General features: G+C 42.4%; 10 protein-coding genes across 13 annotated transcripts; 9 read left to right on the top strand and 1 right to left on the bottom strand.

Annotated features, from left to right (window-relative positions):
* Positions 1 to 22,025: 22,025 nt before the first annotated feature.
* On the top strand, positions 22,026 to 26,594 carry LOC306926275 (uncharacterized protein; the record flags this gene model as incomplete). The annotated part of the gene is made up of 6 exons (XM_079505544.1): positions 22,026 to 22,049; positions 22,981 to 23,353; positions 24,298 to 24,369; positions 24,727 to 24,976; positions 25,483 to 25,526; positions 25,927 to 26,594. 6 exons carry the CDS (start codon positions 22,026 to 22,028, stop codon positions 26,079 to 26,081), a joined length of 918 nt encoding a protein of 305 aa, XP_079361670.1. The 3' UTR covers positions 26,082 to 26,594.
* LOC306926274 (apoptosis-associated speck-like protein containing a CARD) lies at positions 26,121 to 34,271 on the top strand (the record flags this gene model as incomplete). Its single annotated transcript, XM_079505543.1, has 6 exons — positions 26,121 to 26,162; positions 31,155 to 31,449; positions 31,966 to 32,043; positions 32,462 to 32,711; positions 33,262 to 33,305; positions 34,198 to 34,271. The coding sequence occupies 6 exons, from the start codon at positions 26,121 to 26,123 to the stop codon at positions 34,269 to 34,271; spliced, it is 783 nt and encodes a 260-aa protein (XP_079361669.1).
* A 3,693-nt stretch (positions 34,272 to 37,964) lies between these two features.
* Positions 37,965 to 42,144, top strand: plaat1 (phospholipase A and acyltransferase 1; the record flags this gene model as incomplete). Its single annotated transcript, XM_079506173.1, has 5 exons — positions 37,965 to 37,982; positions 39,445 to 39,494; positions 40,357 to 40,495; positions 41,039 to 41,307; positions 42,043 to 42,144. Exons 2-5 carry the CDS (start codon positions 39,468 to 39,470, stop codon positions 42,142 to 42,144), a joined length of 537 nt encoding a protein of 178 aa, XP_079362299.1. The 5' UTR covers positions 37,965 to 37,982; positions 39,445 to 39,467.
* A 1,340-nt stretch (positions 42,145 to 43,484) lies between these two features.
* On the top strand, positions 43,485 to 62,587 carry ftsj3 (FtsJ RNA 2'-O-methyltransferase 3). The gene is made up of 21 exons (XM_079506088.1): positions 43,485 to 43,662; positions 43,964 to 44,069; positions 44,192 to 44,238; positions 44,555 to 44,634; positions 45,620 to 45,719; positions 53,433 to 53,627; positions 54,112 to 54,227; positions 54,547 to 54,651; positions 54,819 to 54,919; positions 55,150 to 55,236; positions 55,888 to 56,076; positions 56,992 to 57,127; positions 57,262 to 57,458; positions 57,793 to 57,916; positions 58,417 to 58,501; positions 58,818 to 58,953; positions 59,257 to 59,345; positions 60,010 to 60,112; positions 60,473 to 60,656; positions 61,282 to 61,376; positions 61,780 to 62,587. Exons 1-21 carry the CDS (start codon positions 43,596 to 43,598, stop codon positions 62,036 to 62,038), a joined length of 2,601 nt encoding a protein of 866 aa, XP_079362214.1. The 5' UTR covers positions 43,485 to 43,595; the 3' UTR covers positions 62,039 to 62,587.
* A 2,876-nt stretch (positions 62,588 to 65,463) lies between these two features.
* On the top strand, positions 65,464 to 81,315 carry LOC306926968 (uncharacterized protein). 2 transcript variants are annotated; one of them, XM_079506523.1, is made up of 13 exons: positions 65,464 to 66,032; positions 69,370 to 69,666; positions 69,761 to 70,456; positions 71,397 to 71,504; positions 72,017 to 72,127; positions 72,509 to 72,730; positions 73,030 to 73,170; positions 73,808 to 73,907; positions 74,646 to 74,743; positions 75,537 to 75,683; positions 76,245 to 76,883; positions 77,981 to 78,028; positions 79,334 to 81,315. In XM_079506523.1, the coding sequence occupies exons 1-13, from the start codon at positions 65,868 to 65,870 to the stop codon at positions 79,451 to 79,453; spliced, it is 2,892 nt and encodes a 963-aa protein (XP_079362649.1). In that variant the 5' UTR covers positions 65,464 to 65,867; the 3' UTR covers positions 79,454 to 81,315. The 2 variants fall into 2 exon arrangements, with proteins under 2 accessions (XP_079362649.1, XP_079362650.1); XM_079506524.1 differs by lacking the exon at positions 69,370 to 69,666 and having other exon boundaries at positions 69,761 to 70,480.
* LOC306927294 (valine--tRNA ligase-like) lies at positions 66,547 to 67,603 on the top strand (the record flags this gene model as incomplete). Its single annotated transcript, XM_079507003.1, has 1 exon — positions 66,547 to 67,603. A coding segment is annotated over exon 1 (1,041 nt), but the record flags the coding sequence as incomplete, so codon positions are not given.
* LOC306927292 (valine--tRNA ligase-like) lies at positions 67,609 to 69,335 on the top strand (the record flags this gene model as incomplete). The annotated part of the gene is made up of 2 exons (XM_079507001.1): positions 67,609 to 69,226; positions 69,322 to 69,335. 2 exons carry the CDS (start codon positions 67,609 to 67,611, stop codon positions 69,333 to 69,335), a joined length of 1,632 nt encoding a protein of 543 aa, XP_079363127.1.
* Positions 81,316 to 81,555: 240 nt separating the features above from the next.
* On the bottom strand, positions 81,556 to 89,053 carry LOC306926273 (solute carrier family 2, facilitated glucose transporter member 9-like; the record flags this gene model as incomplete). The annotated part of the gene is made up of 9 exons (XM_079505542.1): positions 81,556 to 81,750; positions 82,593 to 82,720; positions 83,024 to 83,099; positions 84,713 to 84,900; positions 85,226 to 85,358; positions 85,988 to 86,133; positions 86,247 to 86,394; positions 87,528 to 87,629; positions 88,970 to 89,053. 9 exons carry the CDS (start codon positions 89,051 to 89,053, stop codon positions 81,556 to 81,558), a joined length of 1,200 nt encoding a protein of 399 aa, XP_079361668.1.
* Positions 89,054 to 92,256: 3,203 nt separating this feature from the next.
* Positions 92,257 to 117,439, top strand: mcoln2 (mucolipin TRP cation channel 2). 3 transcript variants are annotated; one of them, XM_079506097.1, is made up of 14 exons: positions 92,257 to 92,328; positions 95,066 to 95,225; positions 97,130 to 97,303; positions 98,564 to 98,720; positions 100,605 to 100,683; positions 100,791 to 100,887; positions 101,465 to 101,564; positions 102,030 to 102,142; positions 103,075 to 103,224; positions 104,209 to 104,310; positions 105,197 to 105,319; positions 108,111 to 108,317; positions 111,597 to 111,730; positions 116,263 to 117,435. In XM_079506097.1, exons 1-14 carry the CDS (start codon positions 92,294 to 92,296, stop codon positions 116,297 to 116,299), a joined length of 1,668 nt encoding a protein of 555 aa, XP_079362223.1. In that variant the 5' UTR covers positions 92,257 to 92,293; the 3' UTR covers positions 116,300 to 117,435. The 3 variants fall into 3 exon arrangements, with proteins under 3 accessions (XP_079362223.1, XP_079362224.1, XP_079362222.1); XM_079506096.1 differs by lacking the exon at positions 92,257 to 92,328 and adding an exon at positions 94,063 to 94,271 and having other exon boundaries at positions 116,263 to 117,433; XM_079506098.1 differs by lacking the exons at positions 92,257 to 92,328; positions 108,111 to 108,317 and adding an exon at positions 94,062 to 94,271 and having other exon boundaries at positions 116,263 to 117,439.
* A 2,048-nt stretch (positions 117,440 to 119,487) lies between these two features.
* Positions 119,488 to 127,953, top strand: lpar3 (lysophosphatidic acid receptor 3). The gene is made up of 3 exons (XM_079505678.1): positions 119,488 to 119,607; positions 120,979 to 121,736; positions 127,237 to 127,953. The coding sequence occupies exons 2-3, from the start codon at positions 120,992 to 120,994 to the stop codon at positions 127,563 to 127,565; spliced, it is 1,074 nt and encodes a 357-aa protein (XP_079361804.1). The 5' UTR covers positions 119,488 to 119,607; positions 120,979 to 120,991; the 3' UTR covers positions 127,566 to 127,953.
* The last annotated feature ends 16,226 nt before the right edge of the window (positions 127,954 to 144,179 follow it).

Raw genomic sequence — 144,179 nt, 5'->3', positions numbered from 1 at the left:
ATGGAATCTGAAATATCGGACAGATCCGACTTGAGCACATGACCATAGAGATACTGTGTAACGATTTGTGAGATTTTTGGACAGAATCTGGAGGAGTAATATCCAAAAATGTGTTTTACAAAAGTCGGCCTCCTGGTGGCGCTATAAAAGGCAGATGCAGAAAATGCAGGTCAAAGGTTTGTCCTTGGCCTCTAGGGAGTGTGCATGCAAGGTTTCACGCAGATCGGTGCAGTTTTAGGTAAAAATGTGAAAAGCTGCCTCATGGTGGCGCTATAACAGGCCGTTCTGGAAAATGCGGGGCAGAGGTTCATCGTTGGCATCCTGGGAGTGTGTGTGCAAAGTTTGGCATCGACCGGGTTAACGGTGCCGGAGATTAGCTGTTCACAGACGGACGGAAGGACGGAAGGACGGACGGACACACACACGGACGGAGTGCAAAACATACTCTCTCCCCATGCCTTCGGCCTGGTGGAGACAAAAATGAGTTTTAAGTAGAGATTTAAAATGTGGAACCGACTCAGCGAGCCTGATTTCCAGGGGCAGAGCATTCCATTGGGTGGGGAAGGCCATGCGACCAGTCGAGTTCAGGGGCCCCTTTGGTAGAGCTAGGAGTGCTTTATTAGAGGATCTCAGACTGCGGGCTGTATTCACTGTATTGCATTACTGCTATTATTTTTAATGTTCTATGCCTCGCTTTTCTTTTCTTTCTTTCTCCATTGCTCTGTAAAGCACGTTGAGCTGCATTTCATGTCATGAGGTGGGCCCTATTGTAAACAAGTGTAATGAAGTCATGTCATGCTGCACAGATTGGAAAACCGACGTTTTGCCGCCATCTAGTGTTCGCCAGCACACTGCATGTGTCTGAAGATTATTCTGGGTGCTGCAAATCAGTGTTTCCCAAACCTTTTCATGTCAAGGAGTTCAAGCCAGGACCCCCGAAATAATGTCAGGGACCCCCATCTGAACGTTATGTTATACCAGGGACCCCCATCTGAACACCATGTTGTACCAGGGACCCCCATCTGAACACTATGTTGTACCAGGGACCCCCATCTGAACACTATGTTGAACCAGTGACCCCCATCTGAACGTTATGTTGTACCAGGGACCCCATCTGAACATTATGTTGTACCAGGGACCCCCATCTGAACATCATGTTGTACCAGGGACCCCATCTGAACATTATGTTGTACCAGGGACCCCCATCTGAACGTTATGTTGTACCAGGGACCCCATCTGAACATTATGTTGTACCAGGGACCCCCATCTGAACATCATGTTGTACCAGGCAGGGACCCCATCTGAACACTATATAGTCCTATTCCTATATTACTATTCCTTTTCGATCGTGTTTAAAAAAGTTTTTTTTTTTGGAAATTGTCTAACTGAATAGATCGAAATAAAACATCCATTAATTCATCCATTCATTCATTCATTCATGCATTCATATATGTTGTACCAGGGACCCCCATCTGAACATGTGTTGTACCAGGGACCCCCATCTGAACATGTGTTGTACCAGGGACCCCCATCTGAACATGTGTTGTACCAGGGACCCCCATCAGAACACTATGTTGTACCAGGGACCCCCATCTGAACACTATGTTGTACCAGGGACCCCCATCAGAACATGTGTTGTACCAGGGACCCCCATCTGAACACTATGTTGTACTAGGGACCCCATCTGAACACTATGTTGTACCAGGGACCCCCATCTGAACACTATGTTGTACCAGGGACCCCATCTGAACATTATGTTGTACCAGGGACCCCCATCTGAACACTATGTTGTACCAGGGACCCCCATCTGAACATGTGTTGTACCAGGGACCCCCATCTGAACATGTGTTGTACCAGGGACCCCCATCTGAACATGTGTTGTACCAGGGACCCCCATCTGAACACTATGTTGTACCAGGGACCCCATCTGAACACTATGTTGTACCAGGGACCCCCATCTGAACATGTGTTGTACCAGGGACCCCCATCTGAACACTATGTTGTACCAGGGACCCCATCTGAACACTATGTTGTACCAGGGACCCCATCTGAACACTATGTTGTACCAGGGACCCCCATCAGAACATGTGTTGTACCAGGGACCCCCATCTGAACACTATGTTGTACTAGGGACCCCATCTGAACACTATGTTGTACCAGGGACCCCCATCTGAACACTATGTTGTACCAGGGACCCCATCTGAACATTATGTTGTACCAGGGACCCCCATCTGAACACTATGTTGTACCAGGGACCCCCATCTGAACATGTGTTGTACCAGGGACCCCCATCTGAACATGTGTTGTACCAGGGACCCCCATCTGAACACTATGTTGTACCAGGGACCCCATCTGAACACTATGTTGTACCAGGGACCCCCATCTGAACATGTGTTGTACCAGGGACCCCCATCTGAACACTATGTTGTACCAGGGACCCCATCTGAACACTATGTTGTACCAGGGACCCCATCTGAACACTATGTTGTACCAGGGACCCCATCTGAACATTATGTTGTACCAGGGACCCCCATCTGAACGTTATGTTGTACCAGGGACCCCCATCTGAACACTATGTTGTACCAGGGACCCCCATCTGAACATTATGTTGTACCGGGGACCCCCATCTGAACATTATGTTGTACCAGGGACCCCCATCTGAACATTATGTTGTACCAGGGACCCCCATCCGAACATTATGTTGTACTAATTGTAAAACGTGGCCGTTCGATTGATAGAATTGTAAAACGTGGCCGTTCGATTGATAGAATTGTAAAAACTAGGCCGTTCCACTGATAGAATTGTAAAACACGGCCGTTCTACTGATAGAATTGTAAAACGCGGCCGTTCGACTGATAGAATTGTAAAACGCGGCCGTTCGATTGATAGAATTGTAAAACGCGGCCGTTCGACTGATAGAATTGTAAAACGCGGCCGTTCGGTTGATAGAATTGTAAAACGCGGCCGTTCTACTGATAGAATTGTAAAACGCGGTCGTTCCACTGATAGAATTGTAAAACGCAGCTGTTCGATTGATAGAATTGTAAAACTAGCCGTTGTACATACACACACACACACACACACACACACACACACACACACACACACACACACACACACCTGCATAGAGTTGTTTCATGTCTTTGTGCTTATAGTTGTTGTAAATGTTGGCTTGAAAGGACAGCAGGCTTGCTTGTAGTGTTGTTGCGCTCTGCTCTGTGAGCTTGTAGGTCGGCTATTTTGGTATAGATCTTTGGTGTTGACAGAATAAAGCAGTCCAAGAAATGTATAGGTCTGTTAAAAGCAGACTGAGAATAAAGGGTTTAACTAGGCTACATGTGAATTACATCAATATTATGAATGACAGATTCGTAGAAGCGTTTTTTTTTTATTATATGTGAAACTGGAGAGTTAATATAAAACTTTTATTCTGCTTTTGCACACCTAAGCTATTCAGATGTGGTAAACTAAACAGTGCAAAGTATTCAAGCCATTAACCACAAATTCACCATTCACCACAAATTGATTGACATGTGTATTGAAATACCAGTGCATTATGTTACGTGTTTGTTCTCGTCTGCCTTGCATTTGGACTGGATCTCTGTCATGGCAGCTTGACTGTTTGTTCTGACACTTCTATTTCTTTGTTTATGATTTGGAGCCATGCATTCCACATTCGTGAAGGTGTGTCCTAGCTGGCAATTACCTGGCTGATCTCCATCTAGCAATCACCTAGCTGGCCACAAATACCTGGCTGTGACTACAGCCCAGTGCACACATGTGTGCCCTCCATACTTGGTCACTAATGCTCTGTGAAGACTTAAGAACCTGTCTCCTTATTCTGGACTGCTTCTAATTCTTCATTGCCATGGCCATTGGCCAGCAACTCTACATCTCACATCAAACCTCAAACCCTTAGATCTCCATATATGGATAGAACATGTTCTGACATTATAAGCAATAAGCAATATATTATTGCAATAAGCAATATAAGCGGTCGCTTGGGGCCACAACCACAAAGGTGGCCACATCACAGGGAGAGTTTTTATTTTTGAGTGGTGCAACCACTCCCTTACGGAGCATTGGCCCTCATTTATCAATTGAGTGTAAAATCTGCCCCAAATTCGAGTGTAGGTTTCGTAGTACACCCACGTCGCCACGGCATTAATAAAGTGATCGCAAACAGCTGATCCTTCCTTAATTTCGTTTCCGACGTTAATAAATGTGCTGGCTGAAATCTATCTGGCACGCCCTATGAAATCAAGCCTCGACCTCGTTTTTGCGACATGAACAACTGCAGTACGACCTTGGAAACCATAGTTACATGACGAAAAAAGTCAATAAAAACGTTTCCCCCGCTTAATTGCCTTGCCTTGTCTTGCCTTGCTGCCCGCTTCACCCCCCCCCTCTCATACACACAGACGCACGCACGCACACGCAACTTGCAAGCAACTGTCACTGTGTTGTTAGTTGTATATACAATTATTAAAGTGTTTATTCATTTAATATACAACACGATTTGTTGAGATGTATTAAAAATGATCATTAATTGCCTGTGTATATAAATATATCATTGTCATTGTATATATTTATATATGCTTTTATACTGAAACCGGATGCCGGATGTGTCAATTGTGTTGACGTGTATATAATGAGTAAAATAAACGCACTCGCTTCTCTCAGCCATGGTCTAGGAAGCACCGTTCCTCACCGTTCCTCACCCAGGAATCATCCCAGCTCCTAATCCAGACAACAGTCCTGTCAAAACTTGACTATTGTAACTCTCTCCTTACTGGCCTACCGGCATGTGCACTGAAGCCTCTCCAACTGATCCAAAATGCCGCAGCTCGCTTGGTCTTCAACCAGCCAAAATTCTCACATGTCTCCCCCCTGCTCTGCTCCCTGCACTGGCTCCCGGTCGCTGCCCGCGCAGAATACAAAACTCTGATGTTGGCATTTAAAGCAACCAAAGGTATGGCTCCCCCATATCTTGCCAGCATGATTGAACCCTACAAACCCTCCCGCGCACTCAGATCAGCCAACGCAGGGAAGCTGGAAGTACCCTCACTAAAAACGCCGGGACAACGCTCCACACGTCCCAAACTCTTCTCCCTTCTGGCCCCAAAACTGTGGAATGCACTTCCCGTTGCAATCAGAACTGCAGCATCACTCCCGATCTTCCGCCGTAGTCTGAAAACCCACCTTTTCAGACTCCATCATGGCCCATAGCACTTACCCTACCCCCCTTAGACAGCACTTCTTAGACTTATATAGCATTTGAAACAGACTTATAGCATGTCATGTAGACAGCACAATAAGTGCATTGTATGTAGTCATAGCACTTCATAGTATATAGTGTATAGTAGTCATAGCACTTCATAGTATATATGTACAGCATAGTATAGCATATATGTGTAGTTTATATGTATAGTGTCATTATATAGATATGTTCTAGTTATAGTTTATATGTATAGTGTCATTATATAGATATGTTCTAGTCACGTTCTTAGCTTACGCATGGTTCGCGATAAATGCTTTTTTACATATGTGATGTATTCCCATGCTTTTTGTTCTTGCTTATTGTAAGTCGCTCTGGATTAAGAGCGTCTGCTAAATGCCTAAATTGTAAATTGTAATTGTAAATTGAAGCAAACCCACATCTGCTCTCTGAGTCTCTTTATTACCCCTCCGTCATGCTTCCGGCTAGCTTTGGTTGTTGTTGATCTGACGCGATACGCTAGCTTTGTTCAACAGGTCATGGAGCCCAGTGGTAGAGGCAACAACCAATGGAGCCGTATTCGCTTTGACGGAGATGAAAGGAACTTTGAATTATGGTTGGTAAAATTTCTCGGTTACCTCCGGCTGAAGGGGCTGAAAAACACCTTACTATACGAGTACGACGACGAGGAAATACTCGGTGCGGAGGAGGCCGCAGCAAGAGACGCTGAGGACGCCGAGAAAAATGAAAATGCTTACGCTGAATTGGTTCAAGTGCTCGATGATACAAGTTTGTCGTTGGTTATGCGTGAGGCAGCGGATGACGGAAGAAAGGCGCTACAGATTCTGAAAGATCACTATGCGGGCAAGGGGAAACCGAGGGTGATCAGTTTGTACACAGAGCTGACGTCGCTCCGGAAAACTGCAGATGAAACAATGACAGCATATATTATACGAGCAGAAACAGCTATCACGGCACTGAGAAATGCGGAAGAGACTTTGAGTGATGGCTTGCTAACAGCTATGGTTCTGAAGGGGCTGCCAGAATCTTATAAGCCATTTTCCATCCACATCGCACAAAGTGATGACAGGATCACCTTTGCCGACTTTAAGTCCAAACTGAGGAGTTACGAGATCACTGAAAGGTTCAGTAGCAGTTCCGGGGATGACAGCGTGATGAGACTAAGAAGCAAGGACAGCGACGTGAGACTGTCCTGTTATAACTGCGGCCAGAGAGGGCACAAATCGTTTGAGTGCAGAGATGCTGCTGGTCAGAAAGAACAGAGACAGTGGTGCAGTCTTTGCAGAAGTCCAACACATAACGACACCAACTGCAGACGAAGAAGACGGAAAGACAACGTCAATGTGACGCAGGATGAAGAGGAGCACGCGTTCACCTTCAAGGTGGGCCAGGTGAACCGCGACTCGGACGGCGCCGGGAGACCGAAGCAGAGACTTTGTCGGAGTAATACTCTGAGCAGAGGGCTGATGGTCGACACCGGGGCTACGTCACATATTGTGACCGACGTGAATAAGTTCCGAAACTTCGATGAGAATTTCGAGCCACGGAGGAATGTTCTGGAGATGGCTGATGGAGTGAGGGCCTCTGGCGTAGCGCTGAAGAGAGGTACTGCAGTGTTTTACCTGAGAGATACCAAGGGTCGAGAGGTGGAAACGATGCTGAAGTGGGCGCTGTATGTTCCATCCTTTCCCCAAGACATTTTCTCAGTCAACGCAGCAACATCAAATGGAGCCACATTCATCTTCAAAGAGGGACAGAACAAGTTCATCCAGAGAGACGGCACGACATTCGACATTAAGGTACATGACAGGTTGTTTTATGTAAACACCGTTGATGAGAGTATTGATGTTGATGAATGTCATGGATGCTATGACATCAAGACATGGCATGAGATTCTGGGACATTGCAACTACGAAGATGTGTTAAAACTGCAGAATGTAACTGATGGTATGGAAATTAAAGGCAAGGTTGATATTTCCAAGTTGTCATGCGATGTGTGTATAGAAGGTAAATTTGCTCAGAGCCGAAATAGAGAACCAGACCAAAGAGCTAAAGCAGCACTAGAACTTGTACACACTGATTTATCTGGACCAATTGATCCAACGGCTAAAGACGGATTCAAATATGCTTTAGCATTTACTGACGACTATTCAGGAGCTACTTTTGTTTATTTCTTGAAATCTAAGAGTGACACAGTCCAAGCTACAGAGAAGTACATTGCCGATGTTTCACCTTATGGGAAAATTAAGTGTATTCGTTCGGATAATGGTACTGAGTATACTTCTGGTCACTTTCAGGCATTGTTAAGCGGAAAGTCCATTAGACATGAGACCTCAGCTCCATACTCACCCCATCAGAATGGGACAGCTGAAAGAAATTGGCGAACGCTGTTTGAGATGGCCAGATGTATGCTGATTGAGTGCAAATTACCAAGGGAATTGTGGACATATGCGGTAATGACGGCTGCTGTTATTCTAAATAGATGTTTCAATAAGCGTGTAGGACAGACCCCATATTACATGCTGACAGGAAAGAGGCAAAACCTTTCAAGAATGAGAACTTTTGGGTCCCCATGCTATGCATATAAACAAAATAAGAAAAAGTTGGATTCACGATGTGAAAAGGGGATATTTGTAGGATATGATAAAAATAGCCCAGCCTATTTAGTGTTTATCCCGACACTGGGAAGGTAACTAAGCACAGATTGGTAAAGTTCATTCAAAGGAATGTCATTGAGATTCAGACCCAAACAGAGTGGGATGATGATTGCAGTGGGGGGAAACTAACGAGACACAAGAACAAGAGGTGGTTGTTGAAATGAGTGATTTGGCAAATGTTCAGGCAGGTGAAGATGGCCAAACCAGTGAGATACAGGAACAAGAAGCAGGGGAGATGGATGATTTGGTCAGTGCTCAGGCAGGTGACAGTGGCCAGAGTGCAACATATCCCAGAAGAAAAGTGAAACCACCTCAGTATTTAAAGGATTATGAGTGTCAAGTAAAATCTGATGACCTAGATGACATAACCTTTGATTATTGTTATAGAGTCATTTGTGATGTGCCACACACAGTAAAGCAGGCAATGGCATCACCTGACTCTAAGTTATGGGCAAGAGCTATGGATGAGGAAATTTAATCACTAAAGGAAAATGACACGTTTACCCTGACTAAACTGCCAGAAGGCAAAGAAATAGTGGGGGGTAGATGGGTGTATGCTTTAAAAACAAATGCAGATGAATCTAAACAATTCAAGGCACGTTATGTAGCCAAAGGTTTCAATCAAAAACCAGGTGTGGATTATGAAGAGACTTTTTCACCAACGGCAAACCAGACTAGTGTGAGGGTATTGATGCAAAAGGCAGCACAAGAGAATATGATCTTACACCAAATTTACGTCAAAACGGCCTATTTGCATGCACCAATAGATTTTGAGATTTACATGAGACAACCAGAGGGATATGAAGTTACATCTGAGAATGGGGACATGCTGGTGTGTAAACTATGGTTTAAAACAATCAGGGAGAAATTGGAACAAGATGTTGCATGATTTATTAACTAAAAATCTATTTATTCAGAACCCAGTTGATTATTGTGTTTACACAAGGGAAATGAAGGATCAAAAGGTATTCATTTTATTTTGGGTCGATGATATAATAATTGCAGCAAGTGATGACAATGTGATGATTGATGTCAAAGAAATGCTTACAGCAAAATTCAGAATGAAAGACTTAGGCAAATTGAAACATTTAATTGGTATTGATTTTGAACAAGGTGAACATTATGTGACTATATCACAAAGGAAATATGTTGACAAAATATTGACTAGATTTGACATGCAGGACTGCAAGCCAAGAACAACACCCTGTGAGGCAAAATTTAACTGACAGCAGTGAGTCATTGGGGGATGTGAGAAAGTACAGGGAAGTTGTGGGTAGTCTAATATACTTGACTATTTGTACCAGGCCAGATCTGAGTTTTGTAGTGGGAAAACTTTCACAATATTTTTCTAAACCAACAGAAGAGCAGTGGATCACAGTGAAACATGTGCTGAGATATCTGAAGGGAACCAGGGAAAAATCCTTATGCTATAGGAAATGTGAGGAACTAGGCTTGATAGCATATAGTGATGCAAACTGGGCAGAGGATGCAAGTGACAGACGTAGCACTAGTGGTTATTGTGTCAGCCTAAACCCAGAGGGCCCTTTGATTTCATGGAGGTCTAAAAAGCAATACACCGTAGCACTTTCAACTTGTGAAGCTGAGTACATGGCTTTAGCGGCAACTCTACAAGAGTGTTTGTATTTGATTCAATTGTTACAATGTATTGATGAATTTCATTACATGCAGCCAAAGATTTAGGAGGACAATCAAGGTACAATAGCGTTAGCTAAAAATCCTGTACAGAGACAGAGGTCAAAACATATTGACATAAGATACCACTTTGTAAGATCAACTGTCAATGATGGTAAAGTGATTCTCGAGTATTGTCCAACTGAACAAATGGTTGCCGATGTTATGACAAAACCAGCCAGGCTGTGTCAATTGTAGCCTGGTTAATAAACCAGACCGAATCAGCCGTTGGCAAAAAAAAGTTGCCTACCAGTGGATTACGGTCTGGCGAGGCTCAGTAGCACGCCTCTTTCCTACAGCAGAGAACAGGTCGGACCAATCGGGACACGGTATGCAATATAGGCGGGCTTTGGTACAGTGACGTTCAATGCTTGAGACTTTTGACTGACAGTAGCTCTGACCAATTGCGTCAAAGATAAAATGTTCCCCGGGAAATGAAATCCAAGTGGAGCCAGCCCAGACTGATATACCGCGACAGTGTTGTGTGATATTAGTCTGGCTTATTAGCCAGGCTAATTATTGAGACATTTTGAGGGTTTCATGTTTGGAGAATAACACACAGTCCAAAGTTTGTTTTCCTTCAAGGGTTCTTTGTTTTTTGTTTTTTGGTTATTTATTTTTATGTTTACCAATTCACGATCAAGTGGGGGTGTTGAGATGTATTAAAAATGATCATTAATTGCCTGTGTATATAAATATATCATTGTCATTGTATGTATATTTAATTATTTATATATGCTTTTATGCTGAAACCGGATGCCGGATGTGTCAATTGTGTTGACGTGTATATAATGAGTAAAATAAACACACTCGCTTCTCTCAGCCATGGTCTAGGAAGCAAACCCACATCTGCTCTCTGAGTCTCTTTATTACCCCTCCGTCATGCTTCCGGCTAGCTTTGGTTGTTGTTGATCTGACGCGATACGCTAGCTTTGTTCAACACGATTAGTGAACGAAAACCTGAACCTGTGATTCTGTGAAGCATTAATTAAATAACATTGCTCACGTCATTGGAATGAGTTTGGACACGCACAGCCCGTGACAAATGCTGTTTTGCAAATAGCTGCATCTCCTCCTCCGCTCCTGTTCTGTCTGTCTTTATCGCTGTGGTCCGTTCATGACACCGCGACCATGCACGTTTATGACAATCTATTTAGATTACCTCGCTAGTCGCTGCAGTGGCTGGGCTGTCAACTGTCAATATGAATGTGCAGCCTAAACCAGCCTCATGTGGCACTGGCACTCACCGTGGTGGGCTGGCAGCCTGGCTGGGTTAGCCTACCTATCTCTGATGTGGTCCCCTCGACTCCCCTGCACTTGCGTTGGCACGCCGGCACGGCATGTAACTCGAGAAAGACATGGCTGTAGATTGCACTATAGCCTACCCGTTGGTTGGTAGACTTGACTATAGCTGCAGCACTGCAAATGCCTCTCGATCCATGTCATGGAAGTTAACTATTCCAGGAGGGGGGGGGGGGGGGGGGGGGGCACCGTCATGCGCTCATGCAAAACACTGTTTAAATGGCTTAAGCATCTAACTTGCAACATAGTTTTTAATTGCGCGATTTTAATTGCTTGCACACTTGGAAATATCCTACAAATTTCATGACATGCCTTTACAAAATATATTTTTTCATATGTATTATTAGTTTTATACATTTTAGGAGTGAAAACATATGTTTAGATGCCTGTGACAGCATGTCAGCAGTTCAGACAATGCTGCTCCGCTTGTATACGACAGAAAAACAGCTGAGGACAAAGCCTACGACAGCTCCCGACCTAACGTATTTTTTGTCCTGGCTCACGTTCAAGTTCAAGGTTTTGCGGAAATGATAAATGCCGGAAATTGCGGGAATTCCGGCGTGCACCCATATTTTGGCGTACGCACGGTTGATAAATGAGGGCCATATATGTGTGTGTGTGGGTGGGTGCGTCTGAGCATGAAAACAGAATGGTTGTTTTTCACCACCTGTGCGCAACCTAACACACACACACACACACGCACATATTAACTGTATATATGATGATTTCGGGTGTCCCAGTACAGTACAGTGACAGTACAGTAGCCTACAGTAGAGGGACTACCACACGGTAACTCTGTCATTTCTCAACCGTTTCGGACACGGGCGGCTCGCCGGAACCGGGCCGGCACCCTGGGTGCGTTTCTGTGGGTCTGGAACTCCCCCCCCCCCGGGGACCCCTACACGGAGTTGCACCACTCACTTCACATGGGGGTGATTTTTTATCTTCTTTCTCTCTTTATGTTTCCCCTACATGGGCTAGTGGCGGGAGGCCCCCACCTTCACTTAATGCATCCCGCAGGTTAATATCGGAATACTGATATATTATTGATTTCAGCTGTTACAATTCCAAACATGCGAACATGATCAATAGATCAGCTATGTTTTATTATATGCATTGTGGCCCTCTCAAAGTTGCCCACACCTGCCTTATCCAAAAACCTTTTGGATAAGTTGCAAATTGCATTATGCAATACATGTGGCCCACTGCCCACAGGTGAAGTGGTTTGCCATTGATTGCAGTTGGTTGATTGAATTGTTGGCAATAGGCTAGCATGCACCGTAAAGATGATAATAATCTAATATGTGTGTAGTTCTTTATAGATACAGGGACGGGGTTAAATAACAGCTTTGTAGTTTAAATAACAGTGCAAATAGTGTGTTCTAAATACATATCAAATGAAACATATCATTGTGTTTGTTGTATTTTGATTATTGCTTGTCAAACCTTTTAACTCGCCTAACTAGCCTTTTAACTAGCCTTAATCTGATTGGTAAGTGGCTCTGCATGGTTGCCGCTTCTGCATCATGATTAGTTAGACCTCGGAGACCACATGCATTTTCCTTTCGAAAGAACTATTACAACAACTTCATTAGGCCTACCTGCTTCTTATTGGGCCGTTCTAGCTCCACCAATCACGACCTCAGCTGCAACATTATTATTATAATCAGTCTCCTGACCAGGGGTCATCAACATGTCCGTACACAGCCACATATGTGTCTCAGTCTCCTGACCAGGGGTCATCAACATGTCTGTACACAGCCACATGTGTCTCAGTCTCCTGACCAGGAGTCATCAACATGTCTGTACACAGCCACATGTGTCTCAGATCCTGACCAGGGGTCATCAACATGTCTGTACACAGCCACATGTGTCTCAGTCTCCTGACCAGGGGTCATCAACATGTCTGTACACAGCCACATGTGTCTCAGTCTCCTGACCAGGGGTCATCAACATGTCCGTACACAGCCACATGTGTCTCAGTCTCCTGACCAGGGGTCATCAACATGTCTGTACACAGCCACATGTGTCTCAGTCTCCTGACCAGGGGTCATCAACATGTCTGTACACAGCCACATGTGTCTCAGTCTCCTGACCAGGGGTCATCAACATGTCCGTACACAGCCACATGTGTCTCAGTCTCCTGACCAGGGGTCCTCAACATGTCCGTACACAGCCAAATGTGTCTGTGGCAAGACTTGTTTATGTATGTGGCCTATTATATGTACAGTATTATTTACAGTACATATAATAGACCCTTCTAAACAGTTTAGAAGGATCTATTTGCTACAAAAGCAAAGGAGGGCAGTACTGAGCAAATAAACTTGCTAAAAAAATGATTTCACCATTGAGAGAAAGTCTTTCTTTTGTTTTTCTTAAGCTTAGGCAGATACAGGCTTTGAGAAAAACAACAAAGACCCAGAACCTCCATCTGCTCACTGTGCTTGATCTTGGTGGTGTAACAATATATAAATGTTACATAGCTTGCAGAGTTAGTTCAGTCAGATATACTCGAGGGGGTTCATGCCATGCTCAAAGGCGCATACTATACTCAAGGGGTTAACATGCTGCATTACTATGTGGGTGTGTAAGTGTGTGCAAGTCCCACACGTCGCTGATGGGCAATCAGTTGACCAATTGGGTGAGCTACTTAAGCTCACTAGACTGTATGCTCTTCCTGCCTTCCTCTGCATATGGTTCCTGGTTATGTGATGTTTGCTCCCACCACCACCCCAGCACCACCGGTGGGCTCTGTTATTTATGTTCCCCATGGGGGTTTTATTGTATATCTGTATTCTCATTCTATAATAAATATTGGTTAAATCTATTCGTGAGTTGTCTGACTGAACTATAATAACTCTCCACAAATCCACAATCCTAATCCGTGGAGACCCTTGATCCACAGCCTGGGCGTCCACAATCTCCACTTAGAAGCTTGTTCACCTCTGATCAAAGTTAGTAGCCCTTGCATGGAACTAGTTGTGACAGTGCATTCCTTTAAATCCTGGCATGCTCTTTTTATCGTTATCTAATCACTCATCATGCACGTACATGATGGTTTTGACTCTTATCTTTCTGTTTCCATTGTTCCATTGTCATGCATGACATCACAACTATGCAAGGTCTAAGACTCTAGGATGTCTCATCAAGGTGTCACCAACTATCGAAGCTACCGTAACAAACCAAATAGTTTCGGTTTGATATGGTAGAACTGGTAGAACCTAGAATTTACTTTTGGGCGCTCAGTCGGCCCCACCCTGCCCGGCCCTTCTGGCAAATGCCAGAATTGCCAGACCGTCCAATCCGTGCCTGCATAGGGCCACCTGACTCCTAGAACCGGCACTGAGTGCCATCAAAGTGCCGGTTTTCCAGACGTGTCCATGTTCATTCCCACTGGGTGCAACCAGACATTCACGTCAATCGGCTTCAAGAAAACGCTAGCCCATGTGCCCTGTGGCGTTTTCATATGCTTGTAATCTTACTTTTGAGTAGCCCTGAAACATGACTGCCATGATAATCATCATGACAGTCATGACGCAACTGCAGCCTGTTTTACGCGATCGCTACATTTACAGTCCAAACGTGTATATAAACATTCCGTTTTCAAATATAAAGTACTCACAATTTGTCCCACGGGTGTTAGAGATTTGTTGGTACAGCGATTAGCATTGCTGCATCCCGCGTTGTTTAATAAAAAGCATTTTTATCCGAGCTGTTTTTTTGCCATTGGCTTTCAACTACGCGACCCTATCGGTCGGGAGGAGTGTGGCAGTCTGAAACACTGGGTGTGTTCGATATAGGCACGCTGACAGCACTGCCAATACAGACTAATAGGCGAGTGCGCTCCCGGTGTGCAACTTTGTATTTCCCAAACGAACCCCGTTTGAGAAAAGTAGCCGGGGAGCTCGGATAAAAATGTTTTTTATTAAACAACGCAGGATGCAGCAATGCTAATCGCTGTACCAGCAAACACCCGTGGGACAAATTGTGAGTACTTTATATTTGAAAACGGAATGTGTATATACACGTTTGGACTGTAAATGTAGCGATCGCGTAAAACAGGCTGCAGTTGCGTCATGACTGTCATGATGATTATCATGGCAGTCATGTTTCAGGGCTAACTTTTGAGTAGAACACAGGACGCTCTGACAATCGCGGGGGTTACATGGGGTTACATGGGTTACATGTGCCATTCACAACCCAGACATATACCGGCACGTGCATGCGCACAACAGACCTGGCATATATGTAGTTCTATTGGCTTGACTGTCAGCAGCATAGATATATATAAACACTAGATGGCTCAAGGCGGAGTTTCTGACGTCGTTCACCCGGCAGCCATCTTACTTCGGGGATACAGTACAGTATGTTCAATGGCAGCTCAAACAGAAACAGTCATAACTCGCTCAAATCTTGACGGATTTACAAACGGGTTGGTTTATTACAAACGTTGTCAACGTGGCTATGATTCAGGACGCTTATCTGCTTAATTTATGTTTTTTATATGAACGTCGTATAAAAGCATATAAGTATGCGGACGTCTCTGACGTTTATAACAAACCAAACCGTTTGAAAATCGGTTGAAAATTGAGCAAGTTATGGTCATTTAAGAGTACATGCCCCATAGACACAATGTTATGTGTCCCGAGGTAAGATGGCCGCCACGTAACGACGTCGCTCTCCATTGGCCAACAGCGCGGGTGAGCTATCTAGTGTTTATATATATCTATGGTCAAGTTGACATGTAGTTCACTTTCAGCTGGTTGCTGCATTTTCACTAGTGAGCGGCTTCAAACTTCGTTTCTGGGTATAGCCCTTATAATGGGAGTGGATGAGCCTTGAAGCCGCTTGACGCTAATGTCTGGTTGTACCCATTTGAGACTTTTGACTAATTTGAGTGGCTGTTTGTCTTTCCTGCTGCAGATGAACTGGTTGTAGACAACAGTTAGGTACTTTGCTAAAACACAACATAGGCCTTCTCTCTCTCTCTCTCTCTCTCTCTCTCTCTCTCTCTGCCTGAGGGTGGTGTTACTTGGAAAAATACTCAGGTGTGCAGGGCATTGGCATAATGATAGCACACAGGTGTGTGTTTGTGTGTGTGTGTGTGTGTGTGTGTGTGTGTGTGTGTGTGCGTGCGCGCGTGCGTGCGTGCGTGCGCCAGGGAGTGGGGCAGGACAACAGCTTGTTCAGACTTGTGTAACAACAACACAAGAGCAAACAGTGACTTTGTGAGACAACATTATGTAGGGTAAGTGTTGACACTTCAGTTAAGATGTTTAATAATTAAATAACCAGTCAGGAATTTAAGGTGATTAAGCTGCTAATAATGAAATAGTTGTATAAGTTAATGAGAGAGCAGAGAGACAGAGCTCAGCCTGCATAGTTTGTGTCATGTCTTTGAGCTTAATGTTGACTTGTCTTAAAGGGACAGCACAGCAGTGTTGTGTTGCTGTCTTGAGGTTGTGCAGTTGTGTTGGCTGGTTGGCTTGCTTGTAGTATTGTGTTGTTGCGTTGCGCTGCGACGTGCGTTGTGAGCTTGTAGGTCGGCTATGTTTGGAGCTTTGATGTTGACAGACAAAAACAGTCCAAGAAATGTAGGTCTGTTAGCAGTCCAAGAAATGTAAGTCAGTTTCTTTACTGATAGTCAGAGGATATTAATAAAATATAGGAATACATTTCTTACCAAGAATGTTCTTCACCAATGTGTTTGTAAAGGATACTAACATATCCCACATAGGTTTCTAAGCAACCACCCTAGGGGAATTTTTGACCGCTGCTGAAAGTTGGGGTACATCAACAACCATTATAAGGCAAAATGTTCTACATTGCATTGTGTTTTAAGTAGCATGTGACATGTCAAACTAGGGGGTTTTCATGATTCTGAATCCATTCCAAGCATTAGTTTTGCACGAAAAACACTCCTTGGGCTAAAAAACGGCCATATAGCCGTCATGACAAATGTGATGAGGTCAGCATATTTGGGTGGCTATGGCCGAATTTAGCCCAAGGTGTGCTTTTTGTGCAAAACTAATGCTTGGAATGGGTTCAGAATCATGAAACCCTCCTAGTTTGACCCCTATAGTTTGGCAGTGTTGGGTCATACACACTACGTAACTTAATATATTACATAATATATTACCGAAATGAGGTAACTTGTAATATAATACATTACTTAACAATTGTTTTTTAATATATTATAAAAATCTTTCTGTATTACTGCATTACTTTCTGTATTACTTTCTGTCTGTCTGTCTCGTTGCCCGTGGCTCTGTCTTGTGACAACTGCAGAAGTTAAAGAATTACTTATTTTCTATAATTTGTCATCAAATTATGTATTGGCTTCCATGAATTCAAGGAATACATTTAGCTCCTGTGTTAACTGTCCATAGCTGAGTAGGATGGGGTAGGTCTACGCCAGTAGCGTTTTCAGGAATTACATTTTGGGCAGGCAAGATGTGTCGTCCCGCCTGCCAGATGAGTGCGCTATAAAGGCTGAAAGGCATGTACAGTATTCGCATTCCATTTCCAATGGGTGATTGAGAGCATTATTGTAGATACGCCACTGGTCTACGCAATATAATTTATAATTATACTAAATATTGAATTGTTCAATTTGAGCATTTAAAAAAACGAATATGTAATAGTAATATTAATATATTACTCTTACTCAGACAGTAATACAATATATTACTTTAAAATTAAGGTAATAAGTAATAAGAATTATATTCCAAATATAAAGTAATATACCCAACAGGGCTAAATGTGCTGACCTCATCACATTTGTGATGATGGCTATGGCCGTTTTTAGCCCCAAGGAGTGCAAAATGAATGCTTGGAATGGATTCAGAATCATGAAAAACCCCTAGTTTGACATGTTCACATGCTACTTAAAGCATAATTAAAATTAGACCATTTTGCCTTATAATGGTTGTTGATGTACCCCAACTTTCAGCAGCTGTCAAAACTTCCCCTAGGGTGGTTGAATAGAAACCAATGTGGGATATGTTAGTAGACACCCTTAAATTCGTGGTAAGAAATAATAGAGGGTTTAAGTAAGCTACATATTAAGTACATCAATATTATGAATGACAGATTCATAGAAGCGTACAATTTATGACATTAAAGCAAATATTATTTTTTTGTTTAGCCAACATTTGTATGTAATTATGTGAAACTGGAGAGTTAATATAAAACTTATTCTGGATAGAAATGTATTATTCTCAGAAAACATTTCCCACGTTTCCAAATTTACCTAATGACTCTATTATAGACACCCTTCTGACTCCGTTGCCAACCTTGAAGGGTGCAATCTCATGCATCTATGATGAGATTTGTTGTTTGCGCCCGGAGTCTTTGGATTCCTTAAAAGCTCGTTGGGAGGGGGACATAGGAGAGGAGATAACTGAGGAGGTTTGGGATACAATTCTACATCGGGTACATGTGTCCTCTATTTGTGCGAGGCATGCTCTTATTCAATGTAAATTACTACACCGTGTCTACTACACCAAGGCCAGGTTGTCTAGAATTTATAATGATGTGTCTCCTGAGTGTGATAGATGTCGGCAAGCTCCTGCAGACCTCATCCATACGTTCTGGCTCTGCCCTTCTCTACACAAATATTGGACAGATATCTTTAATTCCTTATCAACGATAGTCGGGCAAAGAGTGGAGCCCACACCTTTGGGGGCTCTGTTTGGTGTTTTCCCCTCAGTACCGTCACTCTCTAAACCAGAGAGGGATGTTTTGGCTTTTGTCACTCTGTTAGCTAGGAGACTAATCTTGATCAACTGGAAATCGCCCACTTCCCCTTCTCACACTCACTGGATTAGGGACACCTTGTACTGTGTAAAACTGGAGAAGATTAGACACTCCTTAAATGTTTCTTCCGATAAGTTTGGGAGGATATGGGGTCCATTCTTTCAATTCATTCAGAATTTGAATCCGTCTCTGCTTGAGGATGTGTGAGGTCTGCTGGACTTTTGATTTAAAAGTAGCCTATACTGTGATTGGATTGCTGCGACCCGACTACGGATAAGCGCTAAGCGGTTGAAGATGGATGGATGGATGGATGGATGGATGGATGTTGTGTACTGTTTTGTCTGTTTTTGTCTGCCTTTTATTTTTCAACTTTTATTGATCCTGTATTTAAGGTTTGTTTGTCTTGTTTTCTGTTGTCTTTTTTCTTTGGGGTGAAAATTCAATGTCTTTATTCTTGTACGTTATACTTGTGGCGTTTATTAAGAGAAGCTGTTAATGCCACCATTTATTATTTTCCAACTCCAGTATTTCAATAATGCTTCTGTGAAAAAAACAATAAACAAAGTTATTAAAAAAATAAAAAAATATATTATTCTGCTATTCTTATGCACACCTAAGCTATTCAGATGGGGTAAGCTAAACAGTAAGCGAAACAGTACAAATATTCTCACAAATGGATGGTTTACATTTATTGAAATACAAGTGCATTATGTTATGTGTTTGTTCTCATCTGCCTTGCATTTGGAGTGCTGGATCTCTGAATAAAACTGTCATGGGAGCTTGACTGTCTGTTCTGACACTGCTATTTCTTTGTTTATTAGGTTGGAGCTGCATTCCACATTCGGGGAGGTGTGTCCTAGCTACCTGGCTGATCTCCATCCCTTTCTCCAAGGTTTTATATGTTCATGTTATGAATCTATCAACACATCTGAACGCTGTTCTTAACCAATCAATCATCTCATCTCACCTGAGAATGGGTTTCCTGTTATGGTCAGGTCCTGTGAGAGCTATGAAGATGACTTCCCACGTGCACTAGACGTCTTCTTAGACTGAACGACAACAACCCAGGTAAGACTTCAGGTTCTTAAAATGGCAATTTTAATGATTAATGTACAGTATGTTTTTATCTAAGTGAAAATGTCCCATTTCTTTGTGAGAAGAGTAGAGCAGTGGTTCTCAACCTGTTTTGTCTCAGATCACCCCTGTAAATATCCTTTTCATCCAAGGCACCCCTGAATTACATTGTTACTTCATAAAACCGTACATTCATGTCATATTATGGAATGTAAATATGTGTGTCACGAGGACATCATTTTTTTCACCCCCTAAATGCTAGGGCAGGGGTTTTCAACTGATTATGAACCAGGGACCACCACCCTGACTAAGAATCAACGTGGGGACCACTGTTGTGTTGGGTGGGGGGATAGGGGCAAAAAAGTGGGGGGAAAAGTCTGAAATAATATTGACAGTTAAGGGCTTTGTTTAATTTGTTAATTTGAGGTGAATTAATTCCTTTCCCATGGTTGCCCTTACTCTGTTCTCTTAACCTTCCATATTAAACTCATAGATAGCAGACACATGCGATTGCATGATTATATGGGAACATTTCCTAATAGACTCAACCAGTCAATCCGGTACACTTTCCCTTGAAATTCAAACTCCCTTTCTGTGGAAGTTCTTGACATCCGACTTCCCAGTAACTGACACCATTGATGTCATCATGGAATGCACGGAATGCATGGAATGCACTTCCCATCACAGTCAGAACTGCAGCCTCACTCCCAATCTTCCGCCGTAGTCTGAAAACCCACCTCTTCAGACTCCACCATGGCCCGTAGCACTTGCCCTAGCCTAGCCCCTTAGATAGCACATTATGTAGACTTAGATAGTATCTTAAAAAAGACATATAACTTGTTACGTAGACAGCTCTAGAATTGCATTTTATGTAGTCATAGCACTTTATAGTACACATGTATAATATATTATATAGTATAGTATGTATAGTTTACATAGATACTCCACTGTTACGTTGTTAGTTTACGCATGATTCATGATAACTACTTTTTATATATGTGATGTATGCCATGCTTTTGTTATTGCTTAATGTAAGTCGCTCTGGATTAAGAGCGTCTGCTAAATGCCTAAATTGTAAATTGTAAATTGTATCATCACCAGGTCATTTTGTGAACTAGTTCATTTCCCAACTAGTGGTCGATAAACCATACTAAATGCATGGTCAGGGACCACATGCAATACCTGCACGGACCACCAGTGGTCCACGGACCACCTGTTGAAAACCTCTGTGCTAGGGGATACCAAAAGCCCGGCGAAGTCGCCCCCAAAAGTGCGGACAAGTCGCCCCGTAAAACGGTTGTATTTGGGGCGACCGGAGATTTTAGGGCGACTTCGCCGTTCTTCGCGGTCAGGGCGACCGTTCTTCGCCATTTGGGGCGAGTTGGAATTGGGGCGAGCAGTTTTGTATTAGTTTGTGATAGTAGGATAGCCTACGTGCGCTATAGCGAGACAGGACGTTAAATCTTGATTTTCATTAAATAACTGTCTCTCTCACACACACACACACACACACACACACACACACACACACACACATACACACACACACACACACACACACACACACACACACACACACACACACACACAGACAGACAGACAGACAGACAGACAGACAGACAGACAGACAGACAGACAGACAGACAGACAGACAGACAGACAGACAGACAGACAGACAGACACAGCGCACAAGGTTCAAAAGTTTGCTCTGCATTGTTGATTCCGTTTTTAGGTTTTGTTGGCGAGCGCCAAAAATGGTCCCCGACAGCATAATCGGAGCAAATATCGGGCAGTGTGTACGAGCCATTACTAAGAATGGAGGGTTTAAGTGGTTACAATTTGTGGTTAAAATTGATCAATTCTGAATATCAAAGTATTCTGACTCGGCACCCCTGGACTAGCGTCATGCACCCTAGGGTGCCACAGCACCTACTTTAAGAAACCCTGGACTATCTTATAATGAGCATAAGTGAGGAGTCTGAGGACTGACTACGAGGACCAACAATATGAGGAATTGACGATACGGTTGGCCTAGTTCTTTAACTCATTCTATGCCTAGGGCGACCTTTTATAAAAGTCCTAGATCGCCTAGGACGACATCGAATGACCCCTTAGTTTATAATGCACCCAGCATCGCTAGAACTATTTTTACTGGGTCTTGGCGTCTTCGTCTCCTGGCAACGGTTTGCTTCCGCGTTGGTCATTGATTATTTTCCCTCCGTCCATACTATCTTTATTGACGATCTTTAGTGGGGTTTAATTAGGAATTGAGGCTCAGATTGAGGTGATCAAACAAGACATTGATGGTAGGAGGGAGCTACCTCACGGTACCGTATCAGCGCTTGTGATGAAAACGAAAGTATCTAGCGAGTGCCCCAGAAATCTGCAGAGTCTGCATAAGGTTCACTGTTGTTGTTGTTACATGTCAACAGAAGCACCAGAAGAAGCAGCCAGGAAGAAATAAAGAATGGGGAACATCCTGGGATGGGTTGGGGTTGGGACACATCACATGGTAGGTTTATTTACAACAGATCAAGCCAAACTGACTGCATGTGTTTAAATGCATCCAATAGATAGATAGATAGATAGATAGCTTTATTGTCATTCAGCAGATACATAAAATGCATAAGAGAACGAAATGTCGTTTCACTGGCTTTTAGTATGCTAGTTAAAAGAGAGCTAAAATACTATTAAAATCTAAAATCCACTTTAAAAACAAATAAAGTGTCCTTATAGCAGCATATAGGGGGAAAAGGTTAGGGGATATTGCACTTGTTCAAAAGTCTAATGGCTTGGGGGAAAAAGCTCTTGGAAAATTGGTCACAGGGAGTACAGGCCGGTCGGCGGACCACGGCTACAGTACAGTAGCTACAGTACAGGCTCATACAGAACCTCTTAGTTCACTGCAGTGGCGGAAAAAGTACTCAAATGTTTTTTTTAAGTAAAAGTATTGATACTGCATTGTACAGTAGAAATACTCTGTTACAAGTAAAATTCCGGAATTCAAAATCTACAAAGTAACTAGTACTGGTAACTAAAGTTTTAAATGTGCAATATTTGCCTCTAAGATGTAGTGGAGTAGAAGTAAAAGTATTGGAATTACTCAAGTACAAGTACAAATACCTCAATATTGTACTTAAATACAGTACTTTAGTAAATATTCTTACCGGTAGTTACTTTACACCATGCACTGTTCACAGCCAAAGCATTAAGAGAATGAAGCTGAGATGAGATGTTAACGTCTTCTGTTTGTACCAGGACTCAACCTTGGAGTCACTTGAGGAACGCATCTTGAAAACTCTGCATAAGCTGGAAGACGCGGAGTTCAAGATATTCAAGTCGCATTTGCGACACCCTGATGTCCTTGAAGGCCTGCATCCAATCCCAAAGTCAAAGTCTCTTTGGGATTGGATCTTCAAGGACATCTGGGACATCCCAAAGGGAGGTCAGGTAGGTCAGGCCTTACTTACTTACTTACCCCTGGCCCTGAAGAAGGAGAGCAAGAGGACCATCGCTCGTCGGGTGGTTCGGAGATACTCCTGTAAAGAAGCTCAGCAGATCATGGTGAAAGTTCTGAAGAACATTAAAAGGAATGATCTAGCGGAGAGGTTTCCAGACATACCAGACAAAGGTAGCTTGTGTGTGTGTGTGTGTGTGTGTGTGTGTGTGTGTGTGTGTGTGTGTGTGTGTGTGTGTGTGTGTGTGTGTGTGTGTGTGTGTGTGTGTGTGTGTGTGTGTGTGTGTGTGTGTGTGTGTGTGTGTGTGTGTGTGTGTGTGTGTGTGTGTGTGCGTGCGTGCGTGCGTGCGTGCGTGCGTGCGTGCGTGCGTGCGTGCGTGCGTGCGTGCGTGCGTGCGTGCGTGCGTGCGTGCGTGCGTGCGTGCGTGCGTGCGTGCGTGCGTGCGTGCGTGCGTGCGTGCGTGCGTGCGTGCGTGCGTGCGTGCGTGCGTGCGTGCGTGCGTGCGTGCGTGCGTGCGTGCGTGCGTGCGTGCGTGCGTGCGTGCGTGCGTGCGTGCGTGCGTGCATTAGTGCAACTACATTAATCTTTGGTTAGTAAGGGGATCGTGCGCATGCGTACATGATTTTTTATTTTATTGTTACCGACAGCAGCTGAAGTCCAAGATCGCATAGATTTAAATTGTATTAATCATGCAGCCCTCCCAAGGCTCCACCATACTTTCACTTTAGGCAAACAAAAGAAGAAGATGTAGGAAAAAAAGAGTTATTTATATATTAAGGTTAGAAGATGCACATCTAGGCCTTTCTGAAAATCACAGATTGCTCCCTTAACATAAAGAGCACTTATAATAAGCTCCCCATGGCAACGATCAGTGGATACTGGGGGAAAACGATTATAGACATGCATAATAAGTTTACAACAATACAAAAGTTTGTGGGTCCTGGGTAGGCAACATGGCCTGTCCTATTGTTATCACTTATCAGACTACCAAACATTATTATATTTGGTGCTGAGACTTTTTACTCATTCAAGTGCCTGGTTTTCCTGCTGCAGATCAACTTTCTTCATTACTGCCAGGTGGTATTGGGGTTCTTATAAAAGTCTGTTGTCTTTTCAGACCAACATGAAGCTACCGTTGCTGAAACACCAATGTCAAGTTCAAGGTCAACTCCAATCCGTAAAATTGAAGGTGAGCTGACACTATGAATTTATCTAAAATAAACTGATTGAACTGTTCACACAAATCTGTGATTCACATACTTTGTTAAAACAGTGTCATATACAGTACATGTCCTCATTAAAACAGATCTAACATTCCAATTAAAAGAAAACTTTCCAACTTCCATCCACATATGTTTTATACTAGAAGGCTTGTTGTCTATTCCAATGAATATGAAACTTGTATGGAACTACTACTATGCTATTGTACTCTTATAGCCCAGTCCAAAAGCGGAGAACGATTATATAAACTATATAAATTATCAGAAACATGTAAATATGCTTTACCCACATGTCTCACCCACAATCCAATGTTCATTCCACTTAGCGTCAGTGAGAAACAAATTCATTGATCAACACCGGCGTGTCCTGATCGAGAAAGTGACCAATGTCAAGCCCATCCTGGACAAGCTCCTTGAGGAGCGTGCCATCAGCCAAGAGGGCTACGATAATGTGATATCTAAGGCCACCAATCAGGATATGATGAGGGAACTCTATCCAGCCCTGAACAACAAAACAGCCAAACGCATCTTCTTCAAAGGTCTATTGGAATACGAGAAGTTTCTTCTAGATGATCTGTAAGTGTGTCTAATGACAATTCATCGTTAGGCCAAACATTGTATCCTAATACAAGAGAATGTGTTGTTTTCAGTATTATGTATCAATCTCATTCATCCTCTTTTTATGTCTAGTAATTCCTACAAATTTGAATTTGTTACCTAATATTCCCATAATCTAGCTGTCATTGTGACAGAGATGTTGTTTTATTGTGGTGTTTTATTGTGTTGCTAAAAAGAAAGAACTCACACTCGTGTGAAGCCCACTGTGACTGCCACATGACGTCACAGGAGGCATGCTGAAAACGGGGGGCCTTGCTTAAAGCTAACATTAAAAGTATATAGACTTGGCTGCCACATAACATCACGAGTGAAACCCAGGCGTTGGGGTGGCTATAGCGCCCCTCAAAGATGTACTGAAGATGCTGTCTCCAAAAGTGAATGAATGTTGAATACGTTAATTGAGCTACTAATGTTTGGTCGTATAGAGCCTTTACAGTTAATAAAGCATTTTGTACATCTCACAGAGGGTGCCCTCAGCCTTCTGCTCCAGCATCTACATCTGTCTCAGGTAGGTCAGTGCTGTTAATGTTGATTGACTTCGAAATGGAGACATTTAATTTAGTCATAGATATTCAATTCATTGCAATCAGTTAACACACCTTTCCAATAACAATAAAGTGAACTTAGATATCCTGGGTCATCAGGTTCACACCACCTGTTCATTCAAATGATTTGAACAGTGTGGCTCTAATGTGACCAGCCTGTGTGTTTTCAGTATATTGTTATTGAAAGTCCTGACTTTTTCAGGAGGACCATTACATGGTTTGATATAGTTTGATCCAGATCAGAGTATGAATGCAATGCATTGTTCAGATTTCAACAAACAAACTGGACCAATGAAGTAAACCGACCATGGTTCGATTGAAACAGACCATAGAAATATTTGTCTCTGTTTGCCTTAATTACAGAGTGGTTGGTGAAAACAGGAAAGAAGGACAAGACATATCTGCCCGTAAAGTGGGACAATGACCCAAAGATGAAGTTTGAAGATGTCTATGTCCCTCCAATATATCGGCTACCTATATGGCTTATTTGGCCATATTGGGTCATATTGTATCGGTGAAATGACGAATACCGATATGTGCCGATATGAAAAACCGATATGAGCCAATATGAAGAGAAGAGTCGAAACTGGAGAACAAAGGTATCCCCCACCATCTCACACCCCATGGGTCATCATAGAAGACGGCATCAGAAACCACTGGAAAAGCGAAGGATGGCTGATCCCGAGACTGTGAAAGTATTCAGAGGCCACGGACAAAAAATGGACTCGTGAGCAGTCTGTCTTGGAGAGAGATACCTGGACAAGAATCTTTACAAGATGACAAGTTCAGAAACTGTCCCTGCTGCTATAGATACAGGTTGACTGCCCTGTCGCTATAAAACGTATATCCTTTGTTTTTCATTCTTAAGTGTATGTGTGATTTATGGCCTATCTCTTACTTTAATGTTCCTCTTAGTTCCTCTTCTGTACAAATATTCATGTAGCTTTAAAGAATGATCACGCGCTGAAATGCTTCTTTCTAATCTGTACAACTACATCATACTGTATAAAATAATTTAGTTCCAAATCGATATCACCCAAATGCTTCTAATCTGTACAAGTAAGCACATAGTTCCAAAGTTTTATATAGGCTGTGTAGTGATGGGAGTAGTTGATACGTTCAACCACAAGAGGGAGGCAACAACTAGAATGAGCTTTTCATTATTTTTTGCAACCATAGGGGGTAGCCACTCCAATGCCCAGCTTTGTCCCTATGTTCCTCCCTATATATCTGTCTGTTTAGGGCACCACAGGTCTGATTTTTTTTAAATAACTCTTCAATACTAGAAATAAAGGTGATGGATCGCACACACCAAGACTGCATTTTAGTTTTTATTCTTGCATGATGGATCGATGACAAACTCCATCAGTGTCCAGTGTCCACTGGTGACGCGAGGTTAGTGTAAGTGAACGAGTGGCCGAGATTTGGGGTATTAGTCCGGGAGCCGTGGGGGTGAACGTGGTTTCGTCAGTAAAAGCTTTTTGTCCTGGGTTTGATTCCCGCTGGGGACGCTGTGGGGGCTGGCTGGTGCTTCTCTCCTCTGCGTCATCAGTGCCCATACCCGAGGCGGGGTTGGCGAAAGGGCCTTTCTGTGTGGAGTTTCTATGTTCTCCCCGTGTCCCCTAGGGTAGGTACCCTCACAAAAAACATGCATTAATCCTGGTTTCTAAACTGCTTCCCCCTGGCCAGCCGGGGCGCCTGATGGAGGGGAAAGGAACTGGTTGGAATAACGTGTTCCTTCCACGCTTCCTTCCAAGTTGCTCCTTGTCCACCCAGTTTGGAAACCGGTTGGACAAGGAGCAACTTGGACACTCATGCATGAAGGTCAATCATGCAGTATGCACGTTCTCATATCTTATTGTGACGTCATTATCATCCAGCACTATATATGTTTCCTGTGTAATAAACTTTGTGAACCTTGAGCGTGATACTGTCTCGTGTCTCGTTAATTTGTTCTCCCGGGTACCCGCCGCCGCAGTCGCCGTACCAAAGGAATACTTCAACAGGATTGTCACACACCACCCAGCCTGCACACACTACCTGTGTGTACACTACATGCATGTATGTATGTATACGTGCGTACGTACGTACGTACGTACGTATGTATGTATGTATGTATGTATGTATGTATGTTTGTTTAGGGTACCAACGTGGCGCAGTTGAGCTAGAAACAGAGAGAGAGAGAGAGAGTTGCACTGTTAATTTTGCCTGCCTGCTGTTTGTCTTTCCTGCTGCAGATGAACTGGTTGTCAGTAATGTCAACATCAGTAATTTACTTTGCTAACACAGCATACTTACTTACCTTATACCTCTTATCACCTCTCTCTCTCTCTCTCTCTCTCTCTCTCTCTCTGCCGTCTGAGGGGGGTGTTACTTGGAAAAGTACTCAGGTGTGTGTGTGTGTGTGTGTGTGTGTGTGCGTGTGTGTGTGTGTATGTGTGCACGTGCGTGTGTGCGTGCGTGCGTGCGTGCGTGGCTTGTGCCCACGTGCGTGGCATGTGGGTGCTATGAATCACCCATTCGAAAGAAAAAATATTTTGTATGCAAATTAGTTTCCATTGAATTGAGTGATTTATGATGAACTGGTTGTAGACAACAGTTAGGTACTTTGCTAAAACACAACATAGGCCTTCTCTCTCTCTCTCTCTCTCTCTCTCTGCCTGAGGGTGGTGTTACTTGGAAAATTACTCAGGTGTGTGTAGGGCATTGGCATAATAACAGCACACAGGTGTGTGTGCGTGCGTGCGTGCGTGCGTGCGTGCCAGGGAGTGGTGCAGGACAACAGTTTGTTCAGACGTACGTGTCACAACACAACAGCAAGCAGTGACTTTATGAGACAACATTATGTAGGGTAAGTGTTGACACTTAACTTCTGAATTTCGCCGTCCAGAATTCAGAAAATGTAACCGAGGGTCCCGAAAGGGGCTATAGCTTGCTTGTAGTGTTGTTGCGCTCTGCTCTGTGAGCTTGTAGGTCGCCTATTTTTGGTAAAGAGCTTTGGTGTTGACAGAAAAAAGCAGTATAAGAAATGTTGGTCCATTAATAGCAGTCCAAGAAATGTAGGTCAGTTTTTTTTTATACTGAGAATGTCATATTATGGTAGTAAATATGTAAATGCAGTATGTGTCCATTACGACAGATTGAGAATAACTTCATATTTGACATTTAACCACCCCAGCATCTATCTATCTATTCTGGTGGGAAGATTAATCAAAAAATAGCAGATCTACAAGTTCACACAACGTGACCCTTTGTTTGGCGGTCTGTAGGGAAGGTTAGAGTGTTAGTGGTTAAAATTGAAGTGATATTGATCAATTCTAAATATCAAATTATTCTGACTCGGCATGCCTTGACTAGTGTAATGGCACCCGGCCTAGATTGGCACAGCACGCACTTATAGAAACCCTGGACTAGAGATAAATTGTGTATCTTATAATGAGCATTAGTGAGGACTGACTCTGAGGACCAACAATATGAAGATAGTATACGGTTGGCCTAGTGGCCCTAGTTCTTTAATGTATATGTTTTCTATTATTGTAAAATCAACTGACTACAGCTGTGACATAATTGTAGTGGAGTAAAAGGAGCAATGTCAATGAAGTATAATGTATACAAAGGAAATGCTCAACTTTTGCATTTGAATAATATGTGTTCAGATTCAGACACACAAAGATCAGGATATGGTTCATAACCTACATGGACACATGAACACAAGCACACAGTCTGCATAAGGTTCACTGTTGTTGTTGTTGTTGTTGTTGTTGTTGTTACTTGTAAACAGAAGCACCAGAAGAAGCAGCCAGGAAGAAATAAAGAATGGGGAACATAACCTCTTCAGACACAGTGGTGGGAGAAGTATTCAAATGTTTTACTTAAGTAAAAGTATTGATACTACATTGTAGAAATACTCTGGAATTAAAGATTTACTTGAATAGTACCAAAAGTAAAAGTACTCATTGTGCAGAATGTCCTGTTTCAAATGTAGGCCAAATTGTTTTAAAATAGCAGATCTACAAGCTTGCAATCACAAGTCGTGACACATTGTGAGCTTGTAAATCTGCTATTTTCAAATGGCCAAAATGTATAGCTGAAGTGGTTAATGTATGTTTTGTAATAATAATCAAAATCTACATAGTACATAGTAACAAAAGTTTTCAAATAATTGTAGTGGAGTGGAGTAGAAGTAAAAGTATTTGAAATTGGAAATACTCAAGTACTTAAGCACAGTACTTAAGTAAATATACTTAGTTACTACACACGTCAAAGCATTAAGAGAACTAGAAAAGTCACAAATTGTGCCAGCCAATTACAATGTCACTTCACCCCTGTGATCATGTGTAAGTAAATCGGAGGGGACTTATCCCCCCCCAAAAAGATGTTCTGCAACATTTTCATTTGCGGCGCCCCCTATGGATTATAATGGTATTGCCTTTGGCTCTGGGTTGATTAAACCATAGATATATATAAAGGCTAGATGGCTCAAGGCGAAGTCTCTGACGTAGTTCACCCGGCGGCCATCTTGCTTCGGGGCTACAGCACAGTATGTTCTATGGCAGCTCAAACAAAAACAGTCATAACTCGCTCAAATCTTGACGGATTTACAAACAGGTTGGTTTATTACAAACGTTGTCAACGTGGCTATGATTCAGGACGCTTATCTGCTTAATTTAGTTTTTTATATGAACGTCGTATAAAAGCATATAAGTATGCGGACGTCTCTGACGTTTATAACAAACCAAACCGTTTGAAAATCGGTTGAGAATTGAGCAAGTTATGGTTATTTAAAAGTACATGCCCCATAGACACAATGTTATGGTGCCCCGAAGTAAGATGGCCGCCACGTAGCAACGTCGCTCTCCATTGGCCAGAGCGCGGGTGAGCCATCTAGCTTTCTATATATCTGTGGATTAAACCACCCACGACATGTGATTAAAATCTGGGATGGATTGAACCTTCCGTTCGTGATTTGTGGCAATTTTTGTAAAATAGGTCCCTCCCACTAACTTCGGAAGCCAATTACGGCATAACGATACGCACTATAACATTTCTGCCCATGGTGTTTTAATCGGATAGGTCCAGAGATTATGTGCACCGATTTCTGTGAGATTTGGACAAAATCTGTAGGAGGAGAAGCAAAAAGTGAGTTTTGAAGAAAATGCCTATATGGCCTATATGTGCGTCATGACTCATGACCCAAGGAATCCAGGGATTTTTTATTTTTATTTTACGACCTACGCAGTTCAAGAGTTATAAGGCAAAACGTAAAGTGGGCTGTCATAGCGCCACCATGAAGCCGACCGATATAATAAAAGTTAATTATTTTTTGTAATTATTATGAACCTCCCCTCCAAGTTATGTAACTATAGTTCTTAAGGTCTCCGGGAAATTATGGGGACATTTAATGCATGAATATATTAATACCAATTAAACTATACAACAACTCTCTTAGCAAAGTATGAGCACACGATTCACAATTACAATAGTCTGGTTGCAACCACACTAATGAAGCTGAGATGTTAACCACACTAATGAAGCTGAGATGTTAACCACACTAATGAAGCTGAGATGTTATCGTCTTCTGTTTGTACCAGAACTCAACCGTGGAGCCACTTGAGGAACGCATCCTTAAAACTCTGCATAAGCTGGAAAACGAGGAGTTTGAGATATTCAAGTTGCGTTTGCGAGACCCTGATGTCCTTGAAGGCCTTCATCCAATCTCAAAGTCTCTTCAGGATAGGATCCTGATGAGACCAGGCAAGAGGACCATCACTCGTCAGATGGTGCGGAGATACTCCTGTAAAGAAGCTCAGCAGATCATGGTGAAAGTTCTGAAGAACATTAACAGAAATGATCTAGTGGGGACGTTTCCAGACATACCAGACAAAGGTAGGTGAAGTGTGTGTGTGTGTGTGTGTGTGTGTGACTGTGTGTGTGTGTGTGTGTGTGTGTGTGTGTGTGTGTGTGTGTGTGTGTGTGTGTGTGTGTGTGTGTGTGTGTGTGTGTGTGTGTGTGTGTGTGTGTCATTTATATATTAAGGTTAGAAGATGCACATCTCGGCCTTTCTGAAAATCACAGATTGCTCCCTTGCCATAAAGAGCACTTATAGTAAGCTCCCCATGGCAAAGATCAGTGGACACTGGAGAAAAACGATTATGGACTTGTATAGTAAGTTTACAACAATAATACAATCTTATCGGTCTATAACTGCCTTTCAAAGTTTGTGGGTCCTGGGTAGGCAACCTGGCCTGTCCCATTGTTATCACTTATCAGACTACCAAACATTATTATATTTGGTGCTGAGACTTTTTACGTGTGCCTGCATGGTTTTCCTGCTGCAGACCAACTTTCTTCATTACTGCCAGGTGGTATTGGGTTCTTATAAAAGTCTGTTGTCTTTTTCAGACTCAACAATAGTTGCAACATCAGATCAGCATGAAGCTACCGTTGCTGAAACACCAATGTCAAGGTTCAAGATTCAAGGTGAGCTGACAATATGAATAGACATCTAAAATAAACTGATTGAACTGTCTGTTCACACAAATCTGTGATTCACATACTTTGTTAAAACAGTGTCATATACAGTACATGTCCTCATATTAAAACAGATCCAACATTCCGATTATAAGATAACTTTCCAACTGCCATTATGTTTTATACTAGAAGGCTTGTTGTCTATTCCAATGAATATGAAACTTGTATGGAACTACTACTAGGCTATTGTACTCGTATAGCCCATATACAAGTCCAAAAGTGGAAAAAGCTCTATATAAACTCATGCTAATATTCAATTACCTGAGTGATATAATGTCTTTGCTCTTTAAAAGATAGAATGTTCAGAAACATGTAAATATGCTTTACCCACATGTCTCACCCACAATCCAATGTTCATTCCACTTAGCGTCAGTGAGAAACACATTCATTGATCAACACCGGCGTGTCCTGATCGAGAAAGTGACCAATGTCAAGTCCATCCTGGACGTGCTCCTTGAGGAGCGTGCCATCCGCCAAGAGGGCTACGATAATGTGAGATCTAAGGCCACCAATCAGGATATGATGAGGGAACTCTATGCAAACCTGAACAACAGAAAAGCCAAACGCATCTTCTTCAATAGTCTATTGGAATACGAGCAGTCTCTTCTAGATGATCTGTAAGTGTGTCTAATGACAATTCATTGTTAGGCCAAACATTGCATCTTAATACAAGAGAATGTATCTCTTTCAGATCGTGTTGTTTTCAGTATTATGTATCAATCTCATTCATCCTCTTTCTATGTAATAGATTCCTACAAATTTGAATTAATTAGTTAATTAATTAACTAACACATCTAGCTGTCATCTAGCTGTCATTGTGACAGTGATGTTGTTTTATTGTGGTGTTTTATTGTTGTGCTAAACAGAATTAACTCACTTCACACTGCGAAGTGAGGGGTGCCCACTGTGGCTGCCACATGACGTCATGGTAGGCATGCTGAAAACGGGGGGACCCGTGCTTAAAGCAAACATTAAAGGTCCACACACTTGGCTGACCTTGCTTAAAGCTAACATTAAAAGTACATAGACTTGGCTGCCACATGACGTCTCGAGTGAAAGAGCCGTCTCCAAATGTTAGTTCATAATCAATGTCGAATACGTTAATTGAGCTACTGACTAATGTGTGGTCCTATAGAGCCTTAGTAAAGCATTTTGTACATCTCACAGCGGGTGCCCTCAGCCTTCTCCTCCAGCAGCTACACCTGTTTCAGGTCAGTGCTGTTTAATGTTGATTGACTTCGAAATGAAAATCACTGCCGTTTGGTGGAAAGGGATGTGTGTCTATGATTATAAACAAGAGGAAACAATATATAGTGTCCGGCAATCTGTCACGGGAGCAACGTTATGAACTTAAAACTCTCAAAATGTGTGTGTGTGTGTGTGTGTGTGTGTGTGTGTGTGTGTGTGTGTGTGTGTGTGTGTGTGTGTGTGTGTGTGTGTGTGTGTGTGTGTGTGTGTGTGTGTGTGTGTGTGTGTGTGTGTGTGTGTGCGTGTGTGTAACTACATTTATCTTTGATTAGTAAGGGGGTTGTGCGCATGCTTGCGGATAAGGGTGGCGCTATAGTGGTGTTGAATAGAGATGCATAGGACCAGGAGATACTGAGACAACTTACCAATATAAAGTTTTGTAAAACATTGGACAGTAACCCCATTGCCGATACCTAGAAACGTATCCATAATGTTCTGAATAATTTATTAGAACAAGGGACTATCGATGAATCTGAACATGCCTTTATGAAGGTGCATAAACAATTATTTTGGCCATATGCTCTCTAAACTGAGAAGATATCAGCATTTGTGGACTATTTTCTGCAGCCACTAGTAACTTACAAGTAACTTACAACCCTATACCCTCATACACCCGAGACTCTATGGAATTCATTAGAATTATTAAATCCATCGAGCAGGTTGAGGAAACGTAACTTTTGGTGACTATGGATATTGAGTCCTTACAAACGTTCCCTTTAAAGGGGCCTACAGGCTGTAAAACTGTTTTTCGAAAAAAGAGCTGATTGCAACCCAAGTACAGACTGGTTAATGGAGCTCATGAAGGAAGTACTCAAGTCAAACTATTTCTTATATGGCAATACCTTCTACTTACAGACCTCCGGAGTGGCCATGGGATCAAGGGGGGACAGCTTTTGCTATGTGGGATTCGTCCAAGAAAGGAGACTTAAACAAGAAAGTCATTTTTAACAGCAGGTAAATCCCTTTCTACAACACATCTCCAATTTGGCTGACATTTTTTCATCTTACAGTACTTAATGACTTTCACCTATTTATGAATGCTCAAAATGACCACCTGAAATTCACTATGGCTGCGAGCCCAAAAGAGATGAACTTTCTGGACATTTTGATAATTAAGGAGAATAATAGCCTTAAAACAAACTTGTACCTATAGAAATTCCCTTTTGCAAATTGAGTCATATCATTCACTTTCTCTCAAAAAGAACCTCCCTATCTCCCAACCCAACCGTATCAGAAGGATCTGCAGCTCCAATGAAGACTACAATGCTCAAGCCATGGAACTTGAGGGCCGCTTCCAAAAGAGATGCTACATAAAAGGATGCAGCTCTAAGATTTGCCGGTATCTCACAGACTAAATGCCTTACCAACAGGAGATCTAAAGAGACTGAATTCAGAGTCATCTGTGCACTAAATTATCACCTGTATCCAAAGACATATATTGAGAGAGCCATTAAAACAACAAAGAGGCCCCCCAATTTGCGTAACATGCTGGTTAGGGCAGATCTACTGCACCCACACATTTTTTGAGTACCATGCCATCTGGTAACTATCCGTATGCACACACACACACACACACACACACACACACACACACACACACACACACACACACACACACACACACACAGATATTGCACTTGTATAAACAAAACAAAAATAAGCATCTAAATAAGATAAACTAAAATAAAACATTTGTGTAAAAAAAAATTGCTAAAGCGAATCCTTTTGGCCAAATACAGCATACCATATAGTGAAATTACGTATATTGTGGATTGTGACGTTATTGTATGATAAACTGATACATTTTGTACAGGTATTGATAGTGATGGTAGTATTGATAGTCATTAGTGCTGTCATTATTAATAATTAATTAATGTATATTATTGTAATTAAGTTAACATTACAAATGTGAACAAAAATGACATTACTCAGCAACAACAGATAATGATCATTGGTAATGAGGGTAATGTGAATAAGGATAATAACAACAATAACTAGAAAAAGTGCCCTTCTGGGCACAGGTCTCCACCAGGAGGATAGGAGTGTGAGTGTGATGTTTGGCAAAATGTTTAGGAGCAATATAAACGTGTGTGTGCGTGTGCGCGTGCGCGTGCTTACATGCGTGCATGTGTGTGACGTGGCTTGGCCTGTTGTAGCGCCACCATGAGGCTGATTTGAAAACTGTCAAGTGGCATTTCTTCCAATACCTAGTGGGAATATGCATGCACAGTTTCACCACAATCAGACCCTGCGTTGAGTAGTTGTGGTCGATTTGTACAAAACGGGTACAAAGTGGGCTACTCCTGAAAAGTTTAGAAGCCAATCGTAGCCAATGAGGGTGGATTATGAGAAATCAAACAAACCCGTCTTGATCACATGACTATGGAGAGCATGTGTACCGATTTGCGTGAAATTTGGATAAAATCTGAAGGAGTAATATTAGAAAATGTGTTTTACATATGTCGGCCTCCTGGTGGCGCTATAAAGAGCAGATGTGAAAAATTCCAGGCAAAGGTTTTTCCTTGGCCTCTAGGGAGTTGGCATACAAAGTTATCCACAGATCCTTGCAGTTAGAGGTAAAAACACTTTTCTGCCAGTTATAGCGCCACCATGAGGCTGAGTTGAAAATGTTCATGTGGCATTTCTTCCTCGGCCTAGTGGGAATGTGCGTGCACGATTTCACGGAAATGTGTTCATGATTTGCAGCATTTTGTTTGAAACTGAGCACTCCTGCTTGCTTTGGAAGCCAATCTTAGCCAATCAGGATGGAGTCTGAGAAATCTGAAAGACCCGTTTCGTTGAATGGCTCTAGAGAGATTGTGTATCAATTTGCGTGATGTTTGGACAAAATCTGTAGGTGTACTGTCCAAAAACTTGTTTTGCACAAAGCGGACTCCTGGTGGCGCTATAACAGGCCGTTCTGGAAATTTTGGGCAGAAGTTCATCGTTGGCATCCAGGGAGTGTGTGTGCAAAATTTGGCATCGACCGGGTTAACGGTGCCGGAGATTAGCTGATCACAGACGGACGGACGGACGGACACACGGACACACACACGGACACACGGACGGACGGACGGAGTGCAAAACATACTCTATCCCCATGCCTTCGGCCTGGTGGAGACAATAATATGTAATCTAATGGTTATATAGTGCTATGTAACTCATGGATCCTGGTGGATCTCTACGGTGACACTGCGGGGTGGGTTTGGTGTAGGGTGGAATTCTCGTATCTGACTTTTGTTTTGTGAATCTGTTAATGTTAATGTAATGAGTATTACGAATCATGTTCTGTTGTAAGTACAGTAGGATAGGCATTTATAAGCTTTTAGCTTCTGCCTATTCCTTTTGATCATCTTCATGTTTTGCTTTGTTTTTGTAACAGCTTCCATTCATTGTCTTTAAATATTGGGTAACACTTGCAGATACGGTTCATGAAGTAATGATTAACTAATGATTAACTAATACATTAGTTAAGCACTAATGTATTAGTTAATCATGAGTTAATCATTACTTCATGAACCGTATCTGCAAGTGTTACCAAATATTGTATTTGAAACTGAAGGATGATCAAATAAACTAAACTAAACTAAAGTTTTCAGTTCGGTTTCTTTTCCTCTTAGATACTAGTCTGTATAGTATTCATATATGTCTCCCAAAACTGGACAAAATCATTCTGTCTGCCCCTAACTATATACTATATATAAGTCTTTCCAGTCCAATCCCCCCCCCCCCCCCCCCCCCCCCCCCCCCCCCCCCCACACACACACACACACACACACACACACTGTACACACATTTGAAAACAGTACAAAGTACTGACATAAAGTGCATGCTTGTTGGAATTCTTGAGGCTTGTCTCCAGTATGGAAGGAACATATCCTTGTCCTATGAAAACTCGCTTTAATTATTATTATTACAATCACTTTAACCCGGCAGATATCTCTTCTGGGTTCTGGCGCAATCAAAATGTGATTACCAAACCAGTAGCATATACGGCCACCAGCAGGGGGGAACGAATACGAGACTGCCGGGGGAATATACCAATAACAATGAATTAATTAGCGATAGGCGTCTATATAGATCTGTCTGGCAGCCCAGTGACCCCAGTCATGATGTCATATCTGTTGTTTGTCTACGTTACACATGTATAGTAATTCCTGTTCATTCGATGGGTGGATTACATCGGGTGCTAAATGACAGACCCAGGACATATTCGACATTATATTGCATCCGAATTCCGAAAATAATTAAATATATAGGATATTTGTTATTGCTATGGTAGGCCTGCTACGTGCAGGCCAGGGACGGTGCTTATTCATAAGTGCCATGTCATTGCTTATGAATGGGACAGTGGACCACAAAACGCCCCTCTGTCGCTCAGTGTAGAGTGGACCCCCGCTGTGAAGCGAGAGATAGGCTATCCTACATATCATACACACTACACACCTGCTCTGCTACTTCCATTCTCGATTCAAGCTATAGGCCTACCTATACGCAAATTGGTCCATTGGTGCTGGTCATATCGTCAACAGGAATAATTCAATTTTTCTTTTGACCTTTTTTAAATTTTTTATGACTATACGTGCGGATTTATGATGGAGAATTAAAATGGCCAGGAAGAAAAAACAGCAGGTGGATGAGTAAGTATAGGCTATCTCTTGTTTGCAGTTAGTTGCTGTTTATTGGCTGTCAGCCTCTGACGTGAATGAATTTATTCCAACTGGACTGTGGATTAAATTGGTGGTTGGTTTAGATGAGTGTAATAGCCTAATATTGGCCTTTTGTTCCAATTTATGGTTCCAACACAGGAGCATCCATTAGTGATGAGATGGATATAATAGCCTACTCATGGCTCTCCCAAGAAGATACATATTTCATGATTACATCCAGGAGCAATTTAGATATAGGCCTAACCAACATTGTTGTCACAATTTAAAATTACTGGAGATTTCATTATGCTCACATACTTTTCATATAACTGTTGAGACCATCTCCTAAAAATGTTGACTCTTTATAGGATGTGATAAGTCTATTGATTTCGTACGTTAATTACACCGATAAAAACTAATACTATGTATATAAACATTTGTTTTAACGACTGGCTACAACTATTTTTCTGTCAGTTTCTCCATTATGTTGTTGCTATTGTTGCCGCATGAGTGACACAAGGGCTTATGCGTGTATTGTCTGTGCATGAGCTTTTGTCTGTGTTTGGCCTTGCCCTTTACATTGTACTACTATGCTATCTAGCATACTCTCTCTGGGAAATTACTTATACTTTTAGATTTTATATATATCTCTATAGTGTTTTTATTGAATGTTTGTATGGTAATAAAGTGAGTGGCAAAGTGAGTTTAATGTCGTTTAACATCGTTTAATGCAATCAGATAGGACTTTTCTGTTTGAATGAATGGGCTGTCAGTAGGCATTCCCACATAACCCATGGTCTATACCGTTTATGTGGGCTTGTGGGGCCTTGACATAAGGTTTAGGAACCACAGTACAGGCTATGCATGAATGTAGTCTAAAGCAGGCCACGACCCACAACAATAATCATATTTGTACTGGGGACCCTCCACCCGGACAAGCACTTGTAGGAGTTGAGGCATTGCAATTTAGTTTGACTCGGTTCCACAGATAAATATTGTGTAAATAGGCAATGTTGTGAGCTTGCAGATCAGCTATTTTCACAGTTTTCACCTATATTATTAATTTGGCCAATGATGACCAGTGGTTATAGTATAGTTTGTTGATTCTTTTAATGCAGTAATGGTCTTTTTCTTTTCTTTGTTGGGGTCTTAAAAGTACTTAAATTGTCACTTCACTGTCATCTGTCTAGTGAGGCATTGTCCTCTGCTATTTTCAATACATTTTGAAAGAAATGTCACAAATTTGGGATATCTTAATATTAACAACACACAACAAACTTGATACAGCCACATACTTTTGTGAACCACTAGACTAGTCTCTAAAGCACAGGGCAGTTTCAACGATGACATAGAAAGTTAGTAGTCTAATGCATTGTTGATATGGTACCTTTTTAGATATTCCTTGAATGCATAAAAGACATCTCAACAATGTATTTTCTTTTCTTCCTTTTAGTATTTGTGGAAACATGATGTGGGATGGATAAACAGAAAGGAAACTCTATTGTAAGTACACTAAAAGGTTGTTATTGTGTGGTGTGATAGTCAAAGAGTATGACCCTGTTGGCCCTTTGTGTGTGTGTGTGTGTGTGTGTGTGTGTGTGTGTGTGTGTGTGTGTGTGTGTGTGTGTGTGTGTGTGTGTGTGTGTGTGTGTGTGTGTGTGTGTGTGTGTGTGTGTGTGTGTGTGTGTGTGTGTGTGTGTGTGTGTGTGTGTGTGTGTGTGTGTGTGTGTGTGCGTGCGTGCGTGCGTGCGTGCGTGCGTGCGTGCGTGCGTGCGTGCGTGCGTGCGTGCGTGCGTGCGTGCGTGCGTGCGTGCGTACTGTAGGCCTACTGCTCATTCACAGTTATGCGTTTTCATGTTATTCCCAGCTATTAGTTCTGCTACAATTTAAAGTTGTAAATGCATTAGACAGACAGACAGACAGATACTAAAGGTGGTTGCACACCGGCCGCGTTTTTCGGAAAACCGATGGAGAAACGCCGCTAAAAATCCGAATTCGCATCCGATTCGCGCCCGGTGTGTGGAGACCTTAAGATGAATGCTTTCATTCCAGCCATAATTTAATACATGTATAAGTTATATTGCGATGCTATAGATCTGCTAATTTTGCTCTTCATCGTACAACAGTACGATACCGTATACTGTAGGTATATAAGGGCTTAACCACTTAAACCCTCTATTCTTAGTAAAACGGACCTGAGTTATAACTGTACTTGGACCACTCTACACCAAGAATCCCTTTGCCAAAAATAGCTTAATTGTAGATCTGGTATTCTGGGCTAATGGTCTCCCCAGAATATGGTGGTTAAGTTGTCTTTTCATTAGTCATCCATCCATCTGTTTTCCCCCGTCACATCTTGCTGTAGATGGCCTCTAATGACCCTGACCTTCTTGACCCCGCTGGTGACCCCCAGCCTGGTGACCTCATTGAGATATTCAGACCAGCCTATCAGCATTGGGCCCTCTACCTGGGAGATGGTTACATCATCAACCTAACCCCTGTTGGTCAGTAGGAGGCGGAGTATTGTCAAGCCATGTTAACTGTGTGGGCTGAAAATTAGATCAAAGTTAACATTGTATGTTCTGTTTGTTCTAGCTTACATTATTTCATTTTAATAGAGATTCAGGGACCATGGTTAGGTTTTGGGCTGGTTTGGGTTTCATTTGATAAGTTATTTTTGTCATCCCTCAAGGAAATGTGATATATTAAAGAAAACAAACAAACCAAAACTTGAAACGAGTTTATTACAGTCCTAGTACGTTTCATCCAGCCTGGATCTGCTCAGACTATACTGTAAGTTCATTTGTGGGTCCAGTGTAGAGCATGTTCTGTGAAAATAGACTCTTTCGGAGCTTTTCGGCTATTTTCGGTGAAGAGATGCTGTAGGGAAAAAACTGAGGGGGCCAAGTATAGACCCTGTCCCCTGGGGGTTCCCTCTCAATGAAGTGTCTAAGTGGTTAATACTCTTTGGAGGAGAATTGTTATATTAACCCCCCACATTGTACCACCCCCACATACACACATGTGGACATCCTTTCTGTCCCCAGATGAGAGCCAGGCAGCTGCCATGTCCAGTGTGAAGTCGGTGTTCAGCCGGAAGGCGGTGGTGCGCATGCAGTTGCTGAAAGAGGTGGTGGGAGGGGACACGTACCGTGTCAACAACAAGTATGATGACGACCACACCCCACTGCCTGTCGGCGAGATCATCCAGCGAGCTCAAGTCCTCATTGACAAGGAAGTGTCCTACGACCTGCTTGGAAGTAACTGCGAGCACTTTGTCACCCTGCTGCGCTATGGAGAAGGGGTATCCGAGCAGGTCTTTCAGTCTTTTGCATTTTTCTGTTTCTCCAGCCTGTTGTCTTGGTCATCAGGGCTTGAGTTTCAATATTTTACTATATAAGTAGATTCTTAGAGACTCTAAATTATTGATTGATTGATTGATTGATTGATTGATTGATTGATTGATTTAAAATAAAATAAAAATAAAATGTGCATAAAGTTATGTAGTGAGGGATGAGTGTATGAGTGTGTAAACTTTACACACACATACACTCATCCCTCACTACATAACTTTATAAAAGCATAGTACGTGTAGCTGCTGAAGTGATGAGAGAATAAGCGAGGTACAGCAAATTTGGCTTATAGTAACAGGTCTCTATTACTTACCATGCATACTTATGTAATTATTTTCTAGCATATATAAAATATCAATATTTTCACAAAACAACCGAGCACTATTACTGACTGCCTCTGTGTGTACTAAAATTACATCTTTTTGTGTGGGGATAGTCATTCATTTAGCTCCTTACATGTTCTAGTCTAACCTGACTCCGCCAGATGGGGCAGCAGAGAGTCTCTGCTGCCCCATCTGGCGGAGTCAGGTTAGTTCTAGTCTGCACCAAGCATCATTTTCACATGTATTTGTTCTGAAGAAAGAAAAACAAATCTCACACTTTCAGAGTTGAAATGGCACAGAGGATTTTACAGTGTACTATGTGTACTGAAGTTAACTGAACTGGTACTTTTTTTTATTCTCGTCATGTGTCCACAGGCTACGCGGGCCATTGGGGCCATCAGTTTGGTGACGGCTGCCGCCAGTGCCTTCTCTGTGCTGGGACTGATCAACACGCGCTCCAGAAACAGACCCTTCTAGCCTCTAGTTCCCAGCTCTCAAGTGATAGATCATTTCACCATTCCATTTAAATGAAAAATGTCTCACACCCAAATATCAAAAACACTAGATGAAATAAAATTGTTTGGATTAAGTTGTTGTGTTGTTTGTTAAATGACTGGGAATTTGAACACAATGCAGAGTTTATTTTCCACAACCATAGAGTCTAAGGCCTGGGCTATACCTATATGGATCTTTTGCAAAACGGATATTTTCGTCCTCCATTTAAAAAAAAATCCCTGCCCATACGACAAAGATATCTGTGGCCACTGTCCACACACAAACGCAGAAACGCATTGAACACAGGAGAAAATCACTGCAGTAGCAGGTTTCAATTGTAGGCTATTTGATTTACACTTACACACCAAATACATAGGCCCATCATATTTTTAATGAAGGAAATTAATAAGTACCGCATTTTAAAAGCCACCTAAATTGTGAGTGGAAGTGGAACATGCTTCTTGCATTGTCTGTCAGCATGTCATGCTCATGCTATGTACGTGCGTGCAGAATCTCCAAATCCTGACACCAACAATGCAATTCCTTGCAACTGCAATTGGGTATAATGGTTTCAACTTCAACAAGTAGTTACAAGCAAGTAGTTGCATGTTGCAAGGAGTTGCATGGTGAATCATTGGTGCAGTTTGGGCTTAAGATTTAACAGAGGCCTAAATGCATAGAACAGGATTATTTCACGAAACCTGGCGTGTCTGAACAATCAACAGCTTTAATAAATATTTCACGTAACGTATATCAAAGCCTTATGCCCTTTTCCATATGTTATGTCTATTGTCTATACCTGTTACATGTACCATCTACTACATGTACAATACATAGGCATATGAATGTCTACATGTCAGTCAGAGCTGAGCAACCTTTTTAATTTACCTTGAATTTGTTGATTAGTGTGCAACGTTGTGCAGTGATGCTGACTTTGAGTATCAGACCAACTTTGGAAGATGGTGGTCCAGCATAATAGGCTAATAAAGGCAAAAATCCCCCCCCAAAAAATATATATCTTACTTTAAAAGCATAATAGGCTGGCTGGCACTATGGTGCCTACCACATGGTCACTATACCACATCAAAAGCAAAATGGGTGGCGGGCCCATTATATTGGACTGCAATTTGTGATTGTGCTAGTTCAGTATTATTCATTTTTTCCACAGTTTTAAAATTACCACAAACCAACCAACATAAGAATTTGACACATGGTAGATTAGAAGACACTAGTAACCTCGCGTCCAGAAGACAGTAGGTGGCGCTAGTGCTCCGTGAAAACAAAACCACAGGAGGCGAGCTCAGGCTTTGCTGTCTCGTGACGTAGAATGCTTGCGCCGAGTACACGTGTTTTGTTTTCATGGAAGTAGTGTGTTAGTTATTTAGCCAGACGTTTAAACTGTAACGTTTATTTAGTGTACAACAACTACAAACATGGGGAAGAAACTCAAAGTCGGAAAGTCCAGAAAAGACAAATTCTACCATTTAGCCAAAGAAACGGGTATGTATATATAATGGTGGTACTGTATCAAGCTGTACGACCTGCTGTATGATAGCTAGCACAGCATGCTAGCATAAGCATGTGTTAATTTTACCTTTTTTGTTTTTATGTATTACTAGTCTTGGATCAAGATTATCATAGATGTATTTGATCCAGTCTGACTTTTACTATCTACTACTATCTACTGACTTTTATTATGATACTATATGTGCAAATGTAAAAAATAAAATATGATAGTTTTGATCGGAAGCTATAACATGGCTAATGTATTAATTACGGTAATCTGTCTTGTGTTTCCCAGGATACCGCTCTCGTTCTTCCTTCAAACTCATTCAACTCAATCGTAAATTCGGATTCCTACAGAAAGCTAGGGCCCTTGTGGACTTGTGCGCTGCTCCGGGCGGTTGGTGAGTTTGCGTGTGACTTGTCAACATCTACTGTAGTCACTTTATTAATATTGTCATGTATATTTGTTATTATTTGGCAAGCTAGTAGTTTTCCTGCACCCTGACTGTCATTTTCTCATTAGGTTGCAGGTGGCGTCCAAGTTTATGCCTGTGTCAAGTCTCATCATTGGTGAGTGCAGCTTCCTCATTGGTCTTGGACTAATATCGATGGCCCTCTCAGATGATCCCACTGAAATGAAATGAAATGAAATTTATATTTACCCAGGGTATCTGGGCTAAGCTCAAGAACTTGTTTCCAGCCAGGCCCTGCTCATAGAACACATTTCATCGTAGTGGTTGATGCCTTGTTCAAGGGCATTTCAGCGGTGGTAATTTTAACGTGTCGGACGGCTGGTTCGAACTGGGAACCTTCCGGTATCTAGACCGCGCCGCTATCCGTTCGGCCACCGCTGCCACTGAACTCTTTCCTTTTCTTCTCCTGACAGGCGTTGATCTGGTGCCCATCAAGGGCATCCCCAATGTGGTGACTCTGCAGGACGACATCACCACAGATAAATGCAGAACGGTAAGGAGTTGAGCTGACACTGTATGGAGGGTCTAGCCTGGCATGGCCAGACTGCGTAGATATTAGTCTGGAATATCTGCGTGGAACCTGCATTTCCAAGGGGTGGATAAAAAAAAGGCTAGTCTGGTAATAAACACGCCTAGGTAGCCATGGTTCACATGACGGCGCTCGTACTTCACGAGCATCATGGCACAAAAGCATTTTCATCCAAGCCGGGGTTTTTTCGCCATTATGCTTTCAACTACAGTACGGTGAGTCGTATGCTCCCCTATCGGTTGGGAGGTGTTGCACTCTGAAACACCGGGTGCGTTATATATGCACACTGACTGCACTGCCAATGGAGCGTCACAGTCCCGCCCCCGACGAGCGGCTTGGAAGAGAATTTCCAATTCATTTTTCCCATAGACGTTTCAGAAAGTATTTATTTAAAGATAGTTAGCTGAGTTGGCTTTGTCTGAGGCTTACAGGTCTTTAAATAAATACTTTCTGAAACGTCTATGGGAAAAATGAATTGGAAATTCTCTTCCGGGCATGAAAGGGGGTGGGACTGCGACCCTCTATACAAACAAATAGGAGAGTGTGCTCCCAGTGTGCAACTGAGTTTTCCGAAACGCACCCAGTTTGAGAAAAATGTCGGATAATTTTTATTTAAATTTTATTTTTATTATTAAACAACACAGAATGCACGGGTGCTTTATATTTGAAATGTGAACGTTTATTTACACGTTTGCTCTGTAAATGTACTAATGTAGCTGTCCCATAAAACAGGCAGAAGTTGCTTCATGACTGTCATGATTATGACGTGTCATGTTTCAGTGCTAAAACACCCCCAACAGGGTTTTTTTATTAAATTTTTTTGCACTTGCAGATTCATCTGGTTTCCGTCACTTCCATAAAAAGTGTCTTTGATGGAATGTAGACATTTGATAACACTTAATATCATCACTGGAGTTCTTGACTTGACACACATTCTTCCCAAACTCAGGCTCTTCGAAAGGAACTGAAAACCTGGAAGGTGGATGTTGTCCTAAATGACGGCGCTCCAAATGTAGGATCCAACTGGGTGCATGATGCCTTCACACAAGGTAGGTCAATTAGCCAGCCAGTCGGTCAACAAATGAATCTATCACATGGCTTAAACAAAGTAAATGGAAAATTGAGAGATGATTTACAGATTAAAATAAATTGTCAGAATTTCTTCAGTAGATATTGGATACTAAAACCTTTTTCCAGTAATGTTGCTTGTCTACTGGTGAAATGTGTTATATTTGCTGCATATATTTTGCTAGCCCTAGAATGACTGTGATCTTACATACATACATTTCATGGATTCCAAATACACAGCCATAGATCTGTTCTATCTGTTCTATTTCATACCTACTGACCGCCAGAGGGGCGGTGTTTTCAACACCTGGATATGCATCACGCGCTCGCGCATTGGTCGAATATTAATACCAACACCGTCACTCGTGACCCCATGTGGGCGTGAGCCACCTATATAGGTGCCCAGTTCACAGGGTTCATCCTCTTTCATCTTTTCGCCTCGAAAAGCGCAGGTCGTTGAAACTAAACAGCTACGCTACTGTGTCTCGAAACCAACGCGGTTGGAGCCATATATATATCTATGGTTGGAGCTACCTTGTGTCCTCCAGAGACACGCGTGGTTTGTTTTCACGACTGGGGTTCCCCCCCCCCGTGCGTTCGATACGGACGTTCGACAATATTGTCATTGTGAGGTAAGTTTGAAGTGACAGACAGTCACAGACTGCAGCATTGAGGGTGTCTTTCGCCCCGCCGCTGCTGCTGGCGTGCGTTCTGTAGCAACGGAGTGTTTCTGTGAGCCAGCTCGCACGTGAGTATACTTATTACTTTCTACTGTTGTTTGACAACGCGTGTGTTTGGAACCAGCGCCGCACGTTTGCGCGTTGTGTTTGTGCTAACGTTAGTAACGAGAGTGTTCTTCGCTCCATCTCTATCGTTTTAGCTGGATACTACTGGGTTTACTGGTGGTGATATGACAAACTGTCCCGTTTACTGAAAAGTTACGACCCCTACAGAGTGATTTGCGCTCTGTCGTTTACCACCGTATTTCAGTTTGAGAACTGATATGGTGTGAGTATTGTATTTCTGTTGTTTGGCTAATTGCTTTCGTAGTTTGCATTAGCATAGGCATTGACAGTGCTTTTGTTCTGCTGCCTGCCAGTACCACCGTATTTCAGTTTGAGGACTGCTACGGTGTGAGTATTGTATTTCTGTTGTTTAGCTAATTGCTCTCGTAGTTTGCATTAGCATAGGCATTGACAGTGCTTTTGTTCTGCTGCCTGCCAGTACCGCCGTATTTCGCAGTAAGGGCTGCTAGCCTGCTACGGTGTGGTTATTTTTGTTAATTAATTCAACGCAGAGTGCGGATTTGATTTATCCCTTATTAATTGCCCCATTGTATTGGGTATCAATATAGACAAAGAGTGCTTTACGCTCTGCTGCCTCCCACCGTATTCCAGCGTGAAGGCTGCCGGTGTGGTTATTTTGTTAAAAAACTCATTCAATGCCAAGGGCTGAGTTAACTCAATTCTTATGAATTGCCCTGCACTATTTGGCATTAATATAGGCTCTGAGAGTGCCCTACGCTCTGCTGCCTCCCACCGTATTCCAGTGTGAAGGCTGCCGGTGTGAATACTTTGTGGTATTCGGTTAATTAACCATTCAACGCCAAGTGCTGAGTTAACATAACTCTTATTAATTGCCCTGCACTATTTGGCATTCATATAGGCTTTGAGAGTGCCCTACGCTCTGCTGCCTCCCACCGTATTCCAGCGTGAAGGCTGCTGGTGTGAATACTTCGTGGTATTCGGTTAACTCATTCAATGCCAAGTGCTGAGTTAACTTATTTCTTATTAATTGCCCTGTTCTATTGGGTATTAATATAGGCTTGGAGAGTGCGTTACGCTCTGCTGCCTGCCACCGTATTTCAGCGAGGACTGCTACGGTGTGAATATATATATTTGGTGTATTCGGTTACCTCATTCAACGCCAAGTGTTGACCTAACATTTCGTATTAATTGCCCTGCACTATTTGGCATTAATATAGGTTTTCTGCGGCCTGCCACTGTGTTTCAGCGTGAAGGCTGCCATTACGGTGTAGTGCCCATATAGGCATTGAGAGAGTGTCCTTCGCTCCGTTGCCTGCTGTCGTGGTTCAGCGTGGGGACTGCTGTCACGGTGTACCGTCGGCTAGTATAGGCACTGGGAGTGTGTTTCGCTCCACTGCTTTATCTCTTGCCATCATGAACAGCATCTGTAAATGCTCGGCCTCGCTGAGTCCGGACGATGGCCATGATATGTGCCCGAGCTGTCTCGGCATCGCCCATCTGAAACAAGCGCTGACGGAGGAGGCTTGTACCAACTGTGGCAGCATGCCCTATACGGCGAGGGTTGCTAGGTTGGCTGCAGTGGAGAGTCCGCTTATCGACATACCTTGCTCAGGAATGCCAACCCTGTTGCCTGAATGGCCGGTGAGGGATCGCCGTAAACGCAAGGTTACGAGGTCAATGGCCGCAGGCGCAAAGAAGCCCAAAGTAGCCACTGTGGTCAAGGAAGCCACTGTCACCGAGGTTGACCCCATGGCTCACAAGGTGGATACGTTGGCCTCTGAGTTTGCCCAGATTAAGGCCCTCCTGCTCAACCTGCAGCCTTGTGCTCCTACCGCCGATACTCTGGCCCCAGTGCCTCGGCACCAGGGCGCAGATGACCACAATGGTCATGCCAGTGAGAACGGAGAGCGGGAGGAGGATGCCATGTCCATTGCAGCCTCGGACTCCCTCTTCACCAGCACTGATGCAGATCGTGATGACCTGGAAGAGGACGAGGGGGGGGCACACTCGCCCAACCGCTCAGAGACGAGCTCTCTGGGGCCGGAGGTGGATGCTCCTCAGATGCCTGGGCACGACCTCTCTGTGACCAAGCAGGCCATCCTGGTGGCCTTGTCACGACTGGGGCTTGACACCCCTGTTAATACGGCCCCAACTCAAAATGCCTTCTTTAAAGGCACTGACCGGCCTACATCCTTCAATGTGCCGCCCTCTGCGGATTTCATAAAGGAGCTCCAGTCGTGTTGGGAGAACCCAAAGTCTAATCTCCACATCTCACAGGACTGCAGGGCCTTGTCGGCCATGGAGGATGCGGCCACATTGGGTTTGAACCGCATGCCTCCAATTGCTGAGACCGTCGCGTCCCTGGTAGTGTCCCCGGACGAGGCCCTCAGGCCGGATGCTCGTTGTCCACGAGCGCAGTGTAGAGTTACGGACGACTACCTGACTAAGAGCTATGACACAGCAGCTCGTATGGCGCGTCTCGGCAACTCTCTTTCCCATCTTGTCCTGGCCCTTTCCCAGTCCCTCCAGACGGCGGGGGCTGATGCCCAGACACAGAGCCTGAGCGACTGTTCCCTCAGGGCCTTTGCTTATATGTCCAGGGAACTTGGCAGACTGATGTCCACTCTGACCATGGCCCGTCGCCAGATATGGCTCGCACAAGCCCCATTGTCGAGCAGATGCAGAGAGTCGCTCCTCAAGCTGCCCGTCGTTCCAGGGGCGGTGTTTGGGCCCGCAGCTCAAGAGGCTCTGGAACGTGGTGTTCAGGCAAGGACGTCCCGGAAGCAATATTCAGACCTGCGTCAGGGGTCTGGCAGGTCTGCCTCCCGGGCTGGCAGATACTCGGGTCCTTCCTACCCAGCAGCTGGTGCTCGAGGTGCTCGAGGTTCCTCGGGAGGCAGGCGTTCCTTCCCTCGGCAGGTCCAACCCCAACAGAATCCCCTGCAGCCTTCCTTTCGGGCACCCACAGGCAGGGCGCCTAGGCGTGGGGCCTCTAACAGGCGTTCCTCCGGACCATCTACGGCCCGGGGGAGTCGGGCTTGACCCCCCGGACCCAGGCCCCAGCAGGTTCACCCCACAACATCTCAGCCGCTGGGAAGCCTTAACCCCAGACCCTTGGGTGCTAGCAACGCTATCCGAGGGTTACAGGGTTCAATTCAGGCGTCGGCCCCCACCATTCAACGGGGTAAGAATGACCGTGGTCGACGACCCACTGAGGTCTCGGGCCCTCAGTCACGAAATCGCAGAGCTCCTACAGAAGGGAGCCATAGAGAGTGTACCTGGTGCAGCTCAGCTAAGAGGGTACTACTCCTTTTACTTTCTTGTTCCAAAGAAGGATGGCGGGCTTCGGCCGATCCTCGACCTCAGGCAGTTGAACCAGTACCTGAAGGTGTTTCGTTTTCGGATGCTGCGCACGGTGGACGTTCTCCACTCCGTGTCAGCCAACGATTGGTTCACCAGCATCGATTTGAAGGATGCTTATTTCCATGTGCCAGTGGCACCACATCACAGAGAGTTCCTCCGCTTTGCCTTCATGGGGCAGGCATATCGATTCCGGGTGCTCCCGTTCGGTCTCTCTCTCTCCCCCCGGGTCTTCACCAGATGCGTGGCAGCGGCACTTGCCCCGCTACAAGCCAGGGGCATGCGGATCCTCCCATATCTGGACGATTGGCTTCTGTGCGCCTCGAGTCGAGAGAGGGTGCTCTGCGACACGTCTGCCCTTCTGGACCATGTTGCACAGCTGGGACTCACGGTGAATTTCACCAAGAGTTCTCTGACTCCCCGTCAGGACGTGGTGTTCATCGGCATTCCCATCAACTCGGTCTCAATGAGAGCTTGCCCCTCCCCGCGGCGGGTGGACGACATTCTGGAGCTTGTCTCCCGTGCCCAAGGGGGTACAAGGTTGACGTATGGCCTGCTCCTCCGGTTGCTAGGCATGCTGGTTGCTGCATCCACAATCGTGCCCCTGGGACTCCTTTCTTTGCGCCCCCTGCAGAGGTGGACCAACGCCTTGGGCCTCGACCCCAAGAGGCACCAGAAGAGGCTTGTGAGGACATCCAGCCAGTGCCGGCGGTTGCTGGAACCTTGGAAGAAACGGCAAGACCTTTGCCGGGGTGTCGTCTTGGGCTCAATACCCTCCCGCCGGGAGGTTGTTGTGACGGATGCGTCCCTCTCAGGCTGGGGGGCCGTGTGGAATCACAGAACTGTCAGAGGGGCCTGGGGCCCTCGGCAGAGACATCAGCACATAAATGTACTGGAGCTCCATACAGTGTTTCTTGCCCTCAGGCATTTCCTTCCTGCCCTGGAAGGGAAACATGTCCTTGTCCGGACAGACAATACATCAACGGTCTACCACGTAAACCATCAGGGAGGCGTCAGATCCAAGCAATCCCTGCAGGAGGCCCAGAGACTCCTTCGGTGGGCGTTCCCTCGCTTTGCGAGTCTCAGAGCGGTGCATCTCCCAGGGCTGGACAACCAGGCTGCAGACCTGCTTTCACGGGGATGCCCTCCTCCGGGGGAATGGAGGCTGAATCCCTCAGTAGTTCGGGAGGTATGGGAGAGGTTCGGGAGAGCTGGAGTGGACCTGTTCGCTTCGAGTGCGTCGACGCACTGTCCTCAGTGGTTCTCCCAGTACGAACCGTCCAGCCCGTTGGGGCAGGACGCACTGGCTCACCCCTGGCCTCGGGACTGTCTGCTGTATGCATTCCCTCCACTCCCACTACTCAAGCTCATACTGCACAGGATAGCCACAGACGGGCACAAGGTGCTGCTGGTGGCGCCGTACTGGCCTGGGAGGGTTTGGTTCCCCATGGTCCAGCAACTTCTCGACGGGACGCCTTGGCCTCTGCCATCGAGGCAGGATCTCCTCTCTCAGGTAGGGGGCCGCATCTGGCACCCCCGCCCGGACCAACTTCGGCTCCATGTTTGGCCCCTGAAGGGCCGGACCTCCTACTGAACTCCTGTGACCAGGCAGTTGTCCGCACCATGCTCAACGCTAGGGCGCCCTCCACTAGGGCACTGTATGCGAACAGATGGAGGCTGTTCTGTGGCTGGTGTGAAGAACAATGTGTGGACCCAGCCACGTGCTCTGTGCCGGTGCTGCTCCGCTACCTGCAGATGCTGCTGGACAAGAGTCTTCAGCCCAATACAGTGAAGGTGTATCTGGCCGCCATTTCAGCCCGGCATGTGCCAGTCGACGGGCGTACCCTGTGGTCTCACCCATGGGTGGGTAGCTTCCTGAAAGGGGCCGTTAGGTTGCACCCCCCACACGTCACCCGAGTGCCTTCATGGGATTTACCTATGGTGCTGGAAGCCCTGTGCTCGGCACCTTTCGAGCCGCTGGAGCGGGCTGACCTCAAGTGGTTATCAGTCAAGACTGCCTTCCTCCTTGCCATCACATCCGCCAAGCGGGTGGGGGAGCTCCACGCCCTGTCTGTAGCTAACGAGTGTGTTAGGTGGGCTGCGGACGGGTCTGGGGTCACACTGTGGCCCAACCCCTCTTTTCTCCCCAAGAGGATCTCAACCTTTCATGTCAACCAGCCAGTCAGGTTGGCAGCTTTCACCCCGCAGCCGGGAGCGGAGGGGCTACTCCCTGCCGCTGGGTTGTGTCCCATCCGGGCCCTGAGGCAGTACATCGCCATGACGATAGACTTCCGGAAGTCAGACGCCCTCTTCCTGTGCTATGGAGGGCACAGAAAGGGGTATGCCGTCTCCAAACAACGACTTTCTCACTGGGTGGTGGACGCCGTTTTACAGACCTACGAGCGCCGGGGGTTGCCGGCTCCCCCTGTGAGGTGTCACTCAACTCGGAGTGTCTCCACCTCCTGGGCCGCACTGAGGGGTGTCCCGCTGGCCGATATCTGTGCTGCAGCGACGTGGGCCTCTTCGTGCACATTTGCCCGCTTCTACAGGGTGAATGTGGCCGCCCCTCATCCTGTGGCGACGGCAGTGCTGTCCGCTTATTCGACCTGCAACTGAGGTTCGGTGAGTGCAGGTTCCTCGTGACCATGTTGGTATGAGTCATCCAGGTGTTGAAAACACCGCCCCTCTGGCGGTCAGTAGGTATGAAATAGAACGCAAGTTATGCATATAACTATGGTTCTATGAATACCGGATGACCGCCAGAGTTCATTGTCACTCGGAATCCCGACGAAAAGATTTCATGAGGATGAACCCTGTGAACTGGGCACCTATATAGGTGGCTCACGCCCACATGGGGTCACGAGTGACGGTGTTGGTATTAATATTCGACCAATGCGCGAGCGCGTGATGCATATCCAGGTGTTGAAAACACCGCCCCTCTGGCGGTCATCCGGTATTCATAGAACCATAGTTATATGCATAACTTGCGTTCTACCTCGTCGGCATTTAACCCTTTAAGAGCTGAGACCAGATTCTACAAGCTCTGCTATTTTTCAACAGCTAAAGTTTAAAATAATGGTTAAAGTAGTTAAAAGCTAAGGTGACATAGACGCGTTCCAAGTCTTAATGGGTTAATAGTACCTGTTGCAAACCTACAATGATGGTTAACCCATTTTGGGCGGGGACCCCTTTTGGTTTTAAGCATTATGTTATACTTTAGCTATTGAAAAATAGCAGATCTACAAGCTCATAGCACGGCACCAAGAGCTTGTAGGCTATTTTTTTTTAATCGTGAAAATAGTGCAAATCTTTGAATATATATTCTTTCAGAGCCAACGTTTATAACTCAAATCTTTGCTTCTGGGGGAGTCCCTGGATCAACATGTTTTCAGATGGGGGTCGGCGGGCAATTACATATAATCTTGGGGGTCCTTGACATGAAAATGTTTGAGAACGACATAGAAACATGGGTTTTTCAAGAAGACTGTCAGGATTTAGAAGACATTTGTAGAATCGTTCCCAGGTCTAAATGGGTTAACACAATCATCTACCCTGTTTCCTCTCCAGCTCACCTGACACTCATGGCCCTGAAGCTGGCCTCTGAGTTCCTGAACAAGGGTGGCACCTTTGTCACCAAGGTGTTCCGCTCCAAGGACTACCAGCCTCTGCTCTGGATCTTCCAGCAGTTCTTCAAGAAGGTGCAGGCCACCAAGCCTCAGGCCTCCAGGAACGAGTCTGCCGAGATCTTCGTCGTCTGCCAAGGTCAGAACTAGGTCAGGGCAATTTAACCGAAAATGTATCGAATTCTAAACGCTCTAAATTCTATTTAGAGCGAATAAGACTGTAAATCATCATCATTCCAGATGTTCTTGTTTTCCAGGACAGTATTTCATCATCATTTTATTCTATGCAGTATCACTGAGCAGTATGGGTACTAGGAGGGATTGAGGGGTTTCTTTTTGTCTGTTTTTTCTTTCCTTCTTTTTGTTTTTCATAAAAGGGGGGAAATAAATGTATACTGTACTAATAATATAGTACAGTATATTATTATAGTACTGTAATAATAATGTATGACTTGTTGTTCTTTGACAAAAACAAATAACCCACTTAATCTTGGATAAATGTTTTGTTTTATTTATTTAATTGTGGCTATAACCATAATGTAAACAACTGTCTGAGATCTGCCTGTTTTGTTAGCATTCTTAACTGTTTCACGAAATGCACGTTTTATTTCCACCACTTTCAGGTTACCTCGCTCCGGACAAAATTGATAACAAGTTCTTCGACCCCAAACATGCATTCAAAGAGGTGGAGGTTCAGGCTAAGACGGTGAAGGACTTGATACCCCTAAAGAAGCCCAAGGTGTGTGCTGATGATTTAGCGGTTATTATCAGACCTTCAAATGAAGGCTGCAAACTATGTTAAGCATTTATTTAAATTTGCTTGGAGTACTAGATGGGCGGAAATTTAGAAATCAGGACAATTCAGATGGATTCATGCACATCACGACAGAACAGATATTTAACTTATTATGCAAAACCTTCCTGTGATTGTATAAACTTCTATGAAGTTGTATTGTATTATTTGGAAGGGATCTCTTTATTGTTCACCATATGAATGAAGTTAAAACAAACAAAATACTGATCCATTGCTGACTCTATGGGCACCTCTTGTTTTCCAGGCGGAAGGATACACAGATGGTGATCTGACTCTTTACCACAGCTTTACACTGACAACCTTCCTCAAAGCTGAAAACCCTGTAGATTTCCTGAGCAAAGCCAGCACGGTGAGGTTTACATAGTTTTCCTAGTCTAACTCGTACCCCGCTTAAACCCTATATTATACTTATGTGTACGTCAAATAGCTTATCTACAATGCCACTTAAGCTTCCAGTGTTTAATATAACTGAGTGTAAATTACTAGTATTCTTGGTTTTTTCCCCGTCTCATTCAGATCACCTTGGATGATTCCGTCCTGGAGGCTCACCCGTCTACCACCGATGAAATAAAGGAATGCTGCCTTGACATTAAGGTCCTGGGTCGTAAAGAGCTTCGGTAAGCCAATCCCCTCGCTCGTCTAGTGACGACGAGTCGTGTGTGTGTGTGTGTGTGTGTGTGTGTGTGTCGTAAAGAGCTTCGGTAAGCCAATCCCCTCGCTCGTCTAGTGACGACGAGGTGTGTGTGTGTGTGTGTGTGTGTGTGTGTGTGTGTGTGTGTGTGTGTGTGTGTGTGTTCTCGTTCGTTCGCTCGCCTGTATCCATCCACATGCTGTTTGTCTCCTCCAGCATGCTGCTGAACTGGAGGACCAAGCTGAGGAGATTCCTAACCAAGAAGCTGAAGGAGGAGGCCAAACAGACGGACACAGAGATGAAGTAAGGTCCTTGACATTATAAAGTTATTAACAATTAAGCAAGATTGCATCTGTCGGTAAGAGTCTAAAAGCCCAGTTAACATAGCCTGGCTAATATCACACAACACTGTTGCGGTATATCAGTCTGGGCTGGCTCCACTTGGATTTCATTTCCCGGGGGGGCGGGTTCAAACATTTTCTCTTTGATGCAATTGGTCAGAGCTACTGTCAGTCAAAAGTCTCAAGCATTGAACGTCACTGTACCAAAGCCCGCCCATATTGCATACCGTGTCCCGATTGGTCCGACCTGTTCTCTGCTGTAGGAAAGAGGCGTGCTACTGAGCCTCGCCAGACCGTAATCCGCTGGTAGGCAACTTTTTTTTGCCAACGGCTGATTCGGTCTGGTTTATTAACCAGGCTACAGTTAACAAATCGGTAGGGTTCACCTTCCAGGAAGCATGAAGGTGCACAGTAAGTTTTGGAGATGTGTTTTTTTACATCAAAGTTTTGGATGGATGGACTGATCAACCGGGATTGTCTATCCTTTTATCCCCCGCCCCTACCGGAGGATAATAATGACGAGGATAAAAATGACAACAATAGTCATACATACAACAGGTGGTGCTGCCTAGGGACATAATTACATCAAGTGTCATCTTTGCTTTTTCCTCAGACTGAGTTCCGATGATGATGATGATGATGATGATGATGAAGAAAAAGAAGAGGGCGTTTCTGTGGAGAAGCCAGACAAGAAGACAACGGTTGGAGATGTGGACAAAGACAAAGAGGACAAAGAGGACGAGGAGGAGATGGAGAAGATGTTGGCACAGTTAAAATCTGAAGAGGTGGCTGAACTCAGACGGTAGGACACTTTGTTGCACATGTAACTCATCCTTTAGCTTTAATTGTTTCTCATCAGCAAATAATTCACGTTAGTTATAAATTGGAAATGAGCAGAAACTTATTAGCTTAATGTGCAACATTATTTTCTCACTCAAAAGTCAACAAACCAACATGCAGTATAAGTGTATACAGGGTATCTACACATTTCTAAAGTGACATTTTAATCACATTTAAGACCCTTTTATACCTAATTGGCCAAATATCACAACCCTTCGCCCTGGGGGGCCTTGTTATCTTCTGGTTCGGCTATTTTCACAATGTTTATCTGTGGAACGAGTCAACTAAATCTAATGCCTACAATTCCAACTGCTTGTCAGTGGGGGGGGTCCCCAGTTCAAATATGAATATTTGGGGGGGGCCTGAAAGGTTTGGCAACCCTTGGTCTAAGGCAGGGGTGGGCAACTTTGACGATGGAGAGGGCCACTATATTTCCACGCTCACTCCAGAGAGCCACATTGCATATTACTGTCATAGCAAAAATATCCTATCTACAACTTGAAAACGGCAACGTGTTTTGAGCTTGTAGATCGGCTATTTTTGCTATATATTGGAATCCTGAAAAGTAACCTTTTTTCATTTAATTTCAAATGCATTTAGTTATAGTTATGCTAACTTTATGAACTAAATAAAAATATACTGGACATAAAATAAAAGATAACATTTTAATACTAGTAATTAGCTGAAATCAATATATACATATCAGCATTCTGATATTAACCTGTGGGCCGCATTAAGTGATGGTGAGGGCCGCATGTGGCCCCCGGGCCGCCAGTTGCCCATGTATGGTCTAAGGGTTTAGTTAGATCTATTTAGGTGGGAAAACAGCAGGACCAGTTTGTCTTTATACTGCGTCTGTATGAACTATGTCTGTCAGGAAGAAGAAGAAGCTCCTGAAGGAGAAGAGGAAGCAGAGGGAGAGGGTGGAGCTGAAGATGGACCTGCCATCGACCTCCATCGCTGACACCGGTGATAGCAGCATGTTCTCCCTCAAAACTGTCAACAAGGCTAAGGTGAGGGACACACACACACCCTCTGCTTCCTCACTTCCATCATCCGTTTATCTTTATCTTTCCCCCGAATTCCCCATCTATCGTCCCTCTAATCTTTATGTCCACCGCCTCCCCTTCTGGTAATCTTGTGCCAGGCGCTGACTGAGATCACCAGGGGGGACATGCAGGGAGCAGACAACCTGGCGGACGAACACGGAGACTTCCACCTGTCCTCTGACGATGAGGACGATGAGGACGCAATGTCTTTGGCCTCCGACCTGGACGATGAAGACTTGGAGGAGGTGGAGAACAGAGAGAGAGAGCTGAAGAAGAAAGACCCTAAGAAGAAGAAGTAAGGGGCTGCTTTCAGTTCCTCTCTATCAATGAGCCTGGCTCTCTAAGCCAAAGCATCATGTTGAGGCGTGGCCACAGGCAGCACAGAGTGAGAGTTCAGTACGGAACCAACTCTACTGTATGTTGGTAGTGAATAAAGCCCGAGTTATACTTGGTTGTACGTGTGTGTCGCACCCTGGAAATGGCAGCCTGTGAGCTTGTAGATCTGCTAGTATTTGGTGTGCAACACTGACTTGAGCACAACTAAGTGTAAATCTGGTTTAAGAGGCTGATGTTGGGTTGAAATAAGTTATGTGTTGAGGGATTCATTTTTATTTTTATGATTATTCCAGGGTGTCTTTCAGTGCGAATGCTGAAGATGAGGAGGACGATGGAGGAGAAGAGAGTGGCCTTTTGGTGGACTTGGAGGATAAGGATGAGAAGAAAGAGCGGGAGGCCGACCTCTGGTTCAGCAAGGTTTGTCTGCTTCTCATATATTTTCAGGATGGTTTTAGACCAGTCCAATTCAGCTTTTTTTTTGTTTTTTTGTGGCTTTCGCCTTTTATTTTATATATATACTTCGTTCGCAATAAAAACATTTATTTTTATTTTTATGGAGGGATAGACAGTAGGCTGACAGTAAATGGGCAGAGAGATGGGTGGGGGGTGACATGCAGTAAAAACCGTCGGGATTGGGAGTCGAACCTGCGGCACACTGCCAGACTGGATTACCAGTCAAGGTGCCTGGACCGCTGAGCCACGGCCCAGGCCCAATTCAGCTTTAATGAAGTCACCAAGCTGAATCTCATCCCACATTGGTAGGGAATTGAACCTGTAACCCTATTAGCTCACTTTATCAATTTGGCCACAGATACATGTGTGTTAATTTTATAATGCAGTCATTTGATTATCAGCTTAATTGTTTCTTCTGGTAAATCATACCAATGATGATGTTTTTCTTTACGTTTGCCCTTCAGGGGATCTTCTCTGAGATCGACCTGGAAGGAGATGCAGACAATGAACTCAGGCAAACTGAGAAACTCCAGAACAAATCCAAAATGGGTAAAACATCTACTGCCTTACAAGTTTTATGTTTAAACAAGAAATCATTATTATACACATGAGATGAAAAGAAAAGGCCTCAAAATAGGACCTTTTTTAAATGTAGTACTTACAGGTTTCAGGTTTTTTTGTCTTATATTATATGCAGGTTAAATCATGTACAGTAGGATAATTATTTTGTACTAGTCAAACTAGGGTGCATTTCTAGTATGGATTCTGATGTGCTTGTTGAATATGGGCCCATAATTTAGGGAAAAAATAATGTAAGTAAAGGCAAGACTGCTCCTTCTACTCATGCTTGTGTTGACCACAAAAGGCAAGAAGAGGAAGGCTGTGGCGGTAGCAGAGGAGCAGGAACCTGCCGCACCACGGGAGGAAGAGGCAGGAGTCGCAGGACCTTCAAAGAAAGCCAAGGAAGAGAGTGACTCTGATGATGACACTGACGATGAGAAGTGAGCCCTTAATGTGATAGTCTGCACCGCCATCTTTGGTGCTGATGTTATATTTCAACAAGATAATTGCTCTTTTCTCTACAATAATGCATACCTTAAATAAATATTTGCTCTGAATTTAGTTTATTGGTGAGCTGTGACTGGTAAACTTTTACTAATGAGGACCGGTTGGAAATTCAATGAAGACAACTTTTTAATTCCATGCATTACTATGACTTCACTTCCTTTGGCACAATTAGTATTTATTACATCAAGTAAAGAATAATAATAATAATAATCAATTCTGATTCTGCCTTTACCTAGACAAATTGCCAAGATGAAGAACGCCCGGGGAGCCGGTGGACTTCCAGACGAAGACGATGACTTCCAGGTGGTTCCTGTAGAGAGCATCAGTGAGTACAGCAAAACACTGTACTTTAAAGGAGAATTCCATACTAGAAGGCTTTCTTCTTATTTGTAGTTGTTACGTCCCCACCATAGAGGTCCAGGTGTTATTTTGTGCAAAAGCGCATTATTGGCTATTTCCCCTACCATAAGCCCTCAATGAATTGCATTGAATTGCATTGAATTGAATGGGGCTATGTGGTGTTGTGCTAATTCGCTTATTTCCATCGCTCAAAAATAAAATGTATATATCCTCTCTTCATAATGTAAATAGTATCCCCAGTGGCACACTTTACTAATTATTTTGATGGAAATAAGCGAATTAGCACAAAAACCCAACCCCCATTGAGGGCTTATATTAGGGGAAATAGCCAATAATGCACTTTTGCACAAAATAACACCTGGACCTCTTTGTTAGGGACGTAACAACTACAAATAAAGGTAAGAAAGCCATCTGGCATGGAATTCTCCTTTAACATCTACCTAGTCTTGACTATTGTCTAGCCAGACTTGTATTCACATTATTTCCTTGTGTACTGATTGTTGTGAAATCAGTATCTGGTTGTTTGTCCTCCTGTGTCTCTCCATTAGACATAACGGTAATACTTAAGGTAATTCAGCGTGTGTGTGTGTGTGTGTGTGTGTGTGTGTGTGTGTTCTGTATCTATCCAGGTAAGCGTTCCAGGATCCTGGATGCAGAGGGCATGGCTCTGGGCTGTCAGATCGCTACTTCAAAGAAGAGAGCCAGAGACCTGGTCGATGATTCCTTCCACAGGTAATTGTGTTAATTTGAATGTCCATTTGGTTACACATCCACTCAGTTACATTAACACTGATGGTTTTACTGTGTGTCTGACTGTGTTGAGTTTTTCACACAGAAAATGTATGTCCTGATTGGATCAAAAAACAGCATTAGCATTAAAGTGGTCTCGAGGACCAGAATGTGTGGAACCACTAATCTACATAGAGGTGTGGCTTTCAAACTGAATGGATAGTTATTGAAATTGCAAGGTGCTGGAAAATTAAAACGTTCTTTCTTACAGATGCACTTTACAAGTGCTTGAATTGAAAATACCGGTATACAGAATAGGCTACGTTACAGCTGCATGTCATCGACTTTGTCACATGCTTGCAGGTACACCAACTCTGAGGAGCATTGGGACGTCCCCGAGTGGTTCGTTGACGACGAGCGGAAGAACCGGAAGAAGCCTATTCCGGTCACCAAGGAAATGGTGGAGGAGTACAAGCAGAAATGGAAGGAAATTAACGCTCGACCCATCAAGAGAGTGGCCGAGGCCAGAGCCAGGAAGAAGAGGAGGGTGAGAGGCACTGGATAGTGTGATGGAGGGGAGGCATAAAGTAGGGAGAAAGGAGTTGGTTAGAAAGAGAGGGCCCAAAGCCAGGAAATAGGAAGTAAAGTAAGAGAGAGGGAGATGAGGGTTTGGGGTATGATGAAGAGAGACCAAGACAAATTGGAAGAATTCAACTAAAGGTGACTTATTCTTAGGATGTCACATCAAAGTGAAAACAAAGAAAATAAAGGTTGAGCGGTCTAGAAGTAAAATGCTCGGCCACCACCACAGAGGCATTGGTTAAATTCCCTGAAACCTGTGCCTCTTTGGCTTGCCTGGGCGCTCCAACAAACATCATGTTTGCTGGTGGGAAGTCTGCAAGGGCTCATATACTTGTAGCTGCAGTAGCGACCCCTGCTGATTGGTTGGAGTACCTGTTTAGCAGGGAGGGGATCTGGGGGAGATTGCATGAACCTCTGCTCGTGTTAACGTCCCAGATAAACTTTGTTGTCTGTTGAAAAGAAGAGTTGTGAATTCATGTGTCAGAGGAGGCATGTGGTGCAGCAACAGGGACCACAGTACTCGCAGGGAATGGCAATGACTAAATTGGTTGCATATTGATTTGTTGTGTTTTTGCTGTGGCTTCCGTTAGTCAATGAAGAAGATGGAGCAGGCGAAGAAGAAGGCAGAGGCAGTGGTCAACACTGTAGACATCTCTGAGAGAGAGAAGATGGTGCAGCTCAGGAGGTATGGAGCCATATCACTATAACTGGAGTCACACAGCAAGATATAAATCGGCTCTTTAACCGTGTGATACATTTTCAGGTTTATTTCAATTACAGACAAACGGATCTCGGATCAAATTTATTTTGCCTGTTTTATAACATCTCTTATAACTCGTTGCTTGTTTTGCATGTTGCTTGCAAAGTTTGGTTAACTTTTTTTCTGACTCCCATGTCCAAATGGAATTCAGTTTACTGAACACATTTATTTGCCTATTTGATTTGTAGTGGCATAATGCTAAATCATTTAACACTGTTGACAGTTATTTTGGGCATGCTTGTACATGGGCACAGTACCTGGCAACCAGTGCAGAGTCTAGGTGTTTGAATCCCTTGTGTCTTCCTCTGTCTTTCTCTGTCTCTTGCAGCATCTACAAAAAAGCAGGTGTGGGTAAGGAGAAAAGGGAGGTGACCTATGTGGTGGCCAAGAGGGGTGCTGGGAAGAATGTGCGCCGCCCCCCCGGGGTGAAAGGTATATTCAAGGTGGTGGACAACCGCATGAAGAAAGAAGTCCGTGCCAGTGCCAGGAAAGAACAGAAGAAAGGTGGGAAAAAGGGGGGAAAAGGACGGCCGATGAACCGCGGGAAAGGTACCATGAAGGGTGGAAAAGGGCATAAAAGGACATAAATGAATAAGTGTAAGAACTTCTAGTGATACATCCCTGCCCTTCCGTCAAAGCGGTGAATGTCACCTGCCACCGTGAACAGGCCAGGGGTGTGAATATGAGGGAGGTTCATTGATTTTCCCCCTTGTATTATGGATGATGGTCCCGGGCACTGTCCTACAACCATGCATACTTCAGGTATCTTGAGTACTTGAAGTATCTTCTTGGAAAGTTGGGATCTTCTCTTAGTCGGTTTGTCTTTTGTACAATTTGCCCTTTTCTCTATTCTCAAATAAAGGTTTTCCAGTGGGTCTGCTCAGCTTCACTGTGTGCAAGACCCTGGGTATTCATAGTCCAGACACGAGATGCAATATGCATTTAACTAATGCAATATGCATTTAACCCCAGTGCTAATACAGTATAATATACTGTATACCGTATACTGTCTGTAACTACTTCTGTCATCTGTCAGTATACTGTCATCCTTTTTTTTTCTTAGAAATTCTAGAAATGCTAATTCATCTTGAACATATATCGGCTGCATGTTTGTTAATAAATGCATTTTGTTGAAAGTGACTTTTTATTCAAATATAGACTTTTCTTCATTTTATAAGTGAATTTCTAGGTCATACATGTTTCTCAACCAGTGGTCCAGAATATGTTTAAAATAATGTTCTTTGTTAAAGGTTTAATTAAAAATAGACAGTTGTAAGATATTCATACAAAAAACGATTAGAAATGAGTGCCATGCCTGAATATAAAATATACTGTATATATTGTATGGTTAATTTAGCTAATATGTTATTCAATGCCAACTGTTTTAACAAAAAAATTAACTAAGGAAATAACTATTGTATAGTTAACGTATCAAAAATGTAAATCACGATCACTCGACTCAGTAGCCTCACATCACTATTGTTAAAGGAAAACGCCTTTCAAAACAATTGTTACAAGGTGCTGTACAATAACATAGAGTATAACAAGAACAACACAGTTAAAAATAAAGCAGCAATAAAATAAGAAACGGCAACAAAAAAGGTACATGGAAATCGATACAAACATAACAGTACATAGAAATCAACAACATAGAAATAATCACTATAGCAAACCAAAATATTTACGATACAGATGAGTTTTAGCAGCTTTTTGAATGTATCGACTGGCTCTGCATTTTTCAAGTAAAGAGGTACATCGTTCCAAAGAGTAGGTGCTACAAATGAGAAGGCCCAATCACCTTTTGGGGCGGTGGTGCCTCGGGTAGAGTGGCCGGATGGCAACCACAAGGTTGCCAGTTTGAACCCCAGAGTTAGTGTCTAAGTGTCCTTGAGCAAGATGTGCTGGTTTATGTGTGAGAAAGGTTAAAAATGTCTTTGCCTGTTACCTGACAGAATCTTAAAATACACCCTTCAAGGATTAAAAAAATAACTTTTGGAACATAAAAATCCACCTAAGAATTTAGTAAAAGGAAAAGGAAAGATAATATGATGCGAACATTTTCAGATAATTTTGTGCAGCTTTTGCCCCAAAATAGTCAAGATGTCCTTGAATCTTCATAACCTTTTTATTTATTCCTTGGGTCCTTATTGTATGGAAACATTCATTTGTCATTTTCACAAAGTTTTGCTTTGTCTTGTTTTTGGCAATAGTTAGGCCTATGTTGTTTTCTCTTGTCTCTTCATTTGCATATTTACGTAGGGTATGTGTAAGAAAGGGTATTTTTTCTTGTTACCTGGCAGAATCTAAATAGACCCTTCAATGATTAAGAAAAAACTGGTGGCGTTAACAAATCACCCTATGTGCGTGGACCCCTGTTCCATCTAGACTAGAAGGCCTATTATTATTACTCACCACCGAAAATCCAAACTATGAATAGGCCCAGTTGTCTCGTATTTACCTTGGTCCAGAATATGTTTAAAATAATGTTCTTTGTTAAAGGTTTAATTAAAAATAGACAGTTGTAAGATATTCATACAAAAAACGATTAGAAATGAGTGCCATGCCTGAATATAAAATATACTGTATATATTGTATGGTTAATTTAGCTAATATGTTATTCAATGCCAACTGTTTTAACAAAAAAATTAACTAAGGAAATAACTATTGTATAGTTAACGTATCAAAAATGTAAATCACGATCACTCGACTCAGTAGCCTCACATCACTATTGTTAAAGGAAAACGCCTTTCAAAACAATTGTTACAAGGTGCTGTACAATAACATAGAGTATAACAAGAACAACACAGTTAAAAATAAAGCAGCAATAAAATAAGAAACGGCAACAAAAAAGGTACATGGAAATCGATACAAACATAACAGTACATAGAAATCAACAACATAGAAATAATCACTATAGCAAACCAAAATATTTACGATACAGATGAGTTTTAGCAGCTTTTTGAATGTATCGACTGGCTCTGCATTTTTCAAGTAAAGAGGTACATCGTTCCAAAGAGTAGGTGCTACAAATGAGAAGGCCCAATCACCTTTTGGGGCGGTGGTGCCTCGGGTAGAGTGGCCGGATGGCAACCACAAGGTTGCCAGTTTGAACCCCAGAGTTAGTGTCTAAGTGTCCTTGAGCAAGATGTGCTGGTTTATGTGTGAGAAAGGTTAAAAATGTCTTTGCCTGTTACCTGACAGAATCTTAAAATACACCCTTCAAGGATTAAAAAAATAACTTTTGGAACATAAAAATCCACCTAAGAATTTAGTAAAAGGAAAAGGAAAGATAATATGATGCGAACATTTTCAGATAATTTTGTGCAGCTTTTGCCCCAAAATAGTCAAGATGTCCTTGAATCTTCATAACCTTTTTATTTATTCCTTGGGTCCTTATTGTATGGAAACATTCATTTGTCATTTTCACAAAGTTTTGCTTTGTCTTGTTTTTGGCAATAGTTAGGCCTATGTTGTTTTCTCTTGTCTCTTCATTTGCATATTTACGTAGGGTATGTGTAAGAAAGGGTATTTTTTCTTGTTACCTGGCAGAATCTAAATAGACCCTTCAATGATTAAGAAAAAACTGGTGGCGTTAACAAATCACCCTATGTGCGTGGACCCCTGTTCCATCTAGACTAGAAGGCCTATTATTATTACTCACCACCGAAAATCCAAACTATGAATAGGCCCAGTTGTCTCGTATTTACCTTGGGGTGGAGTAAGTCAGTTAAATAAATTGGGCCCAATACTTACTAGTCTAGTACTATATCAAAATAAATCCTTAAATGTGTGCCTGTGGCATGATTGATGTGTAACATCAGCTTACTTTAAACTAATTGCCATGTTAATTAATAGACGCCAGGAATGGCTACTATGATGATCACATAGACACATATCGATATGATGGCCTCTAGTCTACACCATAGATATACTCTACACATTATGTCCCCTCAAAAACTACAAATACCATGATGCTCCGCGACATGGCTATGGCATAACCATAATATATATATCCGTGGCATGACATTTTGAAAACGAAACGGAAAGGCTCGTTAGACTCGTTGCTTTGCGCAGAAACGTTGGTACATTTTGTCCATAGGATAGGACTACGCCTATTTATCATTTCAAGTTTTACATTCCATGATCTTCTCAACGCAGACATATCTTTTACTTTAATCGATTCGGAGGAGGACTGACATTACTGTGACACGGAGCTAACGTGAGACGTGTATGAGCATTGTTTTGGTTTCAGAAGAACCTACTTAACACATAGAAAGGGAGTTTAGTTTATATATATGTTGTACTTAACACGCATCAGCACTTTGGTGGAATAATGTATTTATGAGCCACAATTCCTCAGCGCTGGCCCGGTGTTGTTTACAAAGTACATATAGCTAGCTGGTTAGCTTGTAATAAATGTCAAACGGTGTCACCACCACTGCCAACATGCAGCTCATTGTGCTGGTATGCAGCTTGTTGTCACTGCATGCTGCGATGGGACAACACGACGACGACTGGATCGACCCATATGATATGCTTAACTACGATTCCAGCACCAAAACCATGAGGAAACAACCAGAGGTGAGCTGGACCTATTCCAGACAATTTCTCAAAGCATACTATTTTGTTTTATGGAAATGTTTTTTAGGACAAATAGCCAATATTAACATTGAGGTGACCACTGCACTGCCCATACTTCTCTGCCCTCTCAGTACCCTACTAATGGACTCTGGGTTGGATTTCTAATAAGGGCTGGCTGGGGTTCGGGTAAGCAAGTGATTCTCAATCTGTGGGCTGGGATTTGGAGTCCCACCCTGGGACCCACTGGTGGGCTGTAAGGATACTGCAAGTGGACCCCCAAATAAATTGAAAAACACTAAGATTTAATTAATAATTGCGACCGAATATACTATGGAATCTTGCATTTCCCATCAGTGTGTCGGGCACCATATATGGTGCCCAGGTCTCGTGACGTGGATGTGGAGACCCTGATGTCATAGTAAATGGGACCTGCTGTCGCAGTTAAGTCCATATATGGAGATCCCTGAATTGTCATCCCTTAGATCTCCATACGCTCATGAGCGTCTCCCTTGTGTTGCTAACATAAGCTGATGTCTCTTACTGTTTCATTAAAAGGGATGTCATCTCTCTATGTGTCTCCACACCCTGATGACTTCAGGAGTCTTCTAGCCCTCATAAGTGCAGAATTCTGCACCTCAAGCCCGCGTCCCCGCACTGTCACAGCGGACCCCCCGGCCTCCCTAAATGCTCGGTCCAGACCCGCCCTGGTGCTGGGCGCCGGGGAAGGGAGCTCTGTCATGTGCGGGTCCAGTGCTGTGGCCTGGTACTTGGCCTCTCAGGGGAAAAGGGCTGGGCTGGACAACAAGCAACAGAGCCAGGTGTGGCAGTGGCTCAGCTTTGCAGACAACGAACTCACGCCAGTGTCCTGCGCTGTGGTGTTTCCACTAATGAGGATGATTGGACTCGATAAGAAGCTCCAGCAGACATCTCGGGCAGAGATGATGCGTGTCCTGAAGGTTCTAAACCAGGCCCTGGAACCCAGAACCTTCCTGGTGGGAGAGGTCATCACCCTGGCTGACATGGCCGTAGCCATGGCAGTCCTCCTGCCCTTCAAATATGCTTTGGAGGCTCCAGACAGAAAGGTCCTCTGTAACGTCACCCGGTGGTTCCTGACATGCATCAACCAGCCTCAGTTTGTCAAGGTCTTGGGAAAGATTAGTCTGTGTGAGAAGATGGTGCCAGTTACACCCAAGAGCAGTACTACTACTGCTGCTGCTGCTAATCCCTCTCCTGATAGCATCAGTCCACTGATGCTATCTATTGTCAATGGTCCACCAAAGACTGAAGCCCAGCTTAAAAAGGACGCGAAGAAGAGGGAGAAGCTGGAGAAGTTCCAGCAGAAGCAGAAGGATATGGAGGAAAAGAAGAAGCAGCCGCAGGCGGAGAAAAAGGCCAAGCCTGAGAAGAAGGAACCGGGAGTGACCTCATACAACATCCCCACCCCACCCGGAGAGAAGAAAGACATTGTCAGCCCTCTTCCTGATGCTTACAGTCCGCAGTATGTGGAGGCTGCCTGGTACCCCTGGTGGGAAAAACAGGGATTCTTCAAGCCTGAGTATGGGAGGAAGACCGCAAGATGCCCATTGTTTTTGACGACTTTGTGGACATGAACTTTGGATCAGGTGCTGTGAAGATCACTCCAGCCCACGACCACAACGACTACGATGTGGGAACGAGACACAACCTGGACTTCAACAACATCCTGGATGAGAAAGGGCTGCTCGTCAACGTACCTGCTCCGTTCCTGGGTATGAAGAGGTTTGATGCCACGAAGGCAGTGCTGCAGGCTCTGAAGGGCCTTGGCCAGTTCAAAGAGATCAAAGACAACCCAATGGTTGTACCAGTATGCAGTCGTTCTAAGGACATCGTGGAGCCCCTGCTGAAGCCACAGTGGTACGTCAACTGTGCCGACATGGGCAAGCAGGCAGCGGACGCCGTCAGGGAGGGCCAGCTCAAGATCATCCCAGACCACCACCACAAGACCTGGTTCAACTGGCTGGACAACATCAGAGACTGGTGCATCTCTCGCCAGCTGTGGTGGGGCCACAGGATCCCTGCCTACTTTGTCACCGTCAGTGACCCGTCTGTGAAGCCTGGAGAGGACATGGAAGGTCATTACTGGGTGAGTGGGAGGACAGAGGACGAGGCCAGGGAGAAGGCAGCCAAACGATTCAACGTATCCCCCGACAAGATCTCCCTCAGACAGGATGAAGACGTATTGGACACCTGGTTCTCCTCTGGGATTTTCCCATTCTCCATCTTCGGTTGGCCCAATGAGACACAGGACCTGAATGTCTTCTACCCAGGAACCCTGCTGGAGACTGGCCATGACATCCTGTTCTTCTGGGTGGCTCGCATGGTCATGATGGGCCTCAAACTCACTGGCAAGCTGCCCTTCAGAGAGGTGTATCTGCACGCTGTGGTGAGGGACGCCCATGGGAGGAAGATGAGCAAATCCCTGGGGAACGTCATCGACCCTCTGGATGTTATCACCGGGATCTCCCTGGAGGGTCTCTACGCCCAGTTAACAGAGAGTAACTTGGATCCGGTGGAGATTGAGAAGGCGAAACAGGGTCAGAAGTCTGACTTCCCCAGTGGAATTCCGGAGTGTGGCACCGATGCCCTGCGTTTCGCCCTGTGTGCCTACACGAGCCAAGGCAGGGACATCAACTTGGATGTCAACCGTATCCTGGGCTACCGTCACTTTTGCAACAAACTCTGGAACGCTGTCAAGTTTGCCATGAAGACACTGGGGGACAACTTTGTGCCTTTAGAGGAAGTCCAGCTGTGTGGAGAGGAGAGCGTGGCAGACCGGTGGATCCTCTCCCGGCTGTGTGCGGCCGTGTCTCTGTGCGGTGCGGGCTTCCGAGCCTACGAGTTCCCCGCCATCACCACAGTCATCTACAACTTCTGGCTGTACGAGCTCTGTGACGTCTACCTGGAGAGTGTGAAGCCGGTGTTCAGCAAGGCGGAGGAGGATGGTGCGTGCCAGAGGCAGGCCTTGGTGTGCAGACAGACCCTCTACACCTGCCTGGAGGTGGGCATGCGTCTCCTCGCCCCCATCATGCCCTTCATTTCCGAGGAGCTCTTCCAGAGGTTACCCCGGCGTCGGCCCCTGGACAACCCCCCTAGCATCTCCGTCACGTCTTACCCCGACACAGAGCAGTTCTGCTGGCAGAGTGACGAGGTGGATCGTCAGATGGAGTTTGTGATGACCGTGGTCAAGACCATCCGCTCACTCAGGGCAGACTACAACCTCACCAAGACAAGAGCTCACTGTTACCTCCAGTGCATCGACGGTAAGACAGCGTTGCTGGTGCAGAAGTACAGTCTGCAGATCCAGACCCTGTCGTACTCCCAGGCTGTCATTCCCCTGACCGGGGAGCAGGCTGTCCCAGAGGGCTGTGCCGTGGCCATCGCCTCAGACAGATGCACCGTCAACCTCATGCTCAAGGGTCTCATTGACGTGGAGAAGGAGGTATCTAAACTGACCGCCAAGAAAGGTGACCTGGAGAAGCAAATGGACAAGCTGACGAAGAAGATGGCCAAGGGTGATTATAAGGAGAAGGTTCCCATCAAAGTCCAGGAGCTGGATGCAGAGAAGATGCGACAGAGCCAAGTAGAACTGGAAAAGGTTAACGAAGCAATAGAAAACTTCAAGAAGATGATGTAACCCCAGCCAAAGACTCTTGTGTCTCATCTGTTGTATTTCTTTATTAAATCTGCAGATCCAGACCCTGTCGTACTCCCAGGCTGTCATCCCCCTGCCCGGGGAGCAGGCTGTCCCAGAGGGCTGTGCCGTGGCCATCGGCTCAGACAGATACACCGTCAACCTCATGCTCAAGGGTCTCATTGACGTGGAGAAGGAGGTATCTAAACTGACCGCCAAGAAAGGTGACCTGGAGAAGGAGGTATCTAAACTGACCGCCAAGAAAGATGACCTGGAGAAGCAAATGGACAAGCTGACGGAGAAGGAGGTATCTAAACTGACCACCAAGAAAGATGACCTGGAGAATCAAATGGACAAGCTGACGGAGAAGGAGGTATCTAAACTGACCGCCAAGAAAGGTGACCTGGAGAAGGAGGTATCTAAACTGACCGCCAAGAAAGGTGACCTGGAGAAGCAAATGGACAAGCTGACGGAGAAGGAGGTATCTAAACTGACCGTCAAGAAAGGTGACCTGGAGAAGGAGGTATCTCAGCTGACCGCCAAGAAAGGTGACCTGGAGAAGCAAATGGACAAGCTGACGGAGAAGGAGGTATCTAAACTGACCGCCAAGAAAGGTGACCTGGAGAAGGAGGTATCTAAACTGACCGCCAAGAAAGGTGACCTGGAGAAGCAAATGGACAAGCTGACGGAGAAGATGGCCAAGGGTGATTATAAGGAGAAGGTTCCCATCAAAGTCCAGGAGACTGCAGAGAAGGTGCGACAGAGCAAAGTGGAAAAGGTTAACGAAGCCATAGAAAACTTCAAGAAGATGATGTAACCCCAGCCAAAGACTCTTTGGTGTCCCATCTGTTGTATTTCTGTATTAAGTTTTTATAATTGTTGGAATAAAGCTCCTATATATTGGAGGGAGAAAAAAAAGTGTAATGACCCTGAAAAAGACCCGGCCGTAACTTGCTTCTCCAAGGGAGCTGGCTCTCTTGGTGTGTCTTGTTGCTTGCCTGGTCTACTGAGTTGGAGATCGGGGTTCGACTCCAGCTCAGGGTGCTAAACGTTACAATATGTCAGAACTTGTTCTGACATTCCATATGTTGATCCTTCCCCATCCATCCTTCCTCTTCGATGTCTCCCTTATACCTGTCCATTCAAATTTCAAACTCTAGACGGGCCTGAACCAGTTCTCAACAGGCCCACCTGTCCATTCAAACTCTAGACGGACCTGCCCCAAAGTTATTAGTGCAGCCGCGCCCGGCAGCTGACGACAACTAGAGTTCTCAACTGGCCCGAAAATGAAGGCCCGGCCCTACCTGGGCCCTCATCAAACCCTGTTCACTCAAGAGAATGTCCCCGCTACCACCCTTAGATCATCAGGCATCTTACACCTGGTATATTATAACTGTACAAAAAACGTGTCATGGTATGTTTTCTGTGAAAAATCAGTTTTCATTGTCATACTGATATATAAGAAATGGATTGAAATGCTCTGAAAATGCATGCGGCCCAGCCATCTGGCCAAGTCAACTGGTCAGATGGGGGCCTTGATCCAGGAAAGGTTAGGAACCACTAGGCTAAGTTCATATAAATGTGATGCCAGCAGTACCAGTGCAGTCTCCCGCTCTGCAGAATTGTGATAACATGTTCTGTAACATTCTTCTGTTATAAGGCTAATTGATAAACAACATCATTTTTCTTTGCAGCCAACACACTATCCGAGTGTGCCAACAAAAAGAAGAGAACACATCGAGGACTCCAATGACGTTGAGCTGAAAGTTTGTAACCAGAATGTGGAAGTGTTGCAAAGAAAAGTTAGTGACTTTTACAAACTGATCTTCCTTTTAAGTCTGAGCCTAAAGCATTGGGCTTTCATATTGTATTAATTTATTTTGATGATAGAGGTAATGCAACTGTAATAATAATCTTTATAATCCTGAAATGCCACAACATGTTCCTCACTTGAGGAGACCTCTAATGCTGCATTCACATGGAATCAGGCAAGCGGTAGATGGCAAACCGGACTTCATTTTAGTGAACGTGGACGGGAGCAGGACGGTAAACGGAACAGGACAGCACGGCAGCCAGAACCGGCGATGGTAACGGCAGACGGCATCAATGTTAAAATATTTAATCTTTTTACCGTTCCGTTCCGTCCAGCAGTTTTGCCGTCTACCGCTTGCCTGATTCCAGCATAACTCTGCTCTCACTTAGTTAGTATCATGTATATTGTTGAATGATCCTGGATTCTAGGTTGTATCCATAGCAATCATATTAAAAGCTGGTTCTATGTAGTCTATTCTCAAAAATATCTCCTCTCCTTCAGGTTGAAGATCAGAGAAAGAGGATTGCATTTGTTCAAGAACAGCCCACGTGCACGCCAGTGTTCAAACGATTTCTCACCAAGCTCCTAAAGGAAATAGACAGAGTTGGTGTGGTGCGTTTTGATTTCTGTCAATAATCAATTTTATTTCATGTATCATGGAAAATATTATTCGCTTATATCCCTTATACATATCTAAAGTATGAATAAAAAAATCCCCAAAAGGTAGCACATCCAAAATTTCAAATCAATGGAAGACAATTAAAGTACTCACACATTTCCATTTTTTTTTATTGGCACACAACAATAAACAAAGACTTTTCAGCTATAAGCCTTCATCAGAGCATGTTCCGTTTGTGGAAATAAGAGTACTTTGTCCTATAAGAGTACTTTGCTGATTTTCAATTGGATTTTGGGTCTGGCACTCCACTGAGATAACCCATTGTTGATGTGCAACCTCTTTTTGCGCAACAATCTATCCCCTGTTCCCCTCAGCCCAGTGACCCTCAGGACATCTTCTATGATGCCAAAGTGAGACTGTCCCCGCAGGCCGTGGCAGAGATTCGGAAGCTTCTAGAGGGCGAGGAGAGCTGGAGAACAGGTGCGCTGGATGATGCTGTCAGCCAAATATTGGTTGATCTCAAACCCCATGACTACGAAGCCTGGAAGTGGCGCTTTGAGGACACTTTCGGTGTGGAAATCGATACCGTTTTAAAGGTAACCTCGCCTTGTTATGTCGTAATGTCTGAATCATGTTTTTGTGTACGTTTGTAATTTTAGATTTAGTTTTTGGAATTTAACCCATGAAAACCGGGAACGCATGTGTGTCAGACTCATTTTAGATTTTAGGGTTGGCTATTAAAAAATAGCAGATTAAATATAAGTATTTTTGAAACATTTTAAACTGAAATCTTTGCTTCTGGGGGTCCCTGGAACAAAATATTCTGAGATGGGGGTCCCTGACTTTTTTTTAGGACTTAATGCATTTAATAAAGTCCAATCCTACCTTTCCCCAGGTGTCCTTGGTTGTGATGGTCTTAGTGGTCATCATTAGCACTCAGTGGTGGTCAAAAGTCTCCAGGTTTGTCCAGTTCCGGAGAGTGCTTGCTCTCTCCTTCTTCATCAGCATCATCTGGAACTGGTTCTACCTCTACAAGGTAAACATACTTTAATCGAGGTCTGTAAGACCTATAATAAGGCTATAATTCATGTCTAAGAAGAAGTGTTCTTACTAGAACGTAGTACATACAAGTTATAGATTGCAGCTTTAATCTGATTATGTACATCATGTGGTATCATATCATCACTTACTGTACTTGAATGTCCAAAACCGTTACTTTACAGATACTGGAAAAAAGAACCTGTGTTCCAATACATCTAATGCATGTAGACAGTTATTATTAAATCACAAGCACTTGTTACACTTTTCATTGGTAAAGGGTTGGTTCCCAACCCTTTCTGAGGGTTGGGAGTATAAAAGGTTGCTCTCTGTGCCAGTCTGTAAGTAGGGCTGGTCAGGGTCTTCTGGTCGCGACCGCTTGGTCAATCCAACAACGTTCAATTTCACTTTCAAGATCTTTCAAAAATGGCAACAACTTGTTGTGAGCTTGTAGATCAGCTACTTTTACATGACACTCTTATACAACAAAGTACAAAGCAATAACATACGTTTAAATATGTAGTACAAGGTTTTTGCCAGAAAACAACAATATGGTAGTTGGGCCCGTGTTAGGGAAGCAAATGCTAGTTTCTATTGCCATACCCGTTCTAATGCTACTACTGTCTTACTGTCAGATTGCTTTTGCTGAGCACCAAAGGCACATTGTGAAAATGGATGGTTTCAATGCCAAATGCACTGGGATGAAGAAGATTGACTGGAGCGACAGCCTGAAGGGTACGCTGATTAATTTATTTTGTACTTTCTTTTTTTTCTTTTTTTCTCCCCAATTTAGTTACGCCAAATATTACTTCCCACACACATTGTATGTTGTTAATGCTAATGAGTTATCTGCCAGTGAGGAGTCTCCACCGGGAGGACACTCCTCCCACCCAACACTCTGATAGGTGCCACCCCAGCCTGTAGGACAGGGTTCCCCAATAGGCGGCCCGCGGGCCATTTGCGGCCCGCGGAGCGCCCCCTGGCGGCCCGCCAGGGTTTTTTTATTTTATTTTTATTTATTTTTGGGGGGGGGGGGGGGGTCCTAGATATAAATGGCATTAAATGGGGGTCAGTAGCCCAGGGGTCCTGCCCTGAAAATGAATTTTCAGGGCAAGACCTCGACCTCACGCGTGCGGACTCGGCCCCCAGCCTGGTACCCTAGTCAAAATATGGCCCTCGAGGAAAATTAATTGGGGAACCCTGCTGTAGGAGCACGTGCAGTGACTAAAGCACCCTGCCGAAGTTCTGAATGACGTTATTTTGTAGTCATTTGTCCTGTAGTTATAGGACAAATGCTGGATCTACGGCTGGAGTATGAAGCTACCATGACAAGTAGCCCTGCCTGTCTCCCACACGTTGCAGTTACCTCTCTGTTGTTGGGAGAGGACACACAACCTATGGATTGCAGCTTTTGAATTATTCAACACATACACATTTGCTTGGTATTTATTATCCATAATTGTTTGACTGCAGAGTGGTTCAGAAGTACGTGGACTCTTCAAGATGACCCTTGTAAGAAATACTATGAGGTTCTTATGGTCAACCCAATCCTGTTGGTACCACCAACCAAGGTACAGTAGCTACTGTTTTACATTGGATAATTAATATACTGAAACAGAATATTATTGTGTTGGGCCTCTTCCGCCTCTTCCTTATTTGTTGAATCTAAACTGTTTGGTTGTTTATGGGTGCATGCTTTTTGTACATGTATCCATGTGGGGGATTGCTATAAACTTTAAGGTTATTTAATACTGTAAATGTGTCTGATGAAATGCCGGCTCACTCCCCAAAACTCATACCATAAAGGGCAATGTAGAACAATTAATTACCTACTGGCATCTCTATAGGCAGTGTAGTATAGTATAGTATAGTATAGTATAGTATAGTATAGTAGGGCAGATACACTACATACTACATGCTGATGTTTCTGTCATGGGATCTTCAGGAGCCTCCCCTAGGAACTCAGAGTGTGGGCACTGAAATTAATCATTTGCGGAAGTTTTTTCTGATCATGTGACCTATTCATTTTAATCTGTCATTGGATATACTGCAGCTGACCATCTCCATGGGCGATGGGATCTGTGGTTAATTGATCTTTATTTACACAGATCTAGCCTGGCCCAGCCTGTGTGAGTTCTGGTCTAGAGGGGCAGGTGCCGGCACGACATAGGTGGTAGATCCTATTACATAGGATAAAACATAGGATATGAAAAATCTCATTCATATCTCACCCTCGCCTAAACCAAACATACTATTAGAAAGGATCTGTTGTGTCAAAGGGAATCTCCAGACATATATCTTGGAATAACGTTGTGTAATGAAAAGGGGGGGGCAGTTGCTTTATGAATGTTTGTGTCTGTTTAGGCGATCGCGGTCACCTGCACCACCTTCATCACAGAGCCTCTGAAACACATTGGCCAGGGGATCAGTGAGTTCCTCATAGCGCTCCTCAAAGACCTACCTGTGACCCTGCAGATTCCCGTCTTCCTCACTATTGTAATCGCCATTGTGGTAAGGAACCTTCATGCTGAATGAAAAAAAATTATAGACGCACACTCATAGCTGACAACCAAAGATACACACAAGGCAACAGTGAATCAAACCGTTAAAGGTGCATTAAGCATTTTAAGCGTCTCTACCTTGCATAAAACAGCTGATTCTTAGACTCCATACTGACGGCAAATGCTGTCAGTATGGTGTGTGTCTGTGTGTGCGTGCGCGCGTGTGCATTCATTCATTTGTGTGTTTTGGTATGTACATGTAACAAAGGAGATGGTGAATGAATCCAATCTCTCATTCAGGTGCTGGACAAACAACAATCAACAGAATAAAATGGAGTAAGATCGAAGTGTTTAGAACAGCAATTAATAATTGGAGCTGAGAAGCAGTGTGCAGATATTATTTTACTTTCACTTGGTATGTAGTATACTATGTACCTTGTTAAATTTGCGTCGGTGAGGTTAAAAGCCTGTAATATATGTATATGATATGGCACACGTACGAGACAAGTGCTACTATTGACTGTTTAACAAAGATAGTTGTGGGTGAGTTGACTATAGTTCTGCTCTGTAGGTGCTTCTGTATGCCGGTGTCCAGGGAGCCTTCCAGTACGGTATCACCGCACCACTGCGCCGACGCCGAAGGGACCCGGCTTTGGGACAGGACCCGCCCCGTCAACTGAGGGATGGACAACCCGAGAGGCTAGCAGCAGTCGAGGACGTCGCTCCACGCAGCCCACAACCCGCCGCCAGCCAGAGCAGACCGGGCAGGGACACTGTTCGCCAGAGAAGGCACAATAGAGGGAGGGAGGAGCCTGCCAGGGAGGTGGAGACTCTGCGCAGGGACGACCGGCCCTTCCGCGAGGATGAGATGGATGCGGGGCAGATGGAGAGCTCTTCTGATGCAGAGCACTCCGAGAGAGGTTCTCCAGTCACTGACTCTCAAATAGAGGAAGACTCTGATCTGGAGGAAACGGATGAGGAGGTGCCAGGAGATGACACTAAAGTTAAGTCCTCACCTGCTAAAGATAATCCAGTGGTTTCAATTTCCAAATCATCTCAAATTAAGATTACTAAATCATCATCAGTTGGGAAGACAAAGCCTTCCCAGGGGAAACCTCCTGGGCATGTTGTGGTATCCACATCTCAGCCAACCAGCAAACAGGATGAGCGGCCAACTAGAAGTCCGCCCTCACAAGGGAATGATGCTCAGGTAAGATTTAAAAAGTCAACTGATCAAAACAATGCATACCCCAAAACTATTCTGTCAGTAACTCACCTCTCTTAAAGGACCATACCGGTCGTCTGCCATGTTTAGCCCACTGACTGCCATGGTATATTTGACATTATTGCCAACCTTGATAGTTGATACATTTTGGAATAATTAACTATTCTATTATCATCATTATTATTATTAGTCAAATATAATAATAATACGGTAATTAAACATTATCTGCTACCCCGAGTCCAGCTGATAGTTCTCGCACGGTTGAGAAGTTATAGATATTTGAACTTTGTTCATAAATGAAAATTTGTTTTCTCGAGGGTCTATCTTTGTAATTTCTGCACCATCAAATGCATAACTATTCACCAACAAAACTTTGAAAAAGAACAAACACCCGCAGTCCCGCACACTGTCTTCAAATGCAGTGAAATAAATGTAATAGGGAAACGGGAACGTTCCGGCCTATGCGGCCTTCATCAGACTATGTTTTAATAGATAGCCTGACGTTGCTGTTTCCCTATTAAAGTTTTTTCACTGCATTTGAAGACAGTGTGCGGGTGTTCTTCATTGTCGGGCACCTTACCCTCTCCTACGCACCTGTCGCCTGAAGGTGTGCAAAAGCCTTGCTTTTTACCAACACAACTTTGACAAAAACTGATGACAAATTTCACTATGATTGATTACCTATCAATTTTCAAGTCTCTGCAAGTTTTTCAAGTCTCTGCAAGTTGATTGTCGATCTACAGGCTCTTAATAATTTGGAAAGGTTTTTTTTGGCCTATAATGATAAACCAATTATTTCATAAAATTATCGATTATTGATTATTTCTTATAATTATGCACCGGTATGAATAACAAATACATTTTCAACAGCATGAATCTCTCAGTCCCATTAAGGACAAATTAACTGAATCTGTATCATTACATTATTGGTGTGAGAATACATCTAACCAACTTGACACAAAGCACATTGGTGCTTGACAAAACCTTAATAGTGGCATACTAATAACCAATTGATACAGACTAATTCTGACTGATTAAATGTTCTTGATTTGTTTTGTTTGCTTGAATGCTTATTGCTTAAGCACTGTAGGTGTGTTAATGGGACGATGATTCAGATGCTGCGTAAATTGGTAAATAAAAGATATTGTATTTTTTTCTAACCCATTTTTAACATCTCCAAATGTAGCTTTGGCTTTTTAATGTTAATGTCTGGTCCTAATGCATGTGCCCTTGACATGCATGGAGAAAATGTGGGTATGTTTACGTGTACACAATATTATAATTTGATCAAGTTGTAGTAAGTGATATTTCTGTTACAATAGTTTCAAATAGCTCTATATTTGCATAGAATCATTGCTATATGCCCTGTATATCCAGCTCTTTAATAATAAATAAATAATAAATACTTTATCAGGTCAGGATATAAATTTCATCCAATTAGGAGAGGGAACTCATACAGGATAAACAAGTGAGATTGGAAGTGATGAAAGATATTGACAGATACAATTGGAACTGGAATTCAAGCTAATAAATGATCTTTGCTGGGTTCTCTCTCCTGATTGGATGAGATTTGTAACCTGCCTGAAAATGTATTCTCTGCTTACTAAAGAGCTGAAGAAACAAGGAGACCTGTTACTGAACAAACACTATAGCAATGATTACTCTCGGAATATAAAGCTTAAATCTTTAACATTTTTATTTTAACCAAAAATATAACTAAGCATTGATTTGATTAGCCTTTACAGTAATAGTCCTGTCCATAACTTAGCCTGCATGATGACATCATTTGACAAAAATGGTTATCAGTAACTCAGCTGATTATGACTTGCCTTAATCAGGTTGACATTAGCGTGCATGTAAATGTACTCTGTACCCACAGTAGTGAGGCATGGCTTTCATTTTGAGTTGCCGCCACATTCAACATATTGCCATTCTCAACCAAAGTGAATTACAGTATAGGTCTGATTCTCTGTTATTAACCAGTGTGACATGTCACTTTAATTCTGTTTGTGTGTATATAATATCATATAATATAAATATTTTATAATGCATACATAACAATGAATTCAGTGAACCTGATAACCAGCCAATCCTATGCTAAAATCAGATTTTCATCATAGCTTATTTGTTTATTACATGATTAACCCATTTTGGGCGGGAACCCCTTTTGGTGTTTTAAACATTATGTTATAATTTAGCTATTGAAAAATAGCAGATCTACAAGCTCATAGCGCGCCACCGAGTGGCGCGCTATGAGCTTGTAGATCTGCTATTTTTGAAAAATCGTGAAAATATTTATTTCAGAAAACTGGAGGATTTAGAAGATTTTTTTTTAAATTTTGAGGTCGGGCCTGAATGGGTTAAGTGGGTCACACATTAAAAAAAAATATATATATATATATATAATATAATTGTGCACCAAATTTCCGTTGCAGGTTCTGGAAGCCTCGGCTGAAGAGAAGAATGAGTCGCCATCATTAGATCTGTATAGATCTGTAGAAGATCTGTACAGTTCTTCTTGTCCTCCCGTTCAAGAGACTGATCCAGTGACATAACGCTGGACGTACTGTATGCCTAGTTCATACCACAGCGAGCTTCTGCTTGGTTGCCAACTTGCCGACCTTGGCTCTCCACAAACATCCGCGAAAAAGTCGAACTTTCCTCAAAGATGGAGTGCCTGCTTTTTTCCACCCTAAAACATGATCAGCAGGTATTATTATATGGATAAAAAGTGCACAGTATTTGTTAAAATGTTGTTTTTATGTGGACATGCCCACCATTTCATTAAGTATGCCTGCTTTGCCTGCTGAGTGGTGATCCACCTAAACTGAAGCCGCACCCAGAGCTGTTAAAATAAATAAAGGGGGAGGGGATGATGGTGTGATATCACTGTTTTTTTCATTGGCACGTTTGACTGTCAATGTTTCGGCCTCCAGGAAGAAATGTAAAGGGAAAACATCATTGCACATAACAACCACACCAAGGGTTCTAATGAAGTACTGTCACCTCATAAACACATGAAAAACTGGAAAAAAATACAAAAATCACGGCACTCCATCTTTAACGTTTTTGCACCATGTTTTTGCTGTCTTCGCCTCCTGTCGCAGCGAGGTCACTCCTCGCCTTAAGACAGTGCATGGAACCACGCTGCTCTCTCAGAACGCAGAAGTTTAACATACGGTACTACCATCATGGTGTGAATTCAGGGTACTGCCTTCTCAGGAATCCCATGACTACGATTTTCAGTACATTGGGGGAATGCTTTCTTAATCATGAATTTGTTGTATAATTTTAGACTTAATTTGTGAGGTTTTACAGTAAAAGTTTTGTATTGCTTTTTTTATGGCTTTACATATTTTTTTATTACAGTGGACGGGTTAACTTATTAGTAATGTTAATGTTATATTGTACATTCTAATATTTGTCTGTCTGATATAATTCTTTATAAATATGTTTGCTGCAACTCGGATTCTTTCAAAATAAGTACTAGGAAAATATATATATTTTTGTATATAACGCAGTTTTATGTATGAATGAATCAATGAATGGACCATTGTAAGCGCTTTGAGTAGGCATGTAGTGCATAGAAAAGCGCTATAAAAATGCAATCCATTATTGTAGGTCGAATAGAACACAGTAGGTTGTAGATTTTCAAAGCACATTTAATGATTAATTCTAGCTGAAAACATACAGATTCATACGTAGAATATACCATGCAAAACGTGACTGCTACCCTTTTACCAATAGATTACACACCATTACAATTCAACATTTGTCAGCCTTCTGATTGGTCCCTGACTGACTAACCAGCAGGCTCTTTCTGCCTTGTTCCGCCCTGGTTCCGCCATGTTTATGTTGAATTTGCTAAAACATAATTTTTGGGAAAAATTAAAACAAACATGATATGCCCAGTCACCATGCTGCACCTTTTTACTGACACCAAGTTTAAAATAAGAATTGTATGCACAGAATATAAATACAAAGCAACTGAAAAACACGTTATTTCAATGGTAGTGGATGGAGGGAAAGGATTTTTGTCCAACCCAAAAGGGTGAATTGTGTAATCTATTAGAGTTAATTTGGGTTCCATCATGGAACCAAATGGACCCGTGGGCCTTTACACTGTACCCTGCAACAATGTCTAATGCAGTAGTTCTCAACATTTTCTGCATCAGAGCCCACTTAACATAAATCTCAAAAGCATTCCACCCACCTGTCCACTCTCGGCTGCCGTGTTAAGCGGTCAGATGGGTGGGCCGGGACCTCACTGCATTTTCAGAGCCTGTTTATTTTCATGGTCAAATTGATGGTGTTCCGTTTATTAAGAGAAGCTGTTAATGCCACCACTTATTATTTCTCAACTCCAGTATTTAAATAATGCTTCTGTGAAAAGATCAATAAACAAAGATTGATGGTGTTCCGACTTGGATCAATGGAACTAACATAGTATACTGTAACATAGTATAGTTCCTAATTATTGGTATCACCAAGAAAACACATTTTTCAGGATTTTCAGAAAATGAGTTTTCTACATTCTTTTTTTTAAATATGAATCTTAGACTTAATGTTTTGCCATTTATTTGTGGGCTCATTTTCAAATTTCCTCATGGCCCACCAGTGGGTTGGGTTGAGATTAATCTCTGGTCCTATTAAACCGTTAGATGTCATGCCTATAGATCGGGATGTAGTCCTTCTGGATTTCTGGGATGGACACTTTGTTTCTGGCGGCAAAGCTGCGGCTGACTTCCCTGAAGGTCTTGTTCTTGGTCTCCGGGAGGACAATGTATATGTAGATCGCACACAGCGAGCACACGACGACGAACACCAGGAATACGTAGGTCTGCAATACTTCCTATACACGTGACATAATTACATTATGCATTGGTCAGACACAATTGTATTGTATTAGAAAAAACGTTAAATAAAGCGGTCATATTAACAGTAATATTGATTGATGAACATCCTCCAGACTTCCCTTTCCTGAGCATCATTAGCCACTTCCTCCCGAGGCGTTCCCAGGCCAGTGTGGAGATACCCCCCCCCCCCCTCCCCTCGGACTATCCGGAGGCATCCGTACTAGATGCCCGAACCAAGCTGGCTCCTTTTCAAGTGAAGGAGCAGCGGCTCTACTCCGAGTCTCTCGCAGGTGACTGAACTTCTCACCCTATCTCTATAGTCCGTCATCTGATGTGGACGGCCAAAAACGGCCATAGCCGTCATCACAAATGTGATGAGGTCAGCACATTTTGGGCAAGTGGCTATGGCCGTTTTTAGCCCAAGGAGTGTTTTTTGTGCAAAATCTGGAATGGATTCAGAATCATGAAACCCCCCTAGTTTGACACGCCACATGCTACTTAAAGCATGAGGAAAGTTTGACATTATTGCCTTATACAGGATGTTAATGGGAGGGTCACAAGAAACCCCTATAAAACAAATTGCTCAATACCGACAGCCGGTCAGCAAGTGGATTCATGAATGTATGTATATAGACAATATTTTAGGCCAATACAAGACTGGGCTATCTCTTGCGCCACCCCTTAACCCTTATCCCTAAACTAATTTGCCATTTTTTTACTATTTTAAAAAACATTTTGTGTGTGTGGTGTGTGCGTGCGTGCGCGCGTGCGTGCGCGCGTGCGTGCGTGCGTCAAAAGGAAGAGGGTACACCATTATGTTATACCCTCTCTAACACACCTCAATGAAAGGAAACACTTGGCCTACAGAGAAGTTGCAGATCCACGACACAGTTCCACCAATCATGAAGGCAGCAGGTCGGTAGGATTGTTCAAACAGCTCACCAGTTAAAATGTAAGAAGCCCCAGCTGGAAGATAAAAGCAAAAATATCCGACAATAGTGCAGACTGGCTGGATAGAAAAAAACAATGACAATATGAGGAAAAATAAATAACCAAGTCATAGAGGCCTAGAACATAAGACTGAAATAATAAGACAATTTACCAATCATCTACTACAGACTACTGTGAGCATATGGAAATATATTCCACTGGCCCTGTTCACAACTCATCTGTTCTCATGAACTCTAATAGAATAGTGGGCAATGTAATTGTAAGAATGTAGCTTTCTATCCATATAAAGACAGAGGATTATATGGTGATTATCATTACCTGGGCCGAGACAGAAGGAAACTATGACAAGCAGAATGGAGCCAAAACTGAGGTAGGGAATCCATGGTGCTTTGTGCTGTTGGAAACCAATTCAAAATGATCAATACCCAATTTTACCAATATTTGCTAAATTAGGGCAGAAATGAAATTATACTGCAGCAAGGGAAAGTAAGACATTTTCTGTCATTTTGTAATAAAATTCCATAAATTAGAGAGAAGCCATAGGCTTTTCTAATGACATAACAGTTTGTCAGTTTCAGGTTTTAGTCTTTACTGGGACTCGGAGAGTAATTTGTATGTAGCCTAGTGCTGTCAACAATAGGACAGAGTTCCAGTCAGTAGTGTGTCCCTTTTAAATTGATTTAACTAATCTTGTGTAACGTGTGTATTGTGTAGCCATAATTGAGCTTACTTGGATATTGAGGAACAATGTTAGAAGAGAGAGGCTTACGGCCATTCCAACATAACCAAGGACGAATAGACGCCTTCTTCCATAGCGTTCAATCCAAAATCCCTGGAGGAAGCAAAGGCATTATAAAATATGATGATTATGGTGTTAAATGCAAAGGGCAACCTAGAGGTGTGCATAGTTGAGTCACTAATGCTGGGAAGTGAAATAACTTGAGAAACATATTACCGGTTTGAAAATTAATTATTAACCTTGACCTTTACCACCAAATTTCATCATGACAGTCAGATACTAAGTCATATATACAAATATGTTCCATGGTCTTGTGTGGATTTGATGATCATACAGTGTATTATTGAGTGAGTCATTGCGGACTGAGTGACACATACACACACACACACACACACACAGCCGAAGTTGCAGAAGTTGCAATTGCTTTGTGGCTCAGCAAATATTCATTTTATGTGAAAAGTCCTAACTGTCAGGATATACTAGAATATACCTTGATTTAAAAAATAAAATAAACTATATGAAGTAAACTTCACATGAGCTTTGAAAAAGAGGGAAAAGATTGCATTAGTACCTTGCACACATACAGAATGTAGCTCAGTGTTTTATGAAATCTATACTCACTGTGAATATGGAAATGAGAACTTCAGTGCCTCCTAAACTGAGCGTGATGTATGGGATTATTTGATCCTCAATACCTGCCTCACCCAAGATCCCGTCAGTGTAATAAAACAGCTGTGATAAACCATGAACGACAACAAAAACGTGGCATGACATCACATGTTTAGGCGATAGGAAGCATGTGTATTGTAATTTGTTACATCATGCAATTGGTTATATTGTGTTGTTTTTTTATGCAGGAAGTGACACATACCCTAGCTAAACATCCATTGTGAGAATACATTGTCATCTTGCCTAAACTTATGGACCTGGTATCATGTCATAAAGTAATGTGTATTATTTGTATCTTACATTATCGTATCTTCTGAAGAAAAACTTAGTATCATAATCCTAAAGGGGGATTTGTTAATACAGCATCACAATCATTTTAACCACTTTATCCATTTATACGTTGGCTATTAAAAAAAATAGCAGATCTACAAGCTCACTGCAAGCTTTGAACATTATTCTTTTTTATCTTGAAAGTATTGAGAAATTTTGAATAATTTAGATGTATTTAATTGTTTTCTCAAATCCTCTCTTCTGGCACAAAACATTTTCAGACGGATCAATTTGGGGCTCCTGGGCATGAAAAGAGAGAAGTGACGTACAGCATTGAAACCACAGAGCTGGTAGCAGGCCATGGTGATGATCACAGTGATGATCTGCCAGCGCACCGCTGGGTTCCTGACCAGACTCAGAGCAGAGATGGCCCGCGTGTTGCTCTGGGCCCGGCACTCTGCCCACACCTCCTCCATCTCCTGGGACACGTCCTGCTTGCCCAATAACCTCTGGAAAGCTGGTATACGGAACATCACAATGTCAAGCTTTCAGTGGTAGAAAAAGTACAATTGTTTTTTTTTTCACTTGTGTTCCACATCAGCCAGAGAGTCCACGCTACCTGCTTGTGTGTGTGTGTGTGTGTGTGTGTGTGTGTGTGTGTGTGTGACGTGTGTGTGTGTGTGTGTGTGTGTGTGTGTGTGTGTGTGTGTGTGTGTGTGTGTGTGTGTGTGTGTGTGTGTGTGTGTGTGTGTGTGTGTGTGTGTGTGTGTGTGTGTGTGTGTGTGTGTGTGTGTGTGTGTGTGTTGTGTACAGTACGTATATTACATTATATTATAGTGTACCTCTTTCTGCACCAACTTCATCGTTCTTCTCTATCAACAGGTAGCGTGGGCTCTCTGGCAGATGTGGAAGCACACACAGCTGTAGCACTGAAGGAAGTGCAATAAAAGCAAATAGGAAATTCCATCTGGATTCCTATGAGGAAAACAACAACACAGCATAAACATTTTGAACTAATTTACACTGGTTCATTGTGCATTTTTAGCTACACTTACCGTAGCACTTGCACTAGCCTCAATAATCTACTGTTAGACAGATGTTAGGTTCTTAGCTTGCTTATGATCCTTGATGACTATTTTTATGTATTTGATGTATTACCATGTGTTGTTCTTGCTTACTGTAAATCGCTCTGGATTAAGAGTGTCTGCTAAATACCTGTATGCCTCAAAGGTTTAGCAACCATAGACCCCGCCCACTCCACTGAGTGAACTGCTTGCTTCAGTCTGATAATCATTGATTGATTGATTGAAAATTTTATTACAGTACATTTCAAGCACAAACTCAATACAAAGGCTGTTAACTGTGAGTGGACGACCCAATTAAGCATTACACTTGTTTACAACAGGGTCCACCATGTTCAATTCATCAAAACATTTAGAGACGTACAAATAGACACTTCTATATAGACAAAGAACAGTACAGGAATTCATCATAATGGATTCATCATAATCAGGCTATCAAAGGTTGACAATAATGCGAACAATTTACCAATCTGTGAAGATTTACCAATCTCAACATATGATTCCCTCTCTGACGACACTGACCTGGCCAAATAGCTGAGGAAGCCCCAACACCTGTCCAACCAGTATACCAGAGTTAACCAAGATGGCATTCAGCTGGCAAATTGATCCTCTAATATGGACTGGGGAAATCTCTGCCAGGTACATGGACACGGAATTAAGAGAAATACCTAGAAAATAAATCACAAGTTGCTTAGAAATGACAAAGGCCATAAATGTATATAAAATCTTGTTGGTTGTGATTATTGAAGAAACATCATATGCAAGTTGAGGAAACACTCACCCGAGTTCACTCCAATGATGATACGCCCAAAGATGAGCATCTCAAATGAGTCGGCCTTCTCCCCCAGCGACATCATCAGACAGCCAGTGAGTGCAAAGCTGTTGTTCAAAAGCAAGGTGCCTTTCCTAATGTGAAGAATGATAAGGACCTTAATAGACATGGCTAGAGAGAGCAAGTGAGAGACAGAATTTTGTTCACAGACAGACAACAAAGACAGGCCAAATGCAATACACATACATGTATGCAGACAGTGTAATGAGAGGTAATGTACAGAATGAATTTGAAGGATATTATTCCAGTCGTGATTCAAATCCTTGATCCATTCTTTATTTTCTAACTCTGGAATCATTTGAACACTTATTGATCCACCACAAAGTCATGGGTGATGTATTTACAGTATGTCATACAGGCCTTTTTACACTGTTTATTTACAGCCACAGAACGTTAACTGTAACTGTCAACCGGAAATGCTGTCAAAAGAGTGACAGTTTCTAAGTCTTGTTCAAAACTGCCAGATCTTTCCTTTTACAGATTTCAATCTGGCACACCTGTCATAGGCTAACATTTTCAAGAATAGCATTTTTTTTATTTTGCTAAGTTGTGAGCTTGTAGATAGGCTATTTTCACATTGTCATTTCACATGACACCATCGCACGATGAAGTATAAAATAGAGCTGAAGTGGTTACCATACCTCCCAAAGTACTTGACAAGTACTGTGGAAAGAATTGCTCCGCATGCACCGCCGATACAAAATATTGCGACAGTGATGGACCATATGAAAGTACTTGTTTCTTCTCCAATGGCTTCTCCATATCTCTCCTCCCATGTCCTGTTACAAAACTCCATTACAAACTAGAGAGAGAGAGAGAGAGGGTGAGAGGGGAGTATGAGGAGATCCATTCATTATCCATTTTACATGCTCCACTTTACCAAGTATCTGCTGTTAGTTGCTGTACCTATAAAGGAGCTGAGAGTTCTGTTTACAATATTTACCTTTTATCATGCATACATTGCATAGTAGCCTACAATGCCTTATAAGCATAGTAAATAACTATTATAGATGATGTGATCTTCAGGCAAATATAAAGCATCAAAGACCATTCAGACTGACTGTCTTTTTTGAACACTTCCTCTCTGATGGGCAGATGTCTATATTTTCAAACTTTAAAGTTTAAAAACGTTTGGTTTGCCCCTCAGTATTTATACAATTATGTAACCTTATGCTTATTGTTAGCTTCTCATACAGAACAGAGAGGGGAATTATTTCATGGCTGACTCACAGGAGCAGCAGCGTTGACCACAGAGAGATTATATCCATAGAGAAAAGATGAGCCCAGAGCACTGAAGAACGCTGCACTCACTAGACACAGTGTGACACGTTGCTGTGGGACAAAAACACATGTTAGGATGCGTTTACACTGATTTAACACACACATTACACACAATCTCTCTCTCTCTCTGTATCTGTAGACCATTTCACACGTTTCAGATGTGACCTTACAGCACATGCCATTTGCAGGTGATACATGTGACTCTGGCTGATTGAATGATAATCTTCCAACTTGTTGCAACCATTTGAGATGTAATAGCTATTTCTCTATAATTTTATGAAATGGTTAATAATAATAATAATAATAATAATAATAATAATAAATCTGTGCTGTTTACAGTTACACATATTAATTTACGTTCAATCACAGTAATTTCCTGTAGACCAGCTGGGGTATTGCTTATGGGTTGTATCATGTATGATGTATGATGGAAAATCTGAATTGAAAGCTTTTGAATGTTTTTCCACTAAGTGGATTTATACACATTTTATCTGAACATATCTTTTTAATGATTTCTTTAGTATTAGTTTTGGACTTTTGATAAACCAAATAATTATGCCTAAAGTTTGCCAGAGCTCAGTTATGCTAAACACATACATGTGAGCTCAGCAGCCTCTGCTTTATCATCAGCTCTAAAGGCTGTGGTGTGTTTGCATACCTTGTCAACAGGATAGTATTTATTTGATGAGTTTGCATTGTATTGTTGGCGCTGGGAGACCAGTGGTGTACGCTGTGTGCACGCTGGGGCGAAGCATGGTGCCTCTGAAGAAGAGGACCAGTGATGGATCGACCACTGCAGCATACTTTCAAGTTCTCCTGACACCAGGTGAGGAGAAAGCGTCCTGAGCTGACAAGAGAAGACAAGATGCTATTAGGCTACTTTTCTTTTCAAAGACACCCCCCCCCCCCCCCCCCTCCCCCCCAAAACAAATATATATATTATTTTTCCAATGCATTTAGAACTTGGTCAAGCCGAACAATCAATTAGTAATTAGGCCACAGGAAGCATAGATGTTGAACATATCTAGCCTATGTTACTAATGCTAATTCCATCGTTATAGACATCAAGTTAATTCACTCTTGGGCGCCCTTTTCCTTTCCAGCCTTTCTTATACTGTGTCTAAATCCATACACAGGATAGTGATAACTGTATGACAGAAGTGTGTATAATCAGGGAACAACTAAATAAGGCATGCACAAGCACTGGAAAATAAATAACAGAAATCTTAGTTACATTTGAACAAATACAGAGATACTTTCTCAGTCCCCAGTGAGAAATTAACAAAGCCCAAAAATCTATAATTACAACCCAGTCATATCAAGTCCACATGACTCGCGTTGCATAGTTATAAGGTTTGTTGTCAAACGCAGATATGAAATGGTCCATCAACCTTTCCTGGATCTTCTAGGGAGTCATCTGTTATCTGACTGTCGTCTGTGCTGTCCGTTAGCTGCCTCTCCTCTCGTCCGCTCATCCTTAGTTTTCAGTGTGCTGCAATGAGAGAGAAACTGGCATTTCTCACACAGAAAAAACGGTTTCTGATGTACAGGATTTGACTGTAGGGACAATATTCCTGTATAACCTTTATTAATGTTGCCATCTATTGCGGTAATTTCATTTTAACACAGTAAGCAAAGTGTGCCAAAGTGGGCTAGGGGTTATTTGCTTTATTTCATTCTTGTTTAAAATATCCTTGCCTCTTGGGCCTATAACTCCATCTTTGGATGTTAAAAATTTTAAAACAAACTATTTGGTATATTCACAATACAGAAAACAAAGTCACAAATATAGGATACTTATCAATCAAAATCCTACCTTTTGTCTTATTCCGTGTTCAAATCTCAATGGGCATAAGTGAAGAAATGTTTTGAGCAGATCTAAGTAAACTGTGGAGTCTTCTACAGCAGAGGTACATTGATGCTCTGATGCCGTGATGCTTCAGAAGTTACCTTATTTCCCATGTTCTGAAGTTCACAAGCGTGATAACACGCTGTAATTCCACGGCATGCGGTAAAAGATAATGTCATGGTTTTCAAACATCTTGACCTATGTTATCTATCTTCCAGACAATAGGTCTACTCTACTTATTACCGGTACATCTCCTCAGGGATAATTGACCTATATTACAGTATATTATTGTTTATATACTGTAATTATAACTCCACTTGAATGTTGTTCTATGGGCACTTCAATGCAATGGTAATGTGATCAGATCTTTTTTGTATCAGTTGTTATCTCTGCAGTTTAGTCAATGCTTGTCCCTCCCATGCGTACCCTCTGGCACTGCTACCAACACCCACTAGTTGGCCTGACAGTTTCACCAGGAGACTGCAACATAATTGCAACTAATTGCAAACAACAGTTTGCAATTAGTACAGTACAATGATGCTAAAAGGATAACACAATGTTTCCATTGTGGTCCTGTGTAATCAATTCATCAAATAGGTTATTTGGCCTAATATTATGGCATTCTCTTCTTTTTTTTTCCAGAATTATATTGGCATTTTATAATTCATTTAGATATGAAATGTAGAGAGACATGCAGGAAACCGAGTGCAGAGAGAGATTGAGACATGTTGGATCCAGTCCTCCTTATGACTCACAAGGAGCATGGTCAGTGAACTGGCTGAGTCAGCAAGACACTTCATATAACATTCCCAGGAAAATATTTTACTGTTTTCAAAACAGTCCAATTCAATTGTTCACTTAAAAATGTAAGGCTTTAGAATTTTAAGGATATATGAATCAATCAACAAATCAGACAAGCACAAGCACAAACACATGTGGCCACATTTATGGGAGTAGTGGTGATGGTGATATGAGGGGCCTATGGGGTTTGACTGGTGTATTTGTGGCATTATTCCATTGATGCACTGGAGCCATCTAGAGGTGAAGGTTTCATGGGCCCTGTCTGACCCAGGCCAATTTAGCAGTTTGCAGAAAAAAGCACAGGAAAGTACAGTTCAATACAAGGTCTGCTAAGAGGATTTAAAAACCAAAGAAAGCATACCACATAGGCGCATGCCTGACAGCGTGTTGCGGGTTCGAGTCCTGGTCCCGACAACCTTTGCTGCATGCCATTCCCTTCCCAGTCTCTCTCCCTGTTTCCTGTACTGTCTCTCAGTACACAGTGTGTCCTATCAATAAAGGCAGAAAAGCCCCCAAATAAAGAAAAAGAAAGCCGATTGGGTTGTTTCCATGGGGTCCAGCCATCGTACTCAATTCATCGAAAAATCTGGGAACCCATCGTCAATAATTCTTTGAATAAGTTTTAGACCCAGGCTGACCCAGTAATCCAGTATTCCATGCAATGCATGTTTTCAGTATATATATTTCAGTATTTGACTAATATTTTGCAGTTTTATTCACAAATCAACAAACATACTTAAGGGTCCAATCACTGATGGAAATGGCAAATCGAAACAAAATAGCCCCACCATCAAAGATAAATGTTTAGTCATGTAAAAGCAGGGTCTCCATGAGTTTGGGAAAATTTGTATGCAAGTGATCACCACCCAGTGGTTTTAGGACAGCTAAATGCGGACCACAGTGCAAGTATGTCTTATGGTTTATGGCTGTTTGTTTTATCTTGCACAGAGATGGGTGGGGTCCGATTTGACCATGGCTGGGCCCGGGGCCTTTCAGAGAGCATTTATCATTTACAGGAAACTTGTTGCAACTGCAAGACATTGTTGCGAGCCACCTCTGTGGCTTTCTTGGGGTTCCTCCGACACAGTCAAGTAGACAACACATTTATTGTCGAAAGTGGGCAAGATGTTACATGCCAGAGCAGATGGACATGTTGACATGACATATGCTCTCTTGAGTGTGTGAGAATGACACACCAATGCACAACAGGTCACACCCAGCTCAGAGTCCAGTTAGTTTGGATTCACACCAGTTGGGGCTGCTTCACGCACATCACCCACACAACACACAACTAAATTAATTTAAAAATATTGTCCTCTTGTCATGGTACTTTTTTCTAGCCGTCTTATTTGTCTTGTGGTATATTTGATTGGGTGAATAATAAACATTCTATTCTAATTATATTACTGTAAATGCTATCAACACTACTCTGCAATTAGCAATTATTTTATAAAATAGTCAAAAAAGCTATATAACAATTGACATATTCACTAGTAGATATACACTGTATAGTCAAGTCATACTGTATTGACTGTATTCATACGTTAACTGGTGTCATACTCTGAATACAATGTTATGCTTCTATTGTATGTTAAAATCTAGCCATTCACAGACACAATGCATAACTGTGTCTAATTTGCTCTTGACCTTGATTCTCACCTGTTCATGTGTGTCACTGCTTTGCTGCTATGAAACTTGAATTCCCCCCCGGGGATCAATAACGGTTTATCTTATCTTATTGGGGACTACTGTGGCTGGAAGCCTCCTGAGGATGGAAGAGTACTATATGGAGCAACATGTGAAATGTTAGCATGTTGTGTCAACAAAGAGACATGAACTATTGTCTGTGACAAAAACAGGAACGCCCAGCTCCAATGCTAAATTGAGAAACCCCACTGAGGATTATGCTGCCTTCAACAATTGCTCCAGGTATGGAAAGACGTACACATTCTAGTCTATTTACAACACAGAAGGAAACAGAAAACATTTACAATTAGAGTTTATAAAATAAAACACATTTAAAATGTTAGAAAAGTGGCTGTGTTGAACTGGAAGGTTTTGAACCATGAGCCAAGGTGAGAATATGGGTGAAAGAAATAGGTGAGTCCCTCTACACTCCTGTGCTTTGGAAAAAAAGACTTAACCATTATGTGCCTTAATACTTAAACTTACTGTTAAAGTTAGTGGTTGTCAAAATGGGTTCCAGGGACCCTCAGGTTTACTTGAGGGGGTTCTAACTCAGTGTACTGTACAAATGGAACCAAATTGATTCTACAGGACCATTTGTTACATTTACACATGTGTACACTCTCAGAGTTTGGGAGTCTAAAACGTTTTACCACTGGTTTAGGTTATTACTGGGCGACTCATTGCCATTTCTGTGAGAACGCATAGGCTATAGACCTACGATTATGAGTGTACCCCGATTCTTAAAAGCAACAATAAAACACTGTGAAAATATTCCATTACTAAGTCCTACATTAATATTACTATATGCTTGACAGGGGTCTAATATACTTGTAGTCCACTCCTTGTCACACTAAATCTCTGACAATCTTATTTAGATAGGCCTAAATGTAATGGAGTATACGTTTTATAATAAAATGGACGTAGTCGACTGTGTTGATGCGGCTGGGGGTCTCCCCATCTCTCAGTCTCCAATAGGCTGGGGGTCTCCCCATCTCTCAGTCTCCAATAGGCTGGGGGTCTCCCCATCTCTCAGTCTCCAATAGGCTACATTTTAAGGTGGGGTTACACATTTCAGAGAGATTGTTTATCCTGTATCCTGTTATTCCTGTTATCCTGTATGCGTTCTCTCTCGACTCGTCTCGAGTCCTGATTGGATGAATTTGGGAATGGGAACTCAACTCAACTGAAAATATATGTTTTGTTTACTTAAGAGCTGGAGAGATGGGGAGCCCCCTGGCTGTTACAGAACACTCCTTGGGCTAAATTTGGCCATATCCACTGATCCACTCCACATATCGCCGTTTTGGTTTTTAGGCCAAGGAGTGTTTTTCGGGCAAAACTAATGCTTGGAATGGATACAGAATCATGAAAAGCCCCTAGTTTGACATGTCACATGCTACTTAAAGTGATGATGAAATTTTATTTTGGTTGTCTATGGTGTGGTATACAAAAATGGCCATAACTTTTTTTCGCGATGTTTCCGGCAGAGCAGACCTCTCATTCTGCAGACCTTAATGACCAAGGGAATAGACATCACAGGTTAATCCTTAACCGTTGAGCTTTTGGGCCTGTGGCCCCCCGGCTATAGGCTGTGATTGGACCCTTAAAAAAATGAGAATGAAACATATTGAAGAAAGAAAGAAACATATTGTATTAATAATAATAATAATAACAATAAGAAAGAAACATTGTATTATTATTATTATTATTATTATTATTATTATTCATAATAATAATAATAAAAGTCTGAAGTGAGTGGTACTGTACTGTACTGTACTGTACTGTACTGTACTGTACTGTACTGTACTGTACTGTACTGTACTGTACTGTACTGTACAAGCCCACCTCCCTGGTCTGTATGTCTGTGTCTGTGTGTTAGGCTGTGCAACAGTGACACTTGGTGGTGAACAAACGCTATTTTCGTGCTTGGACACAGGGACACAGTCAGGGACACCGCCTGACAGCCACACAGATAACTTGCACCACTCGACGAAAGTAAAAGTAGAAGTTGTGTGTGCGTGGCGTGGGGCAAAAAAAATCAGTTTGACTCCTGCTTCAGAGAACCAGGGGGGAACCAACCATAGAGTAATACAAGGAACCAACCCACTATCTTGGGCGCTTCATATTTGCACCGCCTGAAAGTAATTTCCTGATTGGCCCATCATTGGAACGTTGCGTGGTCAGTGGTCACACTCTCACAGGCAGTCCATGGACCTGACGTACCAGCTGCGGCTGCTAAACTGTAGCCTACTGTACTGTAACTGATTATTAGCTTATAACCGTATGGAAATATAATCTCTGTCATATATAATGGAATTGCTGGTTCGATACCTAGACAGGAGCGACTCAATTGGGTAAGACATTTTATTCTTCCGTGAATGTTGACTGCATGCGCTAATAAATTTACCTAATATTAAAATATATTTTTGATATACCGGTAGGTCTATATTCCCCCCATATTTAAAAACAGTCTAAACTTTTGACGTTTTATTTAAATGTCGTGCTATGCCTGACAGAGTAGGCATTAGTCTAAAGTAAAGTAGGCAAAATACTTGGAAAAACATCATTTCTTTCGTTGAAGTTAAAAGTTGTATAACAAGATATATATTATATAAAACGTGTTTATTGAGACATATAGGCTGAGCTACAGTGAGAGTTCTGGTACGACTTGAGCAAATATTTTGAGTTCAACGCACTAACCTTGGACTTGCGGTTACATGAATGCAGTCAGTGTGTACATACTCAGTCAGCACATGGACTTCTTCTTGTCAAAGGCTAATTTATTGTAGGCCCACTGCACAGGAAACACATCTGGTGTTGAAATACATTCTAATAAACGGATCATTATGGATGGTTTCACTTCTCTCACGTTGGTGCTGAATGTGCTGTAATTCATAGAACAGCATGTCAAAAAAACACGACAAGGCTGCAGTGTTTATATTGAACTGAACTCAAGAAAACACAGCACCAGTTTGGAACAACTTGGATTGACAACTTGGATTGGGAACAAGTTGTTCTTCCGTATTTTTTTAATCTAGGCTCTAGCATTTAAGTGTGTGTGTGTGTGTGTGTGTGTGTGTGTGTGTGTGTGTGTGTGTGTGTGTGTGTGTGTTTTATTGGGTGTTTATTGTTTAACCTTTGTGTTTAGCTCTACAATGACTCAAGACTCAAGCCTAATGAAAGAAGCTACCCTGAGAGATGACCTGAGGTACTACTTCATGAGTCCCTGTGAAAAGTACAAGGCCAGAGGACAAAAACCCTGGAAACTGGGAGTGCAAATTCTGAAAATTGTTATGATCACCACACAAGTAAGCAAGACCATTTGTAGTCTCAAACAATACGCATTGTTGAAGACTTTACATGAATAATAATCTGTGTCAGCAGCCTATAACAAATTATTTCACTCCAATGGCAGCTTTAAAAATAGGATAAGGACAACATTTACAATTTACAATTTAGGCATTTAGCAGAGCGACTTACATTAAGCAAGAACAAAAAACATGGCAATACATCACATGTATACAAAGTAGTTATCATGAAACATGCGTAAATTAAGAACGTAACAGTGGAATATCTATATAATGAAACTATATATATAAACTATACATATATACTATACTATGCTATACATATGTACTATGAAGTGCTATGACTACATATAATGTAATTATAGTGCTGTCTACATAACATGCTATAAGTCTGTATCAAATGCTATCTCAGTCTACAAAAAGTGCTATCTAAGGGGGTAGGGTAAGTGCTAATTGAATAATACCTACCACTCAAAGAGCTAAGAGAGGCATATGACTTTCATAATATAATAAGACCTTTTGTGAAACTGTAACTAAACTACCTATGTAACTATGACACCTTTTCAATGTGGTGTCAGATGTTGAAGCAAAAGCTTATTGTTGGGAGGACGAGGATAGGCCAAAATCACTGAATAAAACAGAAAAAAAACAGCACAAACCGACTCCTGCACATGCATGATGCGCATTGTACGGGGCGACCTCTACTGATCCCACATTGGGCGCTGAGAGGCATGTATCCCCACTAACTCCAATTTACAATTTAGGCATTTAGCAGACGCTCTTAATCCAGAGCGACTTACATTAAGCAAGAACAAAAAGCATGGGAATACATCACATATATAAAAAGCATTTATCAAGAAACATGCGTAAGCTAAGAACGTAACTAGAACATATCTATATATAATGACACTATACATATAAGCTATACATATATATTATACTATGCTTTTGTGCTGTCTACATGACATAAGTCTGTTTCAAATGCTATCTAAGTCTAAAAAGTGCTGTCTAAGGGGGTAGGGTAAGTGCTATGGGCCATGGTGGAGTCTGAAAAGGTGGGTTTTCAAACTACGGCGGAAGATCGGGAGTGATGCTGCAGTTCTGATTGCAACGGGAAGTGCATTCCACAGTTTTGGGGCCAGAAGGGAGAAGAGTTTGGGACGTGTGGAGCGTTGTCCCGGCGTTTTTAGTGAGGGTACTTCCAGCTTTCCTGCGTTGGCATATCTGAGTGCGCGGGAGGGTTTGTAGGGTTCAATCATGCTTGCAAGATATGGGGGAGCCATACCTTTGGTTGCTTTAAATGCCAGCATCAGAGTTTTGTATTCTGTGCGGGCAGCGACTGGGAGCCAGTGCAGGGAGCGGAGCAGGGGGGAGACATGTGAGAATTTTGGCTGGTTGAAGACCAAGCGAGCTGCGGCATTTTGGATCAGTTGGAGAGGCTTAAGTGCACATGCCGGTAGGCCAGTGAGGAGGGAGTTACAATAGTCAATTTTTGACAAGACTGTTGTCTGGATTAGGAGCTGGGCTGATTCCTGGGTGAGGAACGGTATCAGCCCAGCTCCTAATCCAGACAACAGTCTTGTCAAAACATTAACTTCAACGTTCGACATCTAAAGGATTAATTGATACAGTGATACAGTGTAATTTAAATAATGAATGATTAAGAATACAACAATGCTCACTCAAAAACACGCTCGCCCCGGGTCTAATTCGGCGACCTCGGAACGGTCGCCACAAGGTAGGCTATTCCTAAACGTAACCTCAGTCAAAACTAACTGCTGTGGGCAAGTGGTCCGCAGAAAAAAGTGAGCCAGTGTGTTTGGGGCGAGTGTTTCGGTCATCATTAGCTGATCTAAATATTTGATCTCTGTTGTGTGTGTGTGTTTTATTTTTTTCAATTACAGCTCATCCTGTTTGGCCTCAACAACCAGCTGGTTGTGTCATACAAGGAAGAGAACACCATAGCCCTCAAGAACCTATTTCTGAAGGACTACAGTGGAGTTGATGAGGATGACTACTGCGTGTCTGTCTACAGCCAACAACGCGTTTATGACAGTCTCTATTATGTCATGGACCAGGCAAGTCCATCACGAGACGTATCCCCACCATTGACACACACACACACACACACCCACACACACATACACTCCCACACTCTTTCTTCCTCTTTTATGGGAACACACCCACACACACACTCCCACACTCTTTCTTCCTCTTTTATGGGAAACTAAACATCTACCCCCGTTCCGAACGGGAATCACCTTCTGGCTTTTCTTTCTTTTTGTTTTGTTTCCGCTATTAAGATCCTGTCTTGTTTGTTTCTGTTATCATTATGTTTCATAATAACCCCAGTCTAATCAGTTCATCCTCCTCTTCCCCAGGATTTTGAGCTTTGTATTTGTTGCGCTTGCAGTCATTGCATAACTGCCTATTGAAGTTCGGTACACAGCAAATTCCAGCATGTTACTTTAAAGATTCTGTACAATCCATTAGTTGTAGCTATATCCATTGTCTACATCTAACGATGGATAATTGCAACAATGTCCAAACTACAATAAGATGGCAGCACATCTAGTGTCCAACAATCCAATGTGCCGTCTGCTTCAAATATCTTTATTGAGACCAGACACCCTCGCCTCCACTGTTCATTTCAATGGAAGTTGCTCAGTGGCGTTTGAAGGACCCGGAAGAACGCTCTACTTCCACATTTTTTTCGATTTGCCAACCAACATTTGGTTGGCAAAATGTGGAAGTGCTAACGAGCGCTCCATGTTAAACCCCAGACACCCGTCTGCAGTTCCAGCTTTGACCAGTAGGGCTCGCCGGCTTCAACGTTGGCCAGCCGCTCTGGGGGCTTGGTCCTACCGCACACCAGGGTCTACATTTCTCAATGGAAGAGTAGGGAGACCACCTTCAACCACTAAAGTTATATAGTTATGTTTACCATTCATATAATGGTTAGGTTAAAATAACATTTATTCATTAAAATAATTCCCGGATTTTAGCGTTAACTGTAGAGCCATACAGTAAGGAAAGCTATGCACAAAATATTAATACTTAACTACACACATTTGTGTGAAGAAGACTGTGTCAAAACGTTAATCTATAATAAAGCCTTGACTGGAAGGCTTTATCGATAATAAAGCCTTGACTGGGAGCTTTTGCAATGTCACGGTGTGCAAACTTCTATTATTTAAATAGAAGTAGTGCACCTGCCGTCCAGCGGATGTGCCAGTTTTCTTTTTTCTTGTGTGTGTGTGACATGATAATAGATTTTTCCGTCTTTATGACAAGTCATCCGTGAATGTTGTGTTTTCTGTGTCTTCCATTGCTTACAGTACAGCCAGCTGGGTCGTCTGACTGTTGGCCCTATCAGCTATGCTGAGGATGAGGAGGGGAGATTTCTTCCTCTTGTCATCTGTAAGCAATTCTACAAGAGAGGCAGCGTAGAACCATCTGATGAGACCTATGACATTGATGCCGAGCTGGAGAAGGGTGAGGGAAAACATCAGTGTTTGTGTTTACGGTACTTTTAATTCTGTAGTGTACACTATTCATAGTTGCATTAAGATTGCTGGACAATTTGTTGCCATTTTTCTACAATACGCATTATATGAAAGTGTTTATTTAATTCATTACTTAGATTTTTTTTTCTTTTTCTTTGTGCTAGTATTGATATACAGTGTTTAAAAAAAACATACTAGCCTGGGCCATGGCTCAGTGGTCCAGGCACCTTGGCTGGTAATCCAGTCTGGCAGTGTGCCGTGGGTTCGACTCCCGATCCCGACGGCCTTTACTGCATGTCTTCCCCCCATCTCTCTCCCCATTTCCTGTCAGCCTACTGTCTGTCCCTCCATAAAAAATAAAGGCAAAAGCCACAAAAGAAAAAAACAAAACATACTGTATATGGAATTAGAATATGCTGTATAAACATACATGATGCTTCATATTCAAGACTTAATTATGCAGACTGACTGAACTGATACAGAAGCTAAATCCATAACATGCCACCATTACAACCAATCCACAGTATAACACAAGAGTCAAAACAACAACGGCTAAGCAGACTGATAATTGAACTACTTGAACCATAGCATCTCTATTCTGGAGCTAATAATCGGGGGAAAATTGCAGATCTACAAGCTCACAACTCCTCAACGGGTAGTGGGCTAACTGAGCTTGTAGATCACTAACATTTGGTGTAGTTGGAAATACTAGAGGATCTAGTATAGAGTCCGGGGGTATAGGGTTTAAGTGGTAAATTAAAAATATTGTATTGAGAGGTGAGAACACTGTCTCCTATGCACAGCTATGTGTGACTCTGCAGCTGTTCATCGTTAGGCAGATTGTTTTTAAAACAAGATGTTTTTTTAATCTGTTTAGATTTGTATTATCGTGAGAACGATGGCTTCCATTCTCGCATTGCAACTTTTCAGGAATGGAAAGCCTGCAGTTTCTATTAGCTTGGATTCCCCATTGATGATGTCACTGGTGGACGGGTTTCTGAACTGCCGACAGCCCTACCATGAGACACTTTTAGTAGTGAGGACCAGTTATATGAAGATTAAGTGGAGAAACTGCTTTAATGTACAACTATAAAATCACAAGGTCTCAAACAGTTGAGCCCTAAAAATGACAGATTCTAGCAATTAAAGAAAAATCACACCCGTGTGAACTGAGTGGTGCCACAAAAAAAAAATAAGCTGTTTCCCAAACAGTGGGTCGGGAATCAGGACCCATTTGTGGGTGACGGACCAATTATTATGGGTTACGAGACGACTCGAGTCCCATTTTATTTTCCTACATTCAAAAAAATCACACCTGTGTGAACTGAGTGGTGTAGTGTGTGTGTGTGTGTGTGTGTGTGTGTGTGTGTGTGTGTGTGTGTGTGTGTGTGTGTGTGTGTGTGTGTGTGTGTGTGTGTGTGTGTGTGTGTGTGTGTGTGTGTGTGTGTGTGTGTGTGTGTGTGTGTGTGTGTGTGCTGCAGTGGTCAATGGGTGAGTGCCTAGTGTGAATGGCACGCCATCTGCAGGGGTCAATAGGTCATACTCTAAACAGACAGACATAGGCACAGACAGACAGGGACACACAGCCATTTAAAGGAGCGGTGTGGAGTGTGGACCGCTCAAAATAAATTAAAAAAAGATATATTTTTAAATAGATAAAATGTTAAAGAATTGTATACTTTTTAAAACAAAAATACATTTAAGAAATTCCATAAATAAAAATAAGAATAATAATAATAAATAATAATAAGTAGTGAAAAAAGCTGTTTTAACTAGTTTGGGTCCCGGGCAAATGTAATGTCTCTTTTGGGTCTCAACCTGAAGTTTGGGAACCACTGATCTAGATCTAGACCATTTGATTTCTTCCTCACAGCTTGTATGTCATTCAATCCAAAGACTGTAAACCAATGGAGAAGCCAGAATTCATCGTTTTTTGATCTGGACTTTTATAGGTACACTATAATTCCATCAGTACACAGTAACATCCTTTTTTGTTTACTCCATCTTATTAACACCAGCTATGTCATTATTCACTGACATGTCCTTCCTCATCATTCAGGCTTGTGGATGTCGAAATAACATTTCAACTGAAAGGAATTAATTTACAGACAGTTCGTTCGCGAGAGTTACCCGACTGCTACTCCTTCTACGTCACGGTACGGTTCAAACATTCACACATTGTGTTTGTCTACAAAATAGCAGGAACATCTGATTATTTCATGAAATAGACTAACCAAGAGACATCCTGGTTAAAGTAATGATCCTTTATTGTGACTTTGAGACGGAAGACACCTTCAGTTGTGCAAATAAAGCAAAAATAAATACATACACAGTAAAACCGACAGTGATTATACGGAAAAGGGTATGCGTAAATTAAATTACGCAAATGGATCCATTTACACTAGGAGTTTCACTTTGTGCTCTTGATCATTTGTACACTACACACAACTGTAAATGTACATTATATTAATACATTTTCATAATAATCTTGCTGAATCAAATGTATTGTCACAACACAGGTTTACAGGTGTAAAACAGTGGGTGAAATTAGTTTTTGTGCCAAGCTCCATCGTTTTTGTTATTTATAAGAGAAAGGGAAGAAGCAGTGGTAGTGGCAATGGGAAATCAATAAAAACAAACAAATGATCTACATAGTCATATTTACACATTAGTAGAAGTCACATTATTTCCTTTGTTCAGTCAACTTAAAACACGTTTCCCTTCTATCTATAGATAACATTTGACAATCGGTGTCACAGTGGAATGGTGAAAATCTCCCTTGATACAGACTCCATAAGCAATGCATGCAGAGACTGGAAGATATCAGGGACAGGTAAGGTGTGTGTGTGTGTGTGTGTGTGTGTGTGTGTGTGTGTGTGTGTGTGTGTGTGTGTGTGTGTGTGTGTGTGTGTGTGTGTGTGTGTGTGTGTGTGTGTGTGTGTGTGTGTGTGTGTGTGTGTGTGTGTGTGTGTGTGTGTGTGTGTGTGTGTGTGTGTGTGTGTGTGTGTGTGTGTGTGTGTGATTATAATTGTCTTTGTGAATATTGCTAGTACTTGTGTTGTCTTCTGCCCAATGCAGATGAGAAATAATTATTGACTCATAACTGTGTGGTTCTTTCAGTCTAAACAAAAATGACAGTGAGCTGAAACAGAGCTGAGTCTGCTGAGACACTGCACACTGTTATTGAGGCGTTGTCTCACCAGCATATGGTTATCAGTAATGGGAGAGAGTTAAGTTATGTAAGAGATGGAAAAAAAGAAGAGAAAAAAAGAAACCTCTCGCCCCAACTCTGTTGCAGCCCAGAAGAACACACACTACCTCCTGGTGTTCGATGGTTTCATCATTCTGGTGTGCATTACGTCAGCCATCCTCTGCACGCGCTCCATTGTCCTGGCTGTCAGATTACTCCAGGTGGGTGGTCTTTACCTGTCTGTTTGTAATAACCATCATTCATACAAATGATCTCTGCTGGACTCCACAATTCTAACACAACCGTTACCTGGCTCTGAACACTCCTCTGGCCTATTGGTCTGGCCTCTTGAGCTATATTGTTTGCACCTGGCAGACAGTGGCCTTGTGGTTAGAGTGTCCGCCCTGAAACTGGGAGGTCGGGGTTCGATCCCCAGCCTGGGTCATACCCAATGCCTCCCTGCTTGGCACTCAGCATCAATGGGTTGGATCGGGGGGTCAAATCAACTAATCAAATGATTCCCGAGTGTGTGGCTCTGGTCTGGTCTCTGAACGTTGCATACCACATAAATACAATATAGTATAGAGGGTATGTGCATGCATAAAGTGAATGGGAAATCGAGTGGCAAAGTGAGTGGAAAGGTGAGTTTAACGTTGCTTAACATCGTCTAATGCAATCAGATAGGACTTTTCTGTTTGGATGTATGGGCTGTCAAGGCCAGAAAGTAGTGCTTTGCCACTCAGTAGGCACGTTGGCACGTTCCCGCATAACTTCCGGGTATGATGATGATGTCACGTGCATACCCTCTATTGTATACAATACTATATGTATTGTCCGTCCCACAGTTGGCCTGGGTTTTGAATCTGACCCGAGGCTCTTCATGCATGTCACCCCTGACTTACAGTAACCAGAGGTAGCTTGAGTTCACACTATTACAGTATATCTTATCCGCTACTGATATGCCTCAAATTTATCAAGCGGTTACTACACATTCATGTACTTAGCAGTGTGCCAAGTAGATAATGGTTTATAACTCTTCTCTCTATAACTCTTCCAATAATTTATGATCTTATTCAATGAGCTTAATGTTTTATTTTTTTTACAGCGATTGAATTGTATCAATGTCATGAATGGATGTATGAATTAATTGCAGAGATTCTCCAGATTCCTCAATGAGAACTACAATCGTAAAGTGTGTGAAGATGACCAGAGGGAGTTCTTAAATTGCTGGTACCTGCTGATCATTTTCAGTGACCTCTTGGCCATTGTGGGATCCATCTTGAAAATGGAAATACAGGCAAAGGTATCAATCACTCCATTGACTGTATTCACTCTTATGTCACACTTAGCCGATGGGAAACCCCACCCTGCCCGAAACTAACATTTACTGGAAAGCAAACCATTTCGTGGTCTCTTTCATTCTGCTTCATCCATAGCTTTTAAATTGAAATAGACTATTTTGTTATAAAGAATCAACACATGCTGTCAAAAATAGTAACAAACTGCTTGGCTCTCTCCATTAATAGCTTCTGATAATGCATGCATGCAAAAAAAAAGTTATTAAACAGCTCGTCAGCAGCTGATGGACTTTGGAGCAAGAGGCCTGAATGGAGACATTGTGTAAAAAGGAAGATGTTTACTTTAACCTGAGTGTGACTTCTCTGACCATGCTTTATAACCCTTGTGTTAAGCATTTACCGTAAATTTGACAGAAAGAAAATTAACTCCCTTCATAATATGTACTCTCCCCTGACAGAAGCGGTCTATGAATGAAGCCATTGTCAGTCTGTATGCTCAAGGTTGTGGCAATTATTCAGATCGTTATTTTAGTTGTCATTTATTCCCCATTGAGACATTGTTTTTGGCACTGAACTGTCTTATCAGGTTACATTTTTATTTGTAGATTATATTAGTTCAGAGAGTTCAAGTTGATTGATCAGCCTAAATCTACTTAAATATTCGTACATAAAATGTTGAAACAAAGGGTATTTTGCTATAATCAGGGTAAGTAAGAACACACAGAATGAAGAACAAACTTGAGGTCTGTGTGAATTCTCTCCCACTTTGTGTGATTCATTCAGTCACTAATTTCCCAGCAGAGCTTGCACTTAATTTTTAAATAATTGTGTACTTGAATGAACTTGGTTGTGAAGGAACTTGTCTTTTATGTTTTCTTTTGATTGGGTAGTTTCATTGTCTGTTTTTAATCTGAGATACTGATGCTATAAGTAAACATCCATGTGTTGGTCATAAAGACTATTCTATTTCCTGCTGTCCTCTCTTACAGAGTCTTACCAGCTATGACGTGTGTAGCATCTTCCTTGGAACATCTACATTGATGGTGTGGGTTGGTGTCATCCGGTACCTAGGTTATTTCGAAAAGTACAATGTAAGTCCATCTACCTTTTCTGTTGATATAAGGAAATGGGGAAAGTTAATTACAGTATAATCATATACTTATGAATGATAAAAAAAAAAGCTCAGTTTCTTCACAAAAGACCTCAGACTAATTTATTTGTATATCTTTCTGAAAACGACAAAAATTATGGAACTAGTACACAAAAAAAAATTCACCCACATCTTTACACTTATAAACCTGTGATGAGATAATTAATTTGGTTTGATTCTGAAGTTGTACCTTACAGGTGTTAAACACAATTCTACTGCATTGGAGGCTTGTATTTTTGTTATGCACTATTGGATTACCTATGAACCTATCGTAGCCACTGTAATGCTAGGCCATGGACCCCCGATTGATTATTTAAAAAATAAATATCTGATCTACACTGTAAAATACTCCAAAGCCAAAGCTATGAATAATGTAACTATGGACCCACTAGATCCCCCTCAAGGGCCCCTCTTTCACCAGAGTTGAACCAGTTCCGTCCTTAAATTAATTAAATGGTTCAGATACCTAACAGTTGGTTCGGATTTGGAACCTAAAAATACTCCTTCTTGCCCTGAAGGGGGAACCAAAGTGGGCATGTCACTATTCAGGTTGGAAGATACAGATGTGCTATAAACCATCATAAAAAATAAAGAACTAGAACTAAAGTTATTTTGGTGGAAAAGGGGCCAAGTATCCCTGGGGGTCCTTGCATAGACCACATGTTGAGAACCACTGGTCTACACCCTCCCCAGGACAACCGTGGTGGTTAGCAACAGGGACCAAGTACTGTAGTGTAGTGCACATTTCATGTAGAATTAGAACTGGCTTAACTTCAATGAAATTTCAGGGTCCTGTCATCCTTGTAATCATCCCTGTGCCCCTCTAGGTTCTGCTCCTGACCATGAAAGCAGCCTTTCCTAAGGTGCTGCGCTTCTGCTGCTGTGCTGGTATGATCTACTTGGGTTACACCTTCTGTGGCTGGATCGTCCTGGGACCGTACCATGAGAAGGTAACTTACTGGCACTGTTCATTCTAATCTCACACCGTGACGCATTGTGAGCTTGTAGAGCGACTATTTTCTAATAGCTGTATATTGGGTTGAAGTGGTTCAACTGATTTATGACGCTTAATTTAGCTGGGTACCCCTTAAAACCCGCTCAAGGACCACTGGACCCCACTTTGAGAATCACTCGTTTAGCTGATGTCATGAGAGCGAAAGTATGTTTAAATTGCTCAGATCACTAGCATTTATAAGCAACCTAAAAAGAGTATCTACGAATGCTACATAGAGTCTGTAACTATGCGTCCTGAAAGTCGTGAATGGAAGCTGTGATCTGTATGTCATTTCCATTCACGGAAATATAAATATTTCTGCTAAGCTGCAAATTAGATAGGCTTCGACTAATTTGATTTACAGAAAGATTTATTTACATGACTGCAAATGTGAAAAGTGGGTGGGGGGCATATGCTTTAGACGTTTTATTTTCAGCGCTTCCGAAGCACAGAAGGATTTGAAAATTGTGTGAGCCAACAGTCTTGTCTCACGAGACTACTGTACACACAATGATTAAGAAAACCTTGAACCTTGAGTCAGATCATAGCTATAAAGTATAGATGCGTTGTAAGAGTCCAACTTCCATGCTCACAATCAACAACTTACTGTAGTTGGAGGACCTGGATGACATTTATTGCTATGAAAACCATAACCAAAGCATCTTCATATCGAACAATTGTGCAACAAAGGCCCGCTGTAGATTCACTACTGTACAATACATAGTGTTGCTATGAAGGTAAATGTCTAGCCTATACTGTACAAAAACGTACTGTGTATGTTACCTGTTCTGGCCTGCAATGAATTGTACTTTATCATAAAAACAACAATTCTGTTTCCCTGATTGAAGAAAGGCTAAGTGATTGTGTGTTCGAATGGAAAGGTATAAACTGAGAAACCAGTTGAACTAAATGAATGAACATTGTCTAGTAATTGTCTTGTCTAGTGACCCTTACTGTACCTGGTTTATGGGACTATTAATAGACAGTTTAATTTATAAATAACATCATACAGTAATATACATTGTACTAATAATAATGCGCTAGTATACTGTAGCTTAGGTTATAAATACAGTACCAATAAAACGTACACAGTTCCTCATTTTACATTCTGTAAAATGAGGAACAAATAGAATTGGAATTCTGGCTCATTGATATGAGAGCCTTTCTCAATCTCAGCCCAGGGCCTTTCAAATCTTGCCAACAATCATTTTGGGGAGTTTTCCAGCGATGACTTGTAGTACTCTTGCCTGCATTTTGTCACATTTGTTCACATTGCAATCTTTAGCCACCATGGGGCAGTGTCTGCATGTTGACTGTACAATTGCAGTCTCTTGAATCTAGAACAGGCTGACCACCCTCCCTGAATCCCTAAAAAGCTAAATATCAGGAGGAAAGTATGTTGGTGTTTTATCTGTCTTTGCTTGTTAAGATAAATTATTTACGGAAGTCCAGAATGCAAGTGGTAGTCCAAACAAGGCTGTACTGGTCACGGAAACAGATTTTAGACAGATTGACTGCACTGTACTGTGAGATGTGACTGCTCAGTGGCCGACCAGAGTTTTAAGATAACATTTAAAATGATTATCCAAACACATAAGTGACAAATTTTGTCTGATACCAGTTTATGCAAAAAACATGTGTGCATAATGTATGGACATTCATATGAAAGTTATGATGACGAGTGTAAACACTGATTGTATCTTACACACATTTTGCATTTGTAAATAGTGCTCACTTTAGACATGTAAACATTAGACAGCTGCACATGAGGGTTAAGGGAAGCTTACTTTCTCAGAAGTTATTTAAGTGAGCTTGCTTCTGAATTCTACAATTGGATAATTTGTCCTAAATATCATATCAAATATGTAAATTACCTCGAGAAAAGTTTAATGAATTTCATAATTGCATTATATCAACATACAGTACATGTATACAGTACATGCAGTACAGCTGACATAATTTAAATTGCCTGGCCCCGAGCCTGGCCACACGCTGCATCAAGTAGTACAAACTATCCAGTTTTGCACTGGATAGCGTACTGGATCTTAACACTACAGTCTGTCCTGTGGTGGTCACGACACAATTATTTTGTGGTGAATGGGGGGAGTCCCTTGTAAAGTGAGCTCTTCGAAAGGGAATGTTTCCAGCTGTGTGTGTGTGTGTGTGTGTGTGTGTGTGTGTGTGTGTGTGTGTGTGTGTGTGTGTGTGTGTGTGTGTGTGTGTGTGTGTGTGTGTGTGTGTGTGTGTGTGTGTGTGTGTGTGTGTGTGTGTGTGTGTGTGTGTGTGTTTATTGACGGGGATAAACAGAGGATGTTCCTGGGCTTGCCATCCCACACGTCCTCCATACCGTCTGAGCGGGATGTTGTGTTTAGATCTTATCATCGTCACGATCTGGGTTTTGGTTCTCCCTCTCTCGTCTCGTCTCGTCCCCCCCTCCTTCTCTAAAATGTAGGCATTTAGCTCTTAATCCAGACTGAGCGACTTACAATAAGCAAGGTTAACACAAGGTTATACATCAAATGCATAGAAATGGTAATCTAGAATCATAGGTACCTGCCATCTGTCTACATAACATGCTATTTAAATTACATATGTTTCTTTCTCGACCTCCCTCTTTCCTTCATTTATGTCATTCTTTTTCTTTCTTTCTTACCATCTCCATCCGTCTTCCTTTGCCTATCCCACCACCTCTTTTCTCTTCCAACCATCCATCCATCCATCTTCATCCACCCACCCCTCGCTCCCAGTTTGAGGGCCTGAGCCGCGTGGCCGAGTGCCTGTTCTCTCTGGTGAATGGTGACGACATGTTTACCACCTTCGCCCAGCTGAAGGACAAGAACACGTTGGTGTGGGTCTTCAGCCGTGTCTACCTCTACTCCTTCATATCCCTCTTCATCTACATGGTGCTGTCGCTCTTCATTGCAATCATCACTGACGCTTACGAGACCATCAAGGTACTAGTATGTGAGTTTGAGTGTCCGTAGTCGGCAGAGGCAGTGTTAGTCATTAGGGACTTTAAGCAACGACGGCTACGGCAGTCGGCTCTGGCAACCGGAAATGGATCAGTGCTCGATACATAAACCTGCTTGCCGTCGCAGCCCTTTCTACTACGGCAGAACCAACACTTACACGTAGTGTCTACAACGCCATGTCATAACCATGTTTATTGAAATTATAGCTGTCATACATTTACACTGATTGCTCCATCACCTCTCTTATGCTGTGTAATGTGTTGGCATGCTCTGAATGAAGAAATAACACTAATACCTTATGTCATATTAACCATGTTTATTAAAACGGTTTTAGAATAACAGATTGCTCCAGCACCTTCCTCTTTCCACTGCTGATCATGTCCAGTGCATGTAAGAATTAAGCAATATCGTCAAGTTAGCTGACACGCAACGGGGTGTTTAGTGTTTATGTTTGACACATGCTGCATAGACGTGTCACCATGGGAACCAATGTCGCCGACGGCTGTTTGCTTAACAATTTTCGGCGTCATAGCCGCCGTACTTCCACCTAGCGGAGCCGTCCTGAAAACAGTCGTTGCTTAAAGTCCCTATTGTTCTCAATGATGTTGGTGAAGGCAGAAACTAAGGCTGGGCAATTAACCGAAAATATATAGAAACCAATATTTAGAACCAATAACCGACTTAAAACCAAACAACGCCATTGTGAGCTTGTAGAAAAACAATGATAGCAACACTTTAGGGAAACTGGACAGATATGGGATCAGGGATTGGCTGATGACATAATAAAGTGCCATTATTGTTGGTGACGTAACTAATCTAAGTTTCAAAGTGTGTGTGTGTGTGTGTGTGTGTGTGTGTGTGTGTGTGTGTGTGTGTGTGTGTGTGTGTGTGTGTGTGTGTGTGTGTGTGTGTGTGTGTGTGTGTGCGCGCACACAAGTTTGCCATCAATGGCCTACTTGTGCGCGAGCAGAGCACGCAACCTACTTCTGACTCCTGTCAACTTACTGTCCGCCCCTCTTTAAAATATAAAAATAGACTAAAGTCATAAAAAATATAACTTACACCAATAGAAAATAAAATTATTTCCCTAAAACTGTTTAAAAAAAATACTTTAGAGAATGAATAGGTTCTTGCACTTAAAGGAGCATTCAGTGATTTGGGTGATTTGGAAAAAACCCAGGTCCGCCCCGGTAACAAGATGTGCACATGTACACGCTCTACAGTGGGGGGGAAGTACAACAGACCAACAGCACGTGCACCAAGGCCGCCCCACTCGATCATGAGTGGAGGAAGGCCCCTCTCATCCTGATTGGATGAAGGCTTTGCCACCCAAAGCCCAAACCGAAACTATAGTGTTTTTGACCCCAGGGGCTCACTGGGGACAGGGAGGAACTCCTTATATGGTCAGCACACTTCATAGTAGGGAGGATTATCCAAAACACAAGAAAACATAAGTGATATTTGAATTAAAGGTATATTCAGTGATTTGACTTAATTCAAATATCACTTATTTTTTATTTTTTTCTGGATAATCCTCCCTACTATAGAGTGTGCTGACCATATAAGGAGTTCCTCCCTGTCCCCAGTGAGCCCCTGGGGTCAAAAAACCCTAGTTTCAGTTTTGGTGGCGGGTGGCAAAGCCTTCATCCAATCAGGATGAGTGGGGCCTTCCTCCAATCATGATCGAGTGGGGGCGGGCCTTGGTGCACATGCTGTTGGCCTGTTGCACTTCCCCCCACTGTAGAGCGTGTGCATGTGCACATTTTGTTACCGGGCGGACTGGGTGGTTTTCCAAATCACCCAAATCACTGAATGCTCCTTTAAGTGAAATCACTGAATATACCTTTAACACATTCCATCCGTAGGACGTTAATGATTATTACACACAACAACAGCTCTAAGGTATATTAATGACATAGTAAAATGTTGAAAATGAGTGGAATGCCCCTTTAGTATAGTTTCCACAAAATGCAATGTGATGCATATATATATCTATACAAAAAGATACTACAAAGTATCAAGCAGGCTTATGTACACCAGGCTTCAATATAATACTGTAGAAGTTAGCTCACAATCACAAACTTCTGTGCATACTCCCTTTTCAGGAGCTGCAAGTGGCTTTGCTGTGGAAGCATTCGAGTTCAACGCACTTCTACTACTGTAGCTCCCCTCCAAGTCCCCTTCCTTCCCAGCTGTCTCGGTCCCCTTAGACTAAACTCGGGAGCGGGATTTAAGACTATCTCTGTCCCCTCCGAGTTACAACTGCCTAGACCTGTTAGATCTCTATATAACTCCATCTGATTCCTGTTCCTTTGCAACACAGTCTACTACCCGTTATAACTTATGGTTTAAATCTGTTGAGTGTGTATGTATGTATGTATGTATGTGTGTGTGTATGTGCGTGCGTGTGTGTGCAAGTTTGTGATTGTGAGCTAACTTCCTTTTGTATAGATATTTATATGCATCACATTGCATTTTGTGGAAACTATATTAAAGGGGCATTCCACTCATTTTCAACATTTTACTATGTCATTAATATACCTTAGAGCTGTTGTGTGTAATAATCATTAACGTCCTACGGATGGAATGTGTTAAGTGCAAGAACCTATTCATTCATTTTAAACGGTTTTAGGGAAATCATTTTGTTTTCTATTGGTGTAAGTTTTATTTTAAAAGTTTTTTTATGGCTTTCGTCTATTTTTTATATTAAGATTTTTATATTTTAAAGAGGGGCGGACAGTAAGTTGACAGGAGTCAGCAGTAGGTTGCGTGCTCTGCTCGCACACAAGTAGGCCATTCATGGCCAACTTGTGTGCAAAGCGCAAGTTGGCAGCTCGACAGTGCATTTCTAGTTTTGGGCTGCAGTCAGTTCTGGGCCTTTGGAATTACCTTAACCACTTGAACCTAGCCTCCGTATTTTGGGACAAATATTCGGTAAAAATAGCAGACCTACAACCTCACAATGCATTGTGAGCTCGTAGAAGGGTTATTTTCGGCAAGATTTGTTGTAGAGGGAAATACTTGCTGACCTAGTATAGAGCCCTGGGGGACTCCGGTCAACTAAGTACAGTATATAGTGTTTAAGTGGTTAATTGACGCCAGTGAGTATCCTTTCTACTATGATAAGTGTAGACATGAAGACGAGTCTAGACTCATCTCCATTATCCATCTCGGAATTGGGGGTTGACATTTGGTTTTGCCCAGTTAATTTTATTTCATTATGCTTTTAAATGTTGTTGTTTTTTCTACCTTTGCTGACAGAATTACCAGATGAATGGATTCCCAATGACAGACCTGCAGAAGTTCCTTTTAGAGCAGAAAGATTTTCCTGTTGCGGAGGAGGGCAGCCAGACAGACATCAATGTTGGATACTCAACATTCTGTTGTTGCAGAAGGTATGGTGCTGTTATAGCAATCTTATGATAACGCTAAAAATGTTTTAGAGCTATGTTAAAAAAAATTATTTAGGCATGCGTTCAATAGGACCTGTTTTAGTTATCCATAGTTATCAAAGTTATCCATATAGTCGCTGGTGCAGGACAAAATAATTTACATTAAAGAATAAAATCTGCACAACAGCTGGTTCCCCGAAAGCCCTGAGCTTGTTTACACATTAAACTTTTGGAGCAGCAGCTGTTGTGTGAACTTAATTTATTATTTTACATTCAGAGTAAAACACGTTTACACCTGGAAGCTGTCCAGAGCAATCACAGTCCTCTATTTGGAAATTGAGCTGGTCTGCAGCAGGATATGGGTATATAAAGCCTTGCTCAAGAGCATTATTTTTTGGGGGAGACAGCAGAACATTATACAGATATTTTATGTCCAGACTATCCCAGTTGGTCCTTTCAAGTCACAACCCTGCTTCTTTAGGTTACTGTATTTGTACAACAGTAATGTAAAGTTGCACTGTAGCAATGTTAGTGATAGAGATACATTTTCTATTAAGCTGTCTACTAAGAAAAGAGTTAAGGTGGTTGCACACTAGGCGCGTTTTTTGGAAAACCGACGGAAAAACGGCACTAAAAATCCGAAAAAAGCAGCCAGTGTGCAGGGACCTTTACAGTATATACTGTATATTGATGGCAAAACAACCAACACGCACAACTGTGATGCTAGCCATCATTTCAATTACTCACCTTTCGCATAGTTGTGCTGCTACACCGTGAGTAAATTCCTTACTGTAGCCTTGTTATCATGGTGTGGAATGTTTGAACACATTTTCCTTGATAAAATCCCATATACTGGCTACTGATTTAAAATGAGTACAAGCTGTTGTATGTTTTTTTGTTTGTTTTTTGGTGGCTTTCGCCTTTATTTTATTATTTATTATGGAGGGATAGACAGTAGGCTGACAGGAAATGGGGAGAGAGATGGGGGGCACCACATGCAGCAAAGGCCGTCGAGATCGGGAGTCGAACCCGCAGCACACTGCCAGACTGGATTACCAGCCAAGGTGCCTGGACCGCTTAGCCACGGCCCAGGCCAAGCTGTTGTATGTTAATTATTATTATTATTAATTTGTTTTCCTGTCCCTGTCCAACAACATCACCACATACAAGGGTAACACAGTGGTATGTACACATTACACATCAGTATTTTTCAACAGTGTCAAACTCACTTTGCTTAATTGACAACTGATTGTTTAATATGCCTCCCTCCTTCCTCCACACAGACATACACATAAACGCGTGCGCTGCGTTTCACTGCGCGTCCCCCTCTGCTCATTCTTTTTCTATGAGTCAATCTGTTTCATCAGTGGGCAGCAGATCACAGTACAGTGGAGTTTCCTCCGCGCCGTGGTTTGGCCAGGCCCTATGTGGTCTGAGAGCAATGAAATTAGCGGTGGCAGCTATGCAGGCACACCCAGTGATGGACTGATTACAGAGAGACTGAGGCTGTGCGCTGGGAAGAGCGTAGCCTACCCTCTCTCCCTCCCTATCCCTGCTTGCCTCCCTCTTGTTTGGTCCCTCTGTCTGTGCAGGCTCCCACATAAACTGGCCATGACTGGGACTGAGGCTCAAATGAGCTAGAAAACATTTTGTGCTTTGTGGAGTCACAGGCATTGTTTGCAACATGGGTACCAGTGGTCTTTCTTGATGACATGAAGTTCACTGTCACACTCACTCTGGTGTTAGATGTATGCTCAGACGTATATCAATCTACTCTTTGTGACTCTTTCTGTGGAACTGGGGTACGACTATTGAATGATATAGGTGCAGTTTCACCACATTTATCACAGGAAAAAAATACATATACGGCTCTTCTTCTCTGCCTTGTTCATTTTAATAATGAATAGGTTTGTGCCCGTCTTTTGACAAAAGAAAAAATGTTGTCTGTGCCCAAATTTAATGGACCATACATGGAGCAAGTCGATGTCAATAGTTAAATAAAATGGTGCATTTATATAGCGCCTTTATCCAAGGCGCTTTACATAGATTGTGCATTACATTCACCCATTCACACACCGATGGCGGCAGAAACCATGCAATGCACCAACCAGCACATCAGGAGCAATTAGGGGTTCAGAGTCTTGCTCGAGGACACTTTCGACAATGCCTCTGGGGGAGCCCGGGTTCAGGCTGGCGACCTTGCGGTTACCTTCCGGCCACTCTCCCCCTAAGCCACCGCCGCCCCATAGTTGCGGTTAGGGGTTGCACTGGCGAGCTTGTAGATCAGCTATTTGTAGCCGAAGTATAAAATGATGCTGAAGTGGTTCAATGGAGTTGTAAGACCTTATTAGTTTAGAATTTGCGGCTGTAAATCTGAGGTCTTTCTTGTGTGATCAGAGACCTTGATCAGATGAGCACTGTTCTGCTTCCAATCTGAAGCCAAATGGGTTCCTGCTAGACTACTTTTCCTTCTTGGCTGTCAATGTGTTTCGGAAAATGTGTTCTCAGTTACAGGGCCATTATGTAATAACTGTGTAAAGCAAACATCTCAATTGGATTTTCCTCTGTCCTGGAGATTAACTTAAAATGACTTGTGGCTTTTTCAGGCCAAAGCGACTTCTTCGCATTAGACTTGCAGTCTTCAAGTTTCACAGATTTAGCGAGTGCAGTAATTTGTCATTGTTTTGTCCCGGTCATGTTACATTTCCTGAAAGTATTTCACTTACTGAGCACCCTCAAATGTGATCAACATTACTGTTAAGTCAACATGTTAATGTGATTCACTGAAATTTAATCTACATGCAATTAGCTATTTCCTACAGTGGTCTCCTTCCATTGTAGTGCTTTCACTTATCGTTAAAAAAAAACTAATTGAAGGTTAGGTTTCACAGAAGACTCACCATGCTGTTGGGTTTAATACGTTGTCGATTGCACAATGTGTCGCATTGCGACATGCTGTGAGCTATGACATGTAGATCGGCTATTTTCAAAGTATAAAACACGGTTAGAGGGGTAAAACAAATTTTCTGTTAAATAATAATTGTCACTCTTACCAAATTTTGTCCACTTTACAGTTGTGTATGACCAGTTCCAGTTTATGATATTTGTGACATATTGTAAATGTAGTGGACTTGACAGAGGCAAAGAAAACGTATTGTTAAACTGTGCTTTTACACTGTACTTGAAGGCAACATGTAAATATAGTGTAGGCCCTGGTTGTTTAGGAAAATGTCTAATGTATATGTTGGAGCTTTTTGAGAAAGTTGGTTAGGTTTGGCTTCCAGAGAGTGATTTGAAGGAACCTCAGACATCCTACATCCTGTTTGAAAACGGATCCGTTCATCATGGCGTACATTCACATCCCTAAACAGCTACAGTGATTTGTGGAACGGAGCGTATAAAACTTGGTTTACCATAGTTGAGTTGTACTGTAGTTTAGAGTGAATCCACCCAAACAGCACAAAATGTGGTTATGGCAGATTTTAAAAGTTGATGGCAGTTGTGAGTATGAAGAAAGTTAAACTAAAATAATAATAATAATAATAAAAGCGAGGGGGGAGGGGGAAAGAATGCATGGTCGGACAGCTTACAATGACTAACAACCTCAGTCATATCTTAATGTAAACCAGGCACGTACACTTACAGTTCCACTCAAAAGCAAACGGCACAAAAACGAGAACGTGTGCAAGAACGCTGTGACAAGGCTATCATTTTCAAAGTACTTGCTGCTGGGAATTATTCTATGGCATATACACACACAGCTACCATGCAGAACTCCAGACCTTTTCCAGCTCCACATATATGTTTTTCTCAGCCCTTTTTTACACAATACTTGTGTCAAACCTGTGGGTTTGACACAAGTTGACTGTTGAGTCTAAATAAGCATGTGACTTTAATGATGTTGGTTCGAGTGCCGGATTGGATTGCTGTCAATTATGTGCCCTTTTAAACACAATTTGTAATACTGGTTCAGCATTGCCCAGGGAAATGGTAGACTGTGGTTGTTCTGGATAGATTCTAGGGGTGACTTATGGGTGTTTTAACCACATGAACCCTAGCAACCCTATTCTGGGGGCAAACATCCTGTAAAGAAATAGCAGATCTGCAAGCTTACAACGCGTCACATTGCGAGCTTGTAGATCTGCTATTTTTGGCAAAGAAATTTGGTGTATAGGGACAGAGTTTAGGGACCCAGGTCTGTGCCATATTATTGCTCCGACAACCCATTGGTCTGACTGGCCCCATTACTAACCCTAACCCTATCTCTAAACCTAACATGTCGAATTATGGGCAGCCCCCCCTCCCCGGTCAAAAGTAGTGTTTTAACTGTGGAAATGTGAAGCAGAGTGTTACTGAGAAAGATAATGCTCAGGCAACCTTATGGAGAAATTCATTTATGTCCAAATTATTTGTCAGAATTCCTGAAATTGATCATTCCCCTGAAACATTTGCTAGTATATTATATAAATGTTTTATATTTATTATAAAATCCAAGTGCTGTAACTACATTAAATGTTCTTGAATTACGTTGTCAGAGTACCGGAAAATGACGACATCATTCTCATCAGCTGACAGAAGCCTGAAGATGGGCCAGTGGAGATGGTCAGGAGCGTGGGATTCTGAGAACAGGGATTCACACATTTAGGACTCCAGAATTCCGAAGGGGATGAAGATCAAAGAACTCAACGGAAACATATTGGATTTTAGATGTTAATGGTCCCTGGGAAGAGTTTGTTGCTCTGTGTGGGAATGCATAGTTCAACACGAAATGCCTATGAGAGATGTTTGCTTCTCCATCTTAACAAAGCTGCTGCTTAAAAGCTGGGACTCGGAACGAGACAAAAAGGTTCCAAATGATGCCAGGTTTTAAATGATGGAATGGATTTCAGGGATCGTGTTAGGTTTTCTGAGCCTATTTCCAGGCATGCACATGGAGAGAAGAGTTGAGGCTAATTTGTACTGCATCGCTTGTTGAAAATAACAGATTGTCGAGCTTGAAAATCAGTCATTGACTCATTTTAGACGAGCGATACCATCGCCAAGGAGTATAAATTAGGCAGCCATAAAGTGAGATTCTGATGTACTTAATGCGAATTCAATGTTTCTCAATTGAGTGTTAAATATGAAGCAAATGCCATGCACAACTATGCAAGATCATAAAAAACGAAATATAATTTATTTTATAAATGCTTTGCAGATTTTCTTTTTAATTACATTTTTCATACATTAAAGAGAATCTGTCATTTGGCCTTTTACCATCTTGCAGCTACTGCTAACTTCTAAATAATATTGACATTTGAGTCAGATGTCTGATAGCAGGCTATCATAACTGAGATCACAGCATTTACATAGTCAATATTGTTTCAGTAGGCCTACGTCTTTAATAAGCAGACTTGTATGTTTTCCACAAGGTAAAACATACATATCTGTCTCATGGCAGGATCTGACAACCAGTTGGGACATAGAGGACACTGAAGTTATCATACATCATCATACATCACATTCCGTGCTCAGCTGAGCACATTCCGTGCTCATACACACAAAGCTGTGCATAGTAGGGGCTAGCACCCCTCAATGATGATTATGGTAACAGTCACATGTTTGTATTATTGCTGTTATTGATGGTGAAAATATGCAATTGGTGAAATTATGCTGTGCCTTGCTGCATCCCAAGAACAAAATGAGGTTACTTTCCAAGATTGTATAGCCTACCGGGTTCAAGAATATCTCAATGATTCATTTAGTGATGTCAGTTGTTTGATACATTTTGCCGGAGGTGGAGGTGGTGGTTTACATGTCTGAATGAGTCATGTTGATCGCATCTTGCATTTTTACAGGAGTTTTCAACTGGTGGTCCGTGGACCACAGGTGGTCTCTGACCATGCATTTAGTATAAGTATTATGTAGGCAAATGAAAATTTATACTTTATTTTATTTGTCGATCACTAGTTGAGAAACAATGTAGTAAATTACCCCTTGATGTATGATGACGTGTCAATGTTGTCAGTAAATGGGAAGTCGGACATCAAGAAAAGGGAGTTATAATCTCATTGGAAACTACTTGATTTCCTCATGGTTGAGTCATCATAAGGAATAATGCAATCATATCAATGTCATGTCTGCTCGCTCTTAAGTTGCAATGAACAGTATCATGAGTTTAATATAGAGGGATGATTTCCCCCACACCACGCCCATATCCCCCCCTCCCAACACACAGTTACACAATCAACCTGGGGATCCCAGGTTGATTCTCAGTCAGGGTGGTGGTCCTTGCATAATCAGTTAAAAACCCCTGCAGTATTAAGCTGCTGACGGTCAAATCCATTTGATCTGTTTTGTTAGTATTTTTAAGGGCCCCGGACCCATAGGGTGTCTTCAATAGCCTACTGGGGGCTGCTAAGTCTGTGTGATAAGAACTTTATTAACGTTTTTTACATGAAGCACTTAAACCCTAGTGTCTATTCTTGTGGGGAACATTTGCAGAAAATAGCAGATACAAGCTCACAATGAGTTGAGCTTGTAGATCGGCTATTTTTTGGTGTAGAGGGAAAAGAGCAGAGGCAAAGGACAAGTATTGTGGGTAAATATCTTAAAATCACATGAACAGCAATCCAACTTATTATAAAAAGAAAAGATGTGTAAACAAACATTAATTTACACAACACTATTGCTGTCAAACACGTCTTTGAAGCTATCTATGAAATCTATGAACAGGTTTAAACCTGCAACACAATTGTATAGGCTACTATACCATGACTGGTATGCACTTAAGGCTAGTATACACCCCCCCCAGGTGGTATACCAATTTCATCCAATCAAGAGAGAACTTATAGGCTGATTGATTGATTGAAAATTGTAATAACAGATTGCAGAATGGGTGATTGATTGATATTTATTAACAGTTTGCAGAATTACAGTACATTTCAAGCACAAACTCAATACAAAGACTGTTAACTGTGAGTGGACGACCCAATTAAACATTACACTTGTTTACAAGAGGGTCCACCATGTTCAATTCATCAAAACATTTAGATACGTACAGATAGACACTACTGTATAGTCAAAGAACAGAACAGGAATTCATCATAAAGGAGGTAAAAAGGGAAAAGAGACATATACAGTGAGGGGGAAAAGGGGGGGCGGTGGGGGGGATTCAGATTTTACGGGGGGCAGTTTCGGGTACTGCTCAAGGAAGGTGCAGCCCAATACAAAACATTTAAATATGCATACACATGGGCGAGTTTCTAATTGCAGCGTTTTTTAAGGAGGCTAGAAGATTCACCTACATATCAACCCTACATATCGTTTTTAATTGAACCCTTGTTTGAGTCGAATCTGGGTTGAACCTTTGAACGTGGTCTGGCTACAGGATAAATGTGAAATTGTAAATGATGGAACAAACAAAAATGTCATGATTTTAAAAGTAGGCCTATTTTGTTTTAAGATCATATATAATATAGATCATTTGTATGGAAGATTTTACTGAGCTATAGGCTGTTGAATCTATTGGATGACACTCATGACAGAGTGGAAGTAAAATAAGAGCAACAATAGCCAGGGGCCTCTTCATGCGGTCAACCACGCACGCAGAAAGAGACGGTGAGGAATTCACTGCAGCAGCACGTTCAGTTCAGATACGAGATTCCAAGGCACACGCCCTCGACGTCACTTGAGCAAGCCCTAAAGTTTTTTTCCCCTCCCCGTCGTCGTTACTTCACTCACTCACTCACTCACTGCTGTAAGTGCCGTTTGTTCCCTTGAGAAAGTGGCTCCGACAGAAGAATGCAACCGAAAGAAAAGAAAGAAACACTGAATAAGAAGACACGGCCGGGAATGAATCACAACTTTTATTGACACCACGGACGCTTTTCTGCCACCAGGTAAGATTTACCTGATAATGGTGACATTTGTTTCAATCAAGATGATATCCATACAGCAACTCAAATTCTAAAAGTGCGACTGTTTGTGTTTTTCTTTTTGCGCATGTTTGTCTAGACTAGGCTAATTTGTATATCGGCCTAGTGCCATGTTTTGTTTTGTGTATTATAATGTAGTAATAATAGGCTACCACCATCATGGTCGCAACCACTATGGTGGGAGATTCTAGATTGGTGAAACAAGCCACAGATTATAATAGCCTGCATAAGCATAACAAATATTGTTCACCATGACAAAGGAAAGATAATTCAGTGGTTCTTAAACAGTTCAAGGACGCCCTTAGACCGCGTACCCACATTTGAAAATATTTCATGCCAGCTGGAACCCCACTCCCCCAGAGCAGACTTGAAATTAGATTAGATTTAGTATAGAATTATTCAGCTGTCATCTGCAGCCTATACTGATGGGGACGCAACAGTGTGGAGAGTGAATAACCCTACGATGATCTGAATAGTAATTCTTTATACGTTTTCTCATTGGGATAACTTGGTGAAATAATAGTGAGTTTTGCTGGGGAGTGGGGACCCCCTGTAACCAACTCAAGGACCCCTGCAGGTTCGGGTTCGCCAGACCCCACGTCAAGTATAAGATAACTAAATAACTCTGCTTTGCATCCCCTCCCCTGATTTATTTTCCCCCTCTGGTTTATTATGTCATGAATAATTCATATGGGTGATCTATGTGTCACAGAATAAAACTAACTAATCAATTGATTAGTCTTAATCTATCAGTCTATAAATCATTCATGCATTTGCTTTTTTCTTCTTCTGATTAAATCACTCTTTTTTTGCACTTATTTTAGTCAAACATGCATCAGTATCTCGCTAACCTCATGTACTAATGAGAAGCTTTTGTGTTTTAACTTTTAACCTCTAAGCAGCTGCTTCCAGTAAAGCATTTCCTTGACATATATGATGCACTGCCCTTTTAAGCCAAGTCATTTCATCTTCCCCCAGTCCAGAAGTTATTTGGCCTTGGAAAATTGGCATCTTAAGATCCAGTTTATTAAAAATGTTTTGATCTTGAATTTTCATCACACACATCTCATTATGGTGTATATGGATAGAAATCATCATGGGGAGTGAAATGTATCCCTGCATTTAGTATAGGCTACTATCTATCAATTATGAATAATCATGTTATTCCTGTTAAAATATTGACATAACACATTTTTTATGCTATTCCAAACCAAATGTTTGTGGCCCCCAAATCTCCTCAATAAAATAATAGTAAAAGCCTGAATGCTGACTAATCTGAGCACTGGTCCGTAGCCTAACTTCAAACAAGTAATTTTCGTTTTGTCCTCACCACAGACTTCTCATCAAGATGGCCAAGAGAAACGAGTGTCACTATGATGAGCTCATGGGCTTCTTCTACAACAACAGCGTGGGACCACGTAAAGACGAATGGGTCTCGACTCAGCTCACCCTGGTCCAAGTGGTGGGCTCTCTAGCCTGCTGTTTCATCCTATTCTCCAACGCCATGGTCATAGCTGCCGTTATCACTAACAAGAGGTTCCACTACCCGTTCTACTATCTCCTCGCTAACCTCGCCGCCTCAGACTTTCTTGCTGGGATCGCGTACGTGTACCTCATGTTCAACACCGGAGACGTGTCGCGGGAACTGACGGTTAGCGGATACTTCTTCCGCCAGGGGCTTCTGGACACCAGCCTCTCTGCCTCGTTGGCCAACCTGCTGGTGATCGCCCTGGAGCGATACATCTCCGTCATGAACTGGAAGGTCCACAGCAACCTGACGAAGAGGCGGGTGACCTTGCTGATTGTGCTGGTGTGGGCCATCTCCATCTTCATGGGCACAGTGCCCAGCCTGGGCTGGCACTGCATCTGCAACCTGGACGACTGCTCCAAGCTGGCTCCCATCTTCAGCAGGAGCTACCTGATCTTCTGGTCGCTGTCCAACTTGATGCTGTTCCTGGTGATGGTGTGCATCTACGTGAGGATCTACACCTACGTGCTGAGAAAGACGTCGGTGCTGACGCCGCACACCAGTGGCTCTATGAACCGCAAGAGGACCCCCATCAAGCTCATTAAGACCGTCATGGTGGTTCTTGGTAGGTGTCCATTATACACTGTTATGTTATGCACAGGCATTCTTATAGAAACTACAGTAATGGGTGCATACTGGTAGGGTAGGTAGATAACCAGACCAGTGCGTAGACCATATAATCCTCCCCCCCCCTGGTTTTTCCTGTCTCTCTGCTATATCCTAAAACCAAAAACGGCACAAAAAACCAAAATGACATAAAAAGGAGCAGTAGTTTGCAGTGGTTGCTGTTTTATCATATCTTTCATCAGGGTGAAGGGCATGTGCATAGGTTTCTCAAAGTGGGTGCCGTGGCACCAGTCCAGGGGTGCAGGGGTGCCTCAGAATACTCATATTTGGAATTCAATTTACCCTTTAGACTTGGTAAAACGGACCTGTTTGTGACGGTCTTTTTCCATTTACACTAAATCTCTTCACCAAAATAGCAGATCTACAAGCTTACAATGTAATGTGCATAATGTGCTAATATCACTGTAATTCAGTGGTGACCTGAGACAAAAAATGTTGAACCACTGGCATGCATATACAGTACATACATGTGCAAGCCGATCACATATAGTCCCAACAGCTGAGTTACTGCGGTTTACTGATAGAGTAAGCCCAGTACTGTATTCAAGCCATTCTGATATCTTATCTTAAGTATGATTTATGGAGAGGAGAGACTGCAGGGAGATTCTCTGCAAGGAAGGATTGCAGACTACTAGGGTGTAGAACACCAGAGGCACATTGTGTTATCGTGCCACTACAGTTTACTGGCATTTAATTATTCATGGATTCACACGGCATGGCAAATGTCCCCAATATTTTACTGGAAGTCACAAATTTGATGTGAATGTGAATAGATGGGAGGGAAATAATTGATTTAATGTATTATTATTTACACCTTACATACAGTACAATTACTGGTAGATACAATATATACCCTGGGCTCTGTCATTTTCGGTAGGTATAAAATACATGGATATTGATATGAGACATGCCACTCATTCTCGACGCACAATATCCTGATTAGACCCCCACATTTCACATAGCTCTACAAGTCAGAGGAATTTGATCACTGCCTTCCCCCACTCGACCACTCTTTTTACGATCCTCCAGATAGCAACGCTCACAAGCAGAGCGCCGTGAGATGTGTATTGCATTTGTGTATAGTGCAGTCCCTCTGTCACTTATCGTGGACTGGTCTTGTTCATTGTCCCAGTGCTAGCCTGGCTGGGTGGATGGATAGATATGGCGCATAGGAGCTGTCTGTCTGTCTGTGCGTCCTGCTGTGTAATTATCTCTTCCTACAAGGACACACTGCCCTGGCCTGCGAGGCATACCGGCCGCACCGCATGGAGCCTGCACAGACTGCGGCCTCCACTAGAGAACCCCCCCACCCCACCCCCCAAGGAGAACCTATACTTGCGGGCTGCAATTGCTTTCAGATGCCCCATTGTCCCTTGAAATGTTAAACTGTTATTGCTTCAGTGTCCTCCTCAAATTTCCAGCAGAGATTGTTGTGGCGCAATTGTCGTGACAAAAGTTCATCCACTGGGTGTGTTGTAGTGTCAGTTTCATTGTATTTTCATGGTGCCAGCCGGAGTTGTCCTCCTTGATCCATGGACGCTGTGACTGTTCGCATTGTTATTGAATCAGAGTAATGAATTAGTGCCACTGAGTACATAGAAAATACAGTTGTTGTCATACTGAATGAATGACAACCAGACAAAAAACATGAAATAGGCCACCTGGAAATGTGATATCAGTACGCTGTGTGGTGCCACAAAGAAAGTGGAATATGCAAAGGAGAAAGGAGAAGAACCTGAAAAAACTAATTTGAATTGTAATCCGATATTAAAATAGGGTGCATTTTGCATCCCAAAACGCAGTTTATAGTTAAGGGACGCAATAAACCAACGACCTCTGCATCCACTGGATGCACTACTGTACTACTGTACTGTTTTTTATTCTAGCTTATTTTGCTAGCTTTAGTTATAATAATAATTTCTTCTTCTGTTTTCTACATGAATATAACCACATTATAACCATATAAAATGGCTAAATATGACTCCTAACGTCGTTGAAGTGGGACTCATCTAAAAGACCATCCCTGCATCCCGGGACTCATTACAATTTGAATCTATAGTAATGTAAGGAAGAATTTGGGAACACTATTGTTCCTCCTGATATCCTTACATTAAACTAAACAGGGAAAGGGATTAATCATGTTTAAGTTGACATCTGTTCAGACAGAGACCGTAACTGGACAGACCAGTTCAGACAGACACCTTTGAATATTACATATTGTGTGATAAGTGGAAGATTAAAGGAATGAGATAGATATTTTGGGCATGGGGAAGAGTATGTATGTCTAACAAAATATTGGAAATTGTATGATGACCCTATTACTCATGGGTCAGTGGCAGTGTTACCCCTACAATACAAAACATCGACTGTACAGTAAATGCATGAAAGACACATGCGTCTTATTGCTACACTTTGCAGGTCTCAGAAAATGCAGTTCTTGTAGAATGTAGATGGAATGCAGGCACTATGTTTTACAGAAAGCATTTTGTACAGCCACCTATACTAAAAGCACACGCTAGCACAGCACATGTGCTAGAAACATGCTCCCAAAAAACCCAGATGTCTTTTCTTTTTTTCTTGCCAAGATTACAGGGAAGGAAAGTGCACTTTAAAAAGGGGGAGTATGTCATAAAATGCCAGTGGAACCCCATTTGATGGGGTTTCACAAAATCTGCAGCAAATTTCTGCTTTCAGTTTTCACTAGTGGAAACGGTCTAGCATGCTGTGTGTGTGTGTGTGTGTGTGTGTGTGTGTGTGTGTGTGTGTGTGTGTGTGTGTGTGTGTGTGTGTGTGTGTGTGTGTGTGTGTGTGTGTGTGTGTGTGTGAGCGTGTGCGTGCGCACGTGCGCACATGTGCATGTTTCAAGCTGTTTCTCTGTATGGGGTGCTGCTTGTTCAGAATACTATTTGTTTAAAAGGAGAATAGTGGAGCACGCAGATCATTTTAATTGTCTTATTAACAACTTACAACCTGGCATCCCTATTTTGGGCATGCCATTATAGTTGTACATTTTGGTAAAATCTCAAATTGAAGCTCACAACGTGTCGCATCATGACACATTGTAAGCTTGTAGATCGGCTAATAGAAGACAATGGCCCGGTTTCCCAAAGGACACAGGTATGGTGTAGGACATGCTCAGATACCCTCTAGGCCGCACACAGAAGCCTTTGAACATAGACATTCCGTGCATAGATGTGCCACGCAATGGTAGGCCTCAGGCCTGAGGCCTGGTATGGTAGGCCTCAGGCCTCTGGTCTACCATTCTGAAATTAAATTTAATAATATTTGGACTGCTGGACAGCTGACAGTAGGCTCTCTTTACTCTTAAAAAAAAAAAATATATATATATATATATATATATATATGTGTGTGTGTGTGTGTGTGTGTGTGTGTGTGTGTGTGTGTGTGTGTGTGTGTGTGTGTGTATATATATATATATATATCCTGGGTACCATTTCATTTAGGGTATATGATCCTGTCGGGAGCGGATGATATCGTTACGTCATGTTGTAGTATTGTTTTGTAGTCGACAGGCAGGAACAACAGGCGGCAACTTCCTTTTCGGTTTGAGGGGAAAGGAAGTTGCCACCCCGTTGTTCCTGCCTGTCGACTACAAAACAATACTACAACATGACGTAACGATATCATCCGCTCCCGACCGGATCATACAGACTTTTGAAACAGAGACCAGGCTTTCCTCTGAGGTGGTGGAAAGCCTGGTGAGGCGAGGTTAATATATATATATATAATTATTATTATTATTATTTTATTTTTTTTGAGTAAAGAGAGCCTACTGTCAGCTGTCCAGCAGTCCAAATATTATTAAATTACATTTCAGAATGGTTGACCAGAGGCCTGAGGCCTACCATACCAGGCCTGAGGCCTGCCCTGAGGCCTACCATTGCGTGGCACATCTATGCACGGAATGTCTATGTTCACAGGCATCTGTGTGCGGCCTAGAGGGCATCTGAGCATGTGCTGCACCATACCTCTTACACCATGTGTCCTTATAATCTCCTTTTCACATAGTTTTTATGAATGTGCTGTGTTGCTCTTTGGTCTTGAGTTGTTGTGAATTGTGAGAGTAATGGGGAGGCAGGAGGAGGTCACTCTGTATAAATTGTTTTTACAGTCAATGGGGGAAAACACTGTTTTGCGGATGCACTGAAGCTGTTGCTCAGAGCAAGTAATGGCATGTTTAAACAGGCATCTAAATCTCCCTTTAGAATCCCTGTTTTGTGCCCGAACACGTCTGCAATGGGTGACTGAATTGGCTGAATTGCCTTGAGCCAGTAACCGTTATTATACAATGTAGGTGTTGAGAAGACAGTCTTAACCAGAGCGGCTTTGAAAGTGCAAGATCAGAGTAAGTGGCATGAACCCTGCATGGTCAACAATAACATGCTAAATTGTCAAGTAAATAGAGTGTAAAGAAAACAGTTTGGTGCTACAAAGTAACTAGGAAACAAGATAAACATCAGACCTAGCATCTGTCTAAACAACATGGTTTATCAATCGGAGGGAGACATGCAGAAACACTTCATGACACAACACAACAAAAAACAATAGTCACCTTGTTGTTCTTTTAACCTGTAGCCACTTGTTCTAGAAATAGAGCAGTCTCATCATAAATTCCAATGAGGAAGTCATAACAGATTTATGTGCTTTTAGTTTTTAATAGAACCCTCCTTAGATTCTAAGATGCAGTCTTATGTTCTCAAATAAAAAAGCGAGTCTGACTATGACATAGATTGTTATGCTTAAACTAATGAAGCTCCAACATTTTGGAGCGTCGTTAGCTTAAGCATAACCATCAAATATTTGCTGATGTAGTCATGAGTCATTGCGTCATTCCACTGGCATCATTCCCCTGGCCTAGAGGAAAGAGAAACATGTTTGGAATCGCAAAAGTCACTGGTATGAATCCTTGCATTGGCTGGGAAAATCGGGACAAGGAAAGTAAACAAGTAACCTAACTCTTCTTTCCTCAGTAGCTGCTCTCATGGTCACCCAAAGGTGACCAGCTGCTCATTGTCCAGCAGTAGAAGCATAGGGTGATGATGTATGGAGGCAGTTATGTGATGCACAGCAAATACTACTACTAAATGTATAAGTGTATAAGTAGTGGTTTGTGGGGAAACAACACTGATTACACTGATCTTTCTACGTTTATTTTATTTATTTATTTATTTATTAGCATTTCTGCTTTATTTTCTGCTTTTAGTTTTTTGATAGTGACAGTGAGAGAGGAACAGGGGAGGGGGTTGACATGCTGACATGCAGCAAAGAGCCTCTGGTCGGATTTTAACCCCCAACCAGCTGTGGGAAGGATTATGGCCTTATTTACCGTCTGTGGTATGTGCTCTTATCAGATGAGCCACACACACGCGCCAAAAAAACAACAGTCGTTTTTCAACTATTTCTTGTTTCTTTCCTAGGTGCCTTTGTGTTCTGCTGGACGCCTGGCCTGATTGTGCTGCTTCTAGACGGCTTAAACTGCGAGAAATGCAAAGTCATGAGCTTCAAGCGCTGGCTGCTGCTGTTGGCCGTGCTCAACTCCGTCATGAACCCGTGCATCTACTCCTACAAGGACGAGGAAATGTGGACCACCATCAAAAACCTCCTGCGCTGCATCGGCAATGGCACCCGGCGCCAGCGGTCGTCCAAGGCCAACGCCAGGCCGCTCAGCTCAGCTCAGGAGACGGGCACCAGCCAGCCTCCGTCTGAAGAGGCTAAGACTGATGATCAGGGCATGCTGAAGAGCTGAAATTTGGAATTGAAAATTCCTCAGAACCTTTTGACAAAGGTCCAGGCCTTGTACAGAACTGAGAACTCAACATAAAATGCCAGTCCATACTGTGGTCGGACATCCTATCCTACTATCCTACTGTTAAATGAACAAAACTCTGTCAGTTCGTCCTCATCCTTTCTCCTCAGTGGGTTGACCACATGGGCATTCATAATGCAGGGAGTGAGGAAGCTGATTCTTCACGTTTACCAAATTTAAGCTGTTTATTAGCATTTTCACCACTGGCTATGAGATATGTTGGTGCGATCACTGTCCCTAGGCTGCAGGCAGTCCCACAGCTCGGACGGATAGTGGGTGGAAATGTGAAGATATGGATTAGAACATTATGAAGACAGATGTACATGGGCGTGAGTCGTGAGAGACAAACCAAGAGGTACTGTTGTACAGTGGATGTGAAGGCTTGGGGGGACACTACCAGAGTCTTGCCCCCAGTGCCGCACTGAACTTGATGTCATGCACCATCAAGCCCCAAAAGGGGACAGGGATGTGCTATTTAAAAATGTTTTAACAGGGTTTTTATTTTTGTAATACATAATGTCCATTAATTTTCTTTTTCTTTTCGTTTTCCTTTTTGTATGTTTGTGTTCCAGTCCGCACAAATATGCCTGTAGTTTATTTGAACTTGGAGGAATGCCGTGGTCTGATGACTGAAGAAAGATTCTGATATGAAGTACATGCTGTCCTTTTTTCCTTGTTTTGTTTTATTTTTCTTTACCTCAGACAACCAGGGTAAAATGACTCAGACACAGGCTCTGTCTTGTCTCTGATGTCTCCGTAAATCTTGCAGTACAATGACTACAATCCTCTTGTCTGCTACCTGTATAATATCCTAGCACTATTATGGACTAGATAAGAAATCTACTTTGAAGTCATGTGGCTAGTTATAGTCGGGTACTATAATAATACTAGGCTTACGTGATGGTGGGCAGTAGTTAATGCATTATTTAATGAATAATTCCTCATTTTACACAGAGGGAAATATTCTGTCAGCTACTGTATTGTGTAGGTCTACTTGTGCTTCCTTTAAATTATTGTAATGTGTCATTGGGTCCCAAGGATAGACTGCATGATCTGTGGTCTCACTTCAGTCTTGTAATCAAACTCCATCATTTTGGTTTAGTAGAGAAACATTGCCCCTCGTTGCCCCCCCAGTGCAACGAGGGGGGCAACTCTCCTTGTCTCCAGTTTGTACTTGTCAACTACAACTGAACAAATTATGCAAGCTCTCAGCAGCAGCAACAGACTCTTTTGTCCAGGCAAACCTGTTCTCCCTGTGGAATTTTTGACACTTCCTCTGCTCACCTGAGAGCACTATTGAACCGTAAAAGGACATTGCAACACAGGAGTGAGTCCTCCTAAATGTCTGCTGGAGCCGGATGCGACTGAACCGAGCCCACCTACCGTCAGCCGAAAGACATGATGATGAATCATTTACTGGCTCAAATGACACAAACATTACCTGCTGCACAGTATTTATGCTTGTTCAACCACTCCTCCTGTAAAGGAAACGATTAATTTTGGTTTTCACAACATGGAACTGTAGATACCGTATCCTGCATACTGTATGATGGCATACTGTATTTTAGTATAATTTAATACAGTAAGCTCTGCATGGGCTTCTGTGACCTTTGTCCTGTGAAAACTACTCAATCTCCATTGTACTGTTAAAAAGAGAGCACTGGTATCAGAAAGTTAAACGATTCATGTTTTAATTTAACCAATAAACAAATGTTTGGATACATAGATTTTTTGTTGTTGTCAAATAGCAGTAATATATCACGACTCACGAGTCTCTGTGTGTAAACAGGAAAGCATATGATGATGATAGGATTGAGATAACCGTAAGAGTGCACCACAGATGTAAACTATACATTAGCCACAATGCGATGTGTGGCTATGGCTTGCAAATTATACTCCCATAAACAGGAAGGGCAGAAGTGATCTTTGACCACATGAATTGGTCTCCCTCAAGGTAACTCATGAAGAGAAAATTCAGTAGTATTTTTGTGTATGTATATACTCCTAGACAGCAAAGTCCCATGCTTTCGTGTCACAACTGAAATACTGAGCTTTGGAAAATTATCTTAACAGACTCTCGTGATAAATGAGTTGCTCGAAGTTCATGGATGACCGTTGCCCTAGACTGCACTCAAGATGTGGTACTCCAGTGTGATTACGTCTGTAAATCTCTTAATGGTGTGACCTTTGGTTTCCATGGAGTCAAGTGCATTATTGGCTGAAGTGCTTTAGGAAAAGAACACAACCGGAAAGTAGCCTAATGTTCTCTCTACAATTAGACTACACTGCAGACGCATTAGTCACAATAAGCATTATTATCACTCTGAGCTGAGCAGTGCCATTGGAGTGTACAGTATTTATAACCATTCAAAAACTATTTGTGATTTTGTTTTTACATAAATGCCCAGATTGTGAGACATGTAGGACATTGCAGAAGGTGAACACTGTATGCAAAAATTGTATTATGCTCTATGATTTACAAATTCCTATATGCATATTCCATGTGGGTTAAAACTAAGTTCTTTGATAATTATTTACCTACCGGTATATAGTCACAACATGCTAACAACTGCTACTGTCAAATAGACCAATGGATGTCAAACTATGCCATACAAACCTTTGGCAGTCATTTAGCATTTTGTTGAAACTTTCTTTCTCTAATATAGGAGTTTCCAATTATCCCCAACTCCCAATAATTGTTGTAAAATTACAATCATTGGAACTAACAATCCCTAATTATGCATGCATGACACGCCTTGTCAACGTTTTCATTCATATCATGGGTTGCTATCATGTTAATATCATGGTGGTCAAACTGGTCATGTGGATTGAAATTAACCAGTGGAAAAGAACGGGCGCAGTCTGTTGATTGCGTGCTGAAAAAGAGAAAGTAGAGAACCATGTAGGCAATAGGCATACCTTTGGCATGCATAAAATTACACTCTGAACTCTGAAGGTCTTAATGGCTAGTTCAATTGAAGGTGTGGCTTAATTCCATTTAGAAAATGCATTCCAGCCTGAAAGCCGGAGCCCACCAATAAACCTGCTGTGACTGCTGCCTGCTGCTATGGCTTTAATATAACCTCAGACATGAACTATAAAGTGTGGTGCATGGCATGCGTTTTTTTTTTCATGTATGGCTGTGCTGTAATTATGTGTTCTTATAAAGCCAATTAAATTTCACAGATGGTCAGAAATCCAGCCCTTTTGGTTGTTGTTATTGTCAGTCCCGAACAGTTAGAGGCTGAGATGGGATGTGTACGGTTTCATTAACATACTTGAGGGCCTGCAGTGAATTTGCCCTTTTCACTGACAACATTTGGACAAGCAGTCAGTGCCTCCATATTGCGTACAAGATATGTTTGCCCACTTAAATGAATAAAAAAAACTTTATCCAATCAAATATAAAAACGTATTATTCGCCATTTGAAATCCTCCTGCTTCCTTTATATTCAGGCTTTTTCAAAAAGGTTTCAAAGCATGGCCTCCCACACTCAAGGTTTCTTCCTACAGGCCCTGAAAACTGCATCATCATCAAACCACAATTGCTGAATTGGCACTAAACAACTGCTTAGATATCTTCCAGTCACATACCACAGGACTGCTTTCTAATACGGTCTTCAACACAGACAATGGCATAATTCCAGACTTAGTATTACTGGATGTCAGTGCTGCATTCGACACAGTTGACCACAACAGTATGTGTGTATGGTTGTAATGCACGTAACTCGAGAACCGTTAGCCCCACCGACTTCAAATTCGACACACGCGTTCCATACCCCCACAGGGGGTTGAGTCGGTCGGACCCACGGTTGTCCAGAACCGCCACAGAAGGCCTCTGCCCGGGCTCTGGACAGGGCCCCTGCTCATGCTGCTGGCCTGTTCTGACATCACAACACTCCATATTTGGGCATGCCTGACACATAACTCAATATATAGGAATAAAGCAGGGGTGCCCACGCTTTTTTGACTTGAGAGCTACTTTCAAAATGACCCGCTCAACAAGATCTACCCATCAAAAAAGTATTATTCCATTGCTGAAAACAAAAGGGGGGGGGGGGGGGGGGGGTGATTGAATTGGAATGGTTTTCTTGTATATACAGTAACTTCGTAGTGCTACTGACGTTTGTGCGCAACACTATTGAAAACGGAGTGCTTTGTGGGTTTCAGCTGACAGTCCCCTTTTGATGTCAATCACTCAAGTCAACGTAATTCAAGTGCCATTTAAAGAAATATATTGAAATTATATATTTTGGGGCCATGTCATGTGATCTACCTGCACAGCCTTTGTGATCTACTGGTAGATCACGATCTACCTTTTGGGACACAGAGAGACAGATACACATATCTCCACATATGGGCATAAACGGGACATGGGTGGAACGAGTACTCTGACACAGGTACAACGGGTATTGTATAGCCGGGTGAGGTATGGATCTCCAACTTCCATCGTTACCGACTCGGTGTTCTACAGCCGGGCAACGGTCTAGTATTACTAAACCAACTGGAAAATGGTGTGTGACTTTTGGGCACAGTACTAAACTGTTTGAATTCTGCTTTCTTAAAAAGGTTATCTTTGAAAAACAAAGAAAGGGTCCCGCACACTGTCAGACATTTGCCAAAATGTTGCTCTTTATTGGGTCGACGTTTCGGTCGATTAGACCTTCATCAGGACAGACCGAAGGCAGACTGAAGGTCTAATCGACCGAAACTTTTTTTGCCCTACGCACCTGTCACTAACCTTCTGAGGTGTGCATCGGCCTTTTGCTAAAAAATGAATCCTGCTTTCTGCCTATAGGTAATTAATTACATGTGAGCACACAACAAAGTACAGGGTTCCTCAGGGTTCCAATCTGGGGTCTTTTCTGTTCAACATCTAGGCCTACTAGGCCTACATCGGCTACATGCTTCCACTGGCTCAGATTATAGAACAGTTTATATTGAAAACATTATAAACTGGGAGAGCTGTATGGATGCTGTAGAGCTGTGTTGTTGTCCATCCATTGAGCTGGAGCTGCTGTAACACAGGGTGAAGGTCAGTCGAATCACCTCGTTAAGAAAGCCTTTCCCCAAAACGATGACTGGAGAGCCTCTTGAATTGATTAGACAATTAATAGTACTTCAACAGCTATTGGGAGGGTGGGACACACAGGATTAGGAATAAGCTTTTCACATGTGCGTACACCCACACACGCACGCACGCACGCACGCACGCACGCACGCACGCACGCACGCACGCACGCACGCACACACACACACACACACACACACACACACACACACACACACACACACACACACACACACACACAGTGAGTATCTCACTCTGCAACCCAGCCAGTCAGTACAGAACTCGGTACCAAGACTACAGCAGCAGTCCTTATGGCTCTATGGACAGTGACATCTTTCTGCCTGGGTCTCCTAACGGTAAGTCTACAAAACTGCATTAGACAATTCTAATTTGTCCACACTACCTCAAGTAAAGTCTTATATCTGAGCTAATTCAATGGGGGCAGGTGGGCAGTGTCATCATAGATGCTTAAGGTTAGCCCATGATTGCACTGCACCTTAAACTGGAAAGGAGCCAGGGTATATGCACATGGATAACATGTTAATATGAGGCTGTTGCACATAGAGAGGAATGCAGACCATTATAGAAATGTCATACAGAAAACAAAATCACATTTCCCCTATTGCCAAGGGATCCCCTGCTTGCCTTTGTTGTCTTGTCAGAAACACGTGTGGCTGCAGACACAGCTTGCGTCATTTCTGCGTGTTGCTTTGTCCCCAGTTAACCCACCACTGTCTGTACTGGTCTTTCACAGATTTATAGGGATGAAAAGTAAGATTCTGTGATGTTTGTATATGGTCCAAGTGTGCTACACAGTAAAACACTCTAATTCATCAATTTGTAACCAACTTCAAGATTGTACACATGTAAACTAATGGACATCCACTCTGGATTTGACTATCTATCAAATCATATGACTCAGCATCTTGGATTTTTATTTTGTTAGTGGTGTCATTTTTATTTTGAACTCACATGCAAAAGAGCTCTAGTTTATATAATATCTGTTTATATGATTTGCATACTTGCAGCGAGTATCCATTATTTGACAATACACTATGCGCAAAGTAGCCTACTTTCAAATGTCTGCAATATGTGCATACGGCTCAGCGGGAAAAATACTGGCCCAACTGAAATTACATTTCAGTTTATAATTGTCTTATTTCTAGTTACACCAAGGCAAAGAGTTTTGTAGAGTTGTACTTTTTTGAGTAAAATAAGTGATGCCCCAACATCAGGTATTGTGGAATAATTTGATATATTACATATTTCTTTATTACAACTTTATTACAACTATTGAGAAAATGGACACAAATGAGGGTAGCTTATAAATGACCCATATACACAAATGATCATTAATGGTTCTCAGCATGTTCCTTAATTGGGACCCACGCAAGCTTCTCTTAGTTTTCTATTGGTTCACTGCATTAAGAGACTCAAAAGCAAAGGATGTTTGTAATATGGACACAACCTTTCTAAAAACACATAAGGACGCCCTAATCTGTCCTATAGCAGTAGCTCACTTGACAAATCTATCAATCAAACAATGCATTTTTCCAAGTACCTGGAAAACGGCTACTGTAACACCCATTTTTAAGGCAAATCATAGACCAATCAGCATTCTACCTGTTGTGTCCAAAGTGGCTGAGAAATGGGTGGCCCAACAACTGACTGCTCACCTGAACTCAGACCACAATCCTTTGCAGTGCATGGGTGCAAAGTTTGCACCCATGCACTGCAATTCGGTTTTCGCTCCAACCATTCAACAGAAACAGCTAACTGTTACTTTCTGGCAGGTGTAAAGTCAGTTAGACTCAGGTGGCATAGTGGGCGCAGTATTTCTGGATCTCAAAAAAGCATTTGACACTGTACACCATCACCATCAGGTACTGTCAAAGCTCTTCTTCTTTAACTTTGCCTACAGAGGCAGTCAAATGGATGCATTCATACTTAACAAACAGGAACCAAAGTGTTCGTGTTGGTAGTGCTCAGTCAGCATATCTTAACTGTGGCATTGGAGTTCCTCAGGGATCAATACTGGGCCCTATTTTGTTTAGTTTATATATAAATGATCTGCCTTCCGTCTGTCCAACTGTCTCCATACAAATGTATGCCGATGACACAGTTCTTTATATACATGCTAAAAACAAACAACTAGCAGCAGATAAATTAACTGCAGCCATGGTCCATGTATCTGACTGGCTGAGGAACTCATGTTTACATCTGAATACAAAAAAAACATTTTCACGGAACTGACATTCTTATTGAGGGTAGTAGTATTCAGGTAGTATCAGAATTTAAATATCTTGGAATTACACTAGACTCAAACTTGACATTTAAAAAGCATGTAAAAAATGTAGCCAATAAAATCAAATTCAATTTATCCAATTTCAGACACATAAGACCATATCTAACAACAGATGCAGCTAAACTCTTCATGCATGCTATGATTTTTTCACACATAACCTACTGTTTCACAACCTGGTTGCAGACAAATCAGACAACTTTAAAACCCATAGAATCACTTTACAAACAGACATTAAAAACTCTGGATCAAAAGCCCAACCGTTACCACCATTGCCATATAATTCAAAAGTACAATTTATTTAATTTTGACAGCTTTAAACAATTTGCAGATGCCTGTCTCATTTTTAAGATCTTAAATGGACTTGCACCTCCACCACTGAAACAGTTCATAGATCGAAGGTGACAGTGGTGACAGAGCATCAAGGGCAACTACCAGACGGGAGTGCCAATCAGATGTAGTGTGTTTGGTAAAACAGTCTTCTCTGTTAGAGCCTCCCATTACTGGAACAGTCTCCCCACAGAAGTAAGAGAGACTTCCAACTATCTGACCTTCAAATTCAACCTAAAAAGGTGGCTAAGAACAAATCAAATCTGTAATCATGAGTAATTATCAGCACTGTTTAGTATTTATCACCGGTGTCATTTTTCACTTCACTTTGCAGTTGTTCTGTCCCCTGTACCATTTTTATCTGTTCCTGTATTGTACTGTATTGTATTGTATTGTGTTTTTGTATGGATATAGTGTTGGGTGCTTGCACATATGCACACATGGCATCAAAGCATGGTGTTGTGTGCTGGCACACTATACACTCTGTCTTTCTTTTATCATTCATTTTTTAAGAGCCTACAGATGAAATTTAGCTTGGGCTAACTCTGGCCCATTTACATTGATGTTGATTAATGAGCTTTGTCCCTGTCAAATAAATAAATAATCTTTTGTCTTGGGTATAAATTAAATAATAATTTCCGGCTTAATGGACACAAAGTGATACAGTTTATGGATCAATGCATTGGAATTGCTTTACATAGAAGACCATGTTGTCTTGTTCACAGGGAGTGAACAGTTGGCATGATCTGGATAATACAGAATATGACTGCTGGCCACTCAACAACCCAAACGATTACAACATGATAAGCTGTGGAGGTGAGTGTTTTTTCATCTGTCTGTCTGTCTGTCTGTCTGAAGAGTCCTCTTGTATGGCCATGTTGCTTGCTGAACATACACACACGTGTGCGCGCTCCCAGGATTCACGTGAAAGTCCAACATCTTAACCACTAGACCAAAGGGATATACCTATGGACCGGGGGAGATATTAGACTTTAGACTCAGGCTGAGGCTCTGAGCCACTCTGCTATATGTGCTTGCTGTCTTCATGTTTTATTTTCTAGCCTAGTGATATAGTTCCCTGTTTTCTGTATTGTTTTTATTGTCTCCACCAGGCCGAAGGCATGGGGAGAGAGTATGTTTTGCACTCCGTCCGTCCGTCCTTCCTTCCGTCCGTCCGTCCTTCCGTCCGTCCGTTATCAGCTAATCTCCGGCACCGTTGGCCCGATCCATGCCAAACTGTGCATACACACTCCCTGGATGCCAACGACAAACCTCTGCCCCAAATATTCCTCAACGGCCTGTTATAGCGCCACCATGAGGCCGATTTAGGCAAAACACATTTCTGTAGATAACTCGTACACATTTTATACATACATCACACAATTCGGTATACACTATCTCCATAGTCATGTGATCAACACGGATCTGCACAATTTCCCATCTTCCGTCCTGATTGGCTAAGATTGGCTTCCAAAGCTCACATGATTGGTCCGTTTCGAACAAAATGCCACAAACAGTGTCCAATTTCCATGAAATTATACACACACATTTCCACTAGGCCGAGGACGACATGCCACTATTCTTTCCCCAAATCAGCCTCACGGTGGCGCTATAACAGGCCAATTCCTGTTTTTACCTATAACTGCATCGATCTGTATACAACTTATGTATGCACACTCCCTAGAGGCCATGGAAAAACATTTTCCCTGCATCCTTCCACATCTGCCGGCTATAGCGCCACCATGAGGCCGATTTCTGCAAAACACATTGTTTATGTTAGTCGCACAGATTTCATCCAAATCTCACGCAAATTGGTACACATGATCTCTGTAGTCATGTGATCAAGACGAGCCTGTTGGCTCATCCAGAATTCTATCCTCAGAGATGCTATGAGTGATCTGGCACATGTTTTTATTTACATTTTGCCAAACATCACACACACTCCTATCCTCCTGGTGGAGACCTGTGCCCAGAAGGGCACTTTTTCTAGTTTACTTCTGTGTTTTATTTTGAAGTAATGCCCCTAGTGTTTCCTGTAGCTGTTTGCCCCAGCCAATCCCAATGTTGATTGTTTTTGAGTTTCACCTGTGTCTACTCTAGTTAGTTCCCTGTGTGTATAATATATGCTTGTTTTTTGTCGGATCCTCTGCTTATTTAACCCCTGTTTGCTGTCAGTTTCGCCATACTGAGTGTTGTATGGACTGGAGAATAAACCCTCTTCCCCACTTGATTTAGACTCAAATAAGGGTAGGGAAAACAATTATATTCATAAATACCCCAAATAGCAGATACAACTGCATGACGATGCTTTTTTTCAAGCACAAACTCAATACAAAGACTGTTAACTGTGGACGACCCAATAAAGCATGACACTTGTTTACAAGAGGGTCCACCTTGTTCAATTCATCAAAACATTTAGAGACGTACTAATAGACACTTCTATATAGCCAAAGAACAGAACAGGAATTCATCATAAAGGAGGTAAAAAGGTAAAAGAAACATATACAGTGAGGGGAAAAAGGGGTGGGGTGGGGGGATTCAGGTTTTACGGGGGCCAGTTTCGAATTGCAGCCGTCCGTAGGTGCCCTTTGAGAGCGGTTTTGAAGGAATCAAGGGATTTGCATGTCTTAATGACTGTTGGTAGGGCTTTCCACATTTTGGTGGCATAGGAGCGAAAATAATTTAGTCCCTTGTTTGTGCCGAATCTGGGTTGTACATAGTTCGTTGCAGTCCCTCTGGTGTTGTGGGTGCGGACTTCGTTAACATTAAGGAAGTATCTAGACAGGTCGCGCAACGTCGTGTTGTGAGCTTGTACTATACTGGAGAGTAGCCCCTTTCGGGACCCTTGTTTTTGTGGAGATACCGTCTCAAATACAGAAAAGGTAAACTGGAGTGGTTCTCAAAGTGGGGTCTGGCATGTGTTTGACATGGAAAAGGTTTGAGAACCACTGCTGTATATAATGCACCGCGTGTGTACAGGTCTGGAGATGTCTTGGGTGCAGCGACCTCCAGAGAAGGTAACCAACGGGGAGGAGTTCAACGTAACGTACACTGTGACAGCCCCAGACTCCTTCTATGAGTATGCAGTCAAGAACAAGATATTCCTGTTCAGGTGAGTGGTTGCATGATAAGCACTGACTTGAAGCCCAGCCCTTTCAACTGCTGCATGCACGCACGCACACACCCCACACACACACACACACACACACACACACACACACACACACACACACACACACACACACACACACACACACACACACACACACACATTTAACAAGATGTGAATGCAAATAAAGATGTCACACACATATTTGTACACACACACACACACACACACACACACACGCACACGCACACGCACACACACAGTGAACACACACAGTAAACACAGGCAAGTATGCACCTGTGTATGTGGGCTACACACATGTTTTACAACCATGAATGCAATTATTTACATAGTCACACATTCATTTACAACAGCCAATAGTGAAGAAGAGGGAAAATGTTTGCTTGAAGAGTGAAGTTCACCAGTATAATTGCATAATAATTGCATATCTCCTGACAATACCATTCATCTGCACCATCCCATCACACAAGATAGACGCACGCACGCACGCACGCACGCACGCACGCACGCACGCACAGTCACACACACACACACACACACACACACACGTGTGTTCACTGTGTTGGCATGTGTATTGTGTACTGCCACTTGCCAACCCACTCCCACAACCTCTCCCATACACTGACTGTACAATACATGTACTACCATTAAATTGCAAGCTGACAGTGCTGCCATGCTGTACTATTATTGTATGCATTCTATGACAAATTACTTGATTTTTATTTATTTCTCCAGTGAGGCAGCAGAGGCCAAGCGTTTCTGCCATGACCACAAGTGTCCAGCCAACTGGAACAATGCCAATGAGTTGAACTGCTGTGTTTACCATGCCAATATCCACTCCTGTCCCCTCGCCTCCATGGTCAGTACCCCAACGGCCCTACAGGGAATAACCTCACTGAATTGAACATTCATTGCCTCACATAGAATTCTCATTGTGGTGTCGCAACTCTCAATTTATCCTTGAAAAAGTTTCATAATTTGTTATGAGCTTTTGCATCTTTTGTTGCTGTAACTAATTAGTGTGAGTCACATTTTTCATGATAGATACGTTTCATCACATCCTTGACTGTGGCTGCTGACTTTGTCGACCTTTTTAACCCATTATGGGCCAGGGCACTCCCTAAGATCCTCTGGCATGACTATCTTTTTATATTACAACTTAACAGAGAGAAGAGACGATATGTGGCCCATGGATTCCTGACGATGGTAAAATAGTGACCCATACTGTGTCCAAAGCAGGCACCATGAGTCAGAAATACTGGACTTCAAAGGTAATCTAGGCTTCGTTTCATGCAATGTAAAGTGACATTTATTTATTTTGAATGTACAAATTGTGCTGTATAAATAATGTTGTATAAACGATGCTTTTTTTGATTGATTGATTGAAATATTTATTAACAGTTTGCAGAATTACAGTACATTTCAAGCACAAACTCAATACAAAGACTGTTAACTGTGAGTGGACGAAAGCATTACACTTGTTTACAAGAGGGTCCACCTAAATGGTAAATGGTGCATTTATATAGCGCCTTTATCCAAGGCGCTTTACATAGATTGTGCATTACATTCACCCAGTCATACACCAATGGCGGCAGAAACCATGCAAGGCACCAACCAGCACATCAGGAGCAATTTGGGGTTCAGTGTCTTGCTCAAGGACACTTCGAAACCAACTCTGGCAACCTTGCGGTTTCCATCCGGACACTCTACCCCTGAGCCACTGCCGCCGAAGGCATGGGGAGAGAGTATGTTTTGCACTCCGTCCGTCCGTCCGTCCGTCCGTCCGTCCGTCCGTGTGCGTGCGTGCATGCATGCATGCGTCCGTCCGTCCGTCCGTCCGTCCGTCCGTCCGTCTGTGTACAGCTAATCTCCGGCACCGTTGGCCTGGTCGATGCCAAACTGTGCACACACACTCCCTGGATGCCAAACCTCTGCCCCAATGTTTCCACAATGGCCTGTTATAGCACCACCGTGAGGCAGAAACACATTTCTTCATATTACTCGTGCAGATTTTATCCATACATCACGCAAATCGCTACACACTATCTCTACAGTCATGTGATCAATACGGACCTGTCCGCTTCCCCATATTCCATCCCCAATCGCTAAGATTGCCTTACTAAGCCTCAAATCATTAATACAGCGTGCGTTTCCGTGAAATTAAGGGTGTTCACTTCTGCGATACGGCGAGTTCCTACGGCACCGCAGGCGTTGCATTAATGACGTTAAAGAACACCCTCTCGTGCAATATTGCTTAATTATGAATACATTGTTACGTCTTATATATTTTATTTATTTTTATTGCCCCGGTATACAACCACCAGACGACAGATTATTGCACAAAAACAAACAAAAAAACATGTTCATATTACTCCTAGACATTTTGTCCAAACATCACAAACGCTATTATCCTGGTGGAGACCTGTGCCCCGAGGGGAACTTCTTCTAGTTTATAATTGTTTCATTGTTCCATGCAGGTGGTGTTGGCACATTTGGGAGTGACCTCAGTCATTGCCCATATCAAAATCGGCCAGATGCATGCAGCTCTGGAGTCCAAGGTGATTGTTGAAAGTGCCCAAGGTCAGTGTGCCAACAGTCATAAACCGAAAATAGCAGATCTACAAGCTCACAACGTGGCGCAATGTGATGCGTTGTGAGCTTTTAGATCTGCTCTTTTCAGTGTGCGACACCTATACGCGAGTACGCACAACTAAGTAATTTAAACCTTGTTAGTAATGTAGCCATTTGTTGAAATGGGCTGATGAATGTTGTTTCTGTTTAGTGATAGTATTAGTCAGTGATGACATTTGCAGGAAATGCTATTTCCCAACAATGTGGGAGTTTTAACCTTGATTTATCATGAAGAAAGGGGAGTAGTTTCATGGAAAAGGGCAACATAATTATGGCTCACCAGAGTAGACTCTTACCATTTCCAAAGAATGACTACCGGTATATTGATTGTGTTTGGAGTTCACAACATCCAATTTAATTTATTTATTAGATCCCCATTAGCTTACTGTGAGTCACAGCAGTTATTCTTCCTGGGGTCTTAAACATATCATCATTAAAACATTTCTTCCATATTATTCATCCAACATCAACAACAACATCACAACAATACAACACAAAACAACTCATGATCCGTCTGGCGTCTACTACATTTGATAGCTAGCTCCACAGTACAATCAAATCTTCAACATTGATAATGTGTAAATTATGTAAAATAATATGTAAAAGTAAATATACATTTACTAAGGACCCTAAGGAAATAATTGAATAACTTAAACCAGCTTAAACAAAGAATGTAAATGCCACTTCATTGTCTATGTTTTGTGGATAATTTCCAGTCCAGTCTCTGTCTCTGTCCAGTATCAGGACAGAGACAGTCATTCAATACATAATATATTCTACTTAACACTATAATGAAGGCAGCAAGCCACACAATACATTGGTTCGTTAGATTTAGTTTGAGCACAGAACCATGCCGTCTGTATGAGTGCCATTCAATCTAAAGTAATGACCTCTTCTTGTACTTCTTGTGTTGACATGTTTATGTGTTCCAGTGTGTGGTGATGATGTCTGTATGCTGGAGGAGAGCTGTCTGAACTGCCCAGCAGACTGTGGGTTCTGCCCTATGTCCATGTCTATAAAAGTGGCCATAGGTCTTCCTGTCACCCTCTTCTGCAGCGGTTTCATTTTAACCGTGGTGGTGAGGCCCCGCAACAACACGCACGCACACACGCACGCACACGCACGCACGGTGCACGCACAGTGAGTGTATGTATCTCCACATACATAAATAGAAACATCTTATCCATATATTATCAAACATACAGTACTCAGTCAATACATAAATGCACTGCATTATAATCAGTTATATACTATTCTGACTCACAAATGAAAGGGGCTACAGTCACCATATCACCATACCAAAACATGGTAGGGTCAAAGTACTTACTTAGACAGTAGTTACCACTATTTATCATGTCAAGGATAATGATTGATAAGTCAGACAGTCCATTTTTAGGAAAGTGTGAAGTGCACTTTTTCACATGTTGGGTTCAGCTTATACAATTTTGCTAAAAATTGAAAGTCCAGGGCCAGGCTTAGTCTTGTGGTGTTTTGATGTTTTCTTTGACGATCTAATTATCGTGTGTGTGTGTCCGTGCGTGCGTGCGTGCGTGCGTGCGTGCGTGCGTGCGTGCGTGCGTGCGTGCGTGCGTGCGTGCGTGCGTGCGTGCGTGCGTGCGTGCGTGTTGGTTTTGAGGTTGGTTTTGCATACATAGCAATCAGCCCACCAGGGCTGATTGCTATGTATGCAAAACCGACCTCATGTCTGACAAGCGTTATAGATCATCATGGCCATATTATATAATGAGATCAATATACTGTATATCCCCCACAGTGGCTGCAGTATCAAAAACAGAAGATGTTTTGGGATGAGAGTTGGATCATCAGCTACAAGAACATAATGTTCGGTAAAATGTGTGAGATGAAATACAGATTCATTCATACATTGTGTAAATGTTTTCGAAAAACATATTTCATTCAATTCTCACAGGAGTTAATTCAGTGCTTCAGTTTTGATGTATGAGCAGAAACATGGGCAGAAACCTTGCCCTACGACCCGTCCTAGGTCATAGTACAGTATCACCCAAAAGTAGCAAAAATAGCTGATCTACAAGCTCACAACACATCACAATGTGCAGTGAGCTTGTATATACTTGTTTTGATACTTGCTATTTGAATTATTTTTTTTAAAGAATACGTTAAAGTTAAAGTGGTTTGGTGTGTCTGTAGCTTTTATGAATATCGAAGCAGTGAAAATGATTAATTGATTAATGATTAATTAAGAGCTTTTGATTGAATAATAACTACGCTGGATCCATTGGAACGAACACGGGTTCTTTTTTATCCTTTTTTTTTACCCAAGCAGGGAAGATGTGCTACATGGGCTTCTGCAGTACGTCCAGTCTCCAGCCAATGAAGAGTAACTCTGTCCTCAGTTGTACCACAGACGTGACAGTGTGCACCGTGGCCAACAACACCTCCTGCAAGCAAAGCTTCATTCTGCCCGGCATCTAGTGAGTCTCTGCTCTACTTTATTAATCCACTTTATACGGCAACCTACAGTTAAACACTAACCCCTATTATATTCTTTGTTTGTATAAATTATGATCTTTAACCCATTCTGGACGGGAACCCCTTTTGGTGTTTTAACTAAGCATTATGTTATACTTTAGCTATTGAAAAATAGCAGATCTACAAGCTCATAGCACGCCACCGAGTGGCGCGCTACGAGCTTGTAGGTCTGCTATTTTTGAAAAATCGTAAAAATGTGGCACAAATCTTTGAATATATATTCTTTCAGAGCGAACGTTTTTTTAATTTCGACGTCAGGCCTTAAGCTCACAAAACGTCACATCACAATGATGTCTCTTTGAGCTGACAGGCCCTTTTTTATATCAATCAACCAAGTCACCTTCATTCAAGTGGCATATGTTATTATGTAACATATTCTTATGTATATTTGTATATTTAAATGATATCTCGTTTAGGGGCATGTCATGTGGTCTACCTGCACAGCCTTTATGATCTGGTAGATCACGATCTACCCTTTTTGGTGTCCCTGAGTCACTATATTGTTACACCCCTAGTGGTTAACTGCTGTGTTTTCCAGTGATGGGAGGACAGTGGCAGTTAAGCACATTCAGAAGAAAC

The sequence above is a fragment of the Electrona antarctica genome, assembly GCF_951216825.1.
Source record: "Electrona antarctica genome assembly, chromosome: 7".
Taxonomy (NCBI): Eukaryota; Metazoa; Chordata; class Actinopteri; order Myctophiformes; family Myctophidae; genus Electrona; species Electrona antarctica.
Note: the sequence above shows the minus strand (reverse complement) of the source record. Positions and strands in the feature narration are given on the sequence as shown.

Excerpts from the sequence above, each read along its gene's own strand:
- ftsj3 (XM_079506088.1), top strand. The coding sequence starts at position 43,596 with ATGGGGAAGAAACTCAAAGTCGGAAAGTCCAGAAAAGACAAATTCTAC. Across the intron at positions 54,652-54,818 it reads TCCTGAGCAAAGCCAGCACG|ATCACCTTGGATGATTCCGT; the intron begins GTGAGGTTTACA and ends CGTCTCATTCAG. Across the intron at positions 56,077-56,991 it reads GAGGTGGCTGAACTCAGACG|GAAGAAGAAGAAGCTCCTGA; the intron begins GTAGGACACTTT and ends TATGTCTGTCAG.
- LOC306926968 (XM_079506523.1), top strand. The coding sequence starts at position 65,868 with ATGTCAAACGGTGTCACCACCACTGCCAACATGCAGCTCATTGTGCTG. Across the intron at positions 69,667-69,760 it reads GCCAAGTAGAACTGGAAAAG|ATCCAGACCCTGTCGTACTC; the intron begins GTTAACGAAGCA and ends TTAAATCTGCAG. Across the intron at positions 72,731-73,029 it reads AAATCGATACCGTTTTAAAG|GTGTCCTTGGTTGTGATGGT; the intron begins GTAACCTCGCCT and ends ACCTTTCCCCAG.
- mcoln2 (XM_079506096.1), top strand. The coding sequence starts at position 94,228 with ATGGAATTGCTGGTTCGATACCTAGACAGGAGCGACTCAATTGG. Across the intron at positions 94,272-95,065 it reads GACAGGAGCGACTCAATTGG|CTCTACAATGACTCAAGACT; the intron begins GTAAGACATTTT and ends CTTTGTGTTTAG. Across the intron at positions 98,721-100,604 it reads TGATGCCGAGCTGGAGAAGG|CTTGTATGTCATTCAATCCA; the intron begins GTGAGGGAAAAC and ends TCTTCCTCACAG.
- lpar3 (XM_079505678.1), top strand. The coding sequence starts at position 120,992 with ATGGCCAAGAGAAACGAGTGTCACTATGATGAGCTCATGGGCTTCTTC. Across the intron at positions 121,737-127,236 it reads GACCGTCATGGTGGTTCTTG|GTGCCTTTGTGTTCTGCTGG; the intron begins GTAGGTGTCCAT and ends TTTCTTTCCTAG.